At 36.4% G+C, this 121,896-nt stretch overlaps 11 protein-coding genes across 21 annotated transcripts; 8 read left to right on the top strand and 3 right to left on the bottom strand.

The window, feature by feature from the left end:
- Positions 1-1,006: 1,006 nt before the first annotated feature.
- On the bottom strand, positions 1,007-11,402 carry slc35d1b (solute carrier family 35 member D1b). The gene is made up of 13 exons (XM_065277124.1): positions 11,148-11,402; positions 7,425-7,458; positions 6,333-6,419; positions 5,811-5,878; positions 5,495-5,566; positions 5,346-5,414; positions 4,966-5,068; positions 3,878-3,970; positions 3,700-3,767; positions 3,173-3,251; positions 2,999-3,081; positions 1,555-1,607; positions 1,007-1,230 (listed from the first exon to the last, which is right to left on the bottom strand). Exons 1-13 carry the CDS (start codon positions 11,351-11,353, stop codon positions 1,220-1,222), a joined length of 1,026 nt encoding a protein of 341 aa, XP_065133196.1. The 5' UTR covers positions 11,354-11,402; the 3' UTR covers positions 1,007-1,219.
- Positions 11,403-14,328: 2,926 nt separating this feature from the next.
- LOC135767443 (uncharacterized) lies at positions 14,329-19,052 on the top strand. Its single transcript, XM_065277163.1, has 3 exons — positions 14,329-14,452; positions 15,561-15,810; positions 16,295-19,052. Exons 2-3 carry the CDS (start codon positions 15,684-15,686, stop codon positions 16,948-16,950), a joined length of 783 nt encoding a protein of 260 aa, XP_065133235.1. The 5' UTR covers positions 14,329-14,452; positions 15,561-15,683; the 3' UTR covers positions 16,951-19,052.
- A 2,011-nt stretch (positions 19,053-21,063) lies between these two features.
- On the top strand, positions 21,064-23,564 carry LOC135767414 (uncharacterized). The gene is made up of 3 exons (XM_065277119.2): positions 21,064-21,195; positions 21,950-22,150; positions 22,283-23,564. The coding sequence occupies exons 2-3, from the start codon at positions 22,048-22,050 to the stop codon at positions 23,335-23,337; spliced, it is 1,158 nt and encodes a 385-aa protein (XP_065133191.1). The 5' UTR covers positions 21,064-21,195; positions 21,950-22,047; the 3' UTR covers positions 23,338-23,564.
- Positions 23,565-25,614: 2,050 nt separating this feature from the next.
- Positions 25,615-31,280, top strand: LOC135767431 (uncharacterized). 4 transcript variants are annotated; one of them, XM_065277142.2, is made up of 3 exons: positions 25,615-25,720; positions 27,302-27,547; positions 28,069-31,280. In XM_065277142.2, exons 2-3 carry the CDS (start codon positions 27,418-27,420, stop codon positions 28,863-28,865), a joined length of 927 nt encoding a protein of 308 aa, XP_065133214.1. In that variant the 5' UTR covers positions 25,615-25,720; positions 27,302-27,417; the 3' UTR covers positions 28,866-31,280. The 4 variants fall into 4 exon arrangements, with proteins under 4 accessions (XP_065133214.1, XP_065133216.1, XP_065133217.1 ...); XM_065277144.2 differs by having other exon boundaries at positions 25,637-25,720; positions 27,389-27,547; XM_065277145.2 differs by lacking the exon at positions 25,615-25,720 and adding an exon at positions 25,734-26,384 and having other exon boundaries at positions 27,394-27,547.
- Positions 31,091-33,472, bottom strand: LOC135767442 (uncharacterized). Its single transcript, XM_065277161.2, has 5 exons — positions 33,214-33,472; positions 32,489-32,572; positions 32,249-32,332; positions 32,032-32,151; positions 31,091-31,910 (listed from the first exon to the last, which is right to left on the bottom strand). Exons 1-5 carry the CDS (start codon positions 33,404-33,406, stop codon positions 31,591-31,593), a joined length of 801 nt encoding a protein of 266 aa, XP_065133233.1. The 5' UTR covers positions 33,407-33,472; the 3' UTR covers positions 31,091-31,590.
- Positions 33,473-37,012: 3,540 nt separating this feature from the next.
- On the top strand, positions 37,013-45,332 carry apol1 (apolipoprotein L, 1). 3 transcript variants are annotated; one of them, XM_065277090.2, is made up of 12 exons: positions 37,013-37,208; positions 37,829-37,894; positions 39,280-39,339; positions 40,665-40,730; positions 41,825-41,881; positions 41,997-42,074; positions 42,152-42,208; positions 42,291-42,353; positions 42,657-42,734; positions 42,825-42,864; positions 43,009-43,060; positions 43,135-45,332. In XM_065277090.2, the coding sequence occupies exons 2-12, from the start codon at positions 37,841-37,843 to the stop codon at positions 43,994-43,996; spliced, it is 1,467 nt and encodes a 488-aa protein (XP_065133162.1). In that variant the 5' UTR covers positions 37,013-37,208; positions 37,829-37,840; the 3' UTR covers positions 43,997-45,332. The 3 variants fall into 3 exon arrangements, with proteins under 3 accessions (XP_065133162.1, XP_065133163.1, XP_065133164.1); XM_065277091.2 differs by lacking the exon at positions 40,665-40,730; XM_065277092.2 differs by lacking the exons at positions 40,665-40,730; positions 41,825-41,881.
- A 385-nt stretch (positions 45,333-45,717) lies between these two features.
- Positions 45,718-66,807, top strand: apold1a (apolipoprotein L domain containing 1a). 4 transcript variants are annotated; one of them, XM_065277071.2, is made up of 17 exons: positions 45,719-45,847; positions 50,010-50,119; positions 51,513-51,642; positions 52,236-52,308; positions 52,427-52,474; positions 52,560-52,625; positions 52,744-52,818; positions 52,902-52,973; positions 53,064-53,111; positions 53,189-53,242; positions 58,554-58,616; positions 58,693-58,755; positions 59,283-59,357; positions 59,431-59,467; positions 63,598-63,640; positions 63,748-64,162; positions 64,330-66,806. In XM_065277071.2, the coding sequence occupies exons 4-17, from the start codon at positions 52,255-52,257 to the stop codon at positions 64,882-64,884; spliced, it is 1,668 nt and encodes a 555-aa protein (XP_065133143.1). In that variant the 5' UTR covers positions 45,719-45,847; positions 50,010-50,119; positions 51,513-51,642; positions 52,236-52,254; the 3' UTR covers positions 64,885-66,806. The 4 variants fall into 4 exon arrangements, with proteins under 4 accessions (XP_065133145.1, XP_065133143.1, XP_065133144.1 ...); XM_065277072.2 differs by lacking the exon at positions 51,513-51,642 and having other exon boundaries at positions 52,427-52,475; positions 52,573-52,625; XM_065277070.2 differs by lacking the exon at positions 51,513-51,642 and having other exon boundaries at positions 64,330-66,805.
- A 4,728-nt stretch (positions 66,808-71,535) lies between these two features.
- LOC135767444 (uncharacterized) lies at positions 71,536-74,339 on the top strand. The gene is made up of 7 exons (XM_065277164.2): positions 71,536-71,662; positions 72,394-72,485; positions 72,633-72,833; positions 73,308-73,406; positions 73,516-73,711; positions 73,790-73,945; positions 74,033-74,339. The coding sequence occupies exons 2-7, from the start codon at positions 72,396-72,398 to the stop codon at positions 74,068-74,070; spliced, it is 780 nt and encodes a 259-aa protein (XP_065133236.1). The 5' UTR covers positions 71,536-71,662; positions 72,394-72,395; the 3' UTR covers positions 74,071-74,339.
- Positions 74,340-77,497: 3,158 nt separating this feature from the next.
- pcp4l1 (Purkinje cell protein 4 like 1) lies at positions 77,498-85,365 on the bottom strand. The gene is made up of 4 exons (XM_065277207.1): positions 85,221-85,365; positions 82,197-82,251; positions 78,087-79,405; positions 77,498-77,698 (listed from the first exon to the last, which is right to left on the bottom strand). The coding sequence occupies exons 1-3, from the start codon at positions 85,227-85,229 to the stop codon at positions 79,254-79,256; spliced, it is 216 nt and encodes a 71-aa protein (XP_065133279.1). The 5' UTR covers positions 85,230-85,365; the 3' UTR covers positions 77,498-77,698; positions 78,087-79,253.
- Positions 85,366-86,422: 1,057 nt separating this feature from the next.
- Positions 86,423-101,544, top strand: dcaf8 (DDB1 and CUL4 associated factor 8). Its single transcript, XM_065277063.2, has 13 exons — positions 86,423-86,668; positions 87,396-87,461; positions 87,553-87,627; positions 90,570-91,219; positions 91,774-91,914; positions 93,306-93,400; positions 94,460-94,570; positions 94,664-94,794; positions 95,928-96,035; positions 96,300-96,430; positions 97,304-97,423; positions 97,506-97,622; positions 99,458-101,544. The coding sequence occupies exons 2-13, from the start codon at positions 87,425-87,427 to the stop codon at positions 99,569-99,571; spliced, it is 1,830 nt and encodes a 609-aa protein (XP_065133135.1). The 5' UTR covers positions 86,423-86,668; positions 87,396-87,424; the 3' UTR covers positions 99,572-101,544.
- Positions 101,545-110,183: 8,639 nt separating this feature from the next.
- Positions 110,184-115,007, top strand: hnrnpc (heterogeneous nuclear ribonucleoprotein C). Of its 3 annotated transcripts, none has more exons than XM_065277139.2 (9): positions 110,190-110,416; positions 111,087-111,233; positions 111,787-112,052; positions 113,242-113,314; positions 113,425-113,475; positions 113,569-113,735; positions 113,816-113,929; positions 114,015-114,148; positions 114,343-115,007. In XM_065277139.2, exons 2-9 carry the CDS (start codon positions 111,229-111,231, stop codon positions 114,457-114,459), a joined length of 927 nt encoding a protein of 308 aa, XP_065133211.1. In that variant the 5' UTR covers positions 110,190-110,416; positions 111,087-111,228; the 3' UTR covers positions 114,460-115,007. The 3 variants fall into 3 exon arrangements, with proteins under 3 accessions (XP_065133213.1, XP_065133211.1, XP_065133212.1); XM_065277140.2 differs by lacking the exon at positions 110,190-110,416 and adding an exon at positions 110,433-110,610; XM_065277141.2 differs by lacking the exon at positions 111,087-111,233 and having other exon boundaries at positions 110,184-110,416.
- The last annotated feature ends 6,889 nt before the right edge of the window (positions 115,008-121,896 follow it).

Here is a 121,896-nt window from a genome sequence, read left to right as displayed (position 1 = left end):
GATCTGCATATGTAAAAAAAAAAGACGCGTTACAACGCCGAACTCGCCATGCTAAGGATCCAGCGCACACAGCTACCGGTTCGGGAGAAGTTTATAAAGTTTCGGGCACAGAACAAAGTGTTTAAAGTGCAACAATGCTGAGAAATTAAAGATGTGTGTTGGATCATCAGGGTTGGATCATCTAACCCTAACCCATCAACTGTGTGCTTAGCATCATTTATCAAAAAAACCTTCCGCGTTGTTTAACAAAATGAAACTCATACAGATTAAGAACAACATGTGGATGAGTAAATGATGACAAGATTTTATTTTTGGGGTGAACTATCCCCTTTACATGAGCTTAAGTGATGGTATTTGCTTCTTTAAATTATTTCAACTACAAATACACTGCAAAAAATGATTTTCAAGGAAAAATTTTTTAGTTTTTGTCTTGTTTTCAGTAAAAATATAAAAAAAATTCTTAAAGTAAGATGCTTTTTCTTGATGAGCAAAATGACCAAAGAAAATAAGTCAAAATTTAAGTGAATTTGTACATAAAACAAGCATAAACATCTGCCAATCGGGTAAGATTTTTTTTCTTGCTTACCCCATTGGCAGATTTTTTTGCTTATTTTATGCACAAAATCACTTAAATGTGATATTTTTGGTCTAAAAACTAGACTTAATTTCTTGGGTCGTTTTGCTTATCAAATTTTTTAATATTTTTACTGAAAACAAGACAAAAATACTACAATTTTTTTTCATGAAAATCATTTTTTATCAAGTTTTAAACCTAATTTTATAGTTTATTTTTATAATCGAGAATAAACAAACAATAATTTAAGATGTTATTACATTGATTTTTTTACTTTTAATTACATTATTCGCAAGGGATTGTGACAAGTTTGTGACGGGATTGTAGTACGAGTCATTCTTTGTCTCATAAAAAACAAAATCACAATTTTGTCAATATTCTTGCTTAGAAAATTGTCATTTGGCAAGTGAAATGATGTGTGATTCATCTCAATTGATTTGGTCCATTTATTTAGTAGATTTAAAAATAAAATAGATAAAATAGAACTTAATGGAAAAAACACTTTTGGATCCAAAGCTTCTTAAAAACTGCTTCACCATTAAGCTTAATATCATATAAGGCACTATAAAATGAGTCTGCTTGTGTCCTCTGCTGACTCCCTCCATCATTTGTAGAAATTGTGACCATCTGATCATGTTTATTTCATCAACTTGTTTCTGTTAAGAGAAAAACATTTTGTTGCATGTTAACCCAGTGGTTCTTAAACTTTTTAGGGTGCACCCCCCTTGTGTAGTGTGCTTTCCTTCGCGCCCCCCCAAAAACAATTCATGACATAAAACAATCTCAAACTTAGAATTTAAATTAAACAAAGTATATTAAATTATACAATGTTTTTCTGAAGTTTCATTACAAAAAATGTATGATAATTTAATGTATTTTTTAGAATGTCAAACAACTTGGGCCCCCCAGTATTAGTGTTATTAATGTTTAGGGCGTATTCTCATTTCGATTTGCATAGATGTGCAATTTACCATACTTACTTTTTTGCTCCTTAGTGAAAGTGATGTAAGAGTACACAAGACTGCCAGCAATGCTGTAGAGAAAACAAAATGAGCCAAAAGTTACTACATCAAGCCAACCAGTCACAAGTGAAGCAAATATTGTTGCTTATTTTTAAAGGAGACCACATGTTGAGGTCTTGGTAATTTAGGTAGTAAGAAAACAATCAACCGGTTCTTCTTATCAATATGTTGGTTGCAGGTGAAATAGGCAGGAATAAAGCCAAATTGTAATGGCAAAAAGCCAGAGTATTTCTAAAACTAAAAGTCTGGTGGGCCGTTCACAGTCAGCGATGGTGAGAAAATACCAACAGTGGTCCGAGAAAAGACAAACCGGCCACTGGGTGTTAGGTAGTTAGGGCACATTGATGTAGATGGGCAATAAAGGCTATTGCATGTCTTTTGAGCAAAGTAACAGCATAGCCTTCATTGCTGATGTACAGGGTTGTGAGCAAAGTGCATCACAATGGTTGTGGACCTCCATAAATGTACTATACTCTCCATGTTTACACAACAACAATGTACTAAAAAATGGAAAGCTTTTTTGAAAAATTTCACAAAAAAGAGCGAAGACAACTAAGAATGCTGTATTATGCAAAGGACCACACGCCTGCAGTGCACACATATGCATTCTTCTACGGAGCGATAAACTATACACTATATGAATATAAATGAATTTGAATTTAATTGAGCCAATCAGAGTGAATATGATAATCCCTGTCTGCTGTCACATGCTTGTTTTGGCAGCAGACAGAAAACCAAAAGCATATTAGGCAGATGGTCATCATGCATCAGTGTACATTTAATAGGATGCTAAGCTAAATATCACATTATTTGATATATTTAATTCTGTTAACTCTTTCCCCATCATTGACGAGTTATAACGTAAATTAAGAGAAAACATTTGCATTAAAAAACGTGTTTCTGAAAAAAAAATTATGTTAATCTGCAATACTGCGATTATCTAGATGGCGCACGCATCCAATTTATGAAAAACTGAACCAAAACGTTATTTACAAATTTTAATCTATGTGTATGTTTTGATAATCATTCTGAATCTGATCTCTAACAAAGTTTCTTCACAAAATGCAATTATTTAAGCTTTTTTCAATTTCTTTTAAAGAAAAATACCCATATTTAAGAGTTTATAAGCAGAGAAAAATATATATATAGGTTGAAAAGTTAGTTTTTTTTGGCCGGCAACTTTTTAAAAAATGGCTGGCGGGAAATGAATTAAGTGCACAAAGCAAAACATTTTAAATGATATAATAAAAATAAATAAATTCCTGAACTTGTATAAAAAGCACGTTTCCGGAGAAATATCCTCAATCTGGAGCAACGTTTGTGCTGTTTACATAGATCACTGAGTATTACAAATATCACATAATTTGTCAATTATCATTACAGCCTGATGTATTTTTTTTACCTGATGTTTAGGCCAATGAAGTTCAGCCAATTGAAGATATAATCTCCACCAAACACCATCCCAATGTATGTGACCAAGATATTCTGTTTGTTGAAAACCCACAGTTAACACTGTTTACCGTACTTTACTATATTCAGTTTTTAATCATTTATAAGACACTGGTAAATTACCAACCTTGATACAGCCGACAATGGTAGTTGTTAAAGCAGAGTTATAATGGGTACATAACATAATCGAGTACATGAGAATGAACCTGCCGAAACAACATACGACTTCTATTAAGACAATCCAAGATTTTAAATTGATACAATACACAAATATATTTTTAGCTTGGGTTATGGTTAAGGGTTAGGCTAAAAAGATATTGGGACTTGTCACAGCACTTATGCAGTGTTTGCCCCTTTGCTTATTGAATTGCTTCTATTGCTCTCCTCATTTGTAAGTTGCTTTGGATAAATATAAATGCATTTAAAGTAAAAAATGAACTTTGATGTAACAGACTTAATAAATATATAAATATTGAAAATCTAATTACATTTAAATTATTAACTTATATTTATTTATATGTATATATTTATTTTAAATATTAATACAAATATTATTAATTTATACCAATTGATTTATTAATATTAATATAATATTAAAATATTTTTCATTTTAATGAATATTGATTAAGTACATAGTAATCAAAACACTCTTACCCCATGATACATGATAACACAAACTGAAAGATAAAGAAAAAATCGGCCCAACCATCGTATTCCAAAGCCTGAAAATATTTAATGCAAAAAATGTACATACAGTGCCTGTAACTTTTTGAAACAAGTGTTATTAAGCTTAAAGAGTAAAATCATTGGAGGATGTTTATTCAGTTCTTACTTTCTGGAGATCTCCAGTGAAGTGTGCCAAAACAACAGTGGGAACAACCATGAATAATGCATTATAATACAGCAGCCCATATTTTCCCAGTTCCTGAAAAGCAGAGGAAAATCTCATGAAATAAGAGAAAGATGAGCAACCTTTAACCAGAAAAATGTTCTTTCGGGTTTAGTGACAAAACAATAACATCATTTTATTTTTTATATGAATGTTGCACAAATGCAAGAGTTTAGACATTTTTGTAAATGTTTTTGTGTTTTAAGTTCGCCCAAAAATGAAAATTCTGTCATCATTTTCTCATCCTCATGCTGTTATAAACCTGTATGAATTTCTTTTTTCTGATGAACACACAAGAAGATATTTTAAGAAATGATGGTAAGCACACAGCTGATGGTAACCATTGACTTCCATAGTAGGAAAACAAATATGATGGAATTCAATGTGTACCGTCAACTGTGTGCTTACAAAAATATCTTTTTCATCATTTATTACAATACTTCCATACTATTTGTTTTCCTACTATGGAAGTCAATGGTTACAATCAGCTGTTGGCACGAACTATCCCTTTAAGTACATTATTTGTTTTTGTATACTTATAGCAGTGAATATTATATAACAGATTATAATTTGTTACTGTTACAATCTAGTGTTGCAATTGTGCAAGATTGTGAAAACAAAATATGTAAAGTACTTTGTTGATACTTTAGACACATAGGATGCTTCACAAAAAAGTTTGTTTATATGTTTAATGTTGTTTATTTCAAGCATTTTGCACTTACAACAGTTTTTTATGGATTTAGGATATTTCAGATTTTTCTGTATCTTTATGATGATGGGATCAGATCTCCATGTGTGCCATACCGGTTTTCGTATAGAAAAATCTTACTTTTTATAACAGTTAATGAAAATGATATCTACATTAACATTTCCTACTGAAAAGCAAAGATTATTTGTTGATAAAGCATCTAATGTGTCTAAAACTTTGTCACAGCACTGTATAAAACATCACGATTTACCAATATAGTCAAAAAAACATTTAAGCATGATATGATGAATATTCATGCTGGGTTCTCTGAGGGTCAAATTACCTTTGAGTCCAGTTTTTGTTTCATGTAAACCCCGTTAGCAGCCGTCAGAATGTTATTAAGTGTTATGAAAATGTATCCATGGAGGTCAAATGCTAGATCTGTACTGTCAAAGTTAATAAAATAAAAAACATTTCATTAATGTGAATTTTTCAAGCAAACATAAATGTACACTATTGTCATAACCTTCGGTGAACCCATGGCTTCGGCTATGTTTATGAATACATACAATACATTACATAATACATACAATTCAATGTAACGATAAATAAATATTCCAAAAGAGGTGCAGGAAAATATGAAGAAGAGCAAGGAAAGAGTGGCACAGTGCAGCTCAGCAGAGAAAACAAATGCTGATAAAATGCATGGCATGAACAGCTTACCTCGCAGCTATAAATGCTCCTAAGATCATGGTGAATACTGTTGCCTTTATTGACCATGAAAACTTCTTTCTACATATAGATGAAAAACATACATTAGCATATAAGTAGAGTTGCTCAGTCTACTAAAAACACTAAGTATACAGACATACTTGAGCAGGTAACCCTCAAACATCATTGTGAATAAGATCGAGAATCTTCTCAGCACAGTAAACATTGGCAGACTGCAAAAGAAAAACATACAGTGTTTAATGTTATTATTTTTTATTTATAACAACAACATCAACAACTCCTATTACTGTGGCTGCATCTCCATCAGCTCCCTTGTTCAGTAGTAAGGGCACTGATAAGGGCACTTAATCTCTTAAGGTCTACTTCCAGTGCACTGAAACGTTAGTTCCCTAACAATTCCCACAATGCAATGCAAAAACCAGTGAGAATCAATGGTCCCTATTTTTTAACACTTACTTGAGTTGTTGTGTCCCAAAAAGGCCTGTCAGTTGATTTCCTACATACAGTAAAGGGAGTGGAAATACCTATGTAATAAAGAATAAATTCATTAACGGTTCCCACTTCTCGCTCTCACTTGACGTGCAGGACATGCGTGCTTTACTGGAGGTTAAGGCCCATAAAAGGAATATGGGGTCAGACGGATACCCCCGTTCAAAAAAAACTTTCCTAAACTTGTAAGAAAAAGGAGGCGTGAGTTTGGCCCAGAAATAATGTTTAGCATGAGGGTTACAACTCTTAAACTGTGTTAATAAGTCAGAATGCATGAAATAACATTACCCCCCCCCCCAAATAAAGGCCACTAACTTGAACCTTCTGTTATCTAATGTAATTATAACATATAGAGAGATATTCCAGGTGGGTTCAATGTACAACACAATGACACTTTAGGCATTTGCATCTCTGAATAAAATATACATCACATTAAAGTCTCTAATGTCACATCCACAGACAAATTTGACAGTTAAGCTACTCACTTACCTTATGTAGGACATTTCTATCGAAATCTGGGAAATCTATCACATTTAATGACTTTGCCCCTCGCAACACAATAACAGTTGCCAACATCTGTACATAAAAAAAATGTAGTTACTGTCTTTAAGTACAATGTGACTCTTATGAAATCATACATGAACAACAACCACCTAGTGTTATAACTAGGGCTGTCAAAAGATTAATCGCGATTAATCGCATCCAAAATAAAAGTTTGTGTTTACATAACATATGTGTGTGTACTGCGTATAATTATTATTTATATATAAAAACACACCCAATCATGTATATATTTAAGAAAAAAAAATTATATTTATATATAAAATATTTATATTTATATATAATATAAATTATAGAAATGTATATACAGTATTTAAATGCAAATATTTCTTAAATATATACATGAATGTGTGTGTATTTATATATACATAATATTTATACACAGTACACACACATATGCTATGTAAACACAAACTTTTATGTTGGATGCGATTAATCACGATTAATCTTTTGACAGCCGTAGTTATAACTGTTCAATAATACATTAACAAACAAGCAAATATGTACTTCATGATAGATTAGTTTGTGATTAGTAGGGATGCACCGATACCGATACTGGTATCGGCCTCGATACCACATTTTCTAAAGTACTCGTACTCGTTAAAAGTCCCCCGATACCAGGGATCGATACCACGGTCTGAGAAATGCCTATGTTTGAATTATATGTTTAAATTATATGACTAAAGCTGTTACCTGTAAATTTAAATCATGTTTTTTTATAAAGTACTCGGTATCGGTATCGGCAAGTACTGAAATGCAAGTACTCGTACTCGTATTCCAAAAAAGTGGTATCGGTGCATCCCTAGTGCACCCTTGTTCAGTAGTAGTAACCTTAGTAGTACATGCCTTAACTTACTACTATCATATTTAAATAAAGAAACAATTTAGGTTATAGTTCATTATGATTCATGTACTATAAAATGTATTATAAAGTCCAACAAAGTGAACTCTTATCGGCTGTTAAAGGTTTCAGTATCGCTTCCATTAGTAAAATGTTTTAGATGGGTAAATGTGTCTTACTTGGCCAATTCCCACGGATAAAGAGGATGGAAATCTGGAAACACAGTAAGGTTAGGATTTTTCTTACTTTGGTTATTTAGTTACTTAGGTTATGTGTTATGAGAAGTGCACATATGGATGGGTTGACAGCCTGTTCTCCCTCTCTTTCAGACACGCATACTGCACATAACCCTAACTTTGGTAACAGAAATTAACACTAACAGAATTGACACCGACGAGTTCGGACAACAGGAAATCATTATTTTTTTTAGCTATACAAGATATTTCTATAGAAAATACATTGTTCTGGCCTGTAAGATCTTTTCACCTGCTTACAGATGTGCTACTATATGGAATGTTTTTTTGGTCTTTTTTAAATTAATTAATTAAATTATAAAATAATTAATTAAATTATAAAATAAAAATAAAATTGCAAAATATGTCCCAAATTTGAAAATTAAATGCTAAAATAAAAATTAAAACATTATTTCATTTTCATTTTTAACGTGATGAAGCATCATTCCGGCCAAATTAAAAAATTAAATTAAATTGATGATTTGACATTTCATTTTCAATATAATCTTGAGTCAAGACTGACAATATTAAAATAAAAAGGCAAGCTTGAAAAGGAATCTGTAAATAAATTTTTTTAAAGGCTTTTTATTCATGACCAAGCAATAATAGGGACAAAATTAAAATGTAAAGTTCAGTTTTAATTTTATGTTCTGTTTAAATTATTTGTTTTCATTTTCTTTTTCGTTTTCATTTTCATTTTCAACTTGTATGCAAATTCAATGTTAATCAATGGGTGGCGTTTACTTGCTTAAAGAAAGGGGATTGGCTGAAGCAGCGTTTCCAACTCAGCGACTGTGTTGCTAAAATAGCGACTTTATTGCTACATCTAGCGACTTTTAGGCCCATTTAGACAAACTTAGCGAATGTTTGGATGAATGTTAGCTTCACATCTGTACAGATAGGCTACTGTACGCTTGTACTGGCCCACGAGTGCCGGGTGGCGCTGTCCCGGTGAAATGTGCGTCTGGTGTCTCTGTGCATGGAGCTGGGCAGTGTAGGAGCTGACGCGTGGATGGGATTCGCGTACATTGTTTACATTTCAAAGGAGGAACAAACAATAAAAAGTGGCTGGTCCGCTGTTATATATGTGCGTATTTTCACACATCTGGTCCGGTGAGGCGTCAGTTTAACGAGCTGATACACCGACCAGTCACTTACTTTTAAATGAACATTATCTGTTTATTTAGCCTATGTGTTGTCTGTACAAGTATCAGAACTTGCGTCCTCTGTGAAATGCGAGTCTCTCGGAGTCTTCTGTGTACACTGCACTGGACACAACATACAGTTCTTCTGACCATAGCTGAAGCGTGGAAGACGAGCTACGCACGTAAGGGCTGTGATGATATCACAGTAATTCTGCATCACTGCTGTAATAAGATGCCAGCTGCGGTGATGTCACGGCCGCAACCTTATAAAGCGCGTCATGCCCAAGTGCTCTGATTTCTTGAACTGTACCAACTCACTCCCTGGTTTTAAACCCCTGCGCGAATAACAACATCTCTGCAAGAAAATGTCAGAGCCATGCCCATGAAATTTCATGTGCAAGGAGTCCGAGCCACGCGCATATTAAGCTTTCTCATTCAAGGAGAAGCACTGTGCTGGTGATGATAATGACAGCATAATAATAATTTAAAACTATAATGGGCAAACATGACAACTATCGTTATGAAGGCAGGAGCGCGTATACTGACAGCACAACTCGTTATTTGGTTGAATGCTGTGCTTATATCTGGAGCTACTGTAAGCGAATTTCTGAAAGCAATGATTGGAGTATCCATAAGTTTTGCGCAGTTATTTACGTAATGATGCAATTGTCGATTTCGTTTTGTATCCACTTTGAGAAAATTTAATTAAACATACTAACAATAATAACATTAAATAATATTTATTTTCGATATCTTTTGAGTTTAATATCAATTATGGAACAGTTTTTGTCATTGTTTGTAACCCATTTTTTGTACAATAAATTATTAAAAGTTGCAACATGTTTGGAGAAGTGTGTTTCTATTCACGGAGAGTTTACCGAAAATGAATGTCTAAAGAAATAGGAATCAGGTTTTGCACAACTCATCAGAAACAATCTTAAACTCTGCATGTTCTTTCTGCAGGTTTTCAGGTTGTTATTCTATGAAATGTATTGTATAAAATGGGTTATAAACGATGACATAAAAGGTCTATAAATCATTGTATATTCAAAAGATATAAAAAACAGAAGTTAACATATAGAAATACATATTATTTCACATTGTTATTGCTAATATAATTTGTTGTTTTAATAATATGGGGTGGGTTGTTGTGCTAACAGTCTAACCGCGTGATTCTGTTGCTTCTTCACCACGGTAAAATAAAATCCCGTATGGTCACAGCCCTAGACCACTTACAAATACCACAAAGGCTGAAGGTCTGCTCTGCCAGAGTGCCCGCTGCAAAAGTAAGTGACTGGTCACTCATGTCCATTTTCATGAAATGCATACAAATAACACGCAGTGTGATTATAGTGCTATATATACGCCACTTTTGCGAGCATTTGATACTCCAGTAACGGATTTTGGCATAATTATGTATTGCACGATAATCACACTGTGCTATGTGTATGCATTTGATGAGAATGGCTGACGCCTCACCGGATCAGATGTGTGAAAATACGCACATATATAACAGCGGACCAGCCACTTTTTATTGTTTGTTCCTCCTTTCAAATGTAAACAATGAACGCGAATCTCATCCACGCGTCAGCTCCTACACTGCCCAGCTCCATGCACAGAGACACCAGACGCACATTTCACCGGGACAGCGCCACCCGGCACTCGTTGGCCAGTACAAGCGACACAGTACCCTATCTGTACAGATGTGAAGCTAAGATTCATCCAAACATTCGCTAAGTTTGTCTAAATTGGCCTAAAAGTCGCTAGATGTAGCAATAAAGTCCCTATTTTAGCAACACAGTCGCTGAGTTGGCAACGCAGCGTTACCCAATCCCCTTTTTTGAGCAAGTAAATAAACGCCACCCACTGATTAACATTAAATTTGCATACAAGTTGAAAATGAAAATGAAAACGAAAAAGAAAATGAAAACAAATAATTTAAAGAGAACATAAAATTAAAACTGAACTTTACATTTTAATTTTGTCCCAATTATTGCTTGGGCATGAATAAAAACCCTTTTAAAAATGTTTTTACAGATTCCTTTTCAAGCTTGACTTTTTATTTTAATATTGTCAGTCTTGACTCAAGATTATATTGAAAATGAAATGTCAAATCATCAATTTAATTTTCTTTTTTAATTTGGCCGGAATGATGCTTCATCACACTAAAAATGAAAATGAAATAATTTAATATAATGTTTTAATTTTTATTTTAGCATTTAATTTTCAAATTTGGGACATATTTTGCGATTTTATTTTTTATTTTATAATTTAATTAATTATTTTATCATTTAATTAATTAATTTAAAAAAGACCAAAAAAACCTTCCATACTACTAACTATGACCAAGCTATTTAAGTCACAGCAAAGGTGAGCAACAGCTGAAAGCCTCTTGCGAAACATGATGTCACATAACGCAATGAGCTTTTAGACGATCTCGCAACAAATATCGCGTTATCTGGTTAAAATGAAATAAAACCTGCATGCACTGAATGAGATGATATGAATATTTATTTATTTTTACCTGTAGTTAGTGAGAACACTCTTGTTAACGACAACAATGAGGAAAGAAGAGACTCCATAGAAAACTGCAGCCATTAGCTTTAAAAATAACGTAGATGTCCCGGTGACTTCTCCTCGCGACACATTATCATCTGTGGCGTTATTGTAAGTAGATCTCTTGTGATAACGAGTTTGTTTAGTCGACATGCTTTCTTCACATTTGCACATACAGGACGAGGAGCAACCGACGTAGATCCAACCTCCTTATACATGAGGATTTCCCGGTCTCTGAACTTTTAAAGGGACAGTAGATCGTTAAAGGGACAGTTCACCCAAAAATGAAAATTCTGTCATCATTTACTCACTCTGATGTTGTTACAAACCTGTATACATTTCTGTGTTCTGGTCAACACAAAGGAAGATATTTTGAGAAATGTTTTTAAACAAACCGTTCATGAGCCCCATTCAAATCATTTCCATAGTATACTTTTTCCTAAAGTATACTAGGAAGTTTATGGGACTCATGATTGAAGTGCCTTGAGCATTTTTCTTTTAAAATCTTCTAAATGCGAACATTATTTTATAATCATGCAAAATTGGCAGTTTTACTAACAACAATAAAGTGTACTGATAACAACTTAAAAGCAAATAAAAAATGTTAAAAGTGCTAAAATATTATTATAATAAAACAACAACTTACATTCCAGTCTGTCTTGGATTATGGTGATATTTTATACATGCATTCACTCCCCCAGTGTCTTCATGCTTTTGACACGGTATTTCATGGAGCCTTAAGATTCATCACAAACTTAAAATCTCTCACTCATCACTGTTTGCTGTATTCTCGGTCGAGTGGTTGTTAAATCCCTTTCCGATTTTGACAAGAAAAATAAAAACTTCTCATCTTGCTCTGGTCGTGTGACGCGCAACCTTACGTATTGTGTAAGCACGTCGAAAGGTCATGCATCACAAATGTGAAACAAACACATTTAAATTATAAACTGACACAAAGACATTCATTAATATCATTCCACATACAACAATGTTGGAACAGTTATCTACACTTGTTAACACTGGAGTGGTAGTTTTGCATACGTCATGCGGGACCTTTCAACATTCAGACTAGCAGCGACCAGCAGTAGCAGAGCGACGTGATCTCATTGATTTCAATGGAAGCTTCAATGGAAACTTCCGGCGACAGGAGCAACAGTGACCGTTGGCAACTGGATGGGGCTTGTCCAGTCGCGCGACAAAGTTAAGAAATGTTTAACTTTATGCAAATTATGAGTGACTTTCGGGAGTGACTACCATTGAGAACAAAACAGTGTAGTTCACGTCATCTGTTTCCTATCAGTTACTGGAGAGTACTCATTTGTTTATGACAACCAGATATAAAAACCAGATAAGCAACAAAGTCGCTTATAATGTGAATGTACCTTCAAAGCGGCGATATAGTTTTTTTCCACGTCCGTTTTATTTTTCTTGACAAAAATAACAATCGTTTTGCTAGATAATTTAGATAAGCCTAGTTTGGAATTATTTAGAGCCATTTGACGCTGTGTTGAAACTGCAATTTTAAACCGCATAAACTGTTGAGGTCCAATTAAATTGGTCTATTAAATTGAGAAAAATCCTGGAATGTTTTCCTCAAAAATCTTAATTTCTTCTCGACTGAACAAAGAAAGACATCAGCATTTTGGATGACATGAGGGTGAGTAAATTATGAATTTTTTTTTGAGTATTCCTTTAAAATCTCAGGAGGTACTTCAGGAAATTACTTCGGTCAAGAGGGTTTGGCTGACTAAAACATTAGAAAAGCCCTGAGTTATAATGAAAGGTTCAGGCTTGATAGGCAAATTAAGTCTTAGTTCTCTAAATGATTTATGTCTTTAGAATTCAGTAAGATATTCATCACAAATATATAAGGATTTATAAGAATATTTAAAAACAATATGTTTAATTAAAATAATTTGTTTCTTATACTTTCTTATTTCCTTGCCTTATTGTAATTGTCTGTATATGCACAATAAAAAAGTTTCTTATTTCCTTAAAGGGGACATATCCCAGATTTTTTCCATGTTTAAGTGCTATAATTGGGTCCCCAGTGCTTCTATCAACCTAGAAAGTGTGCACAAGAACCACTCAGTAACTTAGTTTTGGTAAATCAATCTCTGCAAACATGTGAAAAATAGGTAATTGAAACTTGGTTCCCCTTGTGATGTCAGAAGGGGATAATACCGCCCCTTAATCTGCACTCTCCAACCACAGCACATCAACTCATTTGCATTTTAAAGGGAAAACAAAACACCACATTTTTGCTATAAAGTGTAAATTCAAAAATTTTATAAGAAATTATCTATATGGTATTTTGAGCTAAAACTTCACAGATGTAGTCTGTGGACACCAAATATTTTATTTTACATAGTCTTGTGAAATGTCCCAATTAACGTTGATGCCCCGCACTCCAGAGCAGTAGGTGGCGGAAGTGCACAACACGTTCGCTTGCCAACCGCCACAAAACTCGAAGAAGAAGACGAGCCTGACAAATTGCTGCGTCCGAAAACTCAAGGCAGTGACTTGTTGCCTCGCTGCCTCATGAGGAAATGACTTCGGAGGCATGAAGGTAGCTCAGAGAAAGACTTTCGGACACACTTCTAAGGCAGCGTGTTTGAAATTTAAACAGAGAGCGCCTTTGTGATAACTAATCACATATTTGAAAACTGCAATACTAATTTCTCGCTAGAAATGCAATTAAAAGGTGTGTAATGTGAAAATATACCTTTATTTACACTAAATTGGTGGTCCAGTCGCGTCCTAGGCCGCCATTTTATTTTTTCGAACTCGACCGGACTCGACCAATCACATTCTTAATGTACGTCCACGCATAGGTATCTCAGGAGACAGGAAGTAAACCAAACATTGAATTCGGACATGCCTTGCTGCCCTGGAAAGCTGCCTCAGAAGGCAGCAATTTAGAGTTTTCGGACACAGCCAAAAAATATGGGTGTTGAACTGTCTATGGTGTTGAAGCATTCAATTTGATAAATATATTGAAAGAACAAGAAAAACAAAGTAGTATATATGGTTCTATAATAAAATATATTAAAGAAATAGGAGTATTTGATAGAATTTAACATTTTATTTTTATTTATTTTTTTTATGCGAATGTCATATGCCTACCAGTGCTTCACACTCCAGTCCAGTTGGTGGCGGTAAATGCACCATAAGTTGGTTTGCCATCCGCCATAAAAAGTCAATAGAAGAAGAAGACGAGCCTGACAAAACAAACGGAGAAATAGGTTGTAAGAAAGATCATTTTTAAGACAGGTTAGTGTATTGTAAAGATGTTAATATGAGATTTTTCCACTTTCCGATTTACTACAAATATTATTTACTATACAAATATAAACGAATGTAGCCTTGGTCAGCAGCACTTGTTATAGTTTTTCCTTACCTTCACATTAAGCAGCTGCCAGTACCCACCTAAGTCACTTTCCCCAAGGGATGAACGATATTACTAAATATATATACATATATCCTAATTAATTATCGGCATCAGGCAATACGGACAATTACGCCAATGTCATTTGCCGACATAAAGACGTGTTGATTGTTTACTTCAGCTCACTCGTTTTTATGGAGTGCTAGGAAGGTAGGCATGCCAACCGCTTAGTATAATACAGAATCGTCCCGTAATTAAGACATCAAAGCATCGTTACATGTTAAAGCTTTAACTACGGAACGCAGTTTGTATCAAAGTGACTTGTCTGCCGCCGCAGTAGTATAAATTTCTATTGTTCAGCTGAACACAAAGGTAGATGACAATTTTTTTTGGTGAACTATCACTTTCAGCCATGTATCAAAATAATAGCTTATCTCCTAATTAAAGGTTGGGGTTCTGTTATTGGATGAAAGATGTCGGTGATCATTCTCACGAGTCGTGATAAGCAGTTTTGCTGTTAGGCTTGTTCTACGTCACGTGGTGCCAGAAGAACCGACAGGCAGATGACATCAAAACTAATTTCGATAGCAGTCTCCTCTGCATGATATCTTGAATTGCTCTCCCAGGATTTTAATGTTATCTCCTTCTCGGTTTTTGTGGCACAACATGAAGTTGAACAAGCCTGTTGTAGCATTCAATAAACGTGACACGAAAGGTCACGTATGGGACAAATCAATTAGGGCCGAAACACGGGACGTCCAGACTAATGCAAAGAGAGGTTTGGCAGCCGATCTGTAATTATCTTTGAATATGTTCAATTTACACAGTAGAATTAGCTCAGTGTAACAGTTCAAATGTACTTGTTGTTGTTGTTTTTTTTTTTTTTTTGCTAAGTTTGGGCCAAAAAGCAGTTTGTTTATGTTTTTTGCTGCTGAAACAATCTATATAAATGTACAGTTGGTAATATATATATAATGTATTGATTTTTTGCAGGTCGGTTTCTTCGAACCACACACAGATCAAGATTTGCACCTTCAGTAAACCAATTTTTAAATAAATACAGGAATAATTCCTATTATTCTACAAGTGAAGGAGCCACCTCATCCAAAAGTAGAAATGGCACAAAGTGATAAATCAACTATGACACAGTCCTGTCAAAGTATAATCATAAAAGAGGAGAGTGAAGATATGACTGTCACAGACCCATGCAGAGAAATAAATGAAGACATTGAGGAACAAACAGGTTGGTGTTTATTTTTCATTGATGAAATGTTAAAATCAGGTCTAGTGCCGGGGCATACATGCCGGGGGGCATTCTTATGCTGACAGGGGGGCCAACCAATAGATTATTTGAGAGACAATGTAAGAAGTGATTAAAAAAAAACACTGACGGTTTACTGTTAGTAAAGTTTGTTTGAATAGCGCACATCTTTTATAGCTTTTATTATAATAAGATCTCCTTATGACATCATAAGGAGAGCCAAATTTCAATGACCTATTTTTTCACGTGCTTGTAGAGAATGGTTTACCAAAACTAAGTTACTGGGTTGTTCTTTTTCACATTTTCTAGGTTGATAGAAGCACTTGGAACCCAATCATACCACTTGTCAGATTTTCATGCCATGGCCCCTTTAATGTTGCTTATATTGATGTTATGGTCTCGAGAACATCAGAATGAAAGAACAAAATAATTTGTCATAAAAATATATACTTCTGTTTAATTTTAGACCGGGTGGAACTGGAGGAAACCTCAGCATCAGGAACATCATATAACTCCATATTTCCAGAAGAATCTTCAGTTGAAATGAATCTTCAGAAGAAAAGCCCGCACGAAACAGAAGACCAATCTTTAACTTGCCCTCACTGTGGAAAGGGATTTAGTAGAAAAGCAAACCTTACGTCGCACATAAGAATTCACACCGGAGAAAATCTTTCCACTTGTCCTCAGTGTGACAAAAGTTTTACAAGCCCAGGAAAACTTCGAGATCACATCAAAATTCACACCGGAGAGCGCACAGCCACGTGTCTTGAGTGTGGAAAGAGCTTTCGAAGGAAAGCAAAACTTATTGAACACATGAGGACTCACACTGGAGAGCGCCCATACCCATGTCCTCAGTGTGGAAAGAGTTTCACACATAAAAGTTATCTTCGAGTCCACATAAGGATTCACACCGGAGAGCGCCCATACCAGTGTCCTCAGTGCGATAAAAGTTTCACACAAAAAAGTAGTCTTGATTTCCACGTGGCAATTCACACTGGAGAGCGCCCGTACCAATGTCCTCAGTGTGAACAGAAATTACCATGCAAAAGCTCACTCAGAAGTCACCTAAGACTTCACAATGGAGAGCTCCTTTACCCATGTCCCAAAGAGGTCATCGGATAGGTATGATTTATTATGCCAAAATTCATACATGACTGGATCTTTCGTGCATTGACACTAAACTTACAAGTTGTCCCAATCATGATCCGAGGGTACTTGCGCAGTTTCACAACCTTCTGGTCAAAAGATATAAAAACTGATATTTTTGGATAAAACTTTTGACAACTTTGGTATATAATCATGAGGTGGTCTCTTTTAAATCTTTAGGTCAAACAGTGCCCAGTGTGTTTTGGTCTGCTGTTTTGGGTGTCGTCCATTTTGATTTATGTTGTTAAAGGTGCTCTAAGCGAATTGAAGCGTTTTAGACCATAAAACATTTTTTGTTACATACCGGAAACATCTCCTCACTATCTGCTTGCTGCCTGTCCGCTGATCAAACTGTAAAAAAACGCGATCTCTGTAGATAGCCCAGGCTTCACAAACGGCAATATCAACAAATGGCCAAACCTAGCCAGCACAAAACAAAACAAAGTATTCCAGCCAATAAACGGCAAGAAGGATTTGGGGGTGGGGGTTGGGCGCGTTCATGAAAGCACGGAATGGAGGGGGAGGAGTTAGCTACGCTCTGTCTGTTTGAAAACAGTTCAAACATCAACAGGAAGTGACGTCGCACATTATTCGCTTAGAGCGCCTTTAAATGCATGCATTGTACAAATTCAATTGTGTATAACTTATGTAATAATTGTGCATGTTAGTATGCTTAGAGTGGCGAGATAGGAGTAACTGCAAAAGCGCAGAACCAGACATCATGAAAGTCTGAGGATAAGCCTAAGGGGTTGTGTACACCAAACCTTTTAAACGTGGCTGAAAGGACTGGAGGACACTGATTGCCAGCTGTTTTTCAGCTGACCACTTTGGTAGCTGTGATACTTGAGCTGTGAGCTGGTTGGTTGTTGTTATACTTGTTCCGCCCCTCCTCCACTGTGATTGGACCGCCGTGTGAGAACTGACATTGACGAGCGGAGCTTTTCATCCAAAGTTGAATCTCTTTCAACTCTCGACGCTCAGCGCCGAGCACGGAAAAACTGCCGAGCGCCGGTTTTCAGCACGGAAAAAAACACACAGTTTCCATTGGAAACAATTAAAGGGGCCATGTCACAAGACTTTTTTAAGATGTCAAATAAATCTTTGGTGTCCCCAGAGCACATATGTGAAGTTTAATCTCAAAATACCATGTAAATAATTTATTATAGCATGCTAAAATTGCCACTTTGTAGATGTGTGCAAAAATGTGGCGTTTTGCGTGTGTCCTTTAAAATGCAAATGAGCGGATGAAGTGCAAACACTGATCACAATGATGGTGGTTTGTTGAAATTGAAACTTGTGCTGTGAATTATTTTCTTTGTCTTTCCCTCTCTGCACTAAATGACAGTGCTGTGATTGGATAGTGCAGATTAAGGGGCAGTATTATTATAATAAGAGCTCCTTGTGACATCATACGGAAAGCCAAATTTCAACAACCCTTTTTTTGCACATGCTTGCAGAGAATGGTTAACAAAAACTAAGTTACTGGGTTGATCTTTTTTTACATTTTCTAGGTTGATAGAAGCACTGGGGACCCAATTATAGCACTTAAACATGGAAAAAGTCACATTTTCATGGCATGGCCCCTTTAAAAACACGCGCCGGCTGCGAGTGTAAAAGCTTTGGTGTGCACGGCCCCTAACAGTCTGAGGGCGAAAGTGGACGGAATAGCAGTGTGTGCCCGCATAGCTTATTTATTTATTTTGTTTTTTAATTTATTTATTTTCTAAGTTTGAATTTTGTATTTTTAATTATTTGTTTTTTAATTGTAATTACATTTATTTATTTGAAGCAGGTACAGCTAGTGTGTTATCTTTTGATATTTAAGAGGTAAAAAAACGACTTTATTAAAATTAATCATTTTTGTTTTTTTCACTCCACAATAGACGGGTTGCCTGTTTACAAACATTACAGGGTGCGCGCGCATCCAGGAGGCAGAAAGCCCGCTTGGTGAGCGCGCGCAACCAGTGATGATGTCGCCGAGCTACCCAACTATAGAATTGTCCTTTGAGAAAAAGAAACGTTTTTCTTAGTTTAGTTGTGATATGGAGTATTAAAAATGCTTCTTCAATAAAATCAAATGCTCAAGCTTTGTTTTTATTATTATATTTTTTTAAGATTTGTGTTCAATTTATATTATTGATCATTTATGAGACAACAAAACAAATGGATAATAAATTATACATTTAACTTTTAGGGCCGTTTTCCAGGACCACCCCTAAACCTTTTACAGTCTCTCTCTCACACACACACACACACACACACAGAAAAAGTCTCTCAATCACTCTGAAAATAAAATATAATTGCATCTCTTATAACGTAAATATATATTTTCAAGTAAATCTTTTTAATAAATTGCTTAATAATAACATGGTTTTAAACTTTTAAGTTATAGCGTTGACGCTGGTAGTGACGATTCTCAGACCAATCAGTGATCTACAGTGTTTTCGCCTCACATTTTGGTATCAGTTCGGGTCGCTTGGCACCCCAACCGAAGTGGTACTAAAAATAGTATTGGGTACTATGTACTGCACCCAGTGGAAAAGCCCCTAAAAGTAAGCTGACCCAAACCAAACCGTGGTGAACTATGCAATGGAAAAGCGCCATTAGTACATGTTAACGATATGCAAAAGGTACAAACCCCAAAGTAAATGATGATGCGAGTTATCGTTTCCAAAGTAAATCTCTTTTCTGGGACTACAGCAGGAGTGGGGAACCCTTGGTCCTGGAGGGCAACTGTCCTGCAGAGTTTAGTTCCAACCCTAATCAAACACACCTGCATTTCATTTCCAAGTAATCCTGAACATAGATATAAAGGCTAGATGTCTCGTCCGCGCTGCTGGCCAATTAAGTGGAACGTCCGCATTTTGGCGGCCATCTTACCACAGGGCGCTCGCTCACTCGTAGCATTGAGTTTTAATGATGCAGGTACTTTTAAATGACCATAACCTGCTTAATTTTTTACCGATTTTCAAATGGTTTGGTTGTTATAAACGTCAAAGATGTACCTATGACACTGCATACCTATACTAAAAATAAATAAAAAATTCATGAAACATGTTAAAGCATCCAGAATTATATCCACGTTAATAACGTTTGTAAAAAACCAAACCGTTTGAAAATCGGTAGAAAATTGAGCAAGTTATGGTCATTTAAAAGTACCTGCACCATTAAACTCAATGCTACGAGTGAGCGAGCGCCCTGTTGTAAGATGGCTGCCAGGTGATGCCGTAAGGGACTCGGCCGTAAGACTTCTAGCCTTTATACATATCTATGATCCTAAAGACGTTAATTAGATTTTTCAGGTGTGTTTAATTAGGGTTGGAACTAAACTCTGCAGGACAGTGGCCCTCCAGGACCACGGTTCCCCACCCCTGGACTACAGCAAACACATGAATTGTAGGCAACAGTTTACTTCCTGGGTCTGTTGACGTGGACACGACCGACATTATCATAATTCCTCCGACTTTGACTCACAGCCTGCTAGCATTGGATTGCGAGCGAATCTTTCAAACATGGTAAGGAGCATCACATTTCCTGCTGACATCAAAGGCATTCAGCTGGCCAATCAGGAACACAGCGCTTTTCAGATCGATGAGCTTTGTATAAAATCAGAGCATTTTAAGGAAGGCAGGACATCTGGAGCTACAAAAATGAACCTTATGTGGAAAATAATGTTTTTTAGAACCATAAACCACACAAAATGAAGTTTTTTAGCAATGAATTAAACGTTCAAAACACAAGTAGCAGAATGCCTAGTAAGGCAACACTTGCTCCGCCCACTTTCGGACTCAGACTGTTAACATACGCCTAGACTGAAATCACTTCACACTCCAGCACAGGTGGTGGCGGTATGCCCCAAGAAGTTGTTATGCGACCCGCCAATAAATCCATTGAAGAAGAAGAACGCACAATCCTGTTGGAAAATCAAGTTGGACAACAAAACATGACAATAGAGTACTTATTGGGGAAATCAACTTATAAAAGTCTAGACTTTGTAATTACATTCCTAAAAAACTACTGGATTAATTGACACACTATAATAGTTTTTTTATCTGCTGCTCACACTCCAGTCCAGTAGGTGGCGGTAATGCACCTTTATGCTGGTTTGTCAACCGCCAATAAAACCGACGAAGAAGAACGCACAATCCTTTCCAAGCGCCACAACACGAGACCGACCGAGTTTGCAAGATCTCCAGGATAATAAAGATCTTTATTACACAGGTTAGTGCACTTACTGTTGGGAACGGTGTTAAAGTGATCTGATTATTTCATTGTCCGATTTACTTACCCGATGTCATTTAGCTGATGATAGGATACGCAAGAGCTCTCAATACGTCCATAGATAGTGTGCGCTTTAATCCTCCGGGATTCTGTTCATTCAGCCATCAAAAAACAGAAAATACATCGTTTTACAAATGTCCACAAAGAACCTCATGGATTGTTAAAATGAGAAGGGACCTAATTTTGAGATAAGAGCATGTGTACATAAAATCTGTTTTGTTATTAATCGCTAATTTCGAATGTTGTAAGCATATTTACTTTAATTTAAAACATCAATATAGTCTTTTAAATATGAATGACCAGAATCCTGATACAAACATATCAGTATTAAAGCGCACGCTCTGGACGTCCAACTCAGTCTCGGTTTGGATTCAACGTGGCGGCGGGTTGAATTGGCGGGCTCGGTGTGTTTTGTTTACAAACGTTTACTGTAGGACAGTAACAATTTTTACAATTAAACTCGTATGAATATTAACTATGGTGTTGTTAGCATAAAGGTGTAGTAACCATGTTTTTTGGTAGATTAGTTATTGTTTTGCCACAATTTTGAGTAGGGGGAGGCTGCAGACCTGTAGCCGGTAGATCTAAGTTACGCCCCAAGCATAACACAATATGAAAATACTGAAAAAGCTGAAATGCAAGTTGTGTATTCATGCATGTTTTAAAATGTTTTTAATAATATTTTTTTTGCTAGGTTCACACAGATATCAAGATTTACACTTTCAAGGAATCCGTTCACAAGTAAATACTGGAATAATATAGGTGAAGGAGACACTTCATTTAAAATTCGGAATGACACAGTCCTGTGAAAGTATAAGCATAAAGGAGGAAAGTGAAGATATGAGTTATACAAACCCACACGAAAAGAGCAATGAAGACATTAAGCAAGCAACAGGTTGGTGCCCAGTAAAAACATTACAGTAAAATCACATTATAGTTTTATTAAGATTTTGTGAACTTAACATGACTCATGAGAGTGACATAAACTGTAATGAAAATGAAATATACTACTTTTCTTTCATTTTAGACCTGATGGGACCGGAAAAAACACCAGAATCAGAAACATCCTATAACTCCATAAAGGAAGAAAAATCTTCTGGTTGCTCACAGATTAAAAATTCCTCTCCCAAAAGAAGGCAAAAATCTTTTACTTGCCGTCGTTGTGGAAATGGATTTGGAAGTAAAGGACTCCTTGTGGAGCACAAAAAGATTCACATCGGAGAAAAGCGTTTTATTTGCCCTCAGTGTGAGAAAGGTTTCACACGTAAAAAAGACTTAATAATTCACATAAGAACTCATACTGGAGAGCGTCCATACACATGTCCTCATTGTGATAAACGGTTCACATGTAAAAAAGAACAAACATTTCACATAAGAATTCACACCGGAGAGCGTCCATACTCGTGTCCTCAGTGTGGAAAGACTTTCATAAAAAAAAAAATACTTACATCGCATTTGAGAATTCACACAGGAGAGCGTCCACACACATGTCCTCAGTGTGAGAAGAGTTTCACGCAGAAAAGTTATTTGTCAGTCCACATGAGAATTCACACTGGAGAGCGCCCATACCTGTGCTTTGACTGCGGAAAGACTTTCCAGAGGAAAACAAAGCTTACAGATCACATGCGAGTTCACACCGGAGAGCGTCCGTATGCATGTTCTGATTGTGACAAGACGTTCAGTAAGAAGATAAAGCTTACAGATCACATGAGAACTCACACAGGAGAGCGTCCGTACGCATGTTCTCAGTGTGAGAAGAGTTTCGCACATAGAGGTTCTTTGGTAGTCCACATGAGAATTCATACTGGAGAGCGCCCATACCCATGTCTTGACTGTGGAAAGGGTTTCACAAGGAAAACAAAGCTTACGGAGCACATGAGAACTCACACTGGAGAGCGTCCATTTGAATGTCCTGACTGTGGAAAGACGTACATGAGGAAAACAAAGCTTGCAGAGCACATGAGAACGCATACTGGAGAGACATTCACATGTGCTCAGTGTGGAAAGTGTTACGTACACAAAAAAGGTCTTCAGTTCCACATGAAATCTCACACTGGGCCCTTACCCACGTCTTCAGTGTAAAAAGACTTTCGCAACAAAAAGTTACCTTACAGACCACATGAAAATTCACATTGGAGAGCTCAGTTCAGTGTTCAATGTGTTTAGTGTGAAGTGTTTCTCACACTGTCACTGTTTACGATTAACTGTACTCAATGTATGTTCTTACTTTAGTTTTTTTATTATTCGATCAAACATAGTGTTTGAACGCAAAACAATTATATTGTAATAAAAAAATGAAAGTTGCATAATAAAAATGTATTAATTGTTAACAAAATTCTTTGCATGCCTTTTTTTAGACGTTTTATTGCGTGCCCCTACTAGTTGCTCGTTGTTCTTCTGTGTACGTTTGTGGGTCAGAAACATTCACCTTTGACTCTCTTCGAGTGAGTTTTGCTTTCAAGTAAAGCTGCATCTCAGTGTGTGGGATCTAGGCCTAACTTTAATTGAAATATAACTTTCTTTTCATTCACTTCCTGAATGAAAGACCTCCATATCCTGCTGTTTGGTTGTGATCTCACATAAAAGAGGTTAATTTATTGTTGGTTTTATCTATGCCATTGGTTTGTCAACTCCGTGGGTGAAAGATGTTCATCCATTAAATTTGATGATCTGCTCAGATTCTTTCTGATAGTTTCAAGGTCCAGTAGAATGTAAAACTGTATTTGCCTAGGCATAGATGAATAATATAAGCTCTGTACATGGTAATGACATACCGTGAGCCTCAACAATATTATTGTTTCTTACCTATTTAAACCTTGTGCACTCAAAAGACTGCTGGAAAACAGGCCAATCTCAACAAAACACTGACTGTGACATTGCAGTCGAGATGTATGCCCCCAACATAAAACAATAAATTAAGCACAATGTTGTTACAATGTTAAAAACAAAGTTGTGACTGCTGTGTTAGCGCTATAGGCTAGTTACAGTTTTTTACAGAGGCTAGGACACATTTCTCAACACTTGGGTCACTTTTGCAAAAATTTTTACACAGTGAGCACAACAGAAGTCTATGTGGGCTAAACTGAGGATCATTTATCATTGCTTTGGCACAAAATGCATTCAATAACTACATCTCTCAAATTTCATGAATTCTTTTCTCACTCAGACACAACAACTGCCAAAACCCTTTATACATACAGGACAATTTGCGCATGCTTACATACTGTTTTAAACTTATTTTCAAAACAATAACATAATACAAAACTGAATAAGACAGCAATTTGCTACATTTCTACAGTAATATTTTAATGAAATATATTTTAAATCTTAAAATTAAATGCTATAAAAACTATTGGCCAATAGGATTTATGCCGAGCTGCACTACTTCCTGAACTTCAGCCAGCTCCTTGTCTCCTGTCTGCCAATATTGGACAAACAATATTTTTTAGGTGATTGTTTTTTGGGTGACAAAGTGTGTGTGTCGGTTGTCAACCTTTGCTAGTGTTCTGGAAGAATGAGTTGATTTGACACCTGAATAAAGTGTTTTGGTAGTTTTAGTGCATTTTGAATGTGAAATGAACTGCTTTGCCAAGCTGAAAGTTGGTTAGGAGTGTGAAGAGTTTTGCAAAAGTGACCTAAGTATTGAGAAATGTGTCCTAGCATCTGTAACAAACTGTAATGCTATATGCTAGCATTTAGTCTGAAGTTCTACAATTGATGTTACATTTACATTTTGCAGGTCCATACTAAAAAAAGCACAATGTTGCCACTCAGAAACGTCCATTAACAATCTCCAAATAATTAAATATTCCTCAAATTCCTTATCTTCGTCTGATACAGACTCAAACATAAGGTCTGTTTACACACACAGAGCTACTCAAAACAGCTGCTCTGAGAAACAGCCAATCAGAGCAGAGCTCAACATTTTTATTCATGACCCTTTCAAATGAGGTAATAATAGACCATTTCATTTAAAAGGCAAATCCTATGGTTGTAAATGGACATGTAAAACCGTCTCTGAATAATTTTTGCACTGAATAAAGGCACATATTTCTATGTAAATATTTGAGAACAATTTACAATTATTTCAATGCATTCGTTAGCGAGTGGGAAATCATCAAGACCTATTAATATAAATGAAGAAATGAGGGATCTGAAGGGAAGATGCTAAGAGACAGAGTGTTTTTTGTCATTAGGGATGATTTGGTCATTCCTATATTTGCTTATATTTGCACAAATCAATTAATCAATCATTACACACACAATAGAAAAATACATTGTATTCCCTCAACATTGATGCTCAGCACTCCTGCTCAGTAGGTGGCGGAAATGCGCAACACATTTGCGTGCCAACCGCCACACAACTAAACGAAGAAGAAGAGGAAGCGGAAGGAGGCTGAAGAGAAGTCATCAGGGAATTTAAAAAACAAACTGCAGGATATATTTAAGATCTTCTTTTAGACAGGTTAGTGCATTCACTTTAGTTAAGGGATGTTAATGTGATGAGATGTTGTGATCTGATCATTCCATTGTCTGAAAACTTACCAGATATTTATTGACTTGGATAACGTTAAGAGCTCTCTTGTCTTTTGTGATATTAAACCAATAGATTTGGTTAAAGACTGCAAACTAGTACTATCATTGATATCTGGTTAAACTGTCAAAAATGTGTAGTTTTGTTGTATGTAGATATTGCCGGGCCCGGCGTGTTTTGTTTAGAAATGTTTGTTAACTATGTATGGCGCTTTGTTAATAAATAAATACATGTTCAAATGACAGTAACGTTATAGCGTTTGTGCGAGGAGTGAAGTTCACAATATGGACCTTAACTTTATTTGAAACTGGGCTTCGTTCATAAGTCTAGATGGGCTCGTGACGATTAATTGTCCATGCTAAGGCTACACAATATAACTCTTATGAATATGAACTATCGTTTTGTGTAGTAACCATGCTTTTTGGCAGATTATTTACTGTTTGTATTTCCATGGTTTTACTACAAATATGTCACCATGCCTACTTTGCGAGGAGCAACCTTCCGATCTCTCTGATGAAGCCAATACGGAAGTGACTTAAACTGCAATTCATCGACTGGCCACTAGAGGCGCCAAAAGGAAGTCAATTCCCATAAGGTCACGTTCTTTCTGATCCCATTTTTTAAACCCTAGTTAGTGTGTAATGTTGCTATAATAGCATTAATAATACCTGTAAAATGATAAAGCTCAAAGTTCACTGCCAGGCGATATATTTTCTTTAAAGGAATAGTCTACTCATTTTCAATATTAAACTATGTTATTACCTTAACTAAGAAGAGTTGATACATCCCTCTATCATCTTAGTGCGTGCACGTAAGCGCTGGGGCGCGCTGCGACACTTCGATAGCATTTAGCTTAGCCCCATTCATTCAATGGTACCAATCAGAGATAAAGTTAGAAGTGACCAAACACATCAAAGTTTTTCCGAGTAGTTATACAAGCAAGTTTTTGTACCACCACGACTGCATGTAGTTTAAACGTGTCATTTCTCCATCTCGCGTCATTTCTCCCGCTTGCGTTTTAATAACTCACTAGTCGACAAAGGAGATGGATTAAAAACACCAAATGTAAACGGGAATTCGTCTCTCTTGTCCACTTATAATACAAATGACAAAGCACGTCTTAATACCAGGTGTAAAAATGTTATAAAGACACTGCGTGACTACCGCCACCTGAACTGAAAGACCCGCTGACTGAAGAAGTGAAGGGGGTTGTTGGGGAGTGGCTGGTGTCACTACAGTGAGTGACCTGGGTCACCATTAGCAACCAATAGAGTGCACTCTGCTGGACAAACATGTACTTACATCCGTGAAAACTTTCATATCGGCTGCATATCTGCGGCTTATACGCCGATACAGATATATCTGCGACAGGCTCATATCGGCCGAAAAAATCGGCAAAACGATAAATTCGGTCGGGCTCTAATTTTTATGTTGCTATTTTCATGCTTTTTGATTTCCTTGAAGGTGTTGCTTTGAATGTATTAATTTATGCATTTGATTGATTTTTGGCAGGTCTGTTTCTTTGTACCACACACAGAGATTTAAGCCTAGTAAGCAAATTCACCATTAAATACACACATATTCCTATTATTTTACAAGTGAAGGAGCCACTTCATCCAAAAGTAAAAATGACACAAAGTGATAAATCAACCATGACACATCAGTCATGTCAAAGTATAATCATAAAAGAGGAGAGAGAAGATATGATTGATACAGACCCATGCAGAATAAAAATTGAAAACACAGAGGAACAAACAGGTTGGTGTCCATTCTTGATTTTATTATTAATTGATTGCTGAGAAATATGACATACAAGTATATTATGATTTGATTAAGATGTTATGTCTCGGGAACATAAGAATGACAATAAGATAAGAGTATATATATATATATATATATATATATATATATATATATATATATATATATATATATATATATATAGGGCTGTCAAAAGATTAATCACATAAAAAATATAAGTTTGTGTTAATAATATATTTGTGTGATTATTGTGTGTAATTATTATGTATATATAAATCCACACATACATATATAAATTTAAGAAAAATCTTATTTATGTATATTTTTTATGCATAAATTTTATATATATACATGCATATGTGTATTTATATATACAAAATAATTTCACACATATATTAAGCAAAAACAATATGTATGCGGTTAATCAAGATTAATCTTTTGACAGTTCTTATATATATAATTTCCCGAAAAAAATAATACAAAAATGAAATATATAGCTTACTTCTTTTTTATTTTAGACCTGGTGAAAGTGGAAGAACCATCAGCATCGGAAACATCACATTACTCCATAACGGGAGAAGATTATTTCTTTCAAAAAAACACACATGAAACAGAAGTCAGCAAATCTTTTACATGTCCTCATTGTGGAGTTGGATTTAGTAGAAAAGCAAACCTTACGTCGCACATAAGAATTCACACTGGAGAAAATATTTTCACCTGCCCTCAGTGTGACAAAAGTTTCATAACTAAAGGAAAACTTAAAAATCACATAAAAATTCACACCGGAGAGCGCACAGCCAAATGTCTCGAGTGTGGAAAGAGTTTTGGGAAAAAAGCTAAACTTACGGATCACATGAGGATTCACACTGGAGAGCGCCCATACTCGTGTCCTCAGTGTGGAAAGAGTTTCGCACATAAAAATTATCTTCGAGTCCACATAAGGGTTCACACAGGAGAGCAACCGTATGCTTGTCTAGAGTGTGGAAGGAGGTTCAAAATCAAGACAAAACTTACAGATCATATGAGGATTCACAGTGGAGAGCGCCCGTACACATGTCCTCAGTGTGGAAAGAGTTTTAAAAAGACAGAAAATCTTGCAGAACATGTAAGAATTCACACTGGGGAACGGCCATATACATGTCTTCAGTGTGGAAATAAGTACACTAGAAAATGTAGTCTTAAGTTACACATGAGAATGCACACTGGAGAGCGCCCATACCCATGTCTTCAGTGTGGAAAGAGTTACACTCGAAAATTCAGTCTTGAATATCACATGAGAACATGTCTGCATGTCTCCAGTACAATCCACAATTGACTCAACTAGTCATACTAGGTTGTTGAAGACATTATAAGAATGTTTCTTTATTTTTATACGATTGTATTGGGAGTCCAAGCAAGTCCTGAAATGTATAAAAGTGCTTATAACTTTTAATTAATTTGCCTTATTGACATGTGTTTGCTTAAATCTGTCATAGTTATCTATAGTTTCATTTTGAGGTACATTGAAAAACTATTTTTTACATTCTTGGGTCGTTTGTCTAATTTATAAAAGATTTTGTTTGCTTATTTAATGTTATTAGTTGAATTGCACATTACTGATTTCCCTTTAAAATTATTAAACCATTGCTCAGAAGTTATATAAAATATAATGCACCTTTGCAACAGAAGATATTCTTCATACACTGTAAAAAAAAATCTGTAGAAATTACAGTATTACTGGGAACTAGCTGCCAGTTACTGTAGATTTTACATTTATGTTATTTACTGGCAACAGTTTGTTCAAAGTAAAATGAACTTGAACCATTTTCAGTATTTATCTTCTACAGCAACCAGCTGCATAATTACAGCAAATTTTTACAGTGTATGGTTTGTGAATTTATTATTATAAAATCATCAATACAGTCGTTACCACAATAATCACTAAATTAAATTATTAATTTATTAACCCTAAAATCTCAATGTTTTTACTACAAATTAAATCATATAAAACATTTGTCCAGGTTTTGTGTCCTGGAAAATAATGGTTAATGTTTTTGGAGGTGAAATGGAGAAAGTGAGTAAATGTTTATTGGATATTTACTGGTACTGTGTTAAATGTTTTTAATATGTTAACAAGCAGGAAAATTTCACTTTAATTTCCACATAATGAAATTTATAATGTCTTGGAAAAGTTTGTAATAGCATTTTTGTGTAATGTTTGATGTTGTTTTGCTCCATCACTGTTTTTGTTTATTTATTATTTTATATTTAATGTTTAATAAACTGTACATTTTGTTATTGCTATGTACATGTGTGATGTAAGAAATTAAGTAGTTATGTTAAATTTTTTGTTTACAAACACAAAAAATCATAAAAAATGGTCAAACGGTCAGCAGCTGCCAAACAAAAAACATAAAGTAAAATAAAAGTAAAATTTCCAAACACAATAATTTTACAGATTTATTTGTTTTAGGGATTTTCCTCAGATTTTTGTAACCAAAAACCTTCAATAAAGGGACCAATAAAAAAAAGTGAAAGAGACATGATTGACTCTGCATTTTACCCATCAACTGCATGAACAGACACAAACAAATGACTAACAACTATTACTGCAACACAGAAACACTTCCTTCTAGCTGTAGGAATCGAACCAACAACCTCCATATTTTACACGATCCATAAAATGCCGCAAAAAACACGTTGCTAGTATCTAGCCACAAATATGCTAAAGACGTAAGACGGGTGAGACGCGGCAATACAACCAATCGGAGAAACTGGTCTATTTTAATTAAAGAAAACATATATCAACTATAATTTCCTCATTTGATTACATTACAAGTCATGAAACATTCAATGTTTAATTTATTTTAATTATTCTTGATATATATTAAATTAATAAAAAACTTTGTAGGGGGGGCACAACAACCTGTTTGGGGGGGCACTGCCCACGAATGCCCCCTCTTGACGCCGGCCCTGCCTTACATGGAAGTTGGCATTTTGTCCCGCCATTTTTCTACAGAAGCCCGTAACGGACAATTTTTTTACTAAGTTGTCTCCGATGATGACATGTTTGTCCGGTGGCAGCTACAGTAGCTTCTTTATGTTTTTCAAAAGCAAGGGGTGAGCAGTGGACTACGCCGTTGGTTGCAATTCGCAACCTCACCACTAGATGCCGCTAAAATTAACACACTGCACCTTTAATTAGGGTTTTAAATAATTGTAAACCTTAATAAAAAAAAAAAATAGATTCATTGGTTTGAAAATATAGGATCTTTTTTTAACAGTGTACATTCACCCATATTGTTGACTGTGTCTGTGTAATCTGTCTCGTAATCTCTTAGAGATATTTTGATTTTAGTTTGATTTCACATTGATTTAACCCAGTCAATATTAAAGATGTCAAGGTTATATTGTTATATATTGTTCACAGAATGTTCTTTACAGTATGTAGGATGATTTTATGTTGAAAACAGTAAATAAACACTTTAGCTGGGTTTTCACAGACAGGGTCACATAAACAGTCATAACGGGCATTGGTTCATTTTAAGAAAACATCGATATTTTGTTATCATATTTTAATCAATTGACAAGTTGCAGTTCGTACAGTCATTTATTTAGATATGTATAAAATATTTTTTATTAGTAAATAAACCTACAGTTGACACTATTGCCTCAGAATAAGCAATGATGCTGATGTGTTGAATAAATACTTGAAAATGAGTTAAGATGAAAGGATGTGTTTTTCAAAGAACAACACATTCAATATATGTTAACATCTTGTCTTGATATAAAATAACAGATTTAAAGGCACACAAGGCAAGTCTGAGTATTATTTCTCTACTAGCTCCCCCTAGTGTCTGGGAGTAAATGCGTTCTATATCTAAGACTATACGAGACTGAAGGACACCGGGTCGGATACAGCGAACTTGCAAGTGGGGTATTCTTCCTACAGACGGTAGGGGCGGGCGAGAGAGTCTTCATTCGTCATGTAATGAGTCATTTAACCATATACCGACTTACAAAGATGATTTATTAACATAAAAATGCTGCCTTGTGTCCCTTTAAATTTTAGTGATTGAACTCTGTGCAGTATCTGATCTCATTTGGAAAAGCAGGTGTCCACTAAAGGTGCTATGATGGTGTTCATTGTCAAAAATGTAATATCCAGGATAGAGATTTACATAAACTCGATCATCCTTCTCTAATAACAGAGAAACTCCATTTGAAGCGCTGAGAAAACCTCCATCATGTCTTGAATATGTAGAAAACACATGCTCATTATTTTTGAACAGGCCCGCGACAACAGCTTTATCTCGACCTCCATGCGCCTTTGAAAAGACTACGAACATGTAAACTCCCCTCATAGGCGCTGTAAAGATTCCTGTGTCAGATAAATATTAATTATATAAATCAATTATTAAACAGGTGTTTTAATATAGAGATTAGAGCTTTACATAAATAAGAGTTATGCTTTACAGTAAATGAAGTGATTTAATGATTACCTGTGCTTGCATCATAGGCATTTCCAACATTGAGAAATATGTGTTTGTAAATCAATGTGTGTAAACTGCTTAGAGGTCCATGAGAGGACAACAGAGAAGTTGAGAAAGCCACTTTTGAAGCTAAGAGATAAAATAGATAAGAAATGATTTCATTACAGGTGTATTTGTATTTTTAATCAGTCAAGTCCTTAGACAAAGCTGCAGTCTGTTACATTACCATAGTTTTGACTTAATACTTCATCCGTTTTGGTCTGTATGACATTCATTGTACCATCCAAGGCCTCCAGTTTCTTTGCCTGTGCTAAAACAATCATTGATAGATAATGTTAAATTCAACGAACTTGAAATGTTAGGATTATTTAAACAATATGCAGCTCTTGTACAGACATCTGTCTGTATGTCTATGTGGCTCACACATACATTTTAATTGGAAAAATATATTTTTATTTAACAATACCTAGATTTTCTCTTACAAGTTCATCCATTTGAATCTTTCTTTCATTTATTTGAACATTCAAGGCCTTCAGCTCCAGCTCCTGTACTAAAATAAGAATCAGTCATATATGTAAAGGCCAAAGAGATATCAATTCACTGTTTGTCTTTTGTCACACAAGTGATGAAACACAGAACAGGATATTCAAAAATTAACTTTTTAATATTTTAGATGAGTGATTTAGTGTTGCTGGATTATAAAAATATGAATTATGGCATTTCACTGGAGATCAGTGAGAAACCATCATCTATTTAAGGCCAGTTGAGTTTACCTTTAGCATACATACCTTATGTTTTATAATGTGACCCTAGACCACTAAGTCTATTTGTATAGCCAACAATACATTGTACGGCTCAAAATTATAGATTTTTCTATGCCATAAATCATTAGGATTTTAAGATCATGTTCCATAAAGATATTTTGTAAATTTCCTTGCATAAATATATTAAAACTTAATTTATCATGAGTAATGTTTGCTAAGGACTTCATTTGGACAACTTTAAATGCGTATTTTGAGGCGTATTTTCTCAGTATTAAGATTTTTGCACCCTCAGATTTTCAATAAGTTGTAAATATTGCCCTATAAAAAACCATATGTAACTGGAAAGATTATTAATTAAGCTAAGAAAGATTATAGCCAGGGTCACATATTGTTTAAAAAGCACAGATATGCAATAGTGTTATATTACCTGTGTTCTTTATTTTTAGTTGTTCCATTTCATTCTCCATCGATTTCATCCTGCTTTCCAAGTTTGTTATCTTCTCCAGTTCAGCGAGGATGTTGATGCTTGGTGAAAGAATATCATCTGCTGGTATGGCCCACATATTGAGCATTAAAACTGTAATAAGCTTCAACATAATGGTTTGTATTTTACTTTTCATGTATCAACTGAATCTGTCCTTCTGTTCGTTTGGTCTCAGAGAGAAAACAAACATCTTGCTTAATCATTTAAACTGTCAAACAGACTTTGGACTGCAAATGTTCTTTGTTTTGATGGCGGCATTATTTACATTTTTTGCCTCATAATGTCTTTTTTCTTTTTAATGATCTGTTTATTTTGCGATTAAACAGTGTTTTTGATCAATAACCTTTCTATTTTATGGTGTGTGATGAAACCTTTAAGGACAAAAGGTTCAGTCTATCATTACAAAAGATTGTACGTGGGCTCTAAGTTCGAAGTCGCGATCGACTTTACTTTCATGTTGTGAAACAGGAAAATACCACGTAAGGAAAATAGTGGGCGTGGCTTGTTTTTCACTGTGCTTTGATTGGAAATAGAAAGGTAGGTATTTCATTTAGAAATGAAACTGGCATCAGACTTCCCGTTGGAGGGGGGTGGAGTTAATGAATGGTCCCACCTAAACTGTGTCTAGCTGACGTTATCAAAGAATGACCCCAGAAAAGGGCGGAAGTTTATGAAGGCACATGAATATGACTTAATGACACAGATAAATTGTTTATTATAAACACTGAAATGTTACATTACAAAAATAAAATTGTAAGTTTTGACTTGATTGGGATTTTATAGCCTATATCAGTGCTTCCCAATCATCAAGGATGAAAGTTTTAGATGCATCTTTATTTAAAACACCTGATTCAACTAATCAGCCTCCTTCCAAAATGGTAAACATGTCTCCCTAACAATGATGAGTTAAATCAGGTCTGTTCAATTCAATTTTTTTCAATTCAATTTTATTTATATAGCGCTTTTCACAAAAGTCAATTGTTTCAAAGCAGCTTTACATAAATAGAAGCAGTGAAAAGCACAGAAAAACGACAGATAGCACAACAAAATACATGATAGCATAAGCAGTTAAATTTGCTGCGGCTATGACTCAATATTATAAACGAACGTATTACTAAAGTAACGTCTAGAAGAGGAAGCTAAGTAAAGCCCAAAAACGCTGCCTCCCCAGGGTGAAAAACCCCCGGGCTTTTATCCGAGGAAAAATAAATTCTAGGAGGGAAAAACCCTTGGGAGAACGGATAAGGAGATTTAGCGGAGATTAAGCGGGTTCTGCCGGTGATCGTTGGTCAGGCATCAGCTGGGCATCACGTTGCATCAGGTCTGTTAAATAAGGAGACATCTAAAACCTTTTGGGAGGGGGTCCTCAAGGACCAGGATTGGGAAGCACTGGCCTAAATGATTCTGATTCTTTAGCATATCAGAATCACCTTTATTGCCAAATACTGCTGGTTAACATGTATAAGGAATTTGGTTTGGTGGTGCATGACAATGATAGTAACAAATACAATAAATAAATAAATAAAGTTTTTTTAACCAAAAATATACAAGAGAAAATGAACATTTACTGTACATTAGTGCAAAATGTATAAAGTGGGCACAGGTGGTTTGTGTGCACCCAGCCAACATTGATATGTGGGCCCCACGCGGGTCCCATCTGGGCAGCATGGGTTTCATGTGGGCATGGGCTTCACATGGGCAGTATATGGGTCCCATATAGGTTTGCCCATGTGAGATGATAATGTGGGGCCCTCATGGCCCCTATGTGGGCAAAATAATTTTATGCTTGAAATACATCTTTATACATTGAAAATCTTGAAATAATAACTTTTGGTTGATTGTCACTTTTAAACAAAATCAAATAATATAACAGATATGATTTGATCAGTATAAAACATTTTAAATAAAAATGCATAATTTTTTACATTATTTTAATTGTGATATTTATAATGTTTACCTGCTAATTATTGAGTGAAAATAAGAAATGTCAGACAGTTCATCAGTTTGTTTGTGTGTTTATGTTTCAAACATTCTGAAAGGAGCCTGATTAGTGGAGTCAGGTGTTTCATATAAGGAGATCTGCTCACTGCTACGATACATTACGCTTGATAAAGTAGTCCTGCTTCAAATGTTTTTAATTGTGATTTTTTTCACATAATATAATATCATATTTTATATAATCTTTGCTATACTAGGCGGACTTTTAAAATTACAAATATAAAGATGATAAACATTTAAACTACAAGAATTTCCACTCAGGCGCAAGGAGACAGTTTCTACCGGAGAAGCAGGAGTCTCTCACAACTGTTACACTTGTATTGTGTTTTTCATGAGTTGTGTTTTTAGAAAATGTAATACTACGGTGCAAGTTCACGGACTGCACAGCGATGAATCAAAGCAAACGTGCAAGGACATTTAATGAGTTTGGCTGTGGTGCTTTGGAAGTTCTTCATAAAACTGTTGAGCAAAGATTAATTGATGATCAGAATTAAGACCATCTCCAGAACAGGGAGCAATATTTGTGTTGTTTTTAGAGTCTGAAGTATTTTAAGGGTTTTGACTTCTTTCAATGCTTATTTTAAGTGTTATGTTCAATTGTAAGTCATTTCCTGCATTAGCAGTTTTGAAATGTTGATGATCATTTTAGCATTGAAAGTGTTATAAATTGACAATAAAATATTTTGATATTTTGAACCTTTACAGTTTTTTTATTTCATTTTCACATTGCACCTCCTTCATGTTTTGTGATGTTATAGATGAATGAACTGTTGAATATTTATGCTGAAAACTGATATTTACCGAACTGTAATTATGTTGCTTTTATCGGTGTACTGGGCCCTAGTAAATAACATGGGCTTCATTGGGTGGGGCCAATATGGGCCCTATGTGTGTTGCCCAGCTGGGCATTATGTAGGATAAGCCACACTCAGTTCCTATATCAAATTCATGTGGGCAACCCAGGTGGGGCCATAGTGGAACCCATAGACAAACCCATATAGGGCCCACATTGGAATGTTGGCTGGGCATGTGACAACAATGTGGGATTTTTGTTTGTGTAAATGATGATCTCCATGGGTTAAGTGGCCACGATGATGTGTCATAGTTTGTTGTTAATGAACCCAGTTTCATGGAAAAATCTTTAGTCCTGATGGTCCACAGCCTCCAGGCAGCAGAGAGAGTTTTAAAGAGTTTGTCACCAGGATAAAAGGGGTCAGCCACAATCCTAACTACCCCGTTCAGGATCCTAGAAGCAAGTCCCTGATCGAAGGCAGGTTGCAGCCAAACACCTTCTCAGCAGAATGAATGAGATGTTGCAGTCTGCCTTTGGTTTTGGCAGTAGCAGCATGGTGTACGCTAGATGGTGATGGAGAAGGTGAGTAAATCATCAAATTCCATCAAAATTATCATCAGTAGTAGTACATAAAAGGCATAAAAGTGCACCATAATTGCATTATCAGAAGGACAGTCTATTACAATTATTTCCCATTTCCTTTATAAAAATGAACTATAACTATGGTTTTGCTATGAAACTACAGTGTTTTTTGCTTATAAATGCACGGTTAATTTCGAAAGGTGTTAATTAAAGGTGAGCACAGGACTTTACATTTAAATTTATGTTATTTCAATCTTTTAGTTTTAACAGTCACATGTAAAAATGGGAAAGTCTTCGAAACAGACTTCTTTAGTAGTGCAGCGCCACCTGTCGGCTTTTAATATATTTACAGCTGAGTGAAATCAGCGAGGAAAGGGCGGAGTAAATCACATTTCTCTACAGTACAGTAAGTGTTATCTCACTTTACCACAGCGGGAAATCTCTTCAATACATCGACAGACAATAACATGGAGGCGGTGTACGATACACATAACCTTCATTGAGTACATTTTCATGTTAAAGTGTTCCTGTAAAGCGCACTATTCAGGGAAGTTGGCACTGTGTGGTAAGTTGAAACGGTCACTCTGTTGCGTCAACAAAAACAATTCAATACGTCTTTATATTTATTCAAAACAAAAAATAAAAACTGAAGATGTAGAGAGAAAATGATCAAATCTGCAGTTGTATGAACTGATATCGCTATCACTTACGGAGTAAAAACTATTTTATAAAACACCGGGTTTGCCAAAGGACATATGAAAAGTCAGAATATGATTGTTATAAATCCTTCCTTTAAATAGACTGCACGAGGTAATGACGTAGCTAAATAGCTAAGTTACCGTTATCTCTATTTACAAATTCATATTGAACTATTAAGTGAACATTTTTGTAGCTATATTTTTTGTTAATATTAAGACTATATCAGACTTTGACGGCCCTGTACTGAGTCTATAGGGTTAATATCAGTATACAGCAGACTGCTACTGACCCTGGATCTGTCAGACTCAACATTCGGTGTGTTTTCATGAAGGTCATTTATTCTAACAATAACTATTTTGTTTCTCTTTGATATGCCGAGTTTTAAGCACATGTGATGACAAATGGTCAGATCACAAGATCTTTGGCAGTCTTTAATATTATTACTCATATTTATATATGACTCGCTTCTCCCATTGCTTCCTCCAGGATCTTCTCATAATGGACAGAGAGCTTCCTGAAATCAATGACAACGTTACACATTACACTGCTGTGGTAAATCTTTAATAATCTCATTCCCGTTTCACTCTTTTCTTACTCGGTTTTTGTTTTTCAATGATTTACCTAAACACATTTGTCTGAAACTTTTATCTAAAACAAATTACAGTGCATTCAGATTATACATTTTATCAGTTTGTGTGCTCTTTAGGAATCAAACTCATGGCCTTTGTTATATTATTGCACTGTGCATTATCAGTTGAGCAGTTGTTTGCCCTTTCAAAAGATGTCAAAGATGAAACATCCTGATGTTGTGTGCTATATAAAAACAAATTACATTTATGCTACATTTTTGCAGTTAGCAGATACTTTATGCAACGCAACATGTGATTCAAGCTGTACATTTTATCAGTATGCTTGTTTCCTGGAAATCCTGGAATTCAACCTTTCCTCTAAAAATGTCTGGGTTATTTTTGACCCACAATGGGTAGATATTGGACTGAACACACTGCTGGGTTAAAATTGACCCAATGCTGGATTGTTTTAACCCAACTGCTGGGTTATTATACCCCATGGTTGCATAAAATCAACCCAACATTGGGTCATTTTTAACCCAGCATGTGTCCAATATTTACCCATTATGGGTCAAAAATAACCCAGCCATGAGTGTTTGCACGGCTAATGTAATGATGTACCGGATGAGCTACAGGAAGATTTATACAAGTGCCTCGGTTTACGTAAGGAATAATTGACGATGGGTGTACATTTTTTTTTTATAATTCAACAACCCAAGATGTATTTTCAAATTATTCAAAGGGCCGGAGTCAATTATTCCTCTTCGATTACCACAAATATTGTTCTGTGCCTATTTTTTAAGACATTTGACAGGACAGGTGTGCGATTTACAGAAAAATAATCTACACCCATGAAACATGTCTCAGCCAATCAGAATAAAGCATTCAACAGGCCCGTTGTATAATCTTTAATAATGGATACAATCAGTGAGTGCACATAATCTGAAGTCTCTTTAGTCAGTTGTTGGTCAACATTCGTACACACACAGTCTGGCAGTAAAGTATTGCTGATAGATCCTGGAAAGTAGGTATTTTGGAAGGGTATCAAGCTATCATACTGTACAGTATGTTACAAATATAACAAATTATTTATTACTCACATCCTTAGATAGATTTTAAATATTTAACAGCCCATCTCAAAAGACATGGCCATTCATCAGAAATGTCACTTTATCTAATTTCTTATTATGAATAAGGACAATAACCTTTAATGGCTACATTTTCATATATGTTGTCACATGTGGCTAGAATGAAACTGTTTTTAATGCATGGTTACAACTCGTCTTCATGATTTTTTTCCAATTCATTTCTAAAATATCCCACCTCACAAGAATTTATTAAAAGTAGCATTTTTCTGTTTTTTGAAAGGATAAAGACTCTGGTTCAACTTCAGATACAGAGACTGTTGACCCACAAACACACAAGATGGTAAGACAGCATACCATTTTTCATTTGTACACCATCTTTGCATTTGTATTACGCTATTGTTTGTTGTAGGTTTGTACTTTTCAAGAATGTCCTCAAGATTTACAATTACAACTGTTGCTTGCCGAATAAGGGTTTATTAGTAATATAAAGATTTTTCTCTAGTTATTATTTTTTTTAAAACAAATATGATCAGGTGCAAAAGGATCGTATGTTCTCTATCAATTTAAGACACTTCTGTGGCATGTTGTAACATACCCGTTTAGTTGTTGACAGGAATTTATGCACCCCAGTTTGGTCTGGAAGCTTGTAAAATCTTATCATGCTTCAGGATATAGCAGCAGATCATTTTATTGGCCTGCCCTAAATAACTTTTACCAAACTTCAAACAAGCACCCACATGCACAAGATGAATATTGTTAATTATTGTGTAAGATCATCCAGAACAGGATTAGTTAGCTCATTACAAAACAAAAGTGACGCAGCTACATGTCATTTTGGATGAAAATGTGTTATTAACCACCCAACCAAATTTGAATGATGGAAAAAAGGCCAAGTACATAATAAAGTCTTGTAAAAATAGGCAGCATTCTCTGCTCTCAAGGTGGGGGCGTGTCCGCTGGCGGTGCTGAAACCACACCCACTTGCTGGAAAGCTGTGGTCTCTCTTCACTTTCAAATAGCGCTACAACCTTAATGGATGCTTACGATTGTGTAAAGGGTCATGCACGGTGGCTCAAGTGCATTGTAGAGTCACCAGAAATGGTGAAAAACCTTTAACGATCTATCTCGCAATTCACTTCTACATAGTTTACAATCTTTGCGGTGTGTTTTCAGCAACACATTTCTAACATTTATAGTGTGTTTAGAAACAATTTTCAAGATTTACAGGCTTTACAGGGACTAAAGGTTTATTATGGAGCCATTCAGCCAAAAATAGTTCTATGACATCGTGTGACACTATGCTATTACTGCTACTTAAAGGTGACATAACACAAAAAATAGATCATTGCAATTTAGCTCCCCTTGTGATGTCAGAAGGGGAACTTTTTATAATAATACCACCCCTTAATCTGCATTATCCAACCACGGCACTGCCATTTAGTGCAGAGATCAGCTCATTTGCATTTAAAGGACACACCTAGAAACAGCACATTGTTGCTCACACCTACAAAGTGGCAATTTTAACATGTCATAATAAATTATTTTGAGGTATTTTGAGCTAAAACTTCACATATGTACTCTGGGGATACAAACGATTTATTTAACATTTTAATAAAGTCTTGTGAAATGTCCCCTTTAATGCTGCTTACTGTATTAACATGTTAGGCTGATGATAAAGCAGACCATAAAGTGAGCACAGTTGAAAAGCAACTCAGCTTGTCAAGTGAAGAGGTATAGAAAAAGAAACATACAGTCATTCAATGAGATATGTTTACTTACTGTATACTGTCCCAGATAGCATGCAAACCATTGAAACAATGTTAAAAACAGTTGATTTGTCAATGTTAATTGCATTGAATCAATATCAGGTTTGCACCCTCCATTAATATTGAAAAAATATTGAAATTTCAACAAATCACCATTATTGTGATCAGTGTTTGCTTTAGTTGGGTCATTGACTCTTGACATTAACTAAGTTAATTTTTTATTTTCTTGTTTTAGTGTTTGTATGTGTTTATGTAGAAACACATGTGCATTGGTAAAGAAATATGTGTTTCGAAGTTAAGTTGAAACTGATTGCTTTTTGTGAAGATGTCAAGATTATATCAAATTAAGCTGCTTTACATGATTATGTTGATCCATTTTTGACAATTATAATTGTTTTGGTTTGTAAATACCACTGTGACGAGACAAACAGAAAAATTGCTGACACATTCAGACATCATTACTCATCCTACAAATCTCAATAATGGTGACAATCATCAAACAAATTCATATAAAACAATCAACTGCAATGCATTGCAGCATGAAGCTTTCTTTGTTGATCGTCACCATTGATGAGATTCGTAGACCGATTCATGATGTCAGAGATAGATTCAGTAGTTTAACTTTTTAAATGTGTTTTTGTAATCCTCAAAATAACAGACCTGACACTGATTCCAACTAGTACTGTAAAATCAATTTTTTGCATAACTTTAACATTATTTCATATTATTTAAGTATATCTACAAGAATTAAAATACTTGATAACATTAGATCTTTGTTTTCTTTGCAATAGCAGATGTATTTTTAAACACTGCTTCAGCAGCCAAAGAAAACTTACCATTAAAACACAAGAGTCACGGGCCCAACTAAAGCAGACACTGATCACGTTAATGGTGATTTGTTGAAATTTCAATATTTTTTCAATATTAATGGAGGGTGCAAACGTGATATTGATTCAATGGTATTAAAATTGACAAATCAATGATTTTTAACATTGTTTCAATGGTTGCATGCTATCTGGGGTACTTGTATTATTGATTGTTGCCTTTACATCCCACCAGGAGCATAACAGCATCGCTCAAAGCGTGCAAATGACAACAGAGGTAGACAGTAATCAGGTGACTTTGATAGACTAAATGAACAATGCGCTTTATAGCCAAAACTTTCTCACTCATGTTTGATATTATTTACAATATTATATATATATATATATATATATTGTTTTTATTTCAGAGGGATATTGATCTGGTTCTGGACAAGATGCATGATGACACTGAATGTGAAATACCCAAAGAAGAGGAAAATCCTAAAGTAAGTGCCCATCTCTTAAATCAGATTACATTATCTGTGCATGTTTCTATTTATTATTATTTTTTATGCACATACAGGGAAAAGGACAGAAGAAGAAACCTAGAAATCCTTTTATGCCCCAAGCTGCAGCAAAGGTAAACAAGTAGCGTTCAGTTTCCTTTATCAAATAAAAATAGAACAAGTGCTAGTCAATGACAACACATGGTTTCCTTTCAGAGCAAAATAGTACAGAACAGGAATGGAAACCAAGAAAGTGGAAATGACATTGACTCTGCGGAGGTACTAAAATACTATTACAGATTATTTATTCATAATTAAACATTTTACCCAGTTCCCACTCAAATATTGGTGTGAAGTGTTAACTTATATTGCTTTCTGTGTTGTTTTTTGATACACAACAGTCAAAGTTGCCCTTCCTTTCACCTTCTGTCATGCAAAACAAAAGCACACAACTTCCCTTTTATTTGACTCACAGCGACTGCAATTTTTGAGTTTTTTGGATTTTATTTTAACACGTTATTGTCCCATATTCTCAATCTCCTCTTGCAGAAGAACCTGACATTACTTTCTGTTTCAAATTAGACTGAAGACCGTAGGAAGTCCCGCAGTGAATGGCTGGATGAGGTTCGCTCACATGAATCTCAAAGGGAGGATGAGGAGGTTGGTTATTGTAGAAAACATACAGTATTCAGTTAGTGCTTGGCTTTCTTATTTTATTTTTTTTAGTTATTCTCCATCTATTTGTCATAGGATCTTAATGGCCTCATGGATTGGTGGAGCACTGTGGAACGTGAGTTGGTCCCACCATGTTGGGATCAGTTATTATATACAGATATCCCAGTCAGAAAGCTTAGTCTTCACATTATTAACCAAATGCATTACGTGTCCAGCTTCACAGTTACATCATAACATCTACAAATTTTTCCTCATTTAGAATGGGAGGACATGCCCAAAGGTGACAGCATGACAGAAAAAGAGGAAGCCGAGTAAGACACAATTCATTGTTTGTGTGTAGCATGACTGCAGAAGAAAATTTGCCTGACCTGTGTCTGTTTATCAGGGCTTTTGCTTTAACAGCTGAGAAGGTGCAGAAGGGCATTCGTGTGTTTAACAAACTGTTCTCTGAACGAGCGGAGGGATTGTGGCAGCACGTGATCGACCTGCACGCCATTGCCGACGGCCTGGACCGCTTTAACAAGAAGACCAAGATCGCTCAGATCACCGGCGGCTCCACGAGTGCTTTGGGAGGCATTGCCACCATTACTGGCTTCGCCCTGGCACCTTTCACCATGGGAGCCTCACTGATCGTGACCGCAGTTGGCTTGGGGGTCGCCATGGCTGGCGCGCTGACGTCTGCCTCTGCCGGGATATCCAATACCGTCAACAACTCTATGGATCGCAAGAAAGTGGAGCGCATTGTGGAGGACTACCAAGAGAAGATGGCTGACCTCGACAAGTGCATGAAGTTCATCAAGCAAGGAATAACGAACCTGCGCAAGTTCAATCTGAACAAGATAAAGAAGCAGGCATATAATCGAGACTTTCCTGCTTTCGACAATCTCTACGAAGACGGCGCCATGGCGGGCAAAGCCGTTCTAAGCAGCGCCAATGAGATCATGCGCGTGATGCAGATCGCCAACGCTGCTGGAACGTCAGCGGTGCGAGCCGCGCACATCGCTAGTATATCCACCGGCGTTCTGACCGGGCTCTTCGTTGGGATGGATATATACTTTGTGGCAAAAGACTCTCATGAGCTGAAAAACGGTGCCAAGTCTGAATTTGCCGCCAAGATTAGAGAGGTGGCGGAACAGTTACAAGAGGGTTTGGTGGAACTTAACGGCATACGGGAAGAACTGCAGTTTAGCAACACTGTAAAAGAAAACCAAGTTCCTCATGAAAAAACCCTGCAAGCACCTCTGTAAACACTTCTCTTATTTAATTACTTCATCTACACCCATAATGGATACACAGATAAAAGGTATCCATCCAGACAAGCTGTCACTGAAATTGTACTTTTTTAAGTGCTAATATGTACCATTTTGTAAAGATATGCACCTTTAGGTACCTTTTAGTGTACTTTTTGAAAAGGTATCACCCCAGTGACAACTTTTGTACCTTCTTGTACCTTTTTATCTGGGAGTGCAAGCACATTCTGGGGACACCTAAGAATAATATTACATCTTGAAAATGCCATATATGGGGACCTTGTTGTGACTTGTTATTGTACAAAAGATTTTTTATGTATCCACTTTTTGCTGCTTTTATTAGGCTTAAAGAATATGCACTTATTGTCTGCACATGTGGTCGCGTCACACCTCACACGTGTATTTGTGTTTTTTATGTTTTGCTAAGATTGTCTATTTTGGGTTTAATTGTGTTTAAATGCCTTTATGTTGCTGATATCTGCACTAATTGGCAGTGCTGTGGTTGGATAGTACAGAGTAAGGGGCGGTATTATCCTCTTCTGACATCACAAGGGGGCCAAATTTAAATTACCTATGTTTTACATGCTTGTAGAGAATGGTTTACTAAAACTAAGTTATTGGGTTGATCTTTTTCACATTTTCTAGGTTGATAAAAGCACTGGGGACCCAATTATTGCACTTAAACATGGAAAAAGTCAAATTTTCATGGTATGTCTCCTTTAAATCCCGGCTAAAGTCTCATCATCTAATAATGAGATAAGAACCATCAAAGTTTGATTTCACATTGATTTCAATTTTTGACATGACCAGTCAATATTAAAGAAAGATAGCAAGGTAATATTTTCACACAATGTTCTTTACATTATGTAAGATTATTTTATGAAAAAACTGTAAATCGCCAAAAAAGACTTTAGTTGGGTTTTCAACTACCATGTTTTTTTTTTTGTAAAAGTGTAGTAACTCTGTTTTTTGGTGTTGACTATTAGCAAAACCATTGTTTTACTACACCATGATTTAACTATGTTTTTTTTTTAAACCATAGTTGTCAAAACCATGGTTATTTTGTGGTTACCATGGTTTTACTAAAGTAACCATAGTTTTTTTGTTTTAACTGTAGTAAAATCATGGTTTTGTAAGGGTATGGTTTGACTACAAATAAAAAACTGTCATAGTTAAAACATTATTCATTGTGTAATGGTTGTTTATATATAACTTTGTTAAAATCATGTCGTCAAATGTAAAGAAAATTGCTGAGCAAGCTGCATGGGTTTGTTTATTACATTAAATAAACAATAAGCAAGCACACAATCAACAAACCTGTTAAATCACATCATTACCCCAATTAAATAAATAAAACTCTTAAATCCTAAATAAAGATCTGACAAGTTAAATATGGATTATTAAAAAAACATGGTTACCACAAAATAACAATTGTTTTGTAAACTTAAAAAAACATAAGTAAACCATGGTTACTGTATTAAAGTCACAGTTTTGCAAATAGTAATCAATACACACAAAAAAATATTGTACTACAAAAACCATGGTTAATTTTTGGAAGGGCAGTTATTAAAATGTTTCTGTAATACATACAACTGCCCGTGTACTGCCCTGGTATTTTTTTAACTAAGTTAAAAGTAAAAGAAGTGCTTTGATTTTCAGTATGTGTTTTTTCTCAGTCGAGATGAAAACACACTAACAACCGCAACCTCATATGATCATCACACATTACCCTCCCAGTCCGCTTGTTGTGCTTCCCATTGCTCGACACAGATTAGTCAGGCGGAGCTTGACAAAGTTTGACAATCCGCACATGTCTCTAAACTGGGTGGGTTTGCATGGGACGCTAAGGTAGGTGAATCTTGTCCTTTATCTTTATCGAAGAAACTTTCCAAAACAAACGGTTTTGACATTAAAGTAACGTTATATTGCTTTGAATAGCTCTCGCAGTCTCGCGTGTCAAAAGATCAGACACTTTCTCTTTGACCGCAAACATTCATGGACAACGCATATCAACTTCAATGAAACCAGTCGCACGTGGTGGTTAAGTAGCAAAGGTCACAAAGTATTCCGAAGTCGATGTTTAACATTAATAACGTCAAGGGCGAGGCGTGAAATGTTGTTTGACTTCATGAGGAGCTGCGCAGACTGAACAGCGACTATGACATCAGGTACCACGAGACCTGTGCTTTCGAATCGCTCTCGCGATGCTTTGATGCCATACACCGATCAGTCTGCGCAGCGCCGCATGAAGTCAAACACAGTGTAGCAACATATAAGTTACTATGTAATTGAACCAGTGATTCACTTATACTTTACGTATTTGTACTTATTTGTTTGTCACAGGCAGTGTTTGGTCTATTGCATTACTAAGTCAATAATTTCTGTAATTAAATTGCTTCCCTTACCATAAAGTAAATTACTTCTCATTTTTAAGGTATTTAGATTACAATAAAATTTACAATTAAATTCTTAATTTGTTTTTACCTCACAAGAACAAGGGTTAAGGGCAGCAAACATAAAAATTAAAACAAATTAAAAATAAAAAAAGTCAAATTTTAAATGCAATAAAGTGAAAGAATTAACAATAAAAATATGTTTTCAAATAAAAAGTTAGAAGTACAATAAAAAAGCAAAACAGTTTACATCATAAGAGAACCCGTATTCAATTTAAATGCATGTTATTGTTTTTTTTTTTTTCTTTATTCAGGCTTTTATTTAGACAGTATAGTGGAGTGTAGACAGGAAAGTGTTGGGTGGAGATAGGTGAGCAGGATCAGCAAAGGACCTCAGAGACGGGAATCGAACTCGGGTCGCCGTGAGCACACTGGTGCTTTGTGTCGGCGCACTAACCACGGGGCTATCGGCGCCGACATTTAAATGCATGTTATTTATTTAAATTACATATAGCCTACTGAAGTTTCAACAGTTTTGCTTAAAAGCACACTAAATTTAAAATCTAAATTTTTTGTATGTTAAGGACCTATTGTGTACCTTTAAAGGTACAGTTAACTGTTTTGTACCCCTAATATTTACTGATGCAAAATTGGTTCTTAGGTTGTTTTCACATATGTTGGTGCGCACCGTGGTGCGGCCTCGGAGCGCACCAAAATACTTTGTATCATTTTTCAGTTAGTGCGGTCCGTGTTCACATATATATATTTTTTACTTTACTTGAAATGCCGCACCGTACACCATGTGACAACGGTCAGCGCTGTCATTGGTCTCTGACAGCTCTTACCGTCTCATGACCACCCCCACGTTTCCACGACAACCAGCCTGACAGGTAGAGCGCAGCTATCAAGATGTGGAGATAAATGATGCACGTCTTTGCGAAGTTTCTTTGCTTTAACGCGAAATTGCGTAGCTGTTCTATTAAAGCCTTTCTCACGGAGCCGTTTGCTAAAAAGCCTGTAATGTCACTATGTGTGTGTGGAGGACAGCTATGCATTTATAAAATCATCAGCTCAAACGTAAAGGAGACAGCGAATCTCTATGCAACGGACCAGGATTGGCTTGTTTGTTGTTAACCCACAATATAACACCCGGCTCACGTCACAACGAAAGCCCAGTGGCTCAAACATGTGGAGAACTTCCTGTATTTGGTTCGGCCCGAGGTTCAGCAGTGTTCACACCACAGGTCGGTCACCCCAGAGTTCGGCAACAGCCGCTCCGAGACCACCTGTTTAGAGCGGTCTCGGAGCGGCCGTTTAGTGCGCACCCGAGTGCGGCTGTTGTGTTCACACTGACCCAAACGCACCGTACTCGGAGCGACACGTCATTTGGGCCGACCTAAACCATGTATATGTGAAAACACCCTTAAAGGTACACAATGGGTCCTTATGGAATAATATTGTACCCCCAAAATGTACAACATTTCAATGTGTTGTATAACCAATAAAGGTAGAAAATTTTGCCTTTGCGGGTACCACCTGACCTCAGTGACAGAAAAGTTTTGCATCTTTAATACGTAGTGGACATCTTTGTTCTAACTCTAACCCCAGGCTAACACTAAACTTGTTTTTATATGTTTGCTAATTTAAGATGGATTCTTCTCAAAATAGAATAAAATTATTAACACTGATCTCAGGTTAGAAATGAAGAAATGGAGGATGAAGCCAGAACTTACACATTTCATTACAATAAAACAGTAAATGACTCCCAACAGTAATTACATTCTTCCAGCTCTTGTAACTCTAAACGTTGCAAAGGTTTTCTCTAAAATTGATTGGTTATTTTTTCAACCCAGCCACTGGTTTAAATTAACCCAGAAAATATTTAGATTTGATCCAACAACACAGCCTTTTTGGTTGAAGAAACCCAGCCTAGGTTAAATTTAGGGATTCAGGGTTTATACAATCTTGTTCAAAATAATAGCAGTACAATGTGACTAACCAGAATAATCAAGGTTTTTAGTATTTTTTTTATTGCTACGTGGCAAACAAGTTACCAGTAGGTTCAGTAGATTCTCAGAAAACAAATGAGACACAGCATTCATGATATGCACGCTCTTAAGGTTGATTGGAGAGGGGAAAACCTATAAAGAGGTGCAAAAAATGATAGGCTGTTCAGCTAAAATGATCTCCAATGCCTTAAAATGGAGAGCAAAACCAGAGAGACGTGGAAGAAAACGGAAGACAACCATCAAAATGGATAGAAGAATAACCAGAATGGCAAAGGCTCAGCCAATGATCACCTCCAGGATGATCAAAGACAGTCTGGAGTTACCTGTAAGTACTGTGACAGTTAGAAGACGTCTGTGTGAAGCTAATCTATTTTCAAGAATCCCCCGCAAAGTCCCTCTGTTAAAAAAAAGGCATGTGCAGAAGAGGTTACAATTTGCCAAAGAACACATCAACTGGCCTAAAGAGAAATGGAGAAACATTTTGTGGACTGATGAGAGTAAAATTGTTCTTTTTGGGTCCAAGGGCCACAGGCAGTTTGTGAGACGACCCCCAAACTCTGAATTCAAGCCACAGTACACAGTGAAGACAGTGAAGCATGGAGCATGATATGGGCATGTTTCTCCTACTATGGTGTTGGGCCTATTTATCGCATACCAGGGATCATGGATCAGTTTGCATATGTTAAAATACTTGAAGAGGTCATGTTGCCCTATGCTGAAGAGGACATGCCTTTGAAATGGTTGTTTCAACAAGACAATGACCCAAAACACACTAGTAAACGGGCAAAGTCTTGGTTCCAAACCAACAAAATTAATGTTATGGAGTGGCCAGCCCAATCTCCAGACCTTAATCCAATTGAGAACTTGTGGGGTGATATCAAAAATGCTGTTTCTGAAGCAAAACCAAGAAATGTGAATGAATTGTGGAATGTTGTTAAAGAATCATGAATAACAGCTGAGAGGTGCCACAAGTTGGTTGACTCCATGCCACACAGATCTCAAGCAGTTTTAAAAAACTGTGGTCATACAACTAAATATTAGTTTAGTGATTCACAGGATTGCTAAATCCCAGAAAAAAATGTTTGTACAAAATAGTTTTGAGTTTGTACAGTCAAAGGTAGACACTGCTATTTTTTTGAACACACCCCTTTCAACTAATACCCCAATTGCACAGCCTTAAGAGCGTGCATATCATGAATGCTGGGTCTTGTTTGTTTTCTGAGAATCTACTGAACCTACTGGTAACTTGTTTGCCACGTAGCAATAAAAAATATACTAAAAACCTTGATTATTCTGGTTAGTCACATTGTACTGCTATTATTTTGAACAAGACTGTGTATACACACACACACACACGCATGTAAATGTTTCTTAAATACATACATGCAAGTGTGTGTATTTATATACAAAATAATAGCAGACAATACACACACAAATATATTATGCACACAAACTTTTATTCTGGATGCGATTTATCGCGATTAATCTTTTGACAGCCCTAGTTAAATTACAGTTGGATTGAAAATAACCCAGTAAATCTGCAGTGTTGATGACTGTCAAAAAAATATTTTTGATGTTTTTATAATACGCATGTCTCTCTTTTTTCAGTGTACTCGGATTTTTACCAAAAATGAGGGATTGGTGTGAAATGTTCTTTTAAGGTTCACTGAAACATCGTCATGTCATCTTCATCATCATCTTCATAGTTTGGTTGTGAGGTGAGCTGTGTTATATGTTGTCCCCTACTGTGTGATAAACAAACAACAACTGTGCTTTATGTATCTTCGACATACATTTACATTTCTTTCCATAAGTTTTATTATTCATTTAGGTAAAGTTTAAAATTAGTTTATGGGTCCCAATCAGATCCTCTCAACATGTAACATTCGAACAAATGTTAGTCTGGCTTTATTTTAGTAAAAAAAAAAGGCAACAGTCGTGTATTGGTTTGATCCAAGGAGAGTAAAATGACATGGTAGCATGACAGAACTCCTATATTTTACAGCTACAAATTCAGTAAAAAATAGTTTGAACTTGAGCCTTATATCTATCAAAAGTATAATAAAGATGAAATGGTGAACAATACTGCCATAGGACAGTTAGTAAGGAGCCGAAACATGTCATGAGCTTATTTTCTCTGATGTCATTTTTTCTAACCTGTGAAATTGCCATTGGCTGTGATAATTAAATGTAACCTTGTGGGCCTAATTTGACAAAACGACATCTATGCACAAGTGTCCAACCCAAAAGAAAGAACATCTAGGGAAAGTCAGAGCATGTGTTTTTGTAGATTTGCACACACACGTGTGTGTGTGACTGAAACACAATGTATGTTGTATGATTTAAAATTTTTCAGTCGCTTTGGAGCATTTCTCGAATCATTCTTAAAGTTGCCAAATAATGCTTGCATTTCTCAGAACAATTCGTAAGAACTGCACTACATCATGGATGTCTTGCAAAAGCGTGTAACCTGTTCAAAACCCCTTAGTTCAAGTAAATCTTTATATAAGTGAACATGTCAAAATGAAAATTCATTGTGTCATTGTTCATAAACAAGAAAGTAAAAATGTTTAGCCAATATATGTCAATATACCAAGTGTACACAATTATAAATGTCAGTATTTTCTGATGTAAACTGTGGATGAATACAGTTTAACATTTTTTCTATAAACAAATTACACACATTTTGATAAAAAAAACACATATTTTACATTTAAAAAAAAAAACATTACACATTTAACAATAAAGACATGTCACATTTTCTGTAACTCAAAATTTCAGGATTTCCCCGACAGCAATTTATCACTTTAGTTCACATTTACAAAAGACTAAAAAAAACCTGTGGAAACATGCTTACAGTAACATATTATGAAACAAATGTCAGCTATTTTGCATGGCATGCCTTGTACGATGAACTCATTTTCTTAATGCTTTTATGTGTAAGACTATTCAGCAGAAACCAGTATAACGTATTTTCATGAAAATGACATAGACAAATGAAAATGTAGCAAACAGCAGACACTTGTATATAATCATCTACATGATCGGGGAGATGTGCTTATTTTGCTATGTTATATTTGCTCAGTTTATTTAACTCTGCTTGATTTCTAGGTATTTATTGTGGGCGCTGTCTTGTGTGTGTGTCACAATACTACAAGGTTACATGTGTAAATATTATATTAATTACCTTTAAGATGAGGTAACTTTCTGCTAAAGTGACCTTGATCCAAGTTGGTTAAAGGTAAGCGAATAAATTGCTTGGAAAAGCGAATTTAATTTAATTCTGGGAAAAGTTCCAGCATTAATCATCAATGCAATTTTGGTTTGCACATGAACATTACATCACACAAAGTTGCCATATTTTACCACCAGGGGGAGATATTTGGTCTTCATATTAACCAAACCATCAGTAGAGAAATCACATGATCAAACTAAATTTGTTTTTGCTTGTACAGTCACTTCTAAATTTCCTAAGTAATATTTTGGTAGGGATGCTTCACATTATATTTTAGTTGGCTTAACTGCCACCATTCACAGTCTACAACTACACAGTCAGAGAAAAGTGACAAAAAATGACCTGAAAGAGTTCATATTATTACCTCAAATGTACATACTGGTACCAATGTATACATTTCTGTACCTAAATGGCACAGTGTAGTTTTTTTTTTTACATTTCATTCAGTAAAAATCATACTTTTATGATATTTCATGCTACTTTTGTAATCACAAAATAATACTACTCATATAATTTATGACTTAAAATGCTTTAATATAAAATAGTTAGTTTTTTGTTTTTGGTTAAGCTCAAATATGTTTCTCTCTCTTTCTTAACAGGAAGATCTGTCATTACACAATGGAGGACTTTCAGGCACCCAAAACAACCAACCAAAGAAACAACAACATCAGGGTGTTTATAATGTTTAAAGTTTATTTAATACAAAAAATGTGCATTAAGTTACAGAAAACTAACACGTTGGATATGTTGCCTCGATGTTTACTGTGATATTTCTCCCATCGTTTAACAGGAAGTGGCATCATTACAACATGAAGATCTCTCAACCACTGACAGACGCGTAAACCGCACTATTATTACTAATAAACATTTGTGACATTGGTCCTTCATCCAATTAGCATAATTTATTCTGATGTCATCCGTAGGAGGAAAATGTTCAGTTTAATTTTCTCCAAGCACTTCCTGGAACAGCTGAAGACATTTCAGGAGAGGTACATGAAAACAAACAAAGGTTACCGCATGACTGCCTTTATGATGTGTATTACTTAGAACTTTGACGCTCCTGGTTTTCCCGCCTACAATACACAATTACAAGCTTTTGTGTTTTAGGACAGCCCACCATTACACATCAAACTGCTCTCATGTAATACTGACCTGTTGTATGCCTACAACAACAGCTCCAAGGTGTTCATCACTCTCTGTATCATATCCACACAAAAAAAAACATATTGATGTTACTTTCATATATATGTCCTGTTTTTGTTCAGGAAAACTCTGGGAAGTTAAGAGGAACGTTTCGCACTTCTCCAAAACCGGCATTACGTTTTCCTGTGGAGATGGTAATGCACACTTGCAAGATTGATGCTTTAAGTTTAATTATACTACATATAATAATGAGCTGATTGTAATACAGTGTATTCAACATATAGGATCCTCTCAGTCAGTACGATGAATTTATTGACACGACTGTTAATAAGGTACCTCATAAAATACCTTCATGATCTTAAGTGACTTTCAAATTGATTGAAATCCTAAAACAAACTGTGTTTGCTAGAAATCTATAGCAGCAGCTGGCAAACTCACAGCAGACCATGAAAGTAAATCCAAGGTGAGGACTTTTCCAAAATTTGTTGCATAATTCTTGCGTTCGAGGCACTGGCGCAGAGCAAATTAAAATATTGCCATCTTGCTATAATACACAGTAAGGCTCAAGATTAAATAGTACAGTGTCTTACTGTGCGTTCACACCAGACGTGGAAGAGGCGGGAAAAACGAGCTATTCGCACTTGGACGCTTGAATATTTTGAGTTTACTTGCTTCATTCGTGAGTGAAATTCTAGTCATTCGAGACATCCGCGTCATGGGAGGGACTTATGTAGCTCAAATTGAGTAAACTTACCAGATTGTTCGACCTCCTCACTCACTTTCTTCCAAACAAGATCCTTTTAATTCCTATAAAAGTATGAAGATGTCTCGTATAGCGAAGATCACTGTCCTTCATTGTTGTTAGAGATGTTCCGATTTTTCTCTTCCCGATACCAATACCTGGGCTCGGTGGATCGGCCGATACCGAGTACCGATCCGATACCTTACCTGGGTGTGTATCTGTATAATATACAGCTGTACATACTACTAGCCCTGTACGAATGAATAAAACTGTTTTATGGTGTGCTTATTCCTGTATAAAACATGAACAAATACATACAGTGAGTAGAGTATTTTTATTATTTGAAAGACATTTGTCAGTAATATTAATTTTTCCTAAGTGAAAAAGCCACAAACCTTATACTGTAAATGGAAAGGGTATTTTATTATACGAATAATGTAACAAAATAATCTATTTAAAACTTTAAAGACCAGAAACAATTTTATTAAACAAAAGGCATTTCAGTTTTCAACTCTTTCACCGCCAGCGTTTAAAAAAAAAGTTGCCAGCCAGCGTGTTTCATGATTTTCACCAAAGTTTAATGTCTTCCAGAAAATGTTTTTCTTCAAATATATAAACATACAATGGGCCCTATCTTGCACCCAGCGCAATTGACTTTGTCAGTGACGCATGTATCATTCATATTTTGCAACGGCGCACAGCGGGTTTTTCCCTCCACAGACGCACGTCGACAAACTAGGGAATGAACTTGCGCTCCCTGGGCGTTTCAGCGCAAAAAAGAGGCGTGTTCCGCCGCAAACCATCCCTGATGCTATTTTGCAGTTTCAAAAAACAATTGCGCCACTGACCAGAAAAAAAAAGTTTAAAGTCAGTTGCGCGTTGTTCATTATGCTATTTTAAGGGCGCATGCTTGACCATAATGTATAGCGTGCACAACGCGCATACACTTTGCATCTAATCTACACAGATGCAACAGTTATTTTTGCAAATCATAAATTGTTACACTAAAAAATATTAATACACGAGATAAGGGGAATCATAGTGGTGAGCATTGTGGTGATAGTTTTTATTTATTGTGTGGCTGCGTTAAAAAATTCTCATGCAAATAACGATTAAAATATTTTCATAAGTTAATAATAATAAGTTTGTTGTGTGGCTGTATTACGTTTATTTTATGTAAATAATAATTAAAATGTTTTCACAAGAAACCTTAATGTATGTGAACTTGATTTGTAAGAGTACTTTGGGGTTGGACCTTGCTTGCGTTTCTTGGGTCCGATTTCAAAGCCCCCAAACCCTTTCAGCGGTGAGGGTGGACGCAGCGATGTCCTCTGCTGGCGTCAGGTCATGTGTAGAGGCAGATCCACCTCCCGTTACACGGCGTGCCCGATTTATGCTGGCAAGCTTGGGATTCCCCCGTCTCCTGACATCATTGTAGCGCTTGGCGCAACGATATGCCAGCTGATGAGACTGTGGCTATTTCCTCTCACGCCTGTTTAACCTACGCTGATTTGGGCGGGTTTCTCCTATCCCCATACAAAATAACTTCTCTGTCTTTGACTGCTCTTACAAGAACGTGGGTCTCCTCAGCTGGGAACCGCTCCTGGCGTGCGCCTGGTAAATCCCTCATAATAATAGCAACCCGCCATGGAACTTGCGCCCTTGCGTTTAAAGGGAATGTTGGATAGCATTCTGATTGGTTTATTTGACGTTACGCCCAAACCACACCCATGAATAATGAACCTACTTCAGACCACCCCCTTATTGATTTGCGCCCGGCGCAAGAGTTATTTCTCATGCCGGGAAAATAGCAACAGCGCCCAAGATCCGCCCACAAACTCACTTGCGCGTTGCGCTTCGCACTTGCGTTTCAGATCGTTAAAATAGGGCCCAATATACCAAATGAAAGAACAGACCCTCTGCTTTCAAAAAAAAAAAAAAAACGTTTCATCCTACCTTCAGTAGTTCTTTTGCAATCAGCTTTTGAATATGGGTAGGTTTCTGCAAAAACACCATATTTTGAGCAAAAAGCAGAGATAATTCCATTTTTGTTACGGACTTTTCGTAGAGATCCCATTCAGAGCGATCTTTAAAACAGACACGAACATGCAGCCGCTTGCCATAGGGCAATACTTCCGGGTTTAAAAAGTTGCGGAAGGGCGCCACCTGGTGGATAATAGCGGTATTGTGGAAAGACGGAAAATCTCGTCATTGGCGGGGAAGCGTTTTCTCTTAATTGACGAGATATCTTGTCAATGGAGGTGAAAGAGTTAAATACAAAAGCAAAATAAAGCTCCTTTAAAAACACTAAATGTAGCCACAATGTAGTGAAATAAGAGACTTGAGTGTAACGTCGTGTTTTTCGGGGTGATGCGTCTTCAAATGCTATAATAAGTTACTCGTTTTAAAGTTATTAATACTTGTTATCAAGACATGTGGACGTTTTATTAGTCTGAAATACTAACAAACAGCGGACATATGGCTGCACGCTTTCATTTCTTCGGCGCTCTAAGTAAACAGTGGTTGTGTCACGCGTTGTAACGTGGGCTGCTTTACAAAGCGAGAGAGATGAGAATCCATGTGCAAGGAGGTTTATTAGAAAAATCCCAAAAGGGCAGGCAAACAAATCCAACAAGGGCAATCCAAAAACGTAATCCAATAAACAGGCAACAGGTCAAAATCCAGAATATACAAAAACAGAAACAAGAATACAAAACAGACAGGAACAAGCCAATAAAAAGACAACGCTTGGTAATGCAGCTTGACACATTCAATACTTTGCTGTGAATGATCAGATTGGACCGTTTTTATGGAGAACAGACAGGAAGTACAAAGTGAAGTGGAACATGACAAGATTTGAAAATAAAAGCCAGAACAGAACAATATATCAAAATAAAAGTTCAAAACAAAACAGAACACGAGACAAAACCCTTACACGCGCGTGGTAACTTCCTGGTGTTTGCATTCAGCGAAGCAGCGAAGAAGAGATGAGTTTCGCTTTGCAGCTTTAGCATTAGCTATAACGGGCATTACTAGGTTTATTAAGAAAATGGTATTGGATTGGTACATGGGTTCAAGTACTTGCCGATTCAGATGCCAGAATTTTTGTGGTATCGGCCGCATTTCCAATACTGTTATCGGAACAACCCTAATTTCTGTTCTGTTTTTCTGCCTCTGCTCGCTTTCTGTAATCACATTACTGCTAGAGCAAGCTCCTGGCACAAAAAAATCCACCAAAGTTCAGATTTTTCAACTCGCGCGGATCACGTGCCGCGCCATTCGCGCTTACCGTGCCGCAGGATGTCTATTCACCTCTTTGCATTGACTTAACATGTAAATCATTCACGCTTGCGGCCTCTTCTGCATCTGGTGTGAACGCACCATTAGGTTTAAAGCAAAGGGTACTCAATCTTACTACGTTAGTCAACGTTTGAAGTGGATTGAAAAGTTCATCAAAGTTGTCCTAAGACAAGAACGCGTATTGTTCAATATTTAAAGACAACTTTCTAAAAGGTTTTGATCCACTTCAAATGTTGACTAGTATAATTTTGAGCCCCCCTACTGCCCACAACAATTGAAGACCCCCCTCACAATTTCTACCAAATAAAATGTACTAGCGCTTGGCATATCTAGACAGATGTATATTTGTTACAAAATAGCCAAACACTATATTATTATACATTTGTCTTATTTTGAATAATTAAAGTCATTTTAAGAACACCTCAGAAGTTTGTTGAACCCCCCTAGTGGGTACCAGCCCCCTGGTGGACCCTTACGAAAATTATCTTTGGTTTTACTACAGTTAAAAAAAATTATGGTTACTGTAGTAAAATCATGGTAACCACAAAATAGCCATCGTTTTTACAACCATGTTTTTCAAAACCATAGTTATACCATGGTTAGTGTAGTAAAACCATGGTTTTGCTGATAGTAATTAATACACCAAAAAAAACATAGTTACTACACTTTTACCACAATAAAACCATGGTTAAATGTCTTAAGATGAGAACCACTGGTTTTAAAGGCCCTATGATAGCAGTTATCACAAAATTGGAATTGTGTGGCCTATACGCATGTCTGTTTTCTTTGAATGCATCTATGAGGCTGTTTACACTTGGCATTAACATGCGTTTTCGTCGATCGGATCACAAGTGGACGACGTTAATGCCAGGTGTAAACGGTGTTCAAAACTTTTGAGCTCGTCCACTTTCGACCACTTTCAACCACATCCAGAGGTAGTCGAAACCACTTTCGATCGGATCGCTTTGGAGTTGCGGAACGCATATGTGGTTGAATGCGTTCGAACAGCCACACGCGACCGCCTTCTCTCCGCCCATTTATCTAATCTGAGGTATTAAACACAAGTTTTACGTCTTTTTTGACTTCTGGCGTAAACATACGGTGAACAGCGCTATTTTTAGCCTTTCATTGATACAACTAAAGCGGCTGATCTCCGTAGTTTCGCTTTGAAAGCGTGTGAAAGTTGCGTGATCCTATTTCATCAATTGCGCTGAAAATTCAGAGAAAGCTCCAACATATAAACGTACAAAACACTATGCAGCATGTATACTTGCTAAACAAGCAGTGGACTCCGACATAATATAAGTTTGCGTCCATATAAACTCGTAATTACTCCCGCTCGGGTTTGAATGACAGCAGAGAGACTCGCCCACCGTCTCACAGACCACCCCCTCACAGTATTCAGGACAGAGGCGGTCGAAAGTGGACAAAAGAGACGAATTTAAATACCAGGCGTAAACGTAATGTGTCTCTCTCGTCCACTTGTGATCCGATCGATGAAAACGCATGTTAATGCCAAGTGTAAACAGCCTCTATGTGCTGGCATACTCCAAAAGTTACTAAAATCAACTTTTAAATTATTGTAAGTATTTAAAATTGATAGAGTTTTTCTTCGCATGGTCAAAATACTGGGATTTATGTGTCTGACAGGTACGGGCTGTATAGTGATGTTCTGCAATTTGCTATCGACCCGAAATGGTCAGTTATGTCAAATTGTGTATAATCTTTTCAGGTCGTGTCTTTTAGAGTAAAGAGAAGACTTTCTGGATCGTCCAAACTCTCGTCTGTTAGCCAGGTACTAGTTTAACGTTACAGTTTCGCATCAGTTATTGGTTTACAATAAACTCATTCGAAAATGTGTCTATACGTAGGGTTCAGATGAGGAGGACGCAATAGATGAGCCAATGGAAATGCAGCATTTGCAAAGCACTGAGGTGAGACATCTTAGTAGTGAACTGAATATTTATCTTTATAACAAGGCAAGCAGGATCTTACAAAGGAGTGTCTGTTTACACTGACTCTAAATAGCGTCCCATGTTAGCAAACTATTTACATTAGCTCCACCCATCAATGTGGGTTGGAGTACTGAAGTTTTAAAAGTAAGCTCATTAAAATCAGTGGTGCAGACCGTAGAGCAAGGCTTTTGATCCGATGTCCATTGTTCAAATCCGCTTTTGCCGACCTTGCTCTTCACATCCAAAAGGCACTGTTTCCAATTAAAATGAAGAAAATGTTTGAAACGTCAAAACAAAGTGGTTTTTAAGAATAAAAGTTACAGTTAGGGGTCCATTGAGGTACGTATTGGACATTTGAGGTACCAATATGTATCTTTCCTCAAGTACAGCTATGTATCTTTGAGGAACTAATGTGCACCCTTTAGGTACGAAGGTGTACCACCACAGTGAAAGCTTTTTACTTTTATATCTCAGTGTACTTTATATCTGTTCATGTACGTTTATAGGAGTGCACATTTGAGGTCCTACCGGTGGAGATTGCTGCCTATCCGACCGATGAAAACCTCATAGACACAAGCGAGGTGTATTTCTTTTTAATTATTGGTTAATATGATTGGTTTTGCTGGTTTTAACCTTGTCTTTTTTTCTGCACAGGATGATGACCTGATGGATTGGTGGAAGACTGTTGAGGGTAAGATGGGTCAAGTTTATGTATTGATTATGTATTGGGTTGTTTCCTTTAAAGTGCACCTATTTCATTGCTAAAAAACAACGTTATTTTGTATATTTGTTATAATGCAATGTGTTTGTGTGGTTTATGGTAAAAAAACACATTATGAGGCTGTATACACTTGGCATTAACATGCGTTTTCGTCGATCGGATCCCAAGTGGACGACGTTAATTCCAGGTGTAAACGGTGTTCAAAACGTTTTGAACGCGTCCACTTTTGACCACTTTCAACCACATCCAGAGGTAGTCGAAACCACTTTCGATCGGATCGCTTTGGAGTTGCGGAACGCAAATGTGGTTGAATGTGTTCGAAAAGCCACACGCGATCGCCTTCTCTTCGCCCATTTATCTAATCTGAGGTATTAAACACAAATTTTACGTCTTTTTTTGACTTCTGGCGTGAACATACGGTGAACAGCACTATTTTTAGCCTTTCATTGATAAAATTACTGCGGGTGTTCTCCGTAGTTTTGTTTTGAAAGCGTGTGAAAGTTGCGCGATCCTATTTCATCAATTGCGCTGAAAAGCTACAACATATAAACGTACAAAACACTGTGCAGCATGTATACTTGCTAAACAAGCAGCGGACTCTGACATAATATTAGTTTGCGTCCATATAAACTCATAATTACTCCCGCTCGCGTTTGAATGACAGCAGAGAGACTCGCCCACCGTCTCACAGACCACCCCCCTCACAGTATTCAGGACAGATGCGGTCGAAAGTGGACAAAAGAGACGGATTTAAATACCAGGTGTAAACGTAATGTGTCTCTCTCGTCCACTTGTGATCCGATCGATGAAAACACATCTTAATACCAAGTGTAAACAGCCCCTATTTTCCACATACCATACATTTTTGTAGCTCCAGATATTCTGCCTGATTTTGTACAAAACTCATTGATTTGAAAAACGCTGTGTTCCTGATTGGTCAGCTAATCTGTATTTTGTGAAAAACCTCTGACATCAGCTGGAAATGTGTCACTCCTTATCATGTTTGAAAGATCCCCAATCCTAGGAAGTGAACTGTTGCCTAAAATCCGTGTGCTTGTTTTAGTCCAAAAAAAAGAGATTTATGTTGAAAAAGATACTCGTGGCTTGGTTTACTTTGGGATTGGTACCTTTTGCATATTGTTAACATGTACTAATACACACTTACACACCAAAGGAAATGTAAAAATGTGAATTGAGCGATAGTTGCTCTTTAAAAAAAATCAAAGAGCTAAGAGAGGATTTGTTAAGTATAAAACTTAGAGCTAAATTACATGAGGTTGTCATCATAAATGTAGTTTAGATTTTTTTCCAATCTTATGATATATAAATTATTATACAGATTACTGTATATCATACTGGGTGGACTGTTTAAGATTGAGACAAACCAATCAAAGGCACATAAAATAATTCATGCAGGGTTTCCGCAGGGTCTTAAAAAGTCAAACATTTCTAAATCTAAGTCTTTAAAGTCTTAAATTTGCTGAGAAAAGTCTTGAAGGTCTTAAACTCTCCCCGCAGTGTCTTCAGTCAGTTTACACACTTATAAGTCCTTTGACCGCTGTGTCAGAGCAGAGGTGCTCTGAGCAGTATCGGAGTTAGGCATGGTTGACATGGTCAGAACCACGGGGCACCCGCAACAAAAAAATTCAATGTGCGATGGTGCACAACGGCTCTTCTGATTTTGCCAAGTGGTTGATGTCCTCAGGGCAACATTATGTTGACCCTGGGACAACATTTCAATCAACCAATCAAATTACAGTAATAAGTTTATAGTTTGTTTTAAGTTTAAGCTTCCAAGCAGGATTAGCTGTTTCTAGACAATTGTTTTTCACTTATAATTTATGGTTGGGGTTTGGGGGAGGTTTAGGTTTTATTTAGAAAAATGTTGTCCTTGGGTCAACACTTTGTTGCTCTGAGGACATCAACCAGTTGGCAAAATCAGTTAGAGCAGTGCACAACACGTCAAACGTTTTCCGTCCTCAGTGAAACACAAGTCCTTTTATGCAAATAAGGAAATCGGGAAATTGTTTCACATTTTTTCCAGACTCTGACATTGATAAGTCATTCATGTGCGTCAGTAATGCACTGCAAAATCTGAAATCTAAGTCTAAATCTCATTTCTGGAAAATACTAGGTGTGTGACGGTATTTCTGCATGATATTAAAACGTCACACACAATTCCTCTTGGTATAACTGAAAACAAGTCTTGACACTTACGTAAAGCCCTCAAACTTTAACACTTTGTACTGAAGTCTCGAGGTGAATCAGCATAAAGTTTTCCACACATCGCTCAAATTCTCAGAATAAAATTATATTTGAACTGTCCTAAGTGAAAACAACTTGCTCTGACATAACTTGTGTTGTCAATGCAATTGTTTTGTCTCAAGACAAATAATATTTTTTGTGCCATGGTTTTGTCTCAAGATGCACACCATTAAGGTTTGTTTGTAACTATTTAAATGTCCTAACAAAGGCCTAGTCCTGGATTAATCTAAACCCTGTATGGGAAACTGACCTTATTTAACGTTGTTGTTTAAAATAATCATGTGTTTACTTTGTTTTGATTCTTAATTTGAACCAATTGCTATTACCTCATCATTATTGTCATTTTAAAGGTTATTGTTCATTTAGGTCTATATTTTATTACCAAAAAATATCAGATTTCCATCAAATTGTCAAGATAACATGCCCTAGTTTAGTTAAAACATTTCAAAATGTTGCTATTTCATTTAAATAGAAAATTATTTCTTATAATTATTATAGTCTTTTATTAATTTATTTTATCAAATTTTTCTTATCTTTTTTCGTGAACCCAATCTCATATACCATCTCTCATCCCACCCCTAGAAAATACATTTATTGTTTCAACATGGTTGATTAACAATAACACAGCAGTTGGGTTAAAACAACCCATTATTTGGGTCATTTTAACCCAGAAATGTGTTCTGTCCTATAGTTACCCAGCCCTGGGTTAAATATTTTTCAGAGTGTGGCATTTGAAATAACACCTTTAAGTGTTGCAATTGCAACATTGTGAAACTGTGGTATTTTATTGTCGTGAAATAGGTCTTAAATTTCCTTCATAATGGTCTTAAAAAGCTCTTAAAAAATCTGAAAAAAATTGACTTGCAGAAACCCTGTCATGAATTTCATAACCAATCCTTACTTGTTTACTTAAAACAAAAATTATGTCACCTCATGAAGGACTGTCTTTCTGTTCAGTGGACTAGTTATCATAACAGACTAATATAATATAAAATGATAATAAGGACATCACACATTTCCAAAGAAAACATGGTTGTTTGACGCATGAAAAATTAAGGACATAATTACTGTATAATGATATTGTAATAAACAACAAAAAAGCTTATTTGGAATATATTATATAACTTAAATAAGTATCCCGAGGCAGGCTGGATTTATAAAGGCACAATAACGTACAACATGACATCATACATCCCAGGTACATAATGGTCCCTCACGGGTCCATTGGTACGTCACAGGTACTTAACGCTCCCAAAACGCATACTGAGTCATTAGTTTAATCAAATTTATAAAAAAGACAGATTAGCTCTAGCGATTGTTTCCGGAAAAGCACGATAGCCTGGAGGAATCCAGCGGGAGGGGCGAGTCACAAGCATGAAGTGAACTTGTGACTTCTACTCGAAGGAACAATGATAATAAGTGTCATTGTTTGTTCTTATTTAATTGATGTTGGTGCGTGCTTTTCTGGAGGAAGTGTCCATAAAAGGAAAATGGGGTCAATACTGATACATAACGGGTACCCATGTTCGAAAAAAACTTTCAGAATCTTTCAGAAGGAGGAGGCGTGAGTTTGGGCCAAGAAATAATCAGTCAAATGCTTTATTGATACTTTGCATTTTTTTTTGCATGAGAATTACAACTCTTTAACTGTTTTAATAAGTCAGAATGCATGAAAATGCATTACCCCCCAGCTTTAAATGAACCTAAAATGTACCATCCCTATAGGACATTTTTAAGGGATACCATAACAGCTTCTGTACCTTTCATTCTGAGGGTGTACTGTATTTATTATCGATGTATCACTGCAATTGTTTTACTGTCGTTTTGATTGACAGGTTGGAGTATATGGAATGAATCACATTTCCAGAAGGATGAGTTGTGAGTAAATGTGAAGCCCTACTACTACTACTACTACTAATTTTGGATGTAAACCCTGCAGGACCTCCAATACTGTGTGTTGCGATTACCACATTTCTATCTAACAGGGCTGTCGAGGCTGTGGCGGACCGTGTGTTTATGGCGGCTCGACTCTTTGTAAGTCTGTTCAACCAGCGTGGAGCCTCCCTGCAACGGCGTGTCGTGGACTTGCTCGCGGTGGCGGACACCGCCGACAGCTTCCATAAGAAGACTGTGAGCGCGGCCATCGGTGGAGGGGTGGCTAGCGTGGCGGGGGGTATAGCTACTATCACCGGCCTCATCCTAGCTCCATTCACTTTCGGGACATCCACCATCGTCACCGCGGTGGGGATCAGCGTGGCAACAGCCGGGAGCATCACCTCAGCCACGGCTCACATTAGCGATGCGGTTCAATCCAAGATGGACCGCAAGAAGGTGGAGAAGATGATTCAGGACTACCAGAACGAGATCAGCGACATCAGGGATTGCCTGGAATTCATGCAGGTATATTTAGCATTGCTAACAAGAGTTAATATGGTGCACATTTTTTATGGAACCATTTTGTATTTGTCGAAATCGCATATAGGGGGGCACAGATCTTCAAATGGGGACATGCTGTGTCTTTTCACGTTAGTATTTCAAGTTCGTGGTTTTGTCTGCTGTGTCTGTAGGAAGGAATGAATGCTCTACAAGAGTGGAACTTCAAGGAGTACTCTGAGAGTCTGGTCAACACGAGCCTCAACCGCAACATAAAGTACGTCATGAAGGAAGGTGGCCGAGCGGGTAAAGCGCTCTTGGTGAACACCGAAAAGCTTATAAGCACTGTGAACATTTTGGGCGTCACTGGAGGCGCCGCCAGAGCTGCCAAGGCCGTCAGCGTTACCACGGGGGTCATGTCGGGTCTCTTCCTGGCCCTGGACGTTTTCTTTCTCGCCAAAGACACCAACGAGCTGCGCAAAGGCGCCAAGACCAAATTCGCTTCCAAGATCCGAGAAGTATGCCGAGAACTTCAGCGCGGCCTGCTGGAGCTGAACAAAGTGAAGGCTCAGCTACAAAAGACCATGGATGGGATCGAAGTGGAAGAATATGAACAGGAGGGCGAGGAGGAGGATGAAGATCAATACGAGTCGGATCCCAAGAAACTGGCTCTGCTGGAGCAAGAACTTGATCAGTTGGAGGAGAAGCTCGACCTGAAGACTTCGCATGAGCAAAGCAAGAAACCCTAAAAAGAAAGAAACGAGAAAATAGAAGAAATCAGAAAGAAATTAGATGTGTTTAAAAAAAGGAAATGAATGAAACACTCAATAACATCAAAATGAATGTTATAGGTGTGTTCATTTTAGCATCCTGTGCAACATACAGTACAGTACGCTCGACCATTGGTTTGTCCAAGTTGGGCAAGTTTTTGGGAAACCAGTTCGCAAATGATTTACCCTCTGGTTACACTAATGGCTCGCAAACAGCACAGCTGAACATATAGGGGCTGAACACAGAGTTAATGAGAAGTAAAAAATGAAGGGTTGTCGAGACAGAAACAAATCCTCGGGGTTGGATTGAGAATCTGAGTGTGATACTAAAAGCCATTAAAATTTAAACCATTCATGCAATTCATAAATCTACAAGAAAGACTCTATAATAAGAATATAGTGACAAGAAAAATGTTCAATTTCCAAAAAGGTCTGTGTGCACTTTCAAAACACTTCCTTGTTTATAATAAACAACGCAGTAAACCCTTTATTTACGTAATTCCTCTTCAGTATACAGGTCACGGGTTTACCTTGAATGCAATGTAAATCACTTAAAGGAAATTAATGGAAATTAAAGGACTATTAAAGACTATTAAATATGTGTGGAGGGAACACTGAGTTAGTTGTGCAAGTGTAAAATGACATACAAAATAGGATTAATGGAAAAGACACTAGATAGTCAATTACTGAGCCAGATACTGAGACTGAGGAGAAAAACAGCAAACATAAAACAAATTGTTGATTAAATAAAATGTTCATTAAATAATCTAAGTTGCATTCTTGATGCTAAATCTGATTAGAAGCGGATTCGGCAGGTGTTGAATCAGGCAAAGACTGTGGGAATTTACTGCTTCAACAACACTGTCACAATGCTGGCATGTGACATTATTGTTATTAAATACCTTGAGATGTAAACAATTGGAAAGTCGTAGCCACTTGTGAATACAAAACAGCACTTGATATAAGATAAAACAACAGTAATAAAAAAGGAAGAATGGTTAATAAGTCAAATAAAATAATTAAATAAATATATAAAAATAACTGCAACACTTCACAAGCTTAAACTAACATGAAAAAACAACAGACAGTATTGTTTTTCAGCATCTTTTAATTTTTGTTAATGTTATTAAAGGTCAATAGAGTTGTTCATGTTAGTTCATGGCGCATTAATTAATTTTTTACAACGCTTGATTTTATAAATGTATTAGTAAATGCCGAAATAAACATGAACTAAGAATAATAAATTGAAGAAGTATTGTTCATGTTAGCTAATGCATTAACTATTGTAAACAAATACAACCTTGTTACTGAATAACTAACTACAAATAAAAAAAAGAAATACATCAAAGATGTATGTTTGTACTCTCTGTCTTAAGACTTAAACCCTTCACTGACTTCAAATCAAACACTGTTCAGCACGACGAGTCAAAAAAAAAAAAAAATGAAACATAACATTTCATGTCTTGTTTGCATTATTTATTTTGTTTGTTTGTTTAACAAATTCAATTTATGTACAGCTTTCATTTTTGCTGGTAAGATTTTGAATTTGTTTTGTTAGACATTTAGTTGTTATACTAGTTATAACTATTTATATTATACAAGTTATAAAACTGTTTCACTGTCTTTAATTTCTGTTATTTCCAAATTGATTAGCAAATAGATATCAGTTTGTCTTTGGTTTTTTCTTGATTCACAAACAAATCTTGGTACTGTGACTTCACTTTTGACTTTGCAATAAAAGTCCTAACAGAAATAAAATGTTGTTTTTGTAATGCAGTTGCTTTTGCTTTTGTCCAGTTAGTTTCAAGAATCAAAATAAGGAAGTCAGGCCTTGTATGCGTTTATCGGAAAATATTTTAAGTAAACCAGCAGATACACTTCCTGAAACTGAAGCTTTTAATTTTTCCTTCTTCATTCCATGTGCTGAATATAATAAATGTTTATAATATATATTTCTATAGATTGCTCTTAATGCTAAATAGCATAATTATCTCATTCATTGCATTTTCATTAAATTTCATTCAGTTCATTAGATTTTTTTAATAAACATTTTTATTTTTTTCCCTTTGATTGCCAATCCTTATTAGCAATATTTTAAATAAGTCGTTCTTCAGTTTGGGAGGCAAGTAGTGTCCCTCAACTTTACAACAGCTAAAATAACCTTTAAAATACCAGTAAGTCATAAATTGTTTGCATGACTATATTCTGTGTACAGTAAACACAATTTTTTCAATGTTAAAATTTTATTTTTGTTTTAAAGGTGTTGTAGAATGTAGAACTGTATTTATGTAAGCATAGATGAATTATTGAGTTTCGTATATATGGTAATGACATATCATGAGCTTCAAACACGATTGATTCCTCCCTCTTATGTGAACTTCGTGCATGCAAAGAGTGACGAAAAACAGGGCAATCTCAACATGACACCAACTGTGACGTTACAGTTCAGATGAACGCTCCCAAAATTAAATTACACATTAAATTAAGTACAATGAAGTTACAATGCTAAAAACAAAGTTGTGACTGTTGAGTTAACATTATATGTTAGTTATATGCTAGTTAATACTATGCTAGTCAATGCTATATGCTAGCGTTTAGGCTAAAGTGCTACTATTGATGTACAGTTACGTTTTGCAGGTCCATACTGAAAGAACCCCCACAAACTTAGCACTCAGAAACGTCCATTACAATCTCCAAATAGTTTATTATTCCTCAAATTCCGTATCTTCATCTGATACAGACTCAAACATAAGGGGCCCTATCTTGCACCCAGCGCAATTGACTTTGTCAGTGACGCATGTATCATTCGTATTTTGCGCCGGCGCACAGCGGGGTTTTTCCCTCCACAGATGCACGTCAGCAAACTAGGGAATTAACTTGCGCTCCCTGGGCGGTTCAGCGCAAAAAGGAGGCGTGTTGCGGCGCAAACCATCTCTTATGCTATTTTGCAGTTTCAAAAAACAATTGCGCTACTAACCAAAAAAAACTAGTCTAAAGTCAGTGGCGCGTTGCGCGTGGTTCATTATGCTATTTTAAGGGCGCATGCTTGACCATAATGTATAGCGTGCACAACGCGCATACACTTTGCTTATCTAATCTACACAGATGCAACAGTTATTTTTGCAAATCATAAATTGTTACACTTAAAAATATTAATACACGAGATAAGGGGAATCATAGTGGTGAGCATTGTGGTGATAGTTTTTATTTATTCTCATGCAAATAACGATTAAAATATTTTCATAACTTTGTTGTGTGGCTGTATTACGTTTATGTTATGTAAATAATAGTTAAAATGTTTTCATAAGAAACCTTAATGTATATGAACTTGATTTGTAAGAGTACTTTGGGGTTGGACCTTGCTTGCGTTTCTTGGGTCCGATTTCAAAGCCCCCAAACCCTTTCAGCGGTGAGGGTGGACGCAGCGATGTCCTCTGCTGGCGTCAAGTCCTGAGGCAGATCCACCTCCCGTTACACGGCGTGCCCGATTTATGCTGGCAAGCGTGGGATTCCCCCGTACAAGGACGTCGGTCTCCTCGGCTGTGAACCGCTCCTGGCGTGCGCCTGGTAAATCCGTCATAATAATAGCAACCCGCCATGGAACTTGCGCCCTTGCGTTTAAAGGGAATGTTGGCTAGCGTTCTGATTGGTTTATTTGACGTTACGCCCAAACCACAACTATGAATAATGAACCTACTTCAGACCAACCCCTTATTGATTTGCGCCCGGCACAAGAGTTATTTCTCACGCCGGGAAAATAGCAACAGCGCCCAAGATCCGCCCACAAACTCACTTGCGCGTTGCGCTTCGCACTTGCGTTTCAGATCGTTAAAATAGAGCCCATGGTCTGTTTACACACACACAGAGCTACTGAACTGAACTGCTCTGTTAAAATCAGCCAATGGCAGCAATTTAATGCATTTAGGCATGTATGGTCAAGACGATCTGCTGCAGTTCAAACCGAGAGTCAGAATGGGGAAGAAAGGTAATTTAAGTGACTTTGAGCGTGGCGTGGTTGTTGATGCCAGACGGGCCGGTCTGAGCATTTTAGAAACTGCTGTTCTACTGGGATTTTCACACACAACCATCTCTAGGGTTTACAGAAAATGGTCCAAAAAAAGAGAAAATATCCATTGAGTGGCAGTTTTGTGGGCGCAAATGCCTTGTTGATGCCAGAGTAAAGTAAAAAGTAAAGCAGGTCAGAGAAGAATAGTCAGACTGGTTCGAGCTGATAGAAAGGCAACAGTAACTCAAATAACCACTCGTTACAACCGAGATATACAGAAGAGCATCTCTAAACGCACAACACGTCGAACCTTGAGGCGGATGGGCTACAGCAGCAGAAGACCACACTGGGTGCCACTCCTGACAGCTAAGAACAGGAAACTGAGGCTACAATTCGCACAGGACAACCAAAATTGGACAGTAGAAGATTGGAAAAACATTGCCTGGTCTGATGAGTCTCGATTTCTGCGACATTCAGATGGTAAAGTTAGAATTTGGCATCAACAACATGAAAGCATGGATCGATCCTGCCTTGTATCAACTGTTCAGGCTATGGTGGTGGTGTAATGGTGTAAGGGATATTTTCTTGGCACACTTTGGGCCCATTAGTACCAATTAAGCATCATGTCAATACCACAGCCTACCTGAGCATTGTTTCTGACCATGTCCACCCCTTTATGACCACAGTGTACCCATCTTCTGATAACGATAACGTGCCATGACATAAAGTGCGAATCATCTCAGACTGGTTTCTTGAACATGACAATGAGTTCACTGTACTAAAATGGCCTCCACAGTCACCAGATCTCAACCCAATGGAGCATCTTGGGGATTTGGTGGAACGGGAGATTCGCATCATGGATGTGCAGCCGACAAATCTGCAGCAACTGCGTGATGCTATCATGTCAATATGGACCAAAATCTCTGAGGAATGTTTCCAGTACCTTGTTGAATAGGTGCCACGAAGGATTTAGGCAGTTTTGAAGGCAAAAGGGGGTCCAACCTGGGACTATTAAGGTGTACCTAATAAAGTGTATTTTACTCAATATAGCATTTTAAACAAGTGCTTAAATGCATAGCAATAAAATAAATACAACAAAATAAAACAAGCATTTTTACAAAAATCTGCCATTGCGGAATGCCTGAAATGATTGCCATATTTTCAATACATTTACAGTAGTTTACCGCTCTTGTAAATCTTGATTAAAATCAACAATGAATACCTTCAGTACATAAGTGAGTCACTTGAAGATACAGAACTTGAATGACAAGTTACTTTTGGTGATGGTATGTGAAAAATCTCAAGCAAAACCCGACTTTACTTTTAAACTATTACCTCTCTGCTTCATACTTGATGGGAGTTTTTGACAAATTTTCACAGCCTCAGGTCCCAAAAGTAAAACAAACGGAATAACATAACTTGAGAGCATTTATTTAACATGAACCTCTTTTATTGGCAATGTGAAGTTGAAACAACATGCCATTCAATCAGACTGGTACTACTGTCCATATCACTGGCATCTGCTACAGAAATACGGGTTAGAATGTGACCATACAACTGTTTTTGTCTTACCTCATTTCCAAGAGAAATTCTTTCCTAAACTTCACGTAAACTACAACGATGAAGCATTAAGTTCCTTGACGTTAAAAATGACACATGACATAGAGGTGTGTGATGCTCTGTGATTTGTAGGACAGTCATTACGCAATAATGTTGCTTCCATTGTGCTTTGTCATCGATACCATTGTGTCTCAATAGGACTGTTTATATACAATCCAGTACAATAAAATAAAAAAGAAATACGTTTTAACATTGAGAAAAGCTTTCTTTCTTTCATCAAATAGAGAGTCCCAAATAAAACGCCATATGTAAATAAAATACATAAAAGATTAATGCTGTTAAAGTGAAAGCAAATACTCAAAAGTGACCAGGATATAGCCTCACTGTATCTCAAAAAGTTGAGTAAAAGATGATTATTCTGGTAAAGATAAAGATGTTTGTGCTGTAGTGTTAAAGTAAAACAGATACTCCTAAACTGTTTTACGATATATATGACAAAAACACAAGGGTTGATGTAGTAGAGAAAGTCATTCATTTACATAATTTATAAAACTATTATACTGTAAAATAATATATAGTTGTTTATTATAAGGAAAAATTGGTTGAATTTAGTTAATGCTGTTTAACTAACAATGACGACTACTACAGCATTTCTTAATCTTTCTTGATGTCAAAATTCAAAAGTTGTATCTTATAAGATCAGTTAATTTGAAGTGAAATAACATGAACATTTTTGATTTTGCATGAACTAACACTAACAAAGACTAATAAATGACAAAAAACTTCCTTATTGTTAGTTCATGTTAGCTAACCTTATTCACTGTAAAGGTGTACTTTTTTAAAAGAGTTCCGCCCTGGCGACAGCTAGGAAAATTTTTTGACCATACTATTTCAACGTACAATAATTTAATTCATATACGTAGCAATATTGTTATGTGGTTCATAAAACGAAATCCAGTTACACAGATCTTTTGTATATGTTTCAGCAACGATCCATTACGTCAAACCTGTATTTCCTTAACCATCCAATTCCTGTACAACTCCTTAATAAAGCACAGGGTGTGGCCACGCACAGTCCAGTTTTGGCAAGACTGAGCCCTTTTTAAAAGACAAGCAGACAGGTTTCCTTTCACAATTTACATTTTGACCAGGAGAGTGTGAAGGCCAAAGAGGAACAAGAAGCTAACAGAGGTAATAGAAAATTAACGTCATATGATTTGCATGATGGCTTATTTAATCTCTATCTATAGTTTGATTCGTATATTTTAAACTTACATTCAAGGCTCAATTTAAATGTTTTATTTTAAATTAAGTTTACATGAGAAATGATCAATTCTTCATTTTCTTTTCATTTATTATTAACTTTTAGTAATTATTATAATCTAAAAAATTATTACATAGTACAGTCATTGAAATGGAGCATGAAGTAAAAACAACTTGGTTCTGCAAGTCAATTCAACCTACTATTTTGAGTTTTGACTTAAAAATAGTTAACATAAGTTAAAAAAAGAAGTTGAAATTTAATTAGTTTGAACTTAATTTGTTAAGTTAAAAAGTAACATAAAAATATATGTTGATTTGACAAAAAAAATTTTTTTTTACAGTGTAAAGATTAAATTTACATTCGGATACAGACTCAGATAAGAATCTTGTTTGAAGGTTTAAATTCAGAAAGAACTGTCAGAAAAAGTAGTCAAAAATGGCCCCAGCTGTCGCTAGGGGGCTAGACTTTTATAAAAGTACACCTTTGCCTAGAGTTCATATTGGTACCTCAAGGGTGCATATTAGTACCGCAAGGGTACATACTAGGACCTTTTTAGATTAAGGCTACTGTCCCAGTTTTCTGACAGTGTATATGCTATTAACTTGATTATACTACTTTAGATTAATGTTGTTATCTGTATATATCATCTTTTCCTCAGACATGGACAGCAGATTGGTATTTTTGGTGGCGTTTGTGATCGCCTCTGCCGTGCCCTCCATTAAGGCTGATTGGAACGCAACTCTCTTAAATGTAAGAATGCTGTCTGGTCATATGTTAAGGCATGACTGACAATTCAATGAGACATCTGACATAATTGATTAGACGTAATTGTTATGAAAAGGGTGTTGGTTTTTAACAATAACCAACCTGAGTTTAATTTTTTGCTTGTTCTTACAGTACAACATCACGCGCAATGATTGTGGGAAAACTAAATTGTGTGTGGAAAAACCGACCGGATGTGACCCTTCAGGCACCTCAGACTGCTCCTTTACCTCCACGCAAATTAACACCACAAGTGTGAGCCTGTCTTTCGAGCTTAGCGGTAACTCCACGGGATACATTGCCCTGGCAGCCGGAGGGAGCTCTAATATGGCTCAGGTAAATTCCAATAGATTTAATTGGCCCATTCCTTTGTTTTAGCCAAAGGTGCTGATATTTTTGTATGTAAGTATGTCAGTGGTATCTGCTTGATCATATCCGTGTTCAAACTGGAAAAACCCGTTAAACGTATCGCAGACATGTACCTACGCAGTTTCACTGCAGATGATGCTTATGGCTAAATTGAGTCATCGGTCTGCTGTCACTCTTAAACGTGTGGTGCATGTTGTTATATAAGAAATATTAAATTTTTATTGTAATCTATATTTAAAGTAATGTCACTTGAGCGACAGGAATGGAAAAACCATTGTCTATAAGTAAAAAAAGTAAATCAAGTTTAACTAGAAATCAGGCGCCTGCTCTAAACCCTGTTTTGCATTACCGAGAAACATTTGTTCATCTTTGTCTCTACCAACAGTTCACATGAATCATGGCTTGCTTTTATCATAACATTTCCTTGTCTTTTATTTGCAGGGGCGTAGTGTTGTCTTTGTCTGTGGCAATAATAATGGCACTTTCTTCTTCAAAACTGCAAATTTCACTGCAAACAACACACTGCAGGACACAACTTCAGTAAGTCATTACTTTAGCTTAAACATCTTTACAAGTAAATGCATCTTATGTATGAATACACATACGTATTATGTCTTGATATATAAAGCCCCATCTGTTATTTTTACAGCCCACTGTAACAGATGTCCAGTACAGTCTGAAACCACCAAGCATAATTCAGTGTGCTTTTAAGATCCCCATCAATTTCACCATCAACAACGATGCCCTGAGCATCCTGGGCATGAACTCCACAACGTTCAACATCAGCAACATCGCTAACTCAACGTTCACTGCAAGCTATGAAGTCTTTCAGGGTTCAGTCAATGGTGAGTTTTCTCAAGATATGACAGTGAACATGTACAATACACTGAAAGGATATTGATTTCATCCACTTTATTTTATAGGATCTGTGCTTGGAACAGCAAAGAGCACATTTGGTGGCTCAATCACTGTAAATCTGGCTAACGTCAATTCTTCTATTGCCACAACCACTGTTGCACCAACCACAACCAAGGCCACTACAAGCGGCAGCACCTCACCCTTCGGTCTAATGAGTCATGGTAAGTAAACATCTCGAAAGTTCTCGATTCCTGTGTTATATCACATAAAACTCTCCTAAAACTCTCTCTCTCTTTTAACTCTCTCAGCTCTCCTGCTCGCTGCCATCGCTCTGCGTTTGCTTTGATCGCACACGAAGGACTTTTGGAAAGGACTTTTTTCTGAAGTATTCTTACCTGTGTTGTTGTTTTGGCTTTGTAAAGTCGAACAGATTGTTCACAAACATATGGGAAGCCCGCTATGTTTTAAAATGCAGGGTATTTGAACATATGTTTGGATAAACTAGTACAATAAACAGTAATGATTCTTGTTTTGATAACTCATGTCTATTGCTAGTGCACTTTTTTATTTTGCCCGGTGATTTGAAGTTACAATAAAGCTGACTGAATAAAACCACACATGCAGTAGATGATTTTATAAATATAATAAATATATAAAAAAATATTTTGTGATGTTGAAAATGAGCACACAATTAAACTGAGCTCTTAACTCTTTTCAAGTCATTTGCAGGTGACCGGGGCTAGTTGTCACACTTTTTACTACTGTGAGAAAAAACTGGTTTCTTTTCGAAAGTGAGTTGTATGTAAAGGCACAAAGCTGAAAGCATTGGTTAGATAAAAGCAATGATGAATATATTACTAAACACACACCTGTTGACCATATGTGTCACATTGAAACCATTAAACAGCAGGCTAAATTTAAATCTAAAAGATTTCATGTACTGTACACAAATAGCCCCAGTCTCCCAAAATGCACATTATGCCTATTTATTGTATATGTATATGTTTTAGTAACAATGTTAATGATATTTATACTGCATATGTGTGTTTTGTAGGATGCCTTTATCTGTGTTCTTCCATTGAAAATTGTATAAAAGCAGAAGCATGCACATGTTATGCTATTTACTTATAGGACTTTTGTTGGTGTAACCGAATGTAGCTGTTTAATTCATTTAGTCATAATAAATAAACTTGTTTGACTTTGACAAAAAAGACTTTTTCTTTTCTGTAAGTCTGAAATGGTTTGAGACTTTGGACGGACGTTGAAGGTGCTTTACCTCACTCAACTTTTAGTATAAACAAAAGTAAAGCCACACCAAACATTGTCATTAGTCATTTGTCTCTGTTTATACACTCACAGAATTTCTCAGATTTGTTCTGCAGGTCAATTTTCACGTGGTCATAGAGTCGAAGATTAACATCTCGTTTCGGCTTTTAATGAAGAATGACTTCATTGCTTAACACAATGTTTGATTGTCTCATTATCTTGATAAGATGGCGTGAATACTTTAAACTACGACATAGGTGTGGGTGTATTTAGTTTAAGGAACAGATAAACACATTCTCTCTCTCTGAGATGTACTGATAAACAGATGTCTTTTCAGATATAAAAGGCCATGGCCATGTACGTGACAGTAGACAGCTACAGCATCTCTAGACACAGATTTTCAGGACATCTTGTATCATTATTATTATTACTATATTAGTGTAAGCTTTCATATATTAAATTGTTTGTGTATGTGACAGAAACTAAAGGGGAGAGCGCCATCTGTTGTTACAGGTTGTTGCAATTCTAGAGATATCCGTACAGTCAGCTCCATAAATATTGAAACAGAGGTACTTTTTGTGTTATTTTAGCTGTTTTAATGGCAACATTAATGCAGTTATATAATGAAAATTATGGTTTTCTTTATTATGGAGAGGATAATGCAACCATCCACCCAACCTATTGTTTATCTTGTATGGACATCAAGGATTTTTTTTATTTGCTGTGGTCACCAGTGCATTTAATTCCTCCTGTCTGATTGATGTCTTTGAAACCTAAACATGGTTTGTATAACTTGTTCGGAGATCTCCCTAAACCTGATGTTGGTTTACAGCCACAGCTTTCAAATGCAAATGCCAAACTTAAAATTAACTTCTTTAAAATATTTAATTTAAGGAAATGATTTAATAATTTGAAAGGGAAAGTTACATATTAAACAGCTGTAATTTCTAAACCCTTCATTAAATTTGGATGTGCTTACCCTAAGTAAGGCTGAGAGTATGCACTTTAAGCCATTATGCAACTTTTATTCATGATATAACTGTGACTGGAATAAATGTTGGTAAACAGCTTAAATAACACAAAATGGAGCTGACTGTATAGGTGCTTCACGGTGCTATATCCATTTGTGGCCAAAAAAAAAAACTCAGAAGAACCTTTCTGTTTCATATTCATTGTAATGCAAAACAGTAATCAAAAATAAATAAACGGTTCTTTGAGAAACCAAAACCGGTTCTTCAACAGTGCTGCTGTAAAATCTTTTTAAGCGCCTATATTTTTAAGAGTGTAAACACGCAAATTCATTTAAAAGTGTAACTTCTAAAGAAATCGTTCATCCAAACCTTTATGTAATTCCAAACTTTTGTGACCTTTTCCATCTTCATCGACAACAAAAAAAAGATGCTGCTCTCTTTAAAATAATGAAAGCTGATAAAGACCATATAAAGCATTTTATAAAAAGCATAAAAGTGGTCAAGATTGTCTATATAACTCCCAGATTTAACCCAGTAACTGGCCATGAAAATCTGTATGGAAAAGCAGCTTAAACGTCTACTGTAACTTTCTTTGTGTTATGTGAAAGCAGGGGCGACACTAAGGGAGGGGGGTTGAGGTAGGTCAATTTTAAGGGCCCATGAACTACTGAAGCCCCCCAAAGAACAGTTTTATTAGTAGTATGGGTGTGGTTAAGGGCACAACCTCATATTCTTTCATAGGACCCAAAATTGCTAGTGGCGCCCCTGCGTAAAAGAAGGAAGTCAGTCAAACAGGTTTAGAAAAACACGAGGAAGAGGACATCATGAAGGCCTATCATTAAAAGGCTAAATTAAAGCGTGCTTGAAAAACATTAAAATAGCACATCTTATTAGCATTCCCATTTGTGAACTTTATTCACTCCCCAAATCTCTTTTATGTTTGTAATTCACCTGTCTATTATGTGCCTGCCCACACACAAAACATCTTATGTTACGTTTGACCGGGTTATAAATAGAGTAAATTGAGTTTTTTTTTACCATGCTCTACATTGTTTTTACACAACCGCATATATTCTGATATAGCACTTGCATTTAATGCATTACTCGTTGTATTTGAGCATATTTTATGAATTTGATGAAACGCAAACTGCAGTTACATAATGCACTTTACTTTATGTAACTACTCACTGCCCCTAGGGACATAACACTCAGTATTTGTAAGTATATGTGGAAGTATATATTGAGTCAAGTTGAGGAAAATCAGCTTAGATCCAGAGCAGTACAGCACAATATAATACAATGGGAAATTTGTTTTTAAATCATAAACCGAATAATAACAGAGCCTATATAATTGACTGTTTAAAAGTGTTCAAGGCGTATTTATAACATCCTTCTCAATACACGACTGTCCTATTAACTTCAGAAAAATCATAAGTGTCTACTATAAGACCGCTCTCATTATTTTGAGCTATTCTCAGATATCTGTGGAGACTGTTTTAATTATAGCGGAAAGAGAAAGACACTTAAAATAGAACAAAATGTTACACTTTCCTTGATTTAATCAACTTCATTTAAATGATCTCATCAAAGTAAGTTAAGCAATTACATTTTTTATACTTTACAGCAACTCATCACTATCGCCAACATTTAGAATAGCAAGTTGAAATGCCAATTTGATTATACTTAAAAATTGAAGGCTGCAAATATAAAACATTTACATTGTACAGTGCAGTAAACCTTAAAGTCGCCATGAAACGGAAGTAGCGGTTGCCTTATTTTCCCCGTGGTGACGTATATCCGAATGAAACGGCTTTTGTGATGAAATAAGGCAGGGCTGGATTTGAATTTGTCCATCGAGATCTGATTGGATCGTTTAAAGTTGGGTCGTGTTGCTAATTGCTAATCGCTGCGATCTTCTACCGGACCCCGCCCACCTGCCATACTTTTGACCGGAAGTGAAGAGATATCGTTTTGAGGAGGGGAGGAGATTTGCATTTTTGATTAAAGATTATGAGAACACACAAATTTTTTTTAAAATAATGAAGCTCACAGATAAGTCATTTGTTAATAATACCACAATATTAAAAAATATATATATAGTTTTTCATTTCAATTTCATTGCGACTTTAAAAGCTAAACAGCCCTGTCCAAGATGCATAATTAGGGGTGCACCAATGTATCTGCCTTTAATAGTATTGATAAAAGCAATTTTTTTTCCATTGTCGGTTATCAGCTGATTGATTGGTGCAGATTACATATTGATTGATTATTTTGCATTGGGTCAAAATGACAACAGAATTGCAGTTTGTACACTGCACTTTTAGGATTTCACAACGCAATCATTTGAAACACGGAGTACACTGAAAAAAATTATATGCTGGATTTAATATATAGAGCATAATTTTTGCACCCACTTTTTAAACTAAGTTTTACATATAATTTTAAGCAGTTTAGGTAATTGCAATTTTTAAGTAAGTTTTACATGGAATTTTAAGTAGTTTAAGCTTAAAAAATTAAGCAATTGCTTAAAATGAAACTTGCTTAAAAAGAGGGACGCATAAATGATGCACTATATTTTTTTGTAAATCGAGCTAATTTTATAAAAGCAATTTATCGGTAAAAGTAATTCTAGGTAATCGAATATCGTTAGAAATGTTGCATTGGTGCATTCCTAATAAATATCCAAGATATTGCTAAAATAATAAACTCATGGTGAAAAGACAAAAAAATTAAATTTGCACAATTTCTTGGATCAAGTTATCTTGTTATCTTCTGCCATTGACATACATAATATCCTGTTACAAGCACTATTCTCTTCATTTTATAAAGAAAACACACAAGAGCTGAGTGACTAAGTGACCTATTTCAAATCAATAATACTGATTCACACTAACATACTGTTTCATGTTTGGGTTATTTACTGCACCCCCTTAAATTTGCTTTGTTGTAACTACAATAAACTAAATACTTTGAAAATGCATTGCACAAGAGAAAACGCAACATTCCTAGCTATATTTATGAGGAACGGAGAGATGAACACAAAGAACAGAAGATTCAATGTATTTTAAAGTGAAAATCCTGTCTTTCCTATTCTTATCTCTCATCAGCCCAGCATGTTGATGCCAAAGGGGTATCATTTGTTTCCAAACCCCCTAATTTCCCACCCACACTTGACTTTTCCCTGTCCTTTATCTCTGCCTTATTAACTCTCTCTCTCTTTCCCTCCATAGTGAAAATTGTGGAAGGCGTTTTTGTCCTCCACACTGATTCCTCTTTTTCATCCTTTCTTCTTCTACTTCTTTTTCTTCTGAAAGCGTCTGAACTGATTCTGTATTGCCAAAGCTGCTTTCGCTGTCTCTGGAGCCTCCAGATCGATGTCAATCTCCTCTTCAGGCTCTTGTGTAGAGGGCTTTCCCGTTTTGTCCGCCACCTTTTCCTGGGGGACTGAAGGGCAGAAGGCACATAAAATACAAGAGATGGCATATATGAGGGAACATATTTACTCTGTTTAATGCAACAGATCGATGAAATACATCTTGTCTAGTCAAATATCCAGCACATTTTAAGCTCTGACCTCATTTATTTCGCAGATAGGTTTTTGTAAAGGCTTTTGGATTCAGTTATGTGTGGGTGATGAGAAATGACTCTGACCTTACTATCTATGGATGCAGCAAATCTCTACTATACTAGATTTTGTGTGTGTGTGTGAGAGAGATAGAGAGAGAAAAAAACACAATAGGCTATGAGTACATATCTGGAGGATGAAAGGATTTTTCTATGCTTTGTGGTATTGTTAAGGCATCAAAAAGCTTGTCTCTCTATGTGTATTATATTATATGCAAATTTTGTTGTTATAAAATCTTAACCATTGTAGCTCAGATGCAAAACCCGCTAAACCCCATCTTCATCAAAAAATGGTATATTGATAATAACCAGATGCTCTTGGCATGCATTATACATTTATCAAATACTTTCCATTTAAATCCTCTTAATCCCAGCTTCAGGTCATTTAGAAATACCGGTTTGTTGGCACAGGGATAGGGTTTAGATTAATCCAGGACCTTTGTTATATTAGGAGATTTAAGATGTTTTCACAAACACACCTTAGTGCAAGGTGTTTTTAAATTAAAGGGGACATTTCACAAGACTTTTTTAAGATGTCAAATAAGTCTTTGGTGTCCCAAGAGTATGTATTTGAACTTCTAGCTCAAAATACCATATAGATATTTAAGTGTGCTTGCCAAAAGCACACTTATTGTTCTTCATAGGTTTTCTTCTTCTTATTATTATTTCGCACTAATTTTTGGCCAGCTCCTGCGACTAGGCCGTTTGAGACAGAGTTGGATTGAACAGAAAAAAAATTCAGAGTTCACAAATTTTGTCTGAACTTCACGAAACTGGACTTACATAATCCTTGGACCAAGCCTCACAAAAGTTGCTAGAAGGATTTTTCATTTTCGGAAATCTGCGGCGTAGCTGCCAAAACAGGCAGTCCTTCATATCTCAGGAATGCTTTAACGTATTGAAACCAAACTTTGAACATGAATTTGGGTCTCCAATGTGAGGATGCACAACATAAAAAAACAACATTCTAAAATTTTACACTGCCAAAACAGGAAGTCCTTCATATCTCCGGATTGCTTTCTCGTATTGAAACCAAACTTTGTACATGAACTTGGGACTCCAATGTGCACAAGATAAAAAACGAAATCGGCGGCACCATAGCAAGCACACTTTTGCAGTTCCTCCGGAAATGCATTTTCTAGTTTTTTATAGCATGTTAAAATTGCCATTAGGTTTGATAAAAAATTTGCTGGTTTTGGGTGTTCTTTAAAATGCAAATTAGTTTATCTCGCACTAAATGGCAGTGTTGTGGTTGAATACTGCAGATTAGGGGGCGGTATTATCCCCCTCTGACATCACAAGGGGAGACAAATTTCAAACTTTAAAACGTTCGGGCAGTGAAGCAGTCAAGTAAGTTGCTTGAGAAAGTGATGATGTCACGGATCCATGTCGTTCATCCACCATATTGGATTGAACAGAAAACCAATAAAAAAAAGATTCACAGGTCACAAATTTTGTCCGAACTTTACGAAACTGGACGTACATGATCCTTGGACCAAGCCTCACAAAAGTAACTAGGATTTTTTTTTTTTTTGCCTGTCACAGCTCAAACGAAAGCTGTGGCGCAGCTGCCAATACAGAAAGTCCTCCATTAACTCTTTCACCTATTGAAACCAAATTTGTGCATGAATTTTGGTATCCAATGTGAGGATGCACAACATCAAAAGAAAAAAAACATTTTACAATTTTACACCACCTTACAGGAAGTCGTTCATATCTCAGAAACGCTTTCCTTTTTGAAACCAAACTTTGTACATGAACTTGGGACTCCAATGTGCACCAGATAAAAACACTAAATCGGCGGCAGCAGAGCAAGCACACTTTTGCAGTTCCTCCGGAAATGCATTTTCTAGTTTATTATAAAAATGTGCTGGCTTTGAGTGTTCTTTAAAATGCAAATGAGTTCATCTCTGCACAAAATGGCAGTGTTGTGGTTGAATAGTGCAGGTTAAGGTATTATATCCCCTTCTGACATCACAAGGGGAGAAAAATGTCAATGACCTATTTTTTCACATGCTTGTAGAGAATGATTTATTAAAACTATGTTACTGTAACTATGTTACTTAAATGACCCCAAACAAGTTTAGGTTTGCTATCGCTGATAAAATAAAATACAATAAAAAGAAAATTGCAAAATTGGTTGACGTTTTATTGTCATGTTCAAATCTAAACGTGGCTTTATGAAACCTTAGGCATTCCAAAAAGTGGAATTATAAATAGGGATGCAACATTTCTTTGCCAATACCGATATTTGATTACTAAGAATGACATCTACCGATATACCGATAGTTTTACTTTTTATTTATTGCTTCAAATTATAATGTCGACAATTTACTAAAAGTAAGGTACGTACAAACTGAATTTTTTTTTCACTCTGATCCAATTCAAAATAATGTGTTTTTCGCCCCTTTTGATTGTCCTGATCATTGGCTGTTTTTAAACATTCGGCTGCTGTCCAATAGTAGGAAAAATAACTTTTATCTGCTGATCCCGGTTATAGGCCAGTATATCTTTGCATCCCTAATCATAAAGACGTACATTTTGTATATTTATGAAATATGGTATAATGCGTAGATGTCAGCACAGATGACAACGCTCCTATAAAACACACCTTTTTCATTGTTGGTTGAGCCCTGGGTGTTGTTGGGAGGATCAGAAGAACTGTTCTGGAAGAGACAAAAACATTTGGGTTCAACATCGTCTCTCAGTCTTCAGACATTCATTAAGAGTAAAAACAACATTTTGAGTAAATCTACATGCCATTGAATTCAGTTCGCCATCAATTTAGAAACAGACAGGTGCTTTTATCAGACACAGTGTTAAAGACTAATCCACATCTTTTTAATCCCCTGTTTTCAATTCTGTGTCCAATCTGAAACACTCAGCCCTGTAAAGAATCCATATAAAATGCAAACACAACATTAAGCTTAGTGTGTACAGTATGTCCATGTGAGTATATGTGTGTGTTACTCTGCTGATGGCTTAAATACACTGAAAAAACGAACTTTTTGGTGTAGTAATATTTATTAGATTAATTCTCATAATTTCTACATAATAATATTAACATTTATTGAGATACACAATTAATTCATGTAAAAAATGAACTGTGTGGGAATAGTAAGTCTTATTAGATATTTTCTTGTATTATTCAACTGTTTTGTAGTCACTGCACATAGTCCTAAAATAATTAAGTAAATTTTAAATCCATTTAACTAAAAAATCTAAGTAAAATTTACTTACATTTATTTGCACATGTTGTAAGGAATACCCACAATTCTTTGCGCCTGAATATTTTTATTTTTTAAGCTTTATCACAGAATAAGAACTGATAAGAACTTTATATTTAAATATTTGTTAGCAAAATGTCATAAAGGTTTAAGCTCTTATATTTTTGATGTTGTTTTGTTGTAAATAATAATTTTGTGAAGTCACAGTTCAGGTGATCAGGGTTTCCTTACATGAACCCTGTTCAGAACATTGTATTGAAATTCTCTCCACAGTGCTGATAATGCATGTCAGAAACACAGTTTGTGTGCGTTTCTGTTCAGAATCAAGTTTATTCAATGACTGACTTGTTGTCAGTCATGAATTTTGTGTTATAATGCCATTTATAACACTAAAAATAACTAGGTCCATAGAAATATGTAAAGAAAATAACAAACAGAAAATACGATTTATTTAATATTATTAGGACAGCAATGCTTCAATTTTCAAAAAAACCTAATAGACTTTACCTAAGCGATTAAAATAAATCAAACTTCTAAATAAAATAATTAAGTAACATTTAATTAATTATTTAACATATGTTTTATCATGCAATTTTAAAGAGTAACTAAACCCTAAACCAACTTTTTTTAGTTAATGATCTGTAAGAATGATGCTTTATTAGTGCTGTTCATTGATTTTAGTAAGTTTTTTGACATTTGGATATAAAGTGTTTCAATAGTACAATATATGGTGTAAAAACGTCTGAGTGCTGCCCTCTTCAGGTTGAACGGTGGCTACTGCAGTTGAATTTTCCTATTGGATGTTGGGTCCAAGAAATAACTCGTGACGTAAGCAGGTTCAAGCTCACCACGCCTTGTTATGATCTCACCACACACTTAGTTCGTCCCCTCTTTCTCCGTTGGGATCTGCCCACTTTTCTTGCATTTTTCAAATATTGCAGTGGGTGGAGTCAGGCTCTGACCAGGGGTTTAGTTACTCTTTAAGTAAATGTTATCTGATTTTAGTAGGTAAGTTTTACTTATAAAAAAGCAGTAAATTTTACTTAAAAAAAGTTCGTGCAAATTGTTACGAGGATTTTTTTAAGTAAATTTTACAAGTTGTTTTTTTCAGTGTATTCTGTTCTTCTCATTTAAAAATCCCAAAACCTTTGCTGACGTTTGATACCAACAGGGACCCAATTAAAGGTTTATGTTTCTGACGTAAAGAACTTGCACATAAATGTATTTCAGTGTCCACAGCATGAATAAACAACTTGATGCCAAAATGCACTCAGTATATCTATGACCTTGCTCCTTCAATTATAAGCATAAAATGAGATGTTGCCCTAGATTTGGTAATTGTGTCAGTTTCAAAATATTTACCATGTTTTTTTACCTAACATGGAGACTATTTATTTTCAAATCAACAGCATACAGAGCAGGTCTAAGTTGCATGTATCGTTCAGCAATGTATTTCCAGTCAAACCTTAGAAACTGTTAAAGTATTTGCTTAAAGTAACTGATGAATTGTAAACACTAATTTTAAGCACATATTTCCCTTAGCACAGAAAATGGCTACGGAAATACACTCAATACATTCTCCACACATCTCTCTTGCTCTCTTTCAAATGCAAATCTTTGCAGCCCTTCCCCAGTAATCCTTAGTAGAGAGCAGTTCCACCTTTAACCCAACCTTTACTTCCTATTTGTGTTTCCAGCACTCTCTCTCTCTCTCTCTCTCTCTCTCTCTCTCTCTCTCTCTCTCTCTTTTTCTTTCTGTCTGAGCTTTAAAATAATATCATGCCTTATCCACAAAAAAACAACATAACTTTTATCTTAGCTGTTTGTTTTTCAGGGTGTGTTGTCTTATTTAAGTAGGTCATGCACTTCTTTCTTTCTTTGGTTTATTTTATAATGATGAAAAAATTAAGATTTCCCGCTGGGTCACAGTGTGTTGGTTATTATCTTGTTCTCTGTGTTGTGTTACCTGAACCAGCACATTATTTTCAACTCACACAGCAGTGATACAAACAGCCCTATGGCAAATCTCCATCTGCTAATGAGCCAAACTCATCACCAAGGTCAAGCTCCCCTGAGATTTTAATTAACTGGCAATTAATGGGAGACCCCCGCCATTTTTTAAAGCATCACATTTTGATTTTAAACCAAGAAACGTAATATTTTTAATATTAACGCATTTGTGATATCAAATGTTAGGTAATGTAATGCATCTCTATTTATCTCAGTATTACAATAATGCAAAATGCATAATTTACTTGGTTTAAAAGATTACAATCATGCTTTTACTCATTCATTTATATAAATAAAAAGCAGATCTACTGTGAACGAGATGCAATAAATGTAATTCTACAATCTATTTAACTTTTGGCTTATTCTGTAAGTGACTGAAGTAAATAAATATCACTCACCTTACTCATAATGCTGAGCGACACTAAATGTCCTTTGATATAAAAATATAAAACACAAGTGTATTTATCTGGTTTGATAGAGTGATTTGAGAAATATGTCAGAACAACTGTACCGAGAATATTATGCAGAGCACTGCATCTTCATCTCTCATCCCGATAAATCACGCCCCCACCCTCTCTCTCTCACTCTCTCTCTCTCTCCTTTGTAGAGAGCAATTCCTTGAAAATGTAAATGTTTATAAGGCTAGTTTGCTACAGATAATCATAATCACAATGATCCTGGTCATCTTTACATTTAAACTGCATTTTGCCTAATATTTTTCAATATTAAAACAGTTTTTTTATGATTCTAAATGTACAAGTACTGAGGTAGAAAATGTTATTGATTTAAAAGTAATATTGATTATATCACACAAAAGCTATCATTAACATAATAATAATAATAATAATAATAATGATGATAATAATAATAATAGTAGTTATTAATCTCGTTATTATTATTGTTTCCATTAAATTGGATTTTTTATATTGTTATTATTTTTTATTTTAATCAATATTGTTAACTATAGTATTTAATGCAAATCACATAATAGTTAATAATACAGATCATTATCATTATTATTGCCATGTACTGTAATTGCTATTTTTATATTGTTATTATTTGTTTTTTATCTATTTATTTGTAACTATATTATTTAATGCTAATCACATAATAGTTAATACAGGTTATTATTATTATCATTATCATTATTCTTACCTTGTAATGTAATTGCTATTTTTATATTGTTATTATTCGTTTTTTATGTATTTAATACAGATTATTATTAATATCTTCATTATTATTATTGCCATGAAATTTGTATTTTATTATGTTTTTATTTGTTATATATTTTTAACTATAGTATTTTTTGCTAATTACATAAAAGTTAATACAGATTATTATTATGATTGTATATTAATAATAATAATAATAATAATAATAATAATCATAATAATTGACCATACCGCGTTCCATCAGCGATACTGTGCGTTGATATTATTGTCATAAATATACTGATGATAAATATATAATCAATGGCAGTATAAAGTTTTATGCCTCGTTGTATTTCTTGTTATAAAACATCATTGCTGAAACCTGTCCTATATTTTGTGTTGCAGTGCAGATTGGCAGATTCACATGCACTTCCGGCGAGCTCGCGTCTCACCGGAAACAGAAAAATAAAAAAAGAAGCAGAAAAAACAAAAGCGCCTACGAAGCAGGACCGTCAAAACATAAACAGTGCAGCACGACCATAGTCGTGAGCTTCAACAGCGGTGTTTTTTGGATGGTCAGTAAGAGATCCGAGGACACATGTCTCCAATGTGCAGTGCGTTTGTTTGCGCTTGAGCCCCAAAGGAAAAGCTGCGCAGAGATTAACAAGTGCTGAGACTTGAGGCCTGTAGCAGAGGTAACACTGCTCTCCATTTTCTACAATCGATCAGTGTGTTTACATGTTGTCAGCTTCAGCCTGGACTCATAACACATCCACTGACCCCTTGTGTTTGTCGCGCACGACATACCGCGCGATATTTGCTGTACTTTCAATCGTCTGCATTTATTTTCTCTTTGTTTACAATATAGACATTGCTTGCCTGCAAAATAAGAGTCGTGCGACTGCAAAACTAGCCAGCAGCGTTTGTGTTTTGACCAGGGTAATGTCACAAAATCAATGCTAAGATTAATTAGCGCACTAGCTAGTCGAAGGCAGGCAGTTTAGTGCGCATCGCCAAGTTGTTATGTTGCACGGCCAGTAATGCACGAGCTGTGCCAAGCTGCTATCTTGTGTGCAGGACGGCTCAGGGTAAAGTCTTGGTTATTACGTATTTACATGGTCAGTTATTCGTTAAATAAACTTGTTTTATCAGCTTTAGTCATTTCTATGACTGGAAGGTCAGCACATTCAATACGTTAATAATGTGACATTTTAATTTGTGTGCAGTTTAACAGCATCCATTTCCATCTGTGATCTGTAATACATTTCTTTGAAAGCATTTTACTGTTTGTATTAATGCAAAATCAAGATGTAATGTATTGTTTCGAATGAAATGGTCAATTTTCTTAGACTGTTTTGTTGGTGGCAATATTACTATAATGTAATGTATGGTTAATCCTTCTGTATTATTTTGTCATTTAAGGGTCTCTTCTGTCAGAAGAGGTGGTCAGAATGAGTGAAACAGATGGTAAAGCCAGTGTCCCAAATGGTAAGAGCATGTTTATCTTGAACACCACCTATTTGTCATCTTTTAATTCTATTGGAAATCATATTTAAAGACTAGTTCTTTTTTTAACCAGGTGGTACTGATGACACAGAACCTGGAGAAGCGGATGCATCTGCAGCGAGGGAGGCCCAGTCCGGTCCTGAGTCAGGTACCGCATGCCATGCACACATAATCCTTTAACTTAAGACAGTGGAGTGAATTGTTGAAATGATTGTAACAATAACAGATTTTTATTGTGTGTGTATGTATATACTATATAGACGGTTTCAGCAATAATAACATAAACAAGCGGCTGTCGCGGTCCGCACGTAACTTCAGGTAAACTCCGCAAATAATACATAACAACAAAGTACTTTAAACGTAGTTTATTTATATAACAAGCAAAAAAAACAACACATAGATTACCTAGGAAACCAAAACATGTGTTATTTTCGACGAGGCATTTGTTCAAGAGATCAGTTTAGCAACTAGTCAAAACGAAACCGGAAGTAAGGTTCGGATCCAGACGTGTATCACGTGCATCAGATGAAACCGTCTATATATACTATATATATAGCCACACACACACACACACACACACACACACACACACACACACACACACACACACACACACACACACATATGAAGAACTCTGATGCAAAGCTACTAAACGCCATCAAAAATTATATCATGAAATTAACCGGATGCTCTCAGCATGTTCAACAAATATTTTTGCTTCACATCCGTGTAATCCCACCGTCAGGTCATTCAAAAAATACTATTTTGTTGGCAGAATCCATTAAAGGTGCTGTTTTTCGTGATCCCATTTTCCAAACTCCAGTTTGTGCGTAATGTTGGTGATAGCGCATTAAAAAAAAACTACACTAGCCAACATTTGAAGTGGATCAAAACTTTCATAAATGTCTTTCTCAAAATTTTGAACAATACCCGTTCTTGTCCTAGGACAACTTTGATGAACTTTTATGATCCACTTCAAATATTGACTAGTGTATGAAGCTAGCGCCAACATTTTATTTGTTCTCTTTTTATCACCTCTCAAATATAGGTAGGTTCCATGAATACCAAATTTTGAGGCTGAAATAATTGCGTTTGTGACACTTGATAGAGATCAGATTCCGAGCAATCATCAAAACATACACAGAGTTTGAACTGTTCCCCCTAACGTGATACTTCCTGGTTTTATAATTTGGGAAACAGCCCCATAGGTGTATACATGGATATCAGCTGACGTCACTCACTTGTCTTCCGCCATTTTAAGGACTTGAAGTGGTCGCAAAAGAACTAGAAGCTATGCCTTCAATATGCTGTGAGCATCAAAATCGCTATTTTAACAACACTAAGAAGGCTCAACACAACATGATAATTTGCTCGAAGTATCGCCTATGTCTCTACACGTGAACTCGAGCATTGAGAACATTGTTTGTGAACAAAGAGTTAACTAAAAAGAAGGTTTTGAACAACTGACTTTGGATGATTTGGTGTCCACTCGCCGCCTTCTTCCCAGTCAAGATGTATCGATCTCCAATTGCGACGTAAGGAGGGAGGATTGTAAAGATTGATATTTCCTAAAGCATATTTCCATAAAAATGCACGGATAATTCGTTGTTTTGTCGTAAGTGAAAAACAATATTGACCTTCTAGTTGAAAAAGGAGCCTCATATGAGATTCATTCATTCCCCTTCGGAAATCGATTATTTACGTCTGGCAGAGATGACAAGAGGACATCATTACAGCCAAAGTCAGTTGTACAAAACCTTTCTTTTTAGTAAACTCTGTGTACACAAACAATGTTCTCAATGCTCGCGTTCATGTGTAGAGATCCAGGTGATACTTCGAGCAAAGTTTCATGTTGTGTCGCGCCCTCTTATGTTGTAAAATAGCGGTAGTTCGGTAGCAGCGGACAGCGGCTGGAAGAACGCATCAGGGATCGAGAAGCCATCACACCCTAACCAAGATATATTTTTTAAAGTAGCGTTTATTTTCATGACAGTCGAGATGCGACATGTTGTCTTTCGTAGCCCTTTACTGTATCCGTAAGAATCATAGACAGTAAAAGATAAGAAATCCGTAAATCGTAGCAAGGTAGCCAATGCTTGTCAATAACCTACTGGTACTCGGTAGGTCCTAAAGATGGCAGCATGATGTAAAAGGTCACGTGACTGAAATCCATCTATAATAGCGGAAATACGGATTGGCGGAAAAACTCGCCATTGGCGGGGAAGTGTTAAATATAGTGCGTTTGTCTGTTTTTTTCTTGATTAAGGGGGCACACCAAAATTTTTAAACGTGGCTGAAAACATCAGATGGACGCCGACCGTAGGCACTTTCCAGCTTTTTTCGGCTAAACACTTTGGTTGCAGTGATAGTGTGATACTCAAATCAACTTTTTATTTTGGGCTCTGCTTCACACAGTGCCGTCCCACAGTCACCTTCTCAGGGTTTATTTCTCAATAATAAGCCTCTGACCTTAAATTATTACTAGTTATGCACCGATACAAAATCTCTGTGCCCAATATTGTTGTTTGATTACTTGGAACGACGTCTGTTATACTGAAAGATACCGATAGTTTTGCTTTTTACTCCTTGTTTCCAATTATGATGCTGTGAACTTCTGGAAGTACAGAGCATACAAATTGCAATATTGTCACTGCCACAATTGAAAATAATTACACCGCATGATTTCTGATGCATTTTCCACCTCTTTTTGATTACCAGGACATAATCTGCCCTGATCATTGGCTGTTTTTAAACAATAAGCCAATGTCTGATAGTGGGAAAAATTTGCTTTATCTACCGATACCGATTATAGGCCGATACATCGGTGCCCCCAAACCCTAATTTTTCTACTTATTTGCAGACGCTCATCCAAAGCGACTTATGGTGCATTACAAAGTAAACATTTTATCAGTATTTGTATTCCCTGGAATGGACCCATGACCTTTTGCTCTGCTAACCCAACCAGTCGAGCTACAAAAACACTTTACATGCTGCAAACAATATGTGTATATATACTTTTTAATGTTTGTATTATGTGGATAATCGAGTCATTTTGACCCCATATAAATCAGCAGTGCTCTCTCTCGACAGAAAATCTGAGTTCAGCCCCAGAGGTCGGTGAGGGGGGTGAAGAGCGCCCAGTGGCCGATTCCGAGCAGAAGCAGGGAACGGGAGAAGAAGAGGACACGGACAGCATGGACGGCAGTGGACTTTACTCCCTGACAGAGGACGGTGAGCGAGAGAGTGAAGGAGGAGGGCAGAGAGAGAAAAGAAAAGATGAAGGTAAAAGATCTGCCAGGAAGAGAAACCGGCCCAGCGGGGGAGCCACGCGGCACTCATCTAGTTCCGATGAGGACGATGATGATGATGAGGAAGAGGAAGAAGAGGAGGAGGACGTCGAGGAAGAAGATGAGCAAGCCATGGAGGCGTGGTTGGGAGCGGACCTGTGCGACCTGAGTCGGCCTTCATGGCGCGCCGTTCCCTCGCTGCGTGCCCGAGAGATCGGACGCAATTCTCAGCAGTTTGTGAGGAGGGTGTGTGGGGCACGGGGTCTGGTGCAGAGGCTGGAACTGCAGGGCCGTCTGGAGAGACACTCGGGATGCGTGAACACCCTCCACTTTAACCCCTCTGGCACTCGCCTGGCCTCTGGCAGCGACGACCTTCGCGTGGTGATCTGGGACTGGGCTCGCAGAACGGCTGAGCTGGAGTTTGACAGCGGCCATAAGAGCAACGTTTTTCAGGTAAGTTAACGCTACAGATGAGATTTTATTTGTGGTTATTACTGGGTTAATCTTTTGAATGTCTGAGTCATATTCCACACCAAAATAAAACAAATGTATTATATTTGTATTAAATGAAATTTAGTGCTATAAGGCCTGTGTCCGGTTGCATAAACTCTTTAAACTAGCTGATCTCGTTTCAATCTGAAAAGCAAGACTGATTAGCCCTAACTAATTTTTTAGTTGGTCAGACTAGTTCTTAAGACACATGCCATGTCCAAAACCGCTTCCTATCTCCTATATAGTGCAGTATATAATGAACAGCTTCATTCCCTACATCGTTACTTTTTACCCACAATGCACTCTGATTTTGAGGGTACATTTGATGTAAACTTGCTCAATCGCTATTTCCTATGATATGTCAGTGTGATGTCAATGGCAGTGTAAGTTATTTTCAGTTGAGACAGCTCCTTATCGGTGTATATTTGTGGTTGGACAGAAAGTGGATCCATTGAAAAAAAAAAGGATCTTTACATTCATCCAATGCATCTTCTTCCCTCTGCATTTTTCCCCAGGCAAAGTTTCTTCCACACAGCGGTGACTCCACGCTGGCCATGTGTGCCAGAGACGGACAGATCAGAGTGGCTGAGCTTTCTGCCACACAGCGCTGCAAAAACACCAAAAGAGTCGCCCAGCACAAAGGTGCAGCCCATAAGGTATAAATAACTGCACAGTTAACAGGTAAACCTTAAAAGTCAAAGCTGTTAAACCTCACATGAGCTTTCATTTTCAATACTTTCTATACAACAGTCTGTTTTTTTTGTGTGTGTGAGAGAGAGTTTATGTGAGAAGGCAACCTTATAAAACACATTTATACCACGCGTCTGTTGAATGCTTTATTCTGATTGGTTGAGAAATGTTCCATGGGTGTTGATTATTTTTCAATAACCGCCCACCTAACCTTCAAAATGTCTTAAAAATAGGCACCAGAGCATTTTTTTTGGTAACCGTGGTATAAGCGGAATGTTTGGTCCTTTGAAATTATAGAAAATAATGCACACCCGCGGTGTAACATAACCACCTTGGGTGTGCATTATTTTCTTATAATTCAACAGCCCGTCGTCAGTTATTCCTTACTTACACCCTTACATTCAGTAATATAACATTTATATTCTTACAGCATTTTTACATGCACAGTCACTCCATATAGGGTAATTCTCATGAAATCCAGATTTAGAAGGTGTGCAGCATCAGATTTTTTAAAAAGCCATTGAAGCCAATTTTTTTGCACATATAAGTTTAAGGTCTGAACTTACTAAAACCATTTTTTTTAGAGGATTTAAAAAATATTTCCTCTAGAATTATTTGGTTTTTTTTTTAGATTCATTATCAAAATTATTATTATTACCGCAACATGATATTACCGGTACCTGAAATATATGCATTTACAAACTCATGTTTCGGTAATGAGAACCAAAAAGTTTCCACTTTTATCTGGAGAGAAAAATAAGAACTGCTTACCTGGTAGCCATCTTGAGTGTCAGTCAATTATGTCCCTTCCAAATTTTTTTTTTTGGAAATGTTAGTTCCTTGAGGGCTTAAACAATGATTGAAAATTGTTGCGGAGGATGAGAAAATTGGTCTTGGACGCATTTATATTCCTTATTATTGTCTCTACATTTACCAGTGATCACCAAATACCACATGTTTCTTTAATGTAAATGTTTATAGTATAACATACACTGAAGCGTTTTATTTTTTAGATTTTTTAATTATAAATATTTACTTGTCAAAGAACCCAAATCCAGTCATGGACACATTGCGGTAATGAAAATTTTACTCTTAAATGTGAGGGGAAAAAATTGGTTTGAAATCGTGTGCAAAATAGTACATGAAGAGATGTTTGTAACTGTATGCTTCTTATTTTGATAGCATTTACATTTTTATCAAAATGTTTTTTATGACACCTCATAAGTCTAATTTCGCGAGAATCACCCTATCGAGTTTATCATAGTTATTACAATAAGTAACAACTTTTATCATGTTTATTATGAGAGATGACAGTGAAAGCGTTTTAAATGATGTAAGATGTTTGTTGCTCTTTCAGCTGGCACTGGACCCAGACTCCCCCTGCTCTTTTCTCTCCGCTGGTGAAGACGCTGTGGTGTTCGGCATTGACCTGCGTTTGGACAGACCTGCCAAGTGAGTGGAAAGCCAGATCACAAACAGCCCTGATATTTAAAAGAGAAACACTTGTTAACAGTGGCAGGCATTAGATAACCTACAGAGAGTTGTGTCAGCAACCAGATGAGTCAGTGGGAGCATCTGTCACAGCTCTGATGGTATTAAATTGTTTAACCAACAGCGGGGCTTCTAGTTCAGCTATTTTTATCAAGTGTGAGCAACGGTGGTGATTCACTTCAACAAGCTCGTTCACTGACCAATCATAAAAATGTGTGAAAACCTAGCTAGCAAGTCATTTTTCTGTCATTTATGTTTTTCTAAAGGTGCATTGTGTAACTTTTAGAAGAATCAGAAATGCAATATAATGTAAATAACTATATTATTAATGGTGTATAAAGACTTTACATAATGAACTGTATTGTTTTTATTACCTTAGAATGAGCCATTTTTATCTGCATACACCCTTACATGGAAGTTGGATAAACTCCTCTGTGGAGCGCATTTTGTCCCTATGTTGTCTCAGACCATGACATGTTTGTCCTGTGGCGGCTAATGTAGCTTCTCTATGCGTTTCAAAATGGAGAGGAGAGCTGTTTACTGAGCCGTTAGTTGTTATTCACAATCTCACCACTAGATGCTGCTAAAAATCTAGACAGTGGATGTGTCTAAAATGTGCACATTTTTATTATTCTTGTTATTTAAAAATACAACTTTTTTACCTACTTTAAAAAAAAGTGCTTATTGTTAGCTCCTAAGGCAAAACATTGAATCCTTTTGGATAAAAGCGTTTGCTAATCAAAAAAATTGTTATTTCACATCTTCTCATGAATGCGTTTTATATTCCTCACAATCCTTTCTCTTTGCTGAACTGTAATAATGGCAGCAAAGCCAAAAATAACATGGATGAAACTAGAATCCCAAAAACGTTACTGACATCATAGAAAAAGGAAGAAATAAATTAGTTTATTGAATTATTATAGGTGTACATATACTATGCATATTGTTAGAGAATGGTATTTGCTTTTCTGTACATAGTGGTGCTGAACTGATGTGTCTCTTAACTTTGTTAACTTGTAGCAAACTGGTAGTGGTGAAGGACGGTGAAAAGAAAGTGGGGCTGTACACCATTTACGTGAATCCTGCTAACACGCATCACTTTGCGGTCGGCGGCAGAGACCAGTATGTCAGGTGAGGCAAACACCTTCACGGACGTTTCTACAGTTTAGTCATCACCCTGTAGCGCTCACTCTTTCTCTCTGTTATTGTTTTTATATGTGCCAGGATCTATGACCAGAGAAAGATCAATGAAAGTGACAATAACGGGGTCCTGAAGAAATTTTGTCCCTCATCCTTGGTGTCCAGCGAATCCAAAACAAATATCACATGTTTAGTGTACAGCCATGACGGCACAGGTAAGCACACTCTTTGGGGGTGTTTACACAACTTTTTCAATCAAAAGTTTTATTGTGATTTGGCTGTCTGTTTACACGACAACCATATTCTTGAAACCGGAAACTTTGAAAATGGGTTTCAAAGTGCACGTTTGTGAGGCACCGTTTTGTTGTTTCCATTTAAACTTGAATCTGTGAACAGGTGCCATCAGAACAATAATCGATATCAATATATTTCAAGGTTTATTTTTTCAATAACGGTTATAAGGTTTCTAAACACATTTCCGATATTGCATTATAATTTACAGTGTGTACATGTCACGTCTAAAACCGCGTGTTTAACGCATGTCAAGGCGCTTCTTTTTTCCAAAGCATGCTCTCTTGGTGTCTTTCGTAGCTAAGCAACAATAAGCCGCGCCCTCCGGGACGGCGAGGAAAATGCCTGATCGGATTTAAATAGTTCATCTGTACTTCACGTCGAATCGTATCACTCTCACCATGCGGTCAATAAATCTGGTTGGGATAAGTTTGTATCAAGTCACCGCTTCCGCATTCTTTGCAGTTTATCCCAAGGCTTTTTTTGCAATCATACCGTTACCGGGTGAAATGGTCAAGTAGATCAATAGACATTTTGGCCATATCGTCCAGCCCTAGTCTGTAAGCATGCAAAACAACAATGGTCTACAGGACCGTGTTACTGAATTTATTATCGCTTCTCCAAAAAAGTTTACAAAGTTTTATCACTTTGTGTCCACACTCGCTTGTAATAATAAACCTACCGCATCGTCCGTCTACTCTAAACCAAGCAGCTTGATGCTTTCGCCATCATTCTGTAAAGAATGCCCATGTGTGCAGACGTGAAGTGTTTTTTTATCAAGTAACTTTCCCTATCTACTGGCTTGGCACATGTAATACATACTTTTAGTGGATTTTGTGCATTCGTGTAAATCCGGATGTTTTTGACAGGGCTGTCAAATGTGTGTTTTCTCAAAGGAGAAACTTTTCTGTTTTTGCTACATTGTTGTCGTGTACACACGGCCTTAAACGCATGTAGCCTCTCAGATCGTGGCTTTTATTTGGTTTGCATAGATTTTGCTTGAATAAAAAAAATTATAATAAAATTTGATGCGTGTCATGGTTTAATTGTTTTTTAGAGCTGCTGGCAAGTTACAACGATGAGGACATTTACCTGTTTGACTCCAGCCACAGTGATGGGGCAGACTATCGCAGAAGATACAAGGGTCACCGCAATAACGCCACAGGTACATGCATCTCAAACCTACAGGGAAAACAAAACTGTAAGCTCTCATGAAATATCAATATAAAATATCAAGACCAGCCAATAAGGATCGGTGACATTACATTTTTGCATCTGGCATATGTGCGTTTTATGGGCACACCTATGACCTTGGTGTTGCCAGTACCATGTGAGCATAAGGAACATGTGTAACCAAACGGGTTGTATTATTTAATGCATCTTTTAACTATTTCTTCTTTCGCTCTGTTAATGTCTAATGCTGAATCAGTGAAGGGAGTGAACTTCTACGGACCCTGTAGTGAGTTTGTTGTCAGTGGCAGTGACTGTGGACACATCTACCTATGGGACAAGAACTCTGCTCGTGTGGTGCAATTTATGGAGGGAGACAGGGGTGGAGTGGTAAGACACTGTTACATCTCAATTACTTCTGCCACGAGATTGTGTCTGTATCAGCTAGTTTAGGATCACATCATTTCAGTTGTGTAATGATTTTTTAAAGAAAAAAAAAAAGATTTTTGAAAAACACTTTTGGGGTGAGTACCAAAACAAACTTGTAGCCAATCAGCAGTAAGGTGCGTGTCTACTAACCAACATCGTTGCCTGGGTTGCGTATGTGTGGGGTGGGTCTATCAACAGAAGGTCCAGATTATATTGGGGTAGAGGCGTGTTTGTTTAGGTGATTTCAATTATCAACATTGGCTTTCAGAGATCATGCAACCCGCCTTTAAATGTCTCAATATAACGAAGGCCTAGTCATGGCTTAATCTAATCCATGTCCGGTCAACCACACCAAAATAAACTAAACTCAAAGTGCCTTAGATTTATAAAGCATGTCATAAGCTATCCATGTTGTTTATGCAGAAATCTGAGATGATTTACATAAGATTAACATTTGAATGTATTTGGCGTACACTTTTATTTAAAACGACTCCTGGTGCTTTACAGAGTTATGGGCATTTTGCATGGTACTTGGCAACCGCGAGTGACTAGTTCACTTTTAATAGGAGACGTGCAGAAAGCGGCAAAACGTGGCCGTGCACCCAAAATCCTGCTCTTTTCGTGGACATGGCTCTTCACGACAGGCGCCGTTGAAGTTAAACATATTTGCACTAAATGTTGCACAAAACGCTTCCACTACACAAGAAAAGCTTAAGCCGCATGGCAGTTTCGCCTCTTGCTGCGTATCGTGTGAAATGCCCATTAACATTTCAACTACAGGAACACTATCCTATAATTACTTGCCCAATTAAATTGACATACTTCTCTATTCAGGTGAACTGTCTGGAGCCACATCCACATCTCCCAGGTTTGGCCACAAGTGGTCTAGATCATGATGTGAAACTTTGGGCCCCCACCGCTGAGAATCCCACCACACTGAAGGGACTTAAAGATGTGCGTATCCCACAACAGATGTACGTCACGCTTGTAGTTGACATAGCACATGAAATGTAATGGTTGTATACTTTTCGTTCAGGCAATGAAGAAGAACAAACGAGAGCGTGATGAAGACAGCGTTCGTCACGGCGACCAGTATGACACACAGCTGCTCTGGTTCCTGATGAGACACATGAGAAACCGAAGACCTCAGCGAGTAAGTAATAGCCATTTACGTGACATCGCACAATAGACAGGGTTCCCACGGATCAAGGAATTTCTGGAATATCATGGAATTTTATTTTTCAGACATTGAAAGTCAGGGAATTTTATATTTTTTGTCCCAAGTCTTGGAATATCAGGGATTTTGTTTGTTGCTTTAAAGGGACTCTCCACTTTTTTTGATAATATGCTCATTTTTCAGCTCCCCTTTAGTTAAACATTTGATTCTTAGCGTTTTGGAATCTATTCAGCCAATCTCCATGCTGTCCCTACCACTTTTAGCATAGCTTAGCACAATCCATTGAATCTGATTAGACCATTAGCATTTCGATATTTTTCCTATTTAAAACTTGACTCTTCTGTAGTAACATTGTGTAATAAAGTCCTTGATTATAACTAGGGCTGCAACTAACGATTATTTTAATAATTGATTAATCTGTAGATTATTTTTCGATTAATTGATTAATCCGATAATAAAAAGCATTAATTTCCAACTCTTTATTCAAAAACTGAACTGAAAACTTCAGAAAGTGCACAAACATGATGTTCCTTGAACATCCCTGAGCTTTTAAAGTAATAATAATAAAATAAAATAAAAAACGACTAATACAAATAACATACACATCTATGCTTTACATTTGCCAAATCTTAATGAGATATATTCTCAAACAGAAACAAGATTATTTTTATTACCCCATTGGCAGATAATTTTGCTTGTTTTAAGCAAACAATCACTTTTTTTTTTTCAGAAAACAAGACAAGATTTATTTTGCCATTTTCTTGTTTAGTAAATGCATCTTGATCTGAATTGCAAACTTGTGTGACAGCTGTCCAGCTCTCAGAGAGATAAAGAGAGAGAGAGATAGTTCCTTGTTATTAAGACATGTAGACTGGCATTGATCATGCTTTTAAACAAAACAAGCAAGCAACATGCAATGCATTCTATGTCCGTCATTCTAAAGTCTATTTTGCATCTTTTAGTTTGTTAACAGAATGGGTTCACTTCGCTCCACATTAAACTCAAATATTTTTTAATATTCAAAAATCTCTGTGTCGTGCAACACAACGAATCGATTATGAAATTTGTTGCAACGCTATCAGTAATCTATTTTTATCGATTTGATCGATTCGTTGTTGCAGCCCTAATTATTACGGCAGTTTGAGAGTATAGATCCTAGCCATATCTGCCTAGAAAATCACAACTTTTAATTTTCTGTCGGTCTTAGCACATGATGAAACTACAGAAGAGTCATATTTGAAAGAGGAAAATATCGAAACTCTTTGGTTATTTTTTTAGCGTGATGCTAATGGTCTAATCAGATTCAATGAATTATGCTAGGCTATGCTAAAAGTGGAACCGCCAGACCGGAGATCAGCTGAATGGATTAAGACGGTAAAAGTCAAATGTTTAACTCTAGGGGAGCTGGAAAATGAGCATATTTTCAAAAAAGTGGAGTGTCCCTTTAAATTTTATTTTCCATTTATCTAAATGTAATCCACTTGTTAACTTGTGGTGTAATACCATTTGCGGATCCAGGCCTCCTTCAATTTACACAGCTGCTTATTGTTTATATTAATTTCATGCATTTATGCTATCTTTTATAAACTCACTGTGTACACTACATTATCCAGGCTCACTGAATCCAGGACATAAGTCATGGAAATTCAATCTTTTAGTCAGTGAAAGTCAGGGAATTTGACTTGTAGTATTGATTTATATATCGACTTACCTGAGCTTAGATCTTAACCTTTTCAAGTTTTCAAACTTCAATGAAAACCTGTAATAAAGTACATTTAAAACGATTTCCTCATTTCTTTTGTCCTTCACAGACCCGACGAGGAGAAGGAGGAGGAGAAGGCGACACAGACGAATCTTGGAGCTCGCCAGATTCCTCAGATGAAGAAGATGGAGGGCCAGACCATGTGCAGTGCATGTCCTCCTGAGCCACACATACACAACAGACACACACATACACAAACAAACAAACATGCTTTTTGCCATATATTTAAGCACATACATAGTAACACACTGGTACACATTAGACACTTGAAAGGCCAGCAGCAAACACACACACGGCTTTATGCACACACATACACGCAGCGTGAGGGAGAGGTAAACACGTTCTGCTAAATCTGGCTCCACACTCACACAAATAACATCACTGAGGGAAGAAACAATACTAAGATTCATATTTTTGATATGCACCCACACACAACCACTCGCAAACTTTTCACTCCCACTTTTAACAAAGTACAAAATAATGAATCTGTCACTCTTGTGGGCAGCGTTTTGCTGCAGCAGTTGAGGCAGACATGATAAACAATTTTTTTCCTCATCTCTGCTATAATAGAAAGTTTTTCTTTCACATTGATACGTGGTTAGAGTTGACCTCCTACAGATTACTGAGCGGTTGATGCGTGATACTTATTCAACCAACCAGCACCATCCTTGACTGGGCTCATCTGTTTTTGGAGTGAGTTGTTATTTTTGGACTGCAATTTACTTGTCTTTGCATTGCATTGATAGACCATCATCGGTCGCCCACCACCGTCTTGTCTTTGTTCTCTTCTCCTGTGCGTGTGCATTTGCCGAAGCCGGACACAGCAAATCTTCTTGAGGTCAATCATGCTATTAGCTCTGACTGAAGACACAGAAGATGAGCCAGACCGGCTTCGTCTGGTTTCAGAGCTCAGTTCCTCTCTCTCCCATGCTACTGAGTGCACTTTAATCAGGGATCTGCTTTGAGTTTTGAATCTCTAAGACGAGCGTGCGCTTAGGGGGCATGCAGTACTTAATGGATAAAACGTGTTTATTTTGCAAATTAGTTTTTTCCCCAAACTAGTTACGGACTTCAAAGCGAATACAAAGATTTGACACCAGCTTTTTTGGTTTTGGATTTGCACTTGGGTGGAGATACTCGACGGAGTTCCTGAAGAAATTCCTAATGGCGTTCCGTCTAAAATGTACTTCTCCATGGACTGTCATCTTCTAAGCCCTGTCCCTTAGATATTGAATGAAAAGACTATTATGATTTGTGGAATCCACGTTTCTTCCTCTGTCTTTTGTTTGAATGCACATGCTCCAGATCTTTGCCTGACTATCTGGTAAGGGTCAAATGTAGCAGGATGTTCTGCGTTTGTCTAAAGAAGGTTTAAACCCCTGCAACCTGTTTTTTTATATATATATAAAAATGGTGGCTGTTCTTGTCAGTATTGAAATTTTGGAGTTGGTTAAGATAAAACGAGGATAGATCGATGCGACTTGCATATAGGAAAAAACAATTCATTTGAAAATATGGGTGAATGGCAGGGGGGATTGCACTTGTAAGGTATACAATGAGGGGTAAGAAGCTTCAATTCAATCCCCATCTTTCCTTCTTCTTTTGTGAGGGGAATAAATTCTCAACTTTTCTCTTTTTGTATGAGAAGAATAACTTATGATTATTATGACTATATGTATATACAAACATATAGAGATCTATATATATATATATATATAGATATATAAATATTAAAAACCTGTAAAAATCATCTCGAACCATAACTCTTTTAAGGGGTGTTTAAATTCAATTGGTGTTGATACAGAGGTTTATATTGTATAAGACAAATACTTTGAAATGAATGGAAAACATAGCATGTATGTGCATACTACTAATACTGTGCATGTGTATGATGTATACACACACATGCCGTGTTTTTTATTATTTATACACTTTTCTTTCTTTGTTTTTTTCCAACCCTAATTCTCCCTGCAAGCATTAATGTTCAATTTTTTTCTTTTTTCAGTCTCGCTTGTCATCTTACAGTCTGTCCTATGAAATTTTGAGATATTATTTCTCACCGCTGCCTAATATTGTGTTTATTCAGTTCAGTTGAAAACATGTACGATTTGTGCAGTAAAAAAAATATGTTCTGTGTTTCAGACAAGGTGCCTTATTTTTTCAAGTGCCTTCATTTAAATCACAAAGAAAGTTGTGTTTTCTGTGTTACTAGACCTTCATACAAATTGTCATATTAGAATTTATATATAATGCTATTGGAGTAGTTTGTAATAAGGGTGTAACAGATATTTGTTGTCTCCTACAACATTTGTGCAACCAGTGCTTAGAGAGGAAATAAATTGATAAATAATTTATTTCCATTAAATAATTCTTTCCACAAATATACAGCAGAAAAACCCAAGATTACATGGGATGCTAAACAATTAATCGCGATTAATCGTTAGCAGAATAAAAGTTTTTGTTTACATCACATATGTGTGTAAACTGTGTATAATAAATATGTATATATATAAATATGAACACATTCATGTATAATTTTAAGAAAAATTTTTTTATATATTAATTATTTATATTTATATATAATATAAATTATACATAAATATACAAATGTATATACACATGTAAACATTTCTAAAACATATACATGCATGTGTGTACATTTATTTATACATATTTATTATACACAGTTTACACACATATGTGATGTAAACAAAAACTTTTATTCTACTAACGATTAATCGCGATTAATTGTTTAGCATCCCTACTGCGTTCACACCAGATGCGAATTAAGCGAAAAAATTGCGCTATTTGTGCAAAGTTGTACATTTTGAGATAACTCTCTTTATGCGCACGTGAAAAACACGTCATTCGTTCATATCGCGCTGCCAGATGTCTATCACATCTTTGCATTGACTTAACATGTAAGTCCCTCACGCTTAGGGGCGTGCACACCAAAGCTTTTAAAAGCGGCTGAAAATGCCTGGAGGACATTCCTGGAGGCCAGCTGTTTTTTCAGTTGAGCGCTTTGGTAGCTGTGATCATAGATATGTATAATAAAGGCTAGATGTCTCGCCCGCGCTGCTGGCCAATTGAGTGGAACGTCCGCATTTGGCGGCCATCGTACCACAGGGCGCTCGCTTACTTGTAGCATTGTGTTTAATGGAGCATGAACTTTTAAATGACCATAACTTGCTCAAACGGTTTGCTTTGTTATAAACGTCAGAGATGTACCTATGACACTGCATACTTGCGTATCATTTTCAAGAAACATATTAAACCATCTAGAATTATAGTTACGTTGATGACGTTTGTAAGAAAGCAAACCGTTTGAAAATCAGTAGAAAATTGAGCAAGTTATGGTCATTTAAAGGTGCAGTGTGTAATTTTTATAAGAATCCCTTAACAGAAATGCAAAATAATATACAAAACTATATTATCAGTGGTGTATAAAGACCTTACATAATGAACCGTTATGTTTTTATTACCTTAAAATGAGACGTTTTTATCTACATACACTGAGGGTCCCCTTACATGGAAGTCACCATTTTGTGCCGCCATGTTTCTACAGAAGCCCTTAACAGACAAGCTTTTTTACTAAGTTGTCTCCGACCATGACATGTTTGTCTGGTGGCGGCTAACGTAGCTTCTCTGCGCATTTCAAAAGCGAGGGGTGAGCAGTGAACTGAGCCATTGGTTGCCATGTTTCAACCTCACCACTAGATGCCTCTAAAATTTACACACTGCACCTTTAAAAGTACATGCACCCTTAAACACAATGCTACGAGTGAGCGAGCTGTATGAGGTAAGATGGCCGCCAGGTGATGACGTTAGAGACTCTGCTGTAAGACATCTAGCCTTTATTAAACATATCTATGGCTGTGATACTTCTGCGTTGTACGATGTGCCATGTGATTGCTGTGGTAATGTCCTGCCCCTTTTCTATGTGATTGGACGGCTGTGTGAGAACTGACATTGACGAGTGGAGCTTTTCATCCAAAGTTGAATCTTTTTCAACTCTCGGCACTCAGCGCGGATAAAACCGCTAGCTGCTGGCTTTTTTGGAAAATGCCAGAGTTCCATTGGAAACAATTGAAAACCTACGCTGGCGGCGGGCGTAAAAGCTTTGGTGTGCACGCCCCTTAACGCTTCTTCCGTGCCTAGTGTGAATGCACCATTAGACGGAGAGAGGTTATTACTTTAAATCAAAGTAATTTGTGATCCTCTCTGTAAAACTTTTTTTTTTGTGATTTACTGTTGTTTTATCATTAGATTATGAGACTTTAGAGTCACAATTAAACTACAGAAATACATTTCTTATCCACTTTGAACGGTATTGCAAGATTGCAAATTTACCCTTGACATTTCTTTAATTTGTAAATACTTTTGGCCTACAAAAAGCACCCATTAAAAATCATTAACAATTTACTTTGCAGATATTGCATAGTCAAAATATTAATAATTAATGGGGGTATCTTTTGTAAAAAAAAAAAAAGTAAGTACATATTAAGTACATTTTGTATTTATGGTACTGCAGTATTAACATTTGGTAAGTAAGAACATTTTAACATTTAATCAGAATATGCTTTTTCTGATCGTATTTACCTCTAGTCTTGAAATCTCATGTGATGAGCGCTGTTTTCATCCTAAACACAACAGGTGTGTTCGACTTCATGCGGCGCTGCGCAGACCGATCGGTGGCTGACTTGAAGCAGTGCATTCCGATTAGTATTTTTGTCCGACTTCAGCTGGCGCTGCAGGCACGTGACTGTGTCATATGGTTTTTAAGAACCGCGAGAGCGTTTTGAAAGTAGCCGGCTAGATCCATAGATATGTATAAAGCTAGATGGCTCGCCTGCGCTGCTGGCCAATTGAGTGGAATGTCTGCATTTTGGCGGCCATCTTACAACAGGGCGCTCGCTCACTCCTAGCATTGAGTTTTAATGATGCAGGTACTTTTAAATGACCATAACTTGCTTAATTTTTTACAGATTTTCAAACGGTTTGGTTTGTTATAAACGTCAAAGATGTAACTATGACACTGCATACCTATACTAAAAATATATAAAAAATTCATGGAACATGTCAAAGCATCAAGTATTATAGCCACGTTAATAACGTTTGTAAAAAAACAAACCGTTTGAAAATCTGTAGAAAATTGAGCAAGTTATGGTCATTTAAAAGTACCTTCACCATGAAACTCAATGCTACGAGTGAGCGAGCGCCCTGTGGTAAGATGGCCGCCAGGTGATGCCATTAGGGACTCAGCGGTAAGCCATCTAGCCTTTATACATATCTATGGCTAGATCAGCCGGTGCAGCTTCTCCAGAGCGGCTGCACGGAGTTGTGATGACGTAACAGCTTTACGTGATTGGTCGCCTCACCGATGACAACGATCACGTGCGTTTCAAGTTTAATCCAATCTTTAGTTCCACTAATAAACATTATAAATTCATTTAACAGTTTAATATGCTTAAATATGTTATATTGTGTCGTGTAATAAAATAAAAAATGAAAATAACAAACTCTATTGGTATTTGCGTGACACCTAACATCTCACGCATTTGGCCGTAGCTGTATCCTCTCTAGCCAGCCGAGAATCATTTTTATGTGCGGGTCGCTATATTTTGAAACGCGACTTTTATTTTGCCTGCGAAGCTGCGTATTCACGTCAGCTTCACAGAGTTGTGTATTATAAGTTCACTTCCTGCTAATGTGCCTTACCACAATATTTTTAACAAAAGACGAGTGGTTTAAGCTTAGTTTTAGTAAGGTCTGGGTTTAGTAAGGTCTGCACATCCAAGATCTTCGTTTGCAGGACGCGTTCATTGATGTTTTCATTGACGACGTTTATTAAGCGTGAGAAACTATATAAATGTGGTGATGTCGTTTTCTCGGTATGATACATTAAGCAATAGTTGCCGTTATAAGGAGACTAAACACGGTATATTGTGCGGATCTTTCCTCGCAACTGTGTACTAAACAGTTCTTGAATATTTTAATCTTAAAATTTGTCCTTTAGATGTGTAGCGTCACGATGAGCCAAGAGTTTACCGAACTAACATCGGTTTGTGATAATATAAACTCTGACACCATTGAAGAAAATATAGGAGTGCGTGATATGTATACAAATAAATCAATGGATGTAGAGGACAACACTGAAACTGACTCAGAATCTGAGGAAATATCAGAGGACTCTTCTGAGGATGAAAGTGACCCAGAATATCAACCCAAAGAAACACTTAAGGAAAAATCAAATACTACAGCTAAAGACTCTTCTGAGGATAATCAAATATTACAGTCCAGAGATTGGAAAATGTTGTGGTCTTCATCTCCATATCCTAAAAAGCCAGGCCGAGGTTCAGTTAAAAATAAACTCAAGTTAAAACCAGGACCCACAAAGTACGCAAGCTGTCATGCTAAAAATATAAAGTCGTGCTTTCAGTTGTTTATGCCAAATAGTATTGAAAACATTATTATGCATATGACCAACATGGAAGGGAAACGTTTGTATCAGGATAGCTGGACTAAGTTGGACAGAACAGAACTGCAAGCGTTCATAGGTGTGACGATTTTGACTGGCGTGTACCGATCAAAAAACGAGAGCATTGAAAGTCTGTGGGACGACCGAACGGGCCGGACAATTTTTCAGACTATAATGACATTAGGGCGCTTTAAAAGCCTCTCGGGAATCATTCGCTTTGATGACCACGAGACAACATGTGCCCGACTCCAAAAAGACAAACTTGCTCCGATCAGAGACGTTTGGGACAGATGGGTTGATCTTCTTCCACGCATGTACAATCCTGGCCTGGAAGTCAGTGTTTTGGAGCAGCCGATCACTTTCAGAGGTCACTGTCCTTTTAGGCAATGCGTACAACGTAAAGCATCCAGATGTGGGATAAAAACATGGGTGGTTTGTGATGCCAAGTCCGGCTACGTGTGGAACGTGCAGCTGGACACCGGCAGAGCTGCTGATGGACAACCTGAAAAGAATCAAGGCATGCGAGTTGTGCTTGACATGACTAAGGGTCTCCGTGGACACAACATCACATGTGACAGCTTTTTTACCTCCTATGCCCTTGGCAAGGAGCTGCTCAAGAGAAAGCTTACTATGGTTGGTGCGATCAAACAAAACAAACCTGAGCTCCCACCAGAAGTGGTGAACACCAAAGGCAGACCTATGTTTTCTTCCAGGTTTGCCTTCACAGGGACGCACGCTCTCGTGTCGTACGTTCCACGAAAAAACAAAAATGTGCTTCTCATGAGCACACAGCACAGGAATGCAGTTGTAAACGGCAAGATGTACAAAAAGCCCAATATAATGCTGGATTACAATCGTAACAAAGCAGGAGGAGACCGACTTAACCGGGTATTTTACTCTATGATATATGTTTTGTTTTCTGGTGTATTCTGTCATATGCTGTCGTTTCAGTGTTGTTTACTGGTTGGTTTTTATTGCAGTGCATTGGTGCTTACACCTGTAAGCGTAAGACAGGTCGCTGGCCTCTGATGGTGTTCTTCAACATGTTAGATGTCTCTGCGTACAATGCCTTTGTGGTGTGGACCGAAATGAACCCAGACTGGAACAAATCCAAGAACACAAATACAAGGATCTTTCTGGAAGATCTGGGGAAAGCTCTGGTGTCTCCCCTAATTGAGAGGCGTAAGACAGTTCCACATCCTTATACATCGGCCTCTGCAAGTATGACATCGTCTGCAAGTATGACATCGGCCTCTGCAAGTATGACGTCGGCCTCTGCAAGTGTGACGTCGGCCTCTGCAAGTGTGGCGACAGCTGTTATGGCCCCGGATGCAAATCCTACCCCTAACAAACGAAAGAGGTGCAAGGCCTGTTATCCAAAGTGTAACAAAACCAGAATTGCGTGCCAAAACTGTAATACACCTATTTGCAAAGCGCATGCTGTCATTATCAATCACTGCCACTCGTGTACATTACAAGATCTTAGGTGATTCATATTGTCAATGACAGAGAGTTACTACAGTAACTAAAGCAAATTAAGCTTTAACAGGATCCACAGGAACCCGTGCTCTGTGTAGCTGATATTTTAACATGCAGATAGATTTAAATAAAAAGTAAAAATTAGGATTTGTAAAGGTGAGAGTCTCACCTACTGACACACAATAGTTTTTGTAAAACAAATTGGTTTAGATTTCATTGGCCTGTTTAGTTTTTCAAACAATATCACCTCTATAAAGAAGTTTTTTTTTTATAAAAGTATATACCACAAACTAGAAACTGTAAATAAAGAGCATTTCAAATGATGGAAACGTGGGAAACTGAAACCGTTATTTTATTGCGATTTTAAAGTACATACAATTATTTCTGTTAAAACAGACTTGGCAAAACAAAGGTGTGTGGCTGTGTGCTTTTTGAATTTATATTTATACGGTATAACACAATGGGCGGTTTCCCGGACAGGGATTAGAGTAGTCCTAGACTAAAATAAATGTAAGGGCTGTCCAAACTGAAAACAACTTGCACTGACATAACTTAAAATACATCAGTGCCCTTTGTTTTGCCTCAAAATGCACAGTAATGTTTCAGTTAAACATGTTTGTTAAAACTAGTAATATTTCCTAATTAACCTAAAGCCTAGTCGTGGCTTAAAATAATCCCTGTCTGGAAAGCCACCCCAATATAAAACATAATTTAGGTTGCGAGTGAAGAAGCACACAAGTACATTTTTTAATATAGATAAAGGCAATTTATCTGTGATCCATTCTAGCACATTGTTATTAGACTGTGAATTAAATAATTAATGATTGTGAAAAATGATTAATAAAGTAAACTAAATGATTTAAAGTAGAAGGTACTAAGAAGTCATAACCAAAAGTGAGACTAGAAACATTATGGGGCAGTTTCCTGGACAGGTTTTAGATTAATCCAGGTCTAGGCCTAAGTTATGTTAGGAAACTGTATTGTTTTTGTAAAAACTACTGAAGAGACATCTTGAGACAATATAATGGGACTGATATATGTTAAGATATGTCAGTGCAAGATGTTTTTAAATTAAGGCAGCTCAAACTTGCATTATAGTCTTGGACTAGGATGAACCCTGTCTGGGAAACCACCCGTGTTAATAATTAAAGTTGCCATGAAAATAAAATGTTTTGGAATATTGTGATATTTTTAGAAATGACTTAACAGTGAGTTTCATTTTTTTTTTTTTTATTAATGTGCCCTCATAATCTTTAATCAAAAACGCAAATCTCCTCATATGGTATGGCAGGTGGGCGGAGTCCAGGAGAAGATTAACAATGCAATTAGCAACACGCCCCAACTTCAAATTAACCAATCAGATCTCGATGGACAAATTCAAATCCAGGGCTGCGTTCAGCCCCGACAAACGTTGCACAACGTTTATTAAACTGAAACAGTGATGCATTGAACACCCTGTTGTGATGACGCAAGAGTTGCAACTACGGTAGCTGAGAGGCCATTCTTTGTGTTCTTTTTTAAATGTTTCTGAAGCCTGATGAAATCGTTATAAATGTGTGTTTAATACTGTAAAATACCCTCGATGTTACAATCACTGACCTTGCTGTCCAAAATGAAAGACAACATTCCAACTTGAACCCATTGAGAGAGCTGTCTCTTTACCATCGCGTGGTTTTATACATCTTGCCGCTGATTGGGCTGACATTTCTGACACACCCACCAAACAAGAGAAAACGCTTCTAAAACCTGTTGCATTCCGTTGCACACCGTTTCCAGGAAACATGTCGTTCAACCCGGAAACCGTAGCAAAACGTTGCGCACCGGTGTGAGATTGAACATGCCCCTGAACTGCCTTATTTCATCTCAGAAGCCGGTTTCACTCAGATATATATGTCACCACGTGGAAAATAAGGCCATCTGTACCTCCGTTTCATGGTGACTTTAAACAAACCCAAGTACTGCCGCATTCACCCCACGCTGTTTGATTCATAAGTGGGCCAGTTTTTTCAGTTTAAGAGTTTAAACTGTTTTATGAAATAATTATTAACAAATAATTCAATAATAATTAATTTATATGAAATTTATGTGGTCTATATTTAAGTTGTATATTAAAGGACATTTTGCAATCAGAGTTTAAATATATTTTATTACAGCTAATTTTAACAATATTTATGTTATTCAACCGAATATTATATATATATATATATATATATATATATATATATATATATATATATATATATATATATATATATATATATATATTCGGTTGAAACAGAATACATGTATTGTGTGACATACATATTGTTTTATATACATATTTAATATTTATTGCATTTAATGCATTATATTAGCAAAGTCAGAAAAAATAGATGAGAAGACAGTAATGCTTACATTTTCCATACATAATGTCAAAATGTGAGTAATGAAAAGGAATGAAATTACAAAGAAAAGAAAGTCAAAAATGTTTTTTTTATTCAAATGTTCTTGTGTAAGATTTCCTATTGATTTATTTCATATTAATCATATAAAAATGGTTCTGCATGCCTTTTGATAAATAAATTGCCGTGGAACATAATATACAATACAATTTAAACAGATATGAAATAAAAAGAAAAATGTCCACCAAATGGGCCAGTTCATTTAACAGAATTGGTTTCAGACGATTAACCAAAAGGCGGCTCATTTTAGCTGACTTCACCCAAGTGCGCGCGATTTGTGAGTTTTATAATTCCTTTAAAATAAAAGCCCTTGCAAATTTGTCAAACGTACAAAATATTATTACGACCCTATTCTATTTAATATAATTACTTTAAATACGTCGAATGACGCTAAACATGTCAAGTCACGCGGTTGTTCTTGAAACACAGGTCTTACGATATATATAATACAATGATTGACCTGATGACTTTTAACTTGAAATATGTGTCGTTAGTTTTTTTTGTTGTAGCCGATTGATTGCTCGGTTTAACTTCACATTTGCCTTTTTGCAGCAGCTTAAGATTCTTGATCCTCCATAAATCGCTCGTTTTAAACTTTGAATCTTTGGTGAGTAGATTTTTTTATTCGAGATTTTGTGTCTCCAGAATAACCTTTTCATATTTTTGGTGCATTTTTGTGAAGGATTCCTTTTCCTGCATTTTCCTTGAGACCGCCTAGGCCCTAAAGCAGAGCTCGGCAGCGGGGTTTGTCCTCTTTGTCTGCTTAGAGGATTTTCCAGGATATTCCAACAATCTCTGCACGTGGGTTAAGTTGAAGCGTTTCGCACACGACGTTTTTATTTAAAGAGTTTACTGCGCTTTGTTGAATTTTTCATTTTAGTCGACTGCTTTGGTCGTAGCGATTTATGTTTATTTTGTAGACTACGTCGTGCATTTTTGCATCGTTGGTATGTTCAGTTTTCTGTTTTTTATTATTTTTTACAATAACAGAATCGCAAGTCTTTATTTTTAATTTTTAAGCTTTAGGATTGTTTTTCCCTTTTTATTTTGTCTTCCTGCACCCTTTTTAGGTGTTACCGTGACGTTTTTAATTCAGCAAGATACTCAAAATCCCATTTGACTGTACACATCAATCTCGATCTCCTTTTTCCTTTGAATTGATTTCATTTATTTTTTCCAGCGCCCCCTTCACAGGTCACCACCGGCACCTTTTCAAAAGTATTGAATTAAGCAAAACTAACCATGTCCAATAATGAGGTGTGTTTTTGTTGCCTCAGTGTAACTGGTGGAAGTGGCGCTCATTGCTTTGGTGATATTGGGAATTGTAGTTTTGGCTGAGGGCACTCTAAACCTCAGCGTGCTTGCATTAACCACAACCCCCCGTGACAAAACAACAGACGACTGCCTAGCCCTGACGCTATGGAGTGAGTTAACACCCCTCTTGAATGTCAAATGTCATGCATCTTACCTGTAAACACATGAGACGTATTCAATTTTAGGCGTAGCTGCGCAGACCGATCTGTCTGTAACATCATAGTACCGCGGTAGCGTTTCGAAAGCTAAGCTTACGAATCTATATCGCGGTAGTATGATGTCATACGCCGAGAGGTCTGCGTTGCGTCCTTTAACAAGCAGGACTGGTCGTCCCTCTGTGAAAAGCACATTAATTTGAAGTAGACCATCCGAAAAAATTTAAGAAAGTTGTCCATCCCCAAATAGGGAATATGACGTCACATCAGCACTACCGCTGTGTAATATATAAATTAATAACATCCACACAAAAAACAACACCTGCCATTAGCATCGCTTATCTTTTGAATCCATACATTTATAGTGTGCTAAAGATATGTTTAATCTCTGATCGTTTTGTTTTAGACTTATTTTACATTTATTAAAATATTTCAAATAACACTTAAAATTAGCTTTCTGGATACAAACCCATCTGTTTGTTTATTTCTTTATTTTCCGAACTTATAGTCGCCCCCCCAGCACTAGTCAACTGATGTCCGGCAACGTGACAAATAAGACTGACCCACGGTCTCTGAACTCACGGGTCTTCATCGGGAACCTGAACACAATGCTGGTCACCAAGGCGGACGTGGAAGCCATTTTCAGCAAATACGGCAAGATCGTCGGCTGCTCCGTGCACAAGGGTTTCGCCTTTGTCCAGTTTGCCAACGAGAGAAACGCACGGGCTGCTGTGGCCGGAGAGGACGGACGGATGATAGTTGGACAGGTGCTCGGTGAGGCCACTAAAACTGATCTCTAATCAGCAAATGTTGGAGCAGTTTTTTGCATGGACTTTAGATTTTTTACTTGTTAGATTTTTTACTTGTTTTGCAGTTGCTTGTGGCTTTAGTTATAATTATAGGGTGACGACAATTCTCAAGCTTTTACAATACTAAAGCAATAGGCCCAGTTGACTTTAGAACGCCATTCTAGAATAAGGCCTTTTAATAGGTGATCCTGCCTGTGAAAACCCAGCTAACACATGACAGCGCTGTCAAAGAGGATCAAAATTTTCACATATCCATGAAGAGGACTTACAGGCTGCATCATGTGTGCCAGGCCAGTAGATGGTGATGATGCTTTATAATGAAACACCACACACCTGCCCACATACGCATTCTTCTATAGAGCGAAAAATATAAACAATCAAGATTGCAGAAGCATTGTGCAGTTTAGTTTCGATTGACAATGAGGTTCATTTATTACTACAAGTGACCCTGAGCTACAAAAAATAACTTAATTGGAGCTTTAACAAACAGTCCTGTATGCCACAATTGTTGTGTTGGTTTTACACGTGCATGCCCTCACATTACATAGTTTATTTTATTTAATAACCACAGTGATGACCAGGTGTTGCTTTCAAAAACTTTAAGCTTTAAAACCCATCATGAAAAATTTGCGTTATCAGGACCCCAAAACACTGTTGTCGTGTAAACGAACAGCCAAACCGCATAAAACGTTAGCATTTTCAGTTGAAACGTTGTGTAAATGGCCCCTTCAACCAACTGGGCAGAAATCTGAGATGTACAGATGCCTTATCCTAAACTACAATTTTCCACAAAATCTCTGCCAGCATGCATTGTTTAGAGCAGCCTCAAACCTTTTTTTTTTTTTGGAGAGGTGTACCGCAATGGATAAAACAATCTGGAGGGCTACTTTTTTGATACAGCCTACTCAAAACTTCTTGAATTTACTTGTTGATATGTTTTATCATTGTTTAAAATTTTAACATACATAAAAGAAGCCAAGCTAATCTAAAAAAAGTCATAAATATTAAGGCTAGTAAGATGTGCTTTGGCCGGCAACTTGCATACTCCATGCGGGCACCATGTTGGATGCCACTGGTTTAGAGTAATGCAGGTTAATTGCTTGCAGTTTTCGGTATACTTTATTTATTCAGCTCCCAACTTTTCTTTCCATCAGATATTAACTTAGCCGGGGAGCCGAAACCTCACAGGTCAAAAACAACAAAACGATCAGCTGGAGATATGTATAGGTAAACATGTTTTTCCACCCAGTATATCACTTTCTTGTTTTCACCTTTTTGCTTTAAATTTTGTAAAGATTCTGTAATGCTTAACATGTCCATATGAATCTCCCACACAGCGGTTCTACTTTCGAGCTTGATTATGACTTCCAGAGAGATTACTATGACAGGTAAGATGGCCACAATTTTTAAGTTGATTTAAAGCTATTTGTATCATGAAGCGCAATATATTAAAAATTCTAATTGTGTTCTTGCGCTGACAGGATGTATTCATACCCGTCCCGTGTGCCACCACCACCCCCTCCTCCTCTCTCCCGTGCCGTGATCCCGTCCAAGCGTCCACGGGTCAGCATGAGTGGAGGAAACAGTCGCCGGAAGTCCAGCCTCTCCTCTTCATCCAAGAGCAGCCAGCGGTCGTCCTCTAGAACCCGTCAGTACCCGAGTCATTCTCACATCAATAACCATCAAATATTATAATACTATAATATACTTATCTTGTTTTAATTTCAGTGAAAGCAGATGACCTCCAAACTATAAAGCGAGAGCTTGCTCAAATTAAACACAAGGTTGACTACCTTCTAGAAAGTCTGGACAGGATGGAAAAAGACCACAACAAGAAGTCAGGTAAATGATGTGTTGCTCTGTATACTTTGTATTATTGTATTAATGTTTTCTGTCTTCGTGTTTACGCTTGTATCTTGTCCATCAGAAGGTAAAACTGTGAAGGCCGAAGCGAGTGAGGCTTCTTCCCTGCAACATTCCAACAAGAAGGACAGAGAGAGGGAAGAGCAGGAGATAAATGATTCGGAAGAGGAGCGAGATCTGTTGGAAGAGGAAGAAGAGGTGAGTGAGAAAATCAGAGCTGCAAAATGATGTTTAGATTGAGACCGGATTAAAGTTGATACCGTTTTACAATTCTTGCTATCCCGGCTAAAAGTTCAATGCAAACTCTATTTAAAGAAGTATAGGGACATGTAAAGATGTGCTTTGAAGTATCTAAACTTCAACACTGTGACTAAAATGGGGTTTTCTCTCAGGTTAAAAGTCAAGAAGGAGAAAATGAAGAAGAGGAAGGAGAGCATGAGGAGGAAGAAGAGGGTGAACACGAGGAAGGGGAGGATGACGGCGACAGCGTCAATGGCGATGACTCGTAGACTGTTTTAATCCACAGTGGACACCAAACACACTCACAAAGTCCAGCTCTTTCAGTTCTGTAGATGGGTTAAAGCCGGCCTTTAAAAGATTTGTACATTTGAAATGTAGATGCGCTTGTGATGTATCTGACACTACATTTACGCCAGTTTATTTTTAACGCTAGCATGACATCTTTTCAAGCTTTTGAAGTGTCCCTCAACTATTATGAAGAAAAACATCAGACAGCAATACGTTCTCTGGTTATTCATTCAGATTGTTTTGTTACTGTGGTTGTGGCCCACACGCGCAAGTATTGTCTCTACTAGCAGGTGGCAGATAATGTACACGATTCATTCCCGGATTGAAACTGGTCTGTTCCCTGTTTGCCCTGATTTATAGGATTTTTGTTTTCTGTGAACTAAAATGTGTATTTTAAGAAAGGAAACTTAAGTGGCTTCTCTGTCAAAGAGAGCATCTTGGAAATGTCTATGTTTGTAATTACGTCTTTTTATATGACCCTGTTTCAGATTAATTCTACAGGAAAATTTCAATAAAATATTAAAATAAACCTGCGTGTGTTCTTACGGGGATTGTTTTGCTGGACCCGGCTTGTGTAAAAATTTGTTTTTTTAGGAATAAGACATTTGGAAGATCAGGGCCCGTATGTATAAAGCCACTCGGAGTAAAATTTTAGTCTTAGGTGTGTCAGAATTTTAAGAATGACGTAATTTCCTTTTATTCTTAAATTTAAGAATAATTTTGATTCATAAAGCCTCTTAAGTGTTAAGACTAGGTCTCAGCTCCTAAATTATTTAAGAGAGCTGGAGAGGTCTCTTAACCTAGTTAAGAGTAACAAGAGGGCAGCAGAGAGGTGGAGATCATACACTTTACAACAAAGAATGTGTTAGAATTACTTTAAATCAAATGTATTTCTAAAGCCCTTTTGACAAATTTCTTTTTGCAAAGCAGCAAATTTACAGTAAATACATGTTCGTATAAAGACAGTAGATAGGAATTAATATAACATTATAAAATATAAAGAGTATAGGGGTTTTATACAATGTGTATTACTTACACAATATAATATACAGTATAAAATGAATAAGATGTATATTAGTGAAACTTATTCAAGTGCTTGCACAGTACAAAGATTTTTTATGGGATTATAAAGACCGAATACTTAAATGGTATAAACATTATTTGCATAATATACACTGTTAAAAGTTAATGTTGGATCAAATTATTGATAATGCCTAAATATTTTATGTTTTATCAACTTAAATTTTCTCAGTTTAAGTGAAATAATTGAAGTTAAAAATGTTTAAATATTAGGTGTTACCAATTGAAGTAAGCTTTTTAAGTAGAGCCACTTTTGGTTTTACAGTTTATGACAGGTATATAAAAAAGTTTTTTAAAAATTGCTTTCAGCTTCTTTATAAATGTCTCATACTCTCAGACTGATTCTACTCCTTATTAAGAATTTTTTGACACTTAAGTCATAGCTTGAGACTATTCTTAAGAGCATTTCTGAGAGGTTTTATACATACAGGCCCAGGTTAGTGATGGTAATGAAATATATTTTAATTGAGGATGATTAAATAGTGTTGCATTAAACACATAACAGTCATCTCCAAAATACATTTAAATAAAGGTTTTGTTTCTTCTTCATATTTTGCATTGATTAATTATTTTGCTGACAATAGACCTCAAGATGAACCATTATGGTTTATCCAGACAGCAAATTTTAAAACAACTAATAAAAACAGTTGGTCTTCAGAGAAGCCGATCTAAAATCCTGATACAGTTAACTTACACAGGAATAATTCACTATACAAGCTCCATATTCATAAGGGGAAAAGGAGAAAACCACTGAAGCTTGTGAAGCTATATTCGGTATCACAAACCTCAGCATTTCTCCAGACTTTGATATGAATTTGATCACCAGGTTCTAGTGTAAGAACGACTCCATTGCTGGCATTACTATTGGTGGGAGGTTGCCGAGTAAACACAGAGCATTGAGATACATTATTTTTAAATAGCCCGGCTCCCAGGTTGAATTGAGAACATGAATGAGCATGAAATATGAAGTTATAGATCCCTTTTACTGGTGCTGTGAAAATACCTGAAAGACACATGTATATGAACTTAAGCACTGCAAGGCAAATATTACATTTATTATTTTGTTATAATGAGGTTTTCATTACAGTGCTTACCAGTATTTGAGTCATAAGCATTTCCAATGTTACTAAACACTTTCTTGAAGACCAGAGTTTTCCAATCAAAAAAAGGCCCGGTGTCCCCTGATGCTGATTCCACAAGTCCGGCTGAAAAGGCAATCTTTTGGGCTATGAACGTGAAAAGAAGTTGTCAGCAAAAATATAATATCTCTCATTTTAAATTAAATTGACATTTGAAAAAAATTTATCTTTATTCTCTTTCTGGAAAAATTTGAGTTTATTTTGTGAATCTTGTACTGAACTTTTTAAAGCTGTGAGGAAAAACATTATTTAAAGAAATGCAATGAATAGAAATTAATCTCATTAAAGTATCAAAGCAAAATCATTAAAATCCACACAAAAAAAAAACTTTTACAATGACAATTTATTGCAGTAAAACATTTACTTTACCTTCATTATTACTTAATACACAGTCTAGTTTTTCTTGTAATGTTTGAATCTTTTCCTCCATCTTCTTTAGTTTTTCCAGCTCAGCAATAATGTTCACAGTTGGTGTCATTAAATCTTGTGAAACTGAGCTGCCAACACAGAGCAGTAATAACAGTTGTAACACCATCAACATCTCGCTTGTTAGACGACTACAGATGATTCCTGTGAATGCCCCACACTTTAACTTTAAATCTCTGATGCTGGTCTTTATATTAGGGTTCGAAAAATATTTGTTGAAAGAAATGTAAACACATACATTTGCACTTTAGACTCATGCCGGACAAGCTTTGTTTGTTCCTGTTTTAAGAAAGTAAAACAACAAAACAAAATATTGATCACTCAGCTAACAGAAATATGTTTTAAGAACATTCCTTAAACCATGCACACATTTTAAAAACTTCCAGTTTTTATGTTTTGAAAATATTTCTTGGTTATGTGAATTTTAGAGAAATGTTACAATCTATAATTTTCAAACATTATGACAATGTGACGTCTAAATGTTCTTACAATGGTTAAAACACATATAGAAACATTAAATTCATGTTTTAAATGTTCTGTAAAAATATTGCTGTAGACTTTTCACTTATTAGGTTAAGATGTCTGGTTTTGTTTAATTTAAAGACACCATGCATTATGCACTGCAAAAAATAAAATGTAAATTTTACGGTATAAAACTGGCATCACTGGGCAAAACTATATAACCTTTGTTTTAACATCCTTTGAAACACATAATGTGTTTAATAAACACTGTTGCAAAGACCTCTAAGGCAGAAACAAGAGTCAAACTGCCCAACTAAAGGAACCACTGATCACCATAATGGTGACCAAACAATTTCAAATAGACAAAAGTCTGTCTGGTTTGTAATAAGAGAGATGTCTTTTCAGATGATTTTATCTAAGGCAGTGGCTGGAAGTTGTAGTTGTAGTTTGGCTCATTATCACCAGGTGTCTTCAATAATCAAATAATCACTCAAATGATTGCTAAAGTATCTAATTAACTCTAACACTGCTTCGGTGTTACTTTTAACACCCTGCTGGTGGTACCCATATAAAAACCGAGCCGGGGCCCGTTTCAGAAAGGTGGTTAAGTGCAAACTCTGAGTATGTTAACCCTGAAATGAGGGAAACTCTGAGTTTTCCATTTCAAACAGGGAGGTAGGTTAAACCCGAGACAGCGGGGTAAGTCAAGCCTGTTTCAGAAGGAGAGGTAACTTAGGGCGTTTTCACATTAGCACTTTTGGTGCGCACCCGGGTCCGATTGACATCAGAGTTCGGTACATTTGGATGATGTGAACGCTGTCTTCCGAACTCGGGTGCGCACCCGCGAAACGTACTCGAGTCCGCTTATAAAGGGTGGTCTGGGGTCCGGTTCATGTGAACTCCAGATCGGTTCGCTGCTAATGTGAGCGCAATCGTACCAAATCGCGGAAGTGAACCGCTGTTAATTACGTATTATATGGAATATCCCACCAAAACAGACGTGTGTGTTTGTGTGCGTGCACTTACCTTGACAACAAAATGCATAGAATCCTTGCTTGAGTTTTGTTCTTATTTTTTTAAACCTTTGGTTTTGTTTTCAAAGAAATAATACAGAAACGCACTTTCGTCTGTCTGCCCCAAACATACTAAAGTCGTTTCGATGACAACGGGCTGTCCGCCGACGTCAATTTTTGCGGAGGCATTCAGAAATCATCGCTGCGTCCCAAATCGCCTACTTCCATACTATATAGTAGGCAAAGAGTACGAGAAGTAGTGCTTTTCGCCTACTATATAGTATGGAAGTATGCGGTTTGGGACGCAGCCCATCTCTTGTCGTCTTCTCGTTTACAGCGGTTACCAAGCAACATGAGAATGCGCCGGCTGCAGCTTGATGATGCAAGCGTACCGCGGTTCGGATGCAAAAGTAATATGTGAACACAGTCCATGGGGGGCATGGGGAGGGGGAAGCAAACGAACTCGGGTTCAGACCAGGCAATCGCACCAAATGTGAAACCGTCCTTATACTCAGAGTCTGTTTCCGGAGTAACTTACTCTCTGAACCTAACCTGGGCCCGTATGTATAAAGCTGCTCAGAGTAAAATTTTAGTCTTAAGTGTGTCAAAATTCTAAGAATGACGTCATTTTACTCTTATTCCTAGACTTAAGAAAAAGTTTGATTTATAAAGCCTCCTAAGTGTTAAGACTAGAGCCGTTTCTCAATATGCGTTCTTGTCTGTACTTGCGTTCTTGTGGACTTGTGTCCATCAGTCGCGGCCCAAGTACTGTTCCAATTCAAAGTTCGCATCAAGCCCAAGTTCACATAAAATCCCCGGATGTGTTCTTGATCCGCCCATTTTATCGAGGATGCATCGGAGGAGACTTGTGTGGACTTATGACAGCGAAGTTTCCCAGAATGCATTTCGCGTCAGGAGTTCGTTGCTCCGAGTCTGAACTTGCAAGTTCGAACTACGAAGGACACAAGTCCGAGTTCGGCGTACTTGGTTTTGAGAAACGGCTTAGGTCTCAGCTCCTAATTTATTTAAGAGAACTGGAGAGGTCTCTTAACCTAGTTAAGAGTACAAGAGGGCAGCAGAGAGGCGGAGGATCATTCACTTTACAACAAAGAATGTGTTAGAATTACTTTAATTCAAATGTATTTCTATAGCACTTTTGAAAACAATTATTGTTGCATTGTTGCAGAGCAGAAAATGTACAATAAACCCAGATAGCATGCAAACCATTGAAACAATGTTAAAAACAGTTGATTTGTCAATGTTAACTGCATTGAATCAATATCAGGTTTGCACCCTCCATTAATATTGAAAAAATATTAAAAATTTCAACAAATCACCATTATTGTGATCAGTGTTTGCTTTAGTTGGGTCATTGACTCTTGACATTAACTAAGTTAATTTTTTATTTTCTTGTTTTAGTGTTTGTATGTGTTTATGTAGAAACACATGTGCATTGGTAAAGAAAGATGTGTTTCAAAGTTTAGTTGAAACTGATTGCATTTTGTGAAGATTATATAAAATTAAGCTGCTTTACATGATTATGTTGATCCATTTTTGACAATTATAATTGTTTTGGTTTGTAAATACCACTTTGACGAGACAAACAGAAAAATTGCTGACACATTCAGACATCATTACTCATCCTACAAATCTCAACAATGGTGACAATCATCAAACAAATTCATATAAAACGATCAACTGCAATGCATGCTGGGAGTTATAAATTAGTTTAGTACTACGATGATACCCAGCATGCATTGCAGCATGAAGCTTTCATTTGTTGATCGTCACCATTGATGAGATTCATAGACCGATTCATGATGTCAGAGATAGAGTCAGTAGTTTAACTTTCTAAATGTGTTTTTGTAATCCTCAAAATAATAGACCTGACATTGTTTCCAACTAGTACTGTAAAATCTATTTTTTGCATAACTTTAACAGTATTTCATTCATATTATTTAAGTATATCTACAAGAATTAAACTACTTGATAACATTAGATCTTTGTTTTCTTTGCAATAGCAGATGTATTTTAAAACACTGCTTCAGCAGACAAAGAAAACTTACCATTAAAACAAGAGTCACGGGCCCAACTAAAGCAAACACTGATCACGTTAATGGTGATTTGTTGAAATTTCAATATTTGTTCAATACTAATGGAGGGTGCAAACGTTATATTGATTCAATGGTATTAACATTGACAAATCAATGATTTTTAACATTGTTTCAATGGTTGCATGCTATCTGGGTTAGTAGTATATAGACAGTAGACAGGCATTAATATAACATTATGAAATATAAAGAGTATAGGGTTTTTATACAATATATATTACATTACACAATATAATATACAGTATAAGATGTATATTAGTAAAAAAAGCACATTCAAGTGCTTGCACAGTACCAATAATTTTTATGGGATTATCAAGACAGCAATGGTATAATGTATATAAATTTGAATAATATACACTGTAAAAAGTTTAAGTTGGATCAAATTATTGATAATGCCTAAAATGTAATGTTTTTTCAACTTAAATTTCTCAGTTTAAGTGAAATAATTAAAGTTAAAAATGTTTAAATATTAGGTGTTAACAATTGAAGTAAGTTTTTTAAGTAGAGCCGCTTTTACATTTTACAGTTTATGATAGGTAAATAAAATACCATAAAATGTAAATAAAATCTACAATAAAAAATGTGAAGTCATCATTGATGTGACATCATTACATGTAAAGTGATATTAGAGTATAAAACCCTGACCCAAAACATAATGTTAGCAATGTTAGCAGTGAGCAAGCCAAAGGTGAAAGTGACAAAGATGGCATAAATTACAATTGTGTTTAAGTGGAGAAATCCAACTTAACTTGATCATCTTGCTCATGCTTGATCAACAAAGTATTTTTTATCTAAGTGTTTGCAAACTTTAGTCTTTTCTTTATAAAGTAAAATAATGTGATTAATCATCTTAATTTTTTAAATAACATTATGTTTGTCTATTTCATTAACATGTTAAAAACTTAATCAAAATGGTGCAAAATGGTTATTTGTAATATTGTTAAACATTTTTTGAAGCAAATTAAAATTAAAATATTAAAATACTAATTTGAATGTCTTCATGATTCATAAATGTATGGTGTCACATGCTGCTGTGACTGTATAACATTGCCGGCTTTCTATTGGCTGATTCAGAGGTTAAGGGCGGCCATTTTAGGTTGAAATCATTGTAGTCCTCATTTGCAGCACTTAAGTCAGCACTTAAGAATGAGTCTTACACTTTACTGAAAGTTGCTTTCAGCTTCTTT

Source organism: Paramisgurnus dabryanus, chromosome 6 (genome assembly GCF_030506205.2).
Source record: "Paramisgurnus dabryanus chromosome 6, PD_genome_1.1, whole genome shotgun sequence".
NCBI classification, from domain to species: domain Eukaryota; kingdom Metazoa; phylum Chordata; class Actinopteri; order Cypriniformes; family Cobitidae; genus Paramisgurnus; species Paramisgurnus dabryanus.
This window is presented reverse-complemented; position numbering and strand designations above follow the sequence as displayed.

Excerpts from the sequence above, each read along its gene's own strand:
- apol1 (XM_065277090.2), top strand. The coding sequence starts at position 37,841 with ATGGACAGAGAGCTTCCTGAAATCAATGACAACGTTACACATTACACT. Across the intron at positions 42,865-43,008 it reads TTGGTGGAGCACTGTGGAAC|AATGGGAGGACATGCCCAAA; the intron begins GTGAGTTGGTCC and ends TTCCTCATTTAG. Across the intron at positions 43,061-43,134 it reads ACAGAAAAAGAGGAAGCCGA|GGCTTTTGCTTTAACAGCTG; the intron begins GTAAGACACAAT and ends TCTGTTTATCAG.
- apold1a (XM_065277071.2), top strand. The coding sequence starts at position 52,255 with ATGGAGGACTTTCAGGCACCCAAAACAACCAACCAAAGAAACAACAAC. Across the intron at positions 52,309-52,426 it reads AAAGAAACAACAACATCAGG|GAAGTGGCATCATTACAACA; the intron begins GTGTTTATAATG and ends ATCGTTTAACAG. Across the intron at positions 53,112-53,188 it reads TTGACACGACTGTTAATAAG|AAATCTATAGCAGCAGCTGG; the intron begins GTACCTCATAAA and ends TGTGTTTGCTAG.
- hnrnpc (XM_065277139.2), top strand. Across the intron at positions 112,053-113,241 it reads GATAGTTGGACAGGTGCTCG|ATATTAACTTAGCCGGGGAG; the intron begins GTGAGGCCACTA and ends TCTTTCCATCAG. Across the intron at positions 113,930-114,014 it reads AGACCACAACAAGAAGTCAG|AAGGTAAAACTGTGAAGGCC; the intron begins GTAAATGATGTG and ends CTTGTCCATCAG.
- LOC135767414 (XM_065277119.2), top strand. The coding sequence starts at position 22,048 with ATGACACAGTCCTGTGAAAGTATAAGCATAAAGGAGGAAAGTGAAGAT. Across the intron at positions 22,151-22,282 it reads AGACATTAAGCAAGCAACAG|ACCTGATGGGACCGGAAAAA; the intron begins GTTGGTGCCCAG and ends CTTTCATTTTAG.
- pcp4l1 (XM_065277207.1), bottom strand. Across the intron at positions 79,406-82,196 it reads CTCAACCAACAATGAAAAAG|TCCCCCAGGAAAAGGTGGCG; the intron begins GTGTGTTTTATA and ends TCTGCCCTTCAG.
- LOC135767442 (XM_065277161.2), bottom strand. The coding sequence starts at position 33,406 with ATGAAAAGTAAAATACAAACCATTATGTTGAAGCTTATTACAGTTTTA. Across the intron at positions 32,573-33,213 it reads ACTAAAAATAAAGAACACAG|TACAGGAGCTGGAGCTGAAG; the intron begins GTAATATAACAC and ends TTCTTATTTTAG. Across the intron at positions 32,333-32,488 it reads ACTTGTAAGAGAAAATCTAG|CACAGGCAAAGAAACTGGAG; the intron begins GTATTGTTAAAT and ends TGATTGTTTTAG.
- slc35d1b (XM_065277124.1), bottom strand. The coding sequence starts at position 11,353 with ATGTGCAAATGTGAAGAAAGCATGTCGACTAAACAAACTCGTTATCAC. Across the intron at positions 5,567-5,810 it reads TTTGGGACACAACAACTCAA|TCTGCCAATGTTTACTGTGC; the intron begins GTAAGTGTTAAA and ends TTTCTTTTGCAG. Across the intron at positions 3,768-3,877 it reads TCACTGGAGATCTCCAGAAA|GCTTTGGAATACGATGGTTG; the intron begins GTAAGAACTGAA and ends AAATATTTTCAG.
- LOC135767443 (XM_065277163.1), top strand. The coding sequence starts at position 15,684 with ATGGCACAAAGTGATAAATCAACTATGACACAGTCCTGTCAAAGTATA. Across the intron at positions 15,811-16,294 it reads AGACATTGAGGAACAAACAG|ACCGGGTGGAACTGGAGGAA; the intron begins GTTGGTGTTTAT and ends GTTTAATTTTAG.
- dcaf8 (XM_065277063.2), top strand. The coding sequence starts at position 87,425 with ATGAGTGAAACAGATGGTAAAGCCAGTGTCCCAAATG. Across the intron at positions 87,628-90,569 it reads CCAGTCCGGTCCTGAGTCAG|AAAATCTGAGTTCAGCCCCA; the intron begins GTACCGCATGCC and ends CTCTCTCGACAG. Across the intron at positions 97,424-97,505 it reads CACTGAAGGGACTTAAAGAT|GCAATGAAGAAGAACAAACG; the intron begins GTGCGTATCCCA and ends CTTTTCGTTCAG.
- LOC135767431 (XM_065277142.2), top strand. The coding sequence starts at position 27,418 with ATGACACAAAGTGATAAATCAACCATGACACATCAGTCATGTCAAAGT. Across the intron at positions 27,548-28,068 it reads AAACACAGAGGAACAAACAG|ACCTGGTGAAAGTGGAAGAA; the intron begins GTTGGTGTCCAT and ends TTTTTATTTTAG.
- LOC135767444 (XM_065277164.2), top strand. The coding sequence starts at position 72,396 with ATGGACAGCAGATTGGTATTTTTGGTGGCGTTTGTGATCGCCTCTGCC. Across the intron at positions 72,834-73,307 it reads GGAGCTCTAATATGGCTCAG|GGGCGTAGTGTTGTCTTTGT; the intron begins GTAAATTCCAAT and ends TTTTATTTGCAG. Across the intron at positions 73,946-74,032 it reads CTTCGGTCTAATGAGTCATG|CTCTCCTGCTCGCTGCCATC; the intron begins GTAAGTAAACAT and ends TAACTCTCTCAG.